Genomic DNA, 144,179 nt, shown 5'->3' with positions numbered 1-144,179 from the left:
GGGCTGGACTTTCATGACCTGGCCCCGAATTTCATCCTCAACATCTCGGCGTTTATCATCGTGTGGGAGGCTTTCCTCCGCATCCGGCCCCACTTCGGCCTGTGGCTGAAGACCTTCAATATCAAGCCGAAGGTGGTGGGTGTCCAACAAGCAGAATGCGGCAGAGCCATGGTGGGCAAAATGCCCAACGTTATATGGCTCGAGGGCTCCTTCGTGGAGACCATAAAGGGGTGGCAATCGGGGTGGTTCTACATCACCGAGCCGCGTGACACCAACTGGGTGGCGGCCCCCGAGTTTCGGTCCGGAATCCCCACGCGGCTCACTTCCTGGAAGGAGAAGGGCCTATCCTGGGGTTCATCGGTGGAGCTGGACAGACTCCAGAAGTGTATCCGGAACATGACAAGCAAGAAACTTAAGCTTGTCAACATAGTCTAGGTCATTCTCTTCCGCTGGATCTCCCGTGTCAACAACGGGATTTCAACTTATGGGAGTTCGACCCGGCCCGGCACTAGACTCTAAGTGAGCTCTTCGACATGACGCATAAAGACATCTGGAGGGTGCTGTTCAAGGGCGCCGAGGTCCCTCCTTCTCTTACCGAGGACCGCGGGCTAAGCGCGAAGCGTTCTGCGAATCCGGTAAGTTCTGTACATCTGATAGGGTGTTTATTTCCCATAGCTTAACCATGTGCGGGGTCTAAGCTCCCATGCCTTTGACAGGACTGGGTGGAGACATCGGAGTAGATCAACTGTCCGGCCCCTCTGCCCGAAGACCCTGCGGATGCTCTCCTGACGGAGATGCAGTCTCCGTCTCCTTATGAGGTGCTAGATAAGACCAAGAAGAAGGCCAAGGGAACCCGAAAGATTTCCCGGCGCCAGGTGGTATCAGACTCATCGTCTGATAATTTCGAGACGCGCTCCTCCCACAAAAACGAGGAGAAGGAAGACGAAGACTCTCCCCCTCCAGCCGGGGGAGATAAGAAAAGGAAGGCCGCCCCAACCGGGGAGGCCGAAGGGTCCAAGAAGGGAAGGACTCTCCTTCCGGACTGTTCCACCACCACCGCCGACGGCGAAGACGAGTGGCTGCTTAGGGCCAAGCCCCTGGCGAATTCGTAAGTATTCGAATACCAGAGTAACTCATAGCATACCTTTGTCGCATTGCTTCTCCTAACGTCGAATATGATTATGCAGTCCGCCCCAAGCCCGTATCGATGTATCATCGTCGGACGGTTCCTTGGACTCGCCGGACATGAATAGTGATACACTTCCAACCGCCACCTCTCCTTGCCCTACGGACAATGCCGAGGTACTGTCTCAGGGGGCACTGAGCCGGGGGGAGACAGTCCCGGAGGCGCCTCAAGGCGACCTTCCGGACTCCAGGAGCAAAGGAAGCAAGGCTCCCGGGGCTCCAAGTTCGGCTCTCAGTAGAACACCGCGCCGGAACCTCCAATGGTTCCGGACTCTGGCAGGCGGCCCCCTTCCAAAAGGGGCAAGACGCCCGTGCCGGTGATCTCTGTCCATCCAGAGGCACCGGACAACTTGCTGGGAGCGCTTCGCGGCGCTTCCATCGACGAAGAGCACATCACTATTATGAGTGCGGTGATCAAGAAGGTTCAGTCCGCCAAGAGCGGACTGACTGAAGCCTGTGCCAGCCTTCTAACAGGCTTTAAGGTAAGTATTTAAAATATAGGAAAAATATTACCGCATAGACAGTAGCCCCCGATGCTCTGTTTGGTGTTCACAAAGAAAAGCCGAATAGAGGATCAAATAATATATGCAGGAGTCTAATATAAGTATGTCTATATGCGTGTGCAGGCTTCGGTGCTTACCTCTGCCGCACTGACTGCGGAGGTCACCGCACTGAAGCAGGACCTCGAGGGGTCCGAGAAAGAGCTCGGCCTTGCCAAGAGGCAGCTTGAGGAGAACAAAGGTAAGTAATACCTTGTCTATATATAAAAAAGAAAATGTGGTTGCGAAATGACAAGATCATCATGAATGTGCCAGGGGCCACGACCATAGTGGCGACCCTGAAGCAAGCGCTGTCCGAGGCCGAAGACAAAGCAGCCAAGGAGCGCACCGAGCGGGAGAAACAAGAGGCATGGGTGGGCGAGGTGCAGCAAGAGCTCCAGGCTCTCGTGAAGAAGCACGAGGCTTTAGAGCTTGACTCGAAGACGCGAGCGTACGAGCTTGCCGCGGCCCTCGAGAGCACAAAGCATGCCAAGGCCGAAGCCCAAAAGGCCCTCCAGGAGATTGAGGCGATGAGGAGGATAGCGGCGGGTAAGGCATTCTATACGAAAAGCAAGCATGTGAAAGTGAATTACTTGTTACTTACCCGAGTCCGGAGCTCTCCAGGAGCATTCACAGATTTTCCCCGCAGCCTGTCGGATGCCGTGAAATTTTACAAGGCCGAGGAGGGAAGCTCGACGGAGAAGCTGTTCTGGTCTCAGTATACTGGGACCGAACACCCGATGCCTATGAGCGACCAACTGAAGCAACTAGTCGAGCTGCACAAGGCGGCCGAACAGGCCATGAAGGGTTTTATAGTCCGGATGTGGCCTGGCGACTCCCTTCCCAGCAGCTACTTCGGCCTGGTGAGGCGTCTTGTGGATGCCTGCCCACGGCTGGAAGTCATCAAGCGGTCCGTCTGTATAGAAGGTGCCCGTCGGGCTTTTGCCCGTGCAAAGGTGCACTGGGCCAAGATGGACGCTGAGAAGCTGGTGAAGGAGGGGCCGCCGCAGGGCAAGGAGCATCGCCACCCCGAAATGTATTATGAGGGTGTCCTCAAGGGTGCCCGTCTTGTGGCGGACGAGTGTGCAAAAGATGTAATTTTTGAATGAACTTGCTCGTGTGATCCTGTATTATGAAAACTTGTTCATATGCGCTATGCAACGCTTGTTTGAATTTAAAATATTACCTTCTGTGTGGCTGTTTATCAAATCTGAGAGATGGCCAGTCATCGGCTTCTGCCCCCGTGCCACGAGTGCTGGGGTGTTCAGGATAAACCTGAGCACTCTTTTTCCCATTGTTGGGTCCTTCGAGGGAGATGCTGAGCACAACGAACAAGGCAACCGGACTATGCCTTACTCAGTACAGTATTCATAAGGGACCTGTATCTAAATATTCTGTTCTAACATTCCTATTTTGGTTGGAAGTTTCTCAAATGAAAGAGCACAACCCTTTCCATCACTTCTCTACATACTGGCATTCGGAGCTAGGAGCAGAGAAGAGAAGTCAATCGTCTTTCCCCGATAGAGGAGTTTGACCCTTCCACTTCTGCCTTTGCCCTTTGTACTTCTTCCCGCAATTGAGATCCCTTATGAGAGGAATGCAATGGGATGGATGGTAGAGGGCTGCCTGCGCCCAAAAGCGATGCTTTATCACTCTCACTTAGCCATAGAATTCTACAATTTTAAATTTTGGCGAAGCCCCTAGTATTCGGAAGGCCAAATTCGGGGCGCTATACACGCCTTAAGCCGGACAAAGCCGACTCCTCGCTCTAAGCGGCATAAGTCTTTAGGGACTCGAGACCTCTCGAATAGCAACTGACTCTTGCCTTATCATGACAGTCAGTTTTAGCTTTCTCTACTGAGGTGCTTAGCCCGGCTGAACTGGGGCACAATCGCAGTAGTTCTCCCAGTGCTACCTTAGCCGATATAGCGGAACGTAAGGTACCAGAACATGGGAGCCGGGCAAACCCAACTATTGACCCAAGACATGATTCGGAGCTGATGCATATAATGCTATAAGTTCGGGGTGCCGCACTGTCGAAAGTGTTTGGACTTCTCACGCCGTATTATGGGGTATGCTTAAGCCCCTAGCGTATTGGCCGTACCAGAGTGTATGGGTGCTGGATGTCATGAATGAACATATATATATATATATATATAAATATAAAGAAGAATAGAGAATGCGATAATAGTCTAGTGCTATGCATTGTTTATTCAAAAAGGTGCATTAAAGCAGAATGATACAAGTAGTGCGATAAGAAAAAAGTAGGACTATTTGACATGTCCCCTCCAAGGGCAAGCTGAGGAATGGTATTTAAAGCAGGTATTTCACTCGTTGTCAGAGACCACCTGGGAGTTCCGTGGTGCGACGTAGCTTTCTGCCTCCTTGGTTGTTGCATCGTGTGTCCGGCAACCGTACTACCGGACAGGGTTTCCAGAGATTAAAGTCCTGAAAGAGAGAAAAATAACAAAGCGGGAAGCCCCTAGTGCGGTTGAGCCGCGTCTTGGGGCATGCCGTAGTCGTGCCCCCCTCCCCACCTATGCCCATGGTATTTTTAATGCGTAATTATGTACGCGTGGCACGAATTTTGCCGTTTGGCTGGTAATGGGGTGGGGGTCGCATTGCTATGCGAGCTCGGAATGTGCCAGGCGGTCTTATTGCCGATTACTCCGGGCGCGCTTGAAGGTGTCCGGGTCTTGAATCGCCGAACTGGTGGATTGCCTTAAGAGGCTACTTTGCGCTTCTGCTGTGAGGGCCGCAGTGTGCTCCTCCGTACGGAGAGAGCACTCTGTGTTTCCATTGACTGTGATGACCCCCCGAGGTCCTGGCATCTTGAGCTTGAGGTATGCATAATGCGGTACCGCATTGAATCTCGCAAATGCGGTTCGCCCGAGCAGTGCATGATAGCCGCTGCGGAACGGGACTATATCGAAGATTAACTCCTCGCTTCGGAAGTTATCCGGGGATCTGAAGAGCACTTCCAGTGTGACTGAGCTTGTGCAATGGGCCTCTACACCTGGTATGACGCCTTTGAAGTTCGTTTTTGTGGGTTTGATCCTTGAGGGGTCTATACCCATTTTGCGCACTGTGTCCTGATAAAGCAGGTTCAGGCTGCTGCTGCCATCCATAAGGACTCGAGTGAGGTGAAATCCATCAATGATTGGGTCTAGGACCAGTGCGGCGAATCCGCCATGACGGATACTAGTGGGGTGGTCCCTGCGATCGAAGGTGATCAGACAAGAGGACCATGGGTTGAACTTTGGGGCGACTGGCTCCAACGCATATACGTCCCTTAGCGGACGCTTCTGCTCCCTCTTGGGGATGTGGGTTGCGTATATCATGTTCACCATCCGCACTTGTGGGGGGAACCTCTTCTTTCCTCCGGTGTTCGGCTGCCGGGGCTCCTCCTCGTCATCGCTATGTGACCCCTTATCTTTGTTTTCGGCATTTAACTTGCCGGCCTGCTTGAACACCCAACAATCCCTGTTGGTGTGGTTGGCTGGCTTGTCGGGGGTGCCGTGTATTTGACACGAGCGGTCGAGTATACGGTCCAAACTGGACGGGCCCGGAGTGCTTCTTTTGAATGGCTTTTTCCGCTGACCGGGTTTAGAGCCTTTGAATCCGGCATTGACTGCCGTATCCTCGGTATTGTCGCCGTTAATGTGGCGCTTGTGTTTGTGCGACGTGACCTGCCATTGCCATCCTTGGTATCCGAAGTACCATGGTTCTTTGATATGTTATTGCTGCGAGCCAGCCAGCTGTCTTCTCCCGCGCAAAAGCGGGTCATAAGTGTCGTGAGGGCTGCCATAGATTTCATCTTTTCCTAGCCAAGGTGCCGGGCGAGCCACTCATCGCGGATGTTTTGCTTAAAAGCTGCTAGGGCCTCTGCATCCAGATAGTCGACAATTTGATTTTTCTTTGTCAGGAACCGTGTCCAGAATTGCCTGGCCGATTCCTCTGGCTGTTGAATTATGTGGCTCAAGTCATCGGCATCTAGTGGTCGCACATAAGTTCCCTGGAAGTTGTCAAGGAATGCGGCTTCCAGATCTTCCCAACAGCCAATGGATTCTGCCGGCAGGCTATTGAGCCAATGCCGAGCTGGTCCTTTGAGTTTAAGTGGGAGGAATTTGATGGCGTGTAGATCGTCACTGCGGGCCATGTGGATGTGCAGGAGGAAGTCCTCGATCCATACCGCAGGATCTGTTGTGCCGTCGTATGATTCTATATTTACGAGTTTGAAACCCTCTGGGATTTGATGATCCATTACTTCGTCTGTGAAGCATAGGGGGTGTGCGGCGCCTCTGTACTGGGCTATATCGCGAAGCAGCTCAAATGAGTCTTCTCCACTGTGTTCGGCCCGGCCGGACTTACTTTTACTATATCTGGCGTGACGGTTATCGTCTCGCATAGTGGCGCGCCCTCGCGATCCGTAGATCGATCTTGCGTTTTTTGCTTTGTCCTCCAATATGTCTCGCAGGTCTGGCGTATTTCCCCATGTCTTGACATTTTTATTTGAGTGGCGTCGGGGTGCAGGCTAAGCTTTTGGCTGAAATGCCTCTTTGTCGCGGCCACGAGGTGGCTGATTAGCCGCGTCATACGCTGGAGATGTAGGTTTTGGTGCTTCCTCCTCCAGTCGGGGTATCAACCTACGCTTTGGGTAACTCTTGGAGGGGCGTTCGAGTTTATATTCCTTGGCCACAAGGACTTCAGTCCATCTGTCAGCTAGCAAATCTTGATCAGCTTGAAGCTGTTGTTGCTTTTTCTTAAGGCTATTTGCCGTGGCTATAAGCCAGTGCTTGAAGCGCTCTTGTTCGACGGGATCCTCAGGCACGACGAATTCGTCATCGTCGAGGCTTGCCTCGTCTTTGGAGGGAGGCATGTAATTATCATCCTTCGCCTCTCCATCTGCCGCTCTCTCGGGAGGGCTGGCTTCTCCATCCTCCTGCCCTAAATCTTGCTGGAGGGGATTGTTGTCGTCTTCGGCACTGTCTGGAGTGCTATTTGAAAGTGCGTTATATCGACTAGAGGGGGGGGGGGGTGAATAGGCGATTTTTATGAAAGTCTTCAAAACGTGGAAGTTTCGAAGACAATCGATAGAAATAAACCTATTACCATGCAGCAGAAGGTAGACTACACTAGGCAAGCCATAGTCAAGTATTCAATGAAGTGAAAGCACAATGACTAATAGCAGCAATGTAGTGAGGATCAGATAGGAAGATATTATGAAGCCAAACAGAACACGCAGTCACTCAGTGAAGACAAAAGATAGTGCAATCATACAATGACTTCACAAGGACCAACAGTAAGTAAAGGGAAGGGAAGAATGAAACCAGTGACTCGTTGAAGACAATGATTTGTTGGACCAGTTCCAGTTGCTGTGACAACTGTACGTCTGGTTAGGGAGGCTAGGTATTTAAACTTGAGGACACACAGTCCCGGACACCCAGTCCTGAACACGCAGCTCAGGACACCCAGTCCTCACCGTATTCCCCTTGAGCTAAGGTCACACCGACCTCGCCCAATCACTCTGGTAAGTCTTCAAGGTAGACTCCCAAACCTTCACAGACTTCGTTCACCAGCGATCCACAATGTCTCTTGGATGCTCAGAACGCGACGCCTAACCGGCTGGAGGATTCACAGTCCTCAAGTGTAATAAGTCTTCAGATCACACAAACAAGAAGACTTAAGTGATGCCTAACTCTCTTTGGCTCTAGGTGGTTAGGGCTTTATCCTCGCAAGGAATTCTCTCTCAAAGGCTTCGAGGTGGGTTGCTCTCAAACGACAAAAGCCGTACTCTAACTCTAAGCAGCCAACCGTTTATGGTTGTAGGGGGTGGGCTATTTATAGCCACTAGGCAACCCGACCTGATTTGTTCGGAATGACCCTGGGTCACTAAGGAACTGACATGTGTTCCAACGGTCAGATTTCAAACTCACACGACAACTTTACTTGGGCTACAAGCAAAGCTGACTTGTCCGACTCTGGACAAGATTCACTCTCATAGTCTTCACTCGAAGATATAGGTTTTGGTTAAGCATCACTTCAGTCATTCTGACTGGTTCTCTTGGACCCCACTTAACAGTACGGTGGTTCCTATGACTCAATAGAGAAGAAAAAGAACTACGAAAGATCTAAGTCTTCGAGCTCCATAGGCTTCATGCGATGTCTTCTCTTGTCATAGTCTTCAATGAGAATATCTTCATATACCACCTTTGACATCAATGTCTTCATACATTTTTAGGGGTCATCTCTAGTAGGAAAACCGAATAAATGAGGGACTTCTACCTGTGTTATCCTGCAATTCTCACGAACACATTAGTCCCTCAACTAGGTTTGTCATCAATACTCCAAAACCAACTAGGGGTGGCACTAGATGCACTTACAATCTCCCCCTTTTTGGTGATTGATGACAAACTAGTTGAAGTTTTCAACAGGGAATATAATATGTCAAATTGTAAGAGGATAGGGAATTGTCTTCATAAGCTGTGAGGGCTCCTCCTGAAGATGTGCATATAAGTAATTTGCTTCTGGAATGCAAATGCACATGGCAGGTTGTGCTTGTGGAGATCCTCTTCAACTTATGATGACAATCCACTATGCATGTGAAGGTATGTGAAGATAATGACATGCATAATGGAAAATGGACGTCTGCAAAATGATCTAAGTGCGGAATTTATCGTCGCACATGCGGAATTTATCATCGCATCACAAAGTGGCAAATAAGTAGCAGACGACCATCGAGTTTAAGTGTTACAACTCAAAGAACCAAATGTATCAAAACGAGAGTTGTAAACACGAAGCAAAATATAAAGCACCCGCCCATATGGACCCGCTTGAAGACTATCAAACTCATATGCTTCTCCCCCTTTTGTCAGTAAGGACCAAAAAGGTTTGAAGACATAGAGCATCTACTCGTTCCCATGAAGAGTAGGTGAAGCAGCAGGGTCGTCGGTGGTGTTCGGCGGTGTAGAGGAACTTGGAGCAGTGTCGAAGCATGCTGAAGGAGGTGGCGGTGAAGTAGCATCGTCTTCATCCTCGATCACTCTGGCATTCACAGTTGTAGCAGAGGAAGAGAACTCAGAGTCTTCAAGAGATGGAGTTCGTCGCAGCACTGCCCTTCGAGGAGGTGTGGAGTCAAACTTGAAGCGTTCAGAGAAGCCATCCTCTTGAGGATCATCTTCAGAGCACATAAGCGTCAGCCCTTTCCATGTGCGTCGAGAGGTTTCGTGGGCAACAAAGGCATTCTTGGTGGCAAGATTGCGAATGCGGTTAACATCCACCAAGAGGCTTTGCATTTGGCGCTTTAGCCAGTCATGATGCCTATCCTGTTTCTGATGAAGAGCCACCAGAAGCTCTCGGTCGTTGAGAACACGAGTGTGCTTCTTGGGTCGTTGGGCAATTATGCTATCGGTGGTTTCAGTAAGAGCATGATGTGGTGCATGTGTAGTTCCGGCCAAAGGATACACACGAGTAACTGCTTCAACTCCTTCAATGTTCTCAGAAAAACTTTGATGCTCCGCATTCTGAAGACTTAGAGGTTCCTTGGTAGGCTCAGGATAAATGGCTTCAACGGACATATCCACATCAGGCAGAAAGATCCGATGATTGCGAGCAGATGGCTGATATGAGATAGCGGAGTGGAGTTTGATCAGCCACATTATCCATGGAGCATAGAACTTCAAGCCAAAAAGATCAGAGCCTGATGCAGCAAGTTGGCGGATGAAGAAATCCTGTGCATTGAAGCATTTGCCATGAAGAATATAGAAGACCAAAGTCTTCATTGCACCTTCCAGCTTGGCATGTGGAGAATGTCCTTTGATGGGCCAGAGAGTTCGCCTTATGATGTGGTAAATAGTTCTTGGCAGATACTCAAGATCTTCAACGAAGAACTCTTTGGGATATGCGGCATCTTGGGGCAATGGCTTCATCATACTGAGAATCTGACTCATGTTTGGTTCAGGCTTTTGAAAGATGCTCTCCACAGCTTCACTATGAAGCTGACAACCATGTTCGTAGAGATCGCCAGGAGTGGGGAGACCAGTGAGCTCAATGATATCAAAGGCTTTGGCTTCGTGATGAACATTTCCTGTCATCCACTCTAGGACCCAAGTCTTTGGATCTCTGTTGTACCCACGGATGTGAAGTGTGGCATAGAATTGGAGCAACAACTCTTCATTCCAGTGCTCTTGGTCGGTGACAAACGGCAGCAATCCAACCTCTTTGAAGCAATCCAGAGCTTCTTCCAGACAGGGCAGATCAGCTATTGCTTCAATGTCAAGACGCTTATGTGGGAAGATGCGACCTTGATTGATAGAATGCAGGAGTAATAGCTTCGCTGCGGATAGCTCCAGAACCGATCATATGATATTCTTTCCCTTGAGTAGGGGCTCCTGGAGCTATTGAAGAAAGTGTTGTCTACTTTGAAGCCATTGACATTGAAGGACCCAGGTGTTGATGCAGGACCTGGAAACCTGGGCAATCTTGGGATTGGCTTCTGTACCTGAGGCCTGTGCTCAACATGATAGCCGAACAGAGGACCAGCAGCAGGCGCAGGTACAGAAGTAGTGGGATCAGTGGCTTCGCTGACTTCTGGTGCTTGAGTTGGTGAAGGCTCCACATTGGCTTCAGTCATGACAGCGTCAGTGGCGTCGGTGGCAGCCTCAGAATTCTCAAACTCCACTTGACGAGCTGGAGGGTCGGTCACAGTCACGTTCTCCTCGGGAACAGCTTCTTGGTGAGACGGGGGTGTAGCAGCACTTGGGGTTTCTTCTTCATCGGCTGATGCAGCCGGAATGTCTTCAACAGCTTTAGCTTCAGACTCAGAGACTTGAGGCCTTGGTTCTTTGCGAAGGCTGCGTAACACTGGCGATGCCTGTGGAGTTGGAGTTGGCTGGGCCTCAAAGTCTTCTTCCTCTTGTGCTTGTGGGTGATCAGCCCATGATGCATCCTGAGCAATTGGCGTCAGAGGACGACCAATGCTGATGAGCTCGCTGTGCGTTAGCACAGGCGATGATACCTGTTGGTGCTCGAGCTGAGGAAGAACTGCATCATCTTCAACATGGTCGTGGTGACCAATGTCTTCAGCAGCGATGGGATCAGCTGCTAGAAAGTCTTCAGCTTCATGAGCCTCTGTGAAAGCAGGCTCATGGACAGTCAGTTGGCGCTCCTGAGGTTCAGGGTCAGGGCGAACCATGGAGATGGGTTCAACAATCAAGGGCTCTGTGGGAGCAGCCCGTTCCTTCTTGGTCTTCTGCTTCTTCTTGGAGGGGGCAGTAGCAGAGGCTTCAGGATGTTTCCTCTTCCTGGCTTCAGACTCAGCATTCCTCGTCTTCTTTTGCTCTGAAGCGGTTGACCGAGCCTTTGGCTTCGAGCCAGTCATGCTAGTTGGGAAGACAATGGGATCTGCTTCCTGCCTTGGTGCATCGGGTTCGGCCATAGCGGGCTTCTTCTTCTTCTTTGCAGCCATCCTGGGGTCGATGCCAGGACGCCCAAGGGCCTTGCGCTTCTCAGCCTCATTGTAGGCTTGCACACACTTGTCAGCCAGGCTCTTCATGCACTCACGAGAACCTTGAGCTTCTTCACGCTTCTTGAGAAAGGCTTCTTTAAGCTCGTGCAGCATGAGCTTGAAGTTCTTGACCTCTTGTACGCCGAGCATGGCCATATGCTTCTTGAACTGAGCTTTCTCAAAGTCAATCTTCTGCTTCAGTTCGACGATGCGCTGAGCTAGAGCTAGCTCTGAAGCAATGGCGCCAAGGAAGGCGACACTGAGACCAATGGGAAGTTGCAGGTCTTCGAAGCTGAGGTTGGGCGTTTCAAACCACTCATCAATGAAGTCGTGGATGATTGCCACGTCAAAGAGAGGCAAATTGTTGAATATTTCTGCTTCTTCTTTGCTCTTGATCAGTTGCTCAAGAGCGTCATCTGCAAGATCTTCATCACTGGACAGATCAATGGCGTCGTTGCGCAGAATAGCAACAGCTGTCAGTTCTTGGCCGGTGTGTGGCAGAGGCATCTTGACCTTTTGGAGCTTGGAGACGCGTGACAAGTCTTCAGACTGCACACTGTCTTCAGGAGGTGTAGTGGCCAGTGGCTTCGCCCGTGAGATTTTTGGTGCAGGGGCAGGCTTTGAAGCTTTTGGCTGCTTCGGTTTCTTTGGCTTCGGCGCTGCAGGCGCTTCATCTGATTCAGCGTCATCTGCAGGCTCATTCACGGCAGTCCCTTGAACCACGATATGGGTGATGAGACCTTCCAAGTTATAGAAGGGCCCAAGAAGATCGGGTTCAGCTTCGCGAGTTCCATCGACACGGGGAGCAGAGGGACCAGGGTTGAAGTCTAATCCCAATAACTTCTTGTTCTGCTTCGCTGAGTTCTTGGCAAACTGGAAGTTCCGCTTGAACAGATTGTCGTCACGACACCATAGTAGTGACGATGGGTGTGCATCTGCAGGCTGTGGCCCACGGACCATGCAGGGATAGAAGCCTTGTTCAATGGCTTCTTCTCTGGACCTGGGTTGAAGATTCTTGTATAGGATGTCTCCCCACGGTCGCTTGATGGCATTTTCTCAGCATATTCTTGGGTCACAAACCGGTATTTGAACCATTGTTCTGCCCAATATCTTCGAATCCATTGGATTCGGGTCTTGCGCTGATTGTAATCCTCTTCAGGATCTGTCTTGTAAAGTTCTGAGAGGTCATCAGGCAAATCTCTTGATGTTCCCCCACGACGTTGTCTGCCTCCCTTCCTTGCAGATTTCTCTGAAGCCATGAATTTTAAACTGAAAGGCTTCAATACGTTCAAAGGCTTTCGCTTGCTGGACAAATAGGAACTGGCTTCAGGAGAATTTATATGATGTTGTAAGAATTCTTCAAATGAATGCAGACTATGAGAACCAAGGGATTCTCCCACAGACATGTACCTGTGACAGCATCAAGGTGCGAGGGAAGGGGAAGAGGTCATATGCATTCTCAGAAGATTTTGAAGATAAATCAGTTTAGAAGACACTGACCTCATCGTGCGAAGACATTCACTCATAGATAAGGAGTTGGTTCCAGATTTGTACGAATCCATGGATCAGTACAAGTGAGGAATCTAACTACTTTGTGAAGCATAAGTGAATACACTAGGCATATTATGAGATGCAGTATGAAAGAGATCCAACTTGTGTGAATAGAAACTGCTTGTGGTAGAAAGTGACGAAGCTATAGGATCAAAGGGGCCGTAAAAAGGAAGTTTTATTTACCACACGAAGAACTGCTAGACGGAGTGGAATAGGAGGCCGAGCAGTTCGATCGTCCGTGCCCTAACTTGGCGACGGAGGACACATATGGCGACGGCAGAGAAGACGATGTCCGCGGTCGGCGTGAAGACGGCGTCGGAGAGGTTGCGGCAGCGAAGCGCTTCGTCGCCGGCGTCGTCGAGAGCTAGCGGTGGCGCTAGGGTTCGTGCGAGAGTGGAAGAAGAGATAATGACTGCGGTGAGGCGTGTATTTATAAGGACAGGGGCGGCTCAGTGTTATTACACAGGTGCCCCTGGCGATTCACATCTGAGGAACACGTGGCCATCATGCAGCATGTCGGAGGTTGTTCCACGTCCCACGCACGCCTAGATTGTCGGGTGATCGTTCCACTTCTCCGGGTTTCAGGTGAAGGAATGAGCATTGAAACCGGACTTAATGTTTGTCTCTGTATCTTCTGCTGACAAGGACGCAGAGAAGACATTCGACAGTTTCAATAGAATGCATATGATTTGGAGAGATAGAGTTTGAGATAGAAAGCATAGAGAGGTTAGGGTCCGATCACATTCACTTAGTTCAAAAGATTCAACACGAAGACATAGCTATAAGTGAATGTTGTAGAGGACAGAACACTAGTATATATATATATAATTAACCTAGTGAAGATAATCATGAAGACATGTTGAGATTGAAGTTAAACCAAATGTGAAGACATAGCAAATGTAACGCCATGAGTGAAACACTTCAAACAGAACCTTTGGTGGTGGCGTTACCCACCGTATAGGAAGTATTCGACCCAGACATGGCGCACAATTATCGTGGCGCTCCGAAGTCAAATTCCACATTAATGTATTCACACTTAGAATGTATGTCTTCATTGATTGAAGATATACTTTACTTCGTGTGTTGCACATCTAAGTCATCAATATGCATAAGTGTTAGGATGTGTGCCTGATCACAGGACATTTGAGGATTCCAAGATATTTAGCTCACACCGTAACTTGCAAAATCTCTTCTGATCCAAGGGCTTGGTGAAGATATCTGCCAATTGCTCTTCAGTGTTGACGTGTATGATATCAATATCTTCCTTCACTACATGATCTCTGAGAAAGTGACGAAGAATTTCAATGTGCTTTGTCTTCGAGTGCTGAACTGGGTTGTTGGCAATCTTGATGGCGCTTTCGTTGTCGCAGTAGAGTGGCACTTGCTTCAGATGAATGCCATAGTCCTTGAGTGTTTTCTTCATCCACAGAAGCTGAGCGCAGCAAGATCCAGCAACGATGTATTCAGATTCAGCAGTGGAGAGAGATACACAGTTCTGCTTCTTTGAAGACCAACATACAAGTGATCGCCCCAGAAAATGACATGTGCCTGATGTAGACTTGCGATCCACCTTGTCACCAGCATAATTAGCATCCGAGAATCCAACCAGATCAAACTCTGAGCCCTTTGGATACCATAATCCTAGAGTTGGGGTGTGAGCCAAATATCGAAGAATTCGCTTCACAGCTAAGTGATGCGACTCCTTTGGTGCCGCTTGGAATCGAGCACACATGCAAACACTAAGCATAATCTTTGGCCTAGATGCACATAGATAAAGTAAAGAACCAATCATGGAGCGGTATACCTTTTGATCAAACTCTTTACCATTGTCGTCGGGACCCAGATGATGCTTGGCTGGCATTGGCGTCGTGAAGCCTTTGCAGTCTTGCATACCGAACTTCTTCAGGCAATCTTTGAGATACTTCTCTTGAGATATGAAGATGCCGTTGCGTTGCTGTCGTATTTGAAAACCGAGGAAGAACTTCAGCTCTCCCATCATGGACATCTGATATTGCTCTTGCATCATATATCCAAACTCTTCACTGTACTTATGATTGGTGCAGCCGAAGATGATGTCATCCACATATATTTGGCACACAAACAGTTCACCATCACATGTCTTCGTGAAAAGAGTGGGATCTAGGGAACCAGGTATGAAGCCTTTGCTCTTCAGGAAGTATTTGAGTGTGTCATACCAGGCCCGAGGGGCTTCTTTGAGGCCATACAGTGCCTTGTTGAGCTTGTATACCATGTCAGGATGTTTTGGATCTTCAAAGCCAGGCGGTTGTGCAACATACACTTCTTCTTCAATCTTGCCATTGAGAAAAGCGCTCTTCACATCCATTTGATATAGAAGTATGTTATGATGATTTGCATAGGCCAGCAGTATGCGTATGGCTTCCAGTCGAGCCACATGAGCAAATGTTTCATCGAAGTCAATTCCTTCCACTTGAGTATATCCTTGAGCAACGAGACGAGCTTTGTTTCTGACAACTTGACCATGCTCATCTTGCTTGTTGCGGTATATCCATTTGGTGCCTATTATATTGTGCTTCCGAGGATCAGGACGCTTAACCAGTTCCCATACATTATTCAGCTCAGACTGTTGAAGCTCTTCTTGCATAGCTTGAATCCATTCAGGTTCCATGAAGGCTTCTTCAACTTTCTTGGGTTCTGTTATTGAGACGAATGCAAAGTGCCCACAGAAATTTGCTAGCTGTGTTGCCCTTGAAAGAGTGAGCGGACCGGGTGCATTGATGCTATCAATTATTCTCTCAATCTGTACTTCATTGGCAACATGAGGATGTACAGGGTGAAGATTTTTCTCTTGCTGATCATTGTCATTGTTAGAGGGATTGTCTTCAGGCTGAGCATTGTCTTCAGGTTGATCAGGTGCGGAGATGATAAGTTCCTCTTCAGGTTGAGCTTCAGAGGGTATGATTTCTCCAGTTCCCATTAGTTTGATTGATTCACTGGATGGAACTTCATCTAGCACATTTGGCAGGTGCTCTCTTTGTGAACCGTTAGTCTCATCGAACCACACATCCACTGTTTCAACCACTTTATAATGAAAGAGATTGAAGACTCTGTAGGAGTGCGAATCCTTTTCATATCCAAGCATAAAACCCTCATGTGCTTTTGGTGCAAATTTTGAAGTGTGATGTGGGTCCTTGATCCAGCACCTGGCTCCAAATACTCTGAAGTAACTGACATTTGGCTTCTTGCCAGTAAGGAGCTCATAAGATGTCTTGTTCAGAAGCTTGTGAAGATAAACACGATTGATTGTATGGCATGCAGTATCAATAGCTTCAGGCCAGAATTTTCTTGGAGTCTTGTATTCATCTAGCATTGTTCGGGCCATCTCAATGAGTGTTCTGTTCTTGCGTTCGACGACGCCATTCTGCTGTGGCGTGTACGGAGCTGAGAATTCATGTGTGATGCCCAAAGTATCAAGATATGTATCAAGGCCAGTGTTCTTGAATTCAGTGCCATTGTTGTTCATTGCTCGATTGGCGAAGCGTCTGAAGACATCCTGCACTTCAGTCTTGTAGAGGATTATGTGCACCCAAGTATATCTAGAATAATCATCAACAATGACAAAGCCATAGAGACAAGCAGTAGTAGTAAGAGTTGAGTAATGAGTGGGACCAAACAGATCCATGTGAAGCAGTTCGAAGGGTCGAGTTGTTGTCATGATTGTCTTCGAGGGATGTTTGGCCCTCGTCATCTTTCCTGCTTCACAGGCACCGCATAAGTGATCTTTCTTGAACTTGACGCCCTCGATGCCTATGACATGCTTCTTCTTTGCAAGGGTGTGGAGGTTCCTCATGCCAGCATGCCCTAGCCTCCGACGCCAGAGCCAGCATTCTGAAGCTTTTGCTAGAAGACATACGGCAAGCTGTGGTCCTGCTGAGAAATCTACCACGTACAAATCATCTTTCCGATACCCTTCAAACACTAGAGACTTGTCAGATTCCATTAGAACAAGGCAACGATATTTTCCAAACATTACGATCATGTTCAAACCGCAAAGCATTGAGACAGACATTAAGTTGAAGCCAAGGGATTCAACAAGCATGACTTTATCCATGTGTTGATCCTTTGAGATTGCAACTCTACCTAAACCCAATACCTTACTTTTACCAGTGTCAGCTAATGTGATGTGACTCTTGTTGGATGGACGTAAGGTTGAGTCCATTAGAAGGCTTCTTTTGCCAGTCATGTGATTGGTACACCCACTATCAATAATCCATTCTGAAGACGCTGGTGTCGTACCCTACAGTGCAGTTAGGGGGATAGGCTTCACGAAGAGAATTGTGAAGCAAAAACATTTGACGAACCAGTGGGTTATGAAAGCTTAGATCCAGATTAGGACTGATAGGGAGAGTAGCAAGCGATTCAGGAACGAAGTACATAATAAGACCATCCGGGCATTTGATCTTGCGCCCTACAAGATGTTTAAGGTCCCCAGCAATAGCGTCAGACGATTTTGGTTTTCTGCTGGAGACCCTTCCCTGCAAAAGAGAGTTAAGCTTTCTTAGCCACCCACATCTTCAAGGGTGGCTTAGAAGCAATAAGTCTAAGTGCAGCATCTGAGAACTTTGGCTTTGGAGCCCTAGCAAACAGTCTTGTAGGTGGACAATAGTACTCATAAGAATAAGCAGAATAGTTCTTGGTCTTATGAACATGGCGGTTTGATGAACCGCGCTCATATTCATAGGCCTGAGTATGGTTTCCCTGCAAAACATTTGCGTTAGTGCGACTCAGGTGAGTCCTCTATCTGTATGAAGCCTTTGGACCGTATGAAGCCTGTGGTCTGGGGTTTGTCTTCTTCACCTGTGGTGTCATGATGACATTCACAGGAAGATTCTCCAGATGCTTTTTCGGTACCCAGATCTTCTTCATAGGCGGTCCATTCCTGCAGTTAGTACCAATGTACCAGGCAAACACTTCACCATTCTGATTCTTAAACAGTTTATAGTTTGCATCAAAGGATTCATCAATGACAATGGGGTTAGCACAAGTGAAGCCAGATAGAGTGGATGGATCTGCTGAAGATTCCTTTGCAGCAACCCATGTGGTTTTGGGGTACTGCTCAGGTTTCCAGTAAGAGCCATCAGCATTCGTTTTCCTTATGAACCCAACACCCTCTTTCCTCGGGTTTTGGTTCAGGATCTGCCTTTTGAGGACATCACATAGTGTCTGATGCCCTTTAAGATTTTTGTACATCCCTGTTTCAAGCAATGTCTTCAACCTAGCATTCTCATCAGCAATAGCAGTGGTATCCTCAGTAGAGGGGTTAGTTCCCACATCAACAGTTGAAGATATTGCAATAGTAGCAGCAGTAGAACATTCAGCAACAGAAGTAGCATTATCACGCTCAATGCATTTAAGACATGGTGGTTCAAATCCTTCCTAAGCAGAACTGATCTGTTCGGCGCGAAGTGACTCGTTTTCCTTTTGAAGATCTTCATGAGCCACTCTCAATTTCTCAAGATCTTGCTTCCTTTGAAGATAATCATAGGAAAGCTTTTCATGAGTTGAGAGCGTTTCATGACGACTTTTAAGTTCCTCATACTTAACATGAAGATTTTTTATGTCTTTAATTAAGGACTCAGATCGAGTCATTTCAGCGCCTAACAGATCATCGCTTTTGTCTAAGAGTTTTTGAATATGTTCCATAGCTTTCTGTTGTTCAGTTGCAATTTTAGCAAGTGTTTTGTAGCCGTGTCTTGAACCACAATCAGAGTCATCTTCACTAGATGTTTGATAGTGAGTAGTGCGTGTGTTTACCTTAGCACCGCGTGCCATGAAGCAGTAGGTAGGAGCGGAGTAGTCCTTGTCATTTGCATCGGTGTCGGTGATGAAGTCATTGTCTTCAGTGTCGAAGATGGACTTGGCAACGTATGCTGTAGCCAGACTTGCAACGCCAGAATCGGACTCCTCCTCAGACTCCACCTCCGCCTCCTTAGAAGCGGACTCCTCCTCTGAATCCATTTCCTTGCCAACAAACGCACGTGCCTTGCCAGATGAGCTCTTCTTGTGTGATGAAGACTTTGAGGAAGACTTGGAAGAAGACTTTGAGTATTTCTTCTTCTTCTTGTCGTCAGAGTCATATTCCTTGCTCTTCTTCTTTTTTTTCTCATTGTCCCACTATGGACACTCAGAGATGAAGTGGCCAGGTTTCTTGCACTTGTGGCATGTTTTCTTCTTGTAGTCATGAGCAGAAGCTTCATCATTCCTTGAGCTTGATCATGAAGACTTTCTGAAGCCTTTCTTCTTGGTGAATTTTTGGAACTTCTTCACAAGCATAGCAAGTTCCTTTCCAATGTCTTCAGGATCATCAGAACTGCTGTCAGATTCTTCTTCAGATGAGGAGACAGCTTTTGCCTTCAAGGCACGAGTTCACCCATAGTTGGGACCGTAGATATCTCTTTTCTCAGAAAGCTGAAACTCATGTGTGTTGAGCCTCTCAAGTATGTCAGATGGATTGAGTGTCTTGAAATCAGGACGTTCTTGAATCATCAGGGCTAGGGTGTCAAACAAACTATCAAGTGATCTCAGTAGTGTCTTGACGACTTCATGCTTGGTGATCTCAGTAGCGCCGAGGGCTTGAAGCTCATTTGTGATGTCAGTGAGTCGATCAAACATGAGCTGGACATTCTCATTGTCATTTCGCTTGAAGCGGTTGAAGAGGTTGCGAAGGGCACTGATTCTCTGATCTCTCTGGGTTGAGACGCCTTCGTTGACCTTGGAGAGCCACTCCGAGACTAGCTTAGATGTTTCCAAAGAACTCACGCGGCCATACTGTCCTTTGGTCAGATGACCACAGATGATATTCTTGGCAGTAGAGTCCAGTTGAACGAACTTCTTGACGTCAGCAGTAGTGACACCTTCTCCAGCCTTGGGAACGCCGTTCTTGACGACATACCATAGGTCGATGTTAATGGCTTCAAGATGCATGCGCATCTTATTCTTCCAGTAGGGATATTCAGTTCCATCAAAGACGGGGCACGCAGCGGAGACTTTGATTATCCCTGCAGTCGACATAGCTAAAACTCCAGGTGGTTAAACCGAATCACACAGAACAAGGGAGTACCTTGCTCTGCTACCAATTGAAAGTGCGTTATATCGACTAGAGGGGGGGAGTGAATAGGCGATTTTTATGAAAGTCTTCAAAACGTGGAAGTTTCGAAGACAATTGATAGAAATAAACCTATTACCATGCATCGGAAGGTAGACTACACTAGGCAAGCCATAGTCAAGTATTCAATGAAGTGAAAGCACAATGACTAATAGCAGCAATGTAGTGAGGATCAGATAGGAAGATATTATGAAGCCAAACAGAACACGCAATCACTCAGTGAAGACAAAAGATAGTGCAATCATACAATGACTTCACAAGGACCAATAGTAAGTAAAGGGAAGGGAAGGATGAAACCAGTGACTCGTTGAAGACAATGATTTGTTGGACCAGTTCCAGTTGCTGTGACAACTGTACGTCTGGTTAGGGCGGCTAGGTATTTAAACCTGAGGACACACAGTCCCGGACACCCAGTCCTGAACACGCAGCTCAGGACACCCAGTCCTCACCGTATTCCCCTTGAGCTAAGGTCACACCGACCTCGCCCAATCACTCTGGTAAGTCTTCAAGGTAGACTCCCAAACCTTCACAGACTTCGTTCACCGGCGATCCACAATGTCTCTTGGATGCTCAGAACGCGACGCCTAACCGGCTGGAGGATTCACAGTCCTCAAGTGTAATAAGTCTTCAGATCACACAGACAAGAAGACTTATGTGATGCCTAACTCTCTTTGGCTCTAGGTGGTTAGGGCTTTATCCTCGCAAGGAATTCTCTCTCAAAGGCTTCGAGGTGGGTTGCTCTCAAACGACAAAAGCCATACTCTAACTCTGAGCAGCCAACCATTTATGGTTGTAGGGGGTGGGCTATTTATAGCCACTAGGCAACCCGACCTGATTTGTCCGAAATGACCCCGGGTCACTAAGGAACTAACATGTGTTCCAACGGTCAGATTTCAAACTCACACGGCAACTTTACTTGGGCTACAAGCAAAGCTGACTTGTCCGACTCTGGACAAGATTCACTCTCATAGTCTTCACTCGAAGATATAGGTTTTGGTTAAGCATCACTTCAGTCATTCTGACTGGTTCTCTTGGACCCCACTTAACAGTACGGTGGTTCCTATGACTCAACAGAGAAGAAAAAGAACTACGAAAGATCTAAGTCTTCGAGCTCCATAGGCTTCATGCGATGTCTTCTCTTGTCATAGTCTTCAATGAGAATATCTTCATATACCACCTTTGACATCAATGTCTTCATACATTTTTAGGGGTCATCTCTGGTAGGAAAACCGAATCAATGAGGGACTTCTACCTGTGTTATCCTGCAATTCTCACAAACACATTAGTCCCTCAACTAAATTTGTCGTCAATACTCCAAAACCAACTAGGGGTGGCACTAGATGCACTTACACTATTATCTCCTGTGCCAGTGTTACCTCTTTTGCTTTGGCGAGACTTAGAGCGGCGCCACTGACGTTGGCGCTTGGGTTGCTTCTTGGAGGGGTCATCCTCTGCTGTCCCGTCGCGATTGCCTTCTTTGGGTGTGTCCACCATATATATGTCATATGACGAGGTGGCTGTCCAGTGCCCTGTGGGCAGTTCTTCTTGTTCACCTCCTGCATCATCGTCCATGCCGTCAATGTCTTCGGAGTCGAATTCGAGCATGTCGGTCAAATCGTCGGCAGTGGCGACTAAGTGGGTGGTGGGTGGGCGGCGAATTTCTTTGTCATCCGCATCCCAATCCTGCCGGACATAGTTCGTCCAGGACTCTCCTGACAAGGAGAGAGACCGTGATGAGTTCAGTATGTCACCGAAGGGCGAGTGCTGAAAAATATCCGCGGAGGTAAACTCCATGATCGGCGCCCAGTCGAATTCGATAGGCACGGGCGCAAGCGGTTCGGAGTCCGTGGGCGGGGAAGAATCCGGTAGTTCGGCGTCACGGCTCCCGTGAAGGGTAAGGTCGATACTCGGCTCGATCGCCAATGAGAGTGCGGCTTCCGTGGAGGGGTCTATCCACCCGTCCATGGATGTCGCAATTGGCTCCGAACTGAGGGTCGGAAGGGTTGCCGGCGCGATCTCCTGAACACTGTCCGATGGCAGAGCTAAATCATGCTCATCGTGATCGTGTGGTGCACTAGGCAGGGGCTCGAATCCGTCAAACATCAAGTCTCCGCGGATATCGGCCGTGTAGTTTAGGCTTCCAAACCTGACCTGGTGGCCAGGGGCATAACTCTTGATCTGCTCCAGATGGCCAAGCGAGTTGGCCCGCAGTGCGAAGCCGCCGAACACAAAGATCTGTCCGAAGAGAAAGGTCTCACCCTGGACTACATCGCTATCGATGATTGAAGGAGCCATCAAGCCTAATGATGACGACACAGAGGAACTCTCAATGAAAGCACCAATGTCGGTGTCAAAACCGGTGGATCTCGGGTAGGGGGCCCCGAACTATGCGTCTAAGGCGGATGGTAATAGGAGGTAGGGGACACGATGTTTTACCCAGGTTCGGGCCCTCTTAATGGAGGTAAAACCCTATGTCCTGCTTGATTTATTCTTGATAATATGAGTAGTACAAGAGTTGATCTACCACGAGATCGGAGAGGCTAAACCCTAGAAGCTAGCCTATGGTATGATTGTATGTTGTTCTATGGAGCAAAACCCTCCAGTTTATATAGACACCGAAGGGGGCTAGGGTTACACAAGGTGAAAGTGCGTTATATCGACTAGAGGGGGGGGTGAATAGGAGATTTTTATGAAAGTCTTCAGAACATGGGAGTTTGGAAGACAAACGATAAAATTAAACCTATTACCATGCAGCGGAAGGTAGACTACACTAGGCAAACCATAGTCAAGTATTCAATGAAGTGAAAGCACAAAGACTAATAGCAGCTAGGTAGTAAGGATCAGGTAGGAAGATATTGTGAAGCCAAACAGAACACGCAGTCACTCAGTGAAGGCAAATGATAGAGCAAACATACAATGACTTCACAAGGAGGAACAGTAAGTAAAGTGAAGTGAAGATGAAACCAGTGACTCGTTGAAGACAATGATTTGTTGAACCAGTTCCAGTTGCTGTGACAACTGTACGTATGGTTGGAGCGGCTAGGTATTTAAACCTTAGGACACACAGTCCCGGACACCCAGTCCTGAACACGCAGCTCAGGACACCTAGTCCTCACCGTATTCTCCTTGAGCTAAGGTCACATAGACCTCGCCCAATCACTCTGGTAAGTCTTCAAGGTAGACTCCCAAACCTTCACAGACTTCGTTCACCGGCAATCCACAATGTCTCTTGGATGCTCAGAACGCGACGCCTAACCGGCTAGAGGATGCACAGCCCTCAAGTGTAATAAGTCTTCAGATTACACAGACAAGAAGACTTAAGTGATCCCCAATTCTCTCTGGCTCCGGGTGGTTAGGGCTTTATCCTCGCAAGGAATTCCCTCTCAAAGGCTTCGAGGTGGGTTGCTCTCAAACGACAAAAGCCGTACTTTCAATCTGAGCAGCCAACCGTTTATGGTTGTAGGGGGTGGGCTATTTATAGCCACTTGGCAACCCAACCTGATTTGTCCGAAATGACCCTGGGTCACTAAGGAACTGACATGTGTTCCAACGGTCAGATTTCAAACTCACACGACAACTTTACTTGGGCTACAAGCAAACCTGACTTGTCCGACTCTGGACAAGATTCGCTCTCATAGTCTTCACTCGAAGACATAGGTTTTTGGTTTAGGCATCACTGTCGTGGTTCTAACTCTGACAGTTATGTAGGGGGGTAGGTATGGAGAGGCTAGATCTCAGCTATTGGGAAGTTGTAAACACACCAAGATGTACGAGTTCAGGCCCTTCGCGGAGGAAGTAACAGCCCTACGTCTCGGTGCCCGGAGGCGGTCGACTGGATTACTGGTGCGTGAATAACAGGGGTGCAAACCCTTCATACTGAGGAGGGGGGTGGCTTATATAGAGTTCGCCGGCCCCCTCCTGCCCTCAGTAATGCAGGGTTTTCAGGTACATTTAAGGTCGGGCGTTACTGGTAACGCCCCTAATAAAGTGCTATAATGACCATAAAGACTACTTAACAGCTGACCGTTTGCCTGCGGAGTGACTATAGGTCTCCTGGCGGTCAAGTGATAGCTTTCTGGCCGAGTGATAGCTTTCTGGTCGAGTGTCTTGAATCCGTTGAGTGGGATACCTTCAAGTCGATTGAAAGGTGACTTCTCCTAGGGATGTCCTAGGGTAGGGCTCCTTGGACAGGTCCGTGCCCCTACCCTAGGTACATGGCTTCATCATTAGCCCCCGAATGGATCGAGGTTAGAGTGGGGAAAGAGTTGGAGATCTTTCCGACTGGTTCTTTGGGCTACGTGAGCGCCTCGTTTTGGGTCAATCGTCACGGATGACGTTGCCAACCTTTTTCAGTCGCCTTGATCCATTCCAGGCCTTTCGCAGAGTGAATTTCTTTATTTGTGACATACCGAGCATCGGCGCGGGCGGGGTCTTCCGTTTTGACAAGTTGTTCTACAGCCCGCGGATGTCATGGGATTTCGGATTTTGGGAAGCGCGCGGGACGGGAGCGGCCGCAGTAATCGGAAGCGATAAAGCGGAAGCTCCTCGATCCCCGCGTCGCCTTTTTCACCACGTACTACGCACGCGTCCGCTGCGGGATTTGACTGGATAGTTTGGGCCTACCAGTCAGCCACTCGGGAGTGGCCCCTTATAAATCACCGGCTCGGGGATTCCAAGCAGTGCGCTCTCTTCTCCTCCTTTCTTCTTCCTCTCTCCCTTCACAAGTCCTTCCGCCACCTACGTTCTCGCCCCAGCGCAGCAGGCCCGTGCGAGACTTCGCCGGCGACGATGACGAAGGGCAAGACCTCCGCTCTAGAGCGCATGAAGAAGGCGGCGGCGCAGGGGAAGGGGAAAAGATCTGCTCGGGGCGGATCCTCCTCAAGGTCCGCTCTGCCCAAGGGCTGGATCCAGGGTGATTGGATGTCGTCAGTGATCCGGCAAGAGGATCTCGACGACATGGTCGAGGGGGAGTCATCCCCCACGAGGCTGCGCGTCTTCCGGGGAGAGAGATCGAACCTCAACCCCGCGATGGTGAGTGCGTGCTCCTAGCCACCCACATCGACCGAGGGTTTTCTCTGCCGCCCCATCCTTTTTTCCGGAGCTTCTTGAACTTGTTTGGAGCGCAGCTCCACCACTTTACTCCCAACTCCATTGTATACCTTGCCGCTTTCATTTCCATGTGTGAGGCTTTCTTGGGTTGCCGCCCCCATTGGGGACTTTTCAAGCACATCTTTACCTGCCGTTCTCAATCGGTCACGAAGGCCAAGTCGAGTGACGAGAGGACACAGGTGATCCAGTTGTGCGGGGGCTTGGCGATCCAGACGAGGGGGAAGAGCTGTTTTCCATCTATTACTTTCCCGGAGTCAGTCCGTGGCTGGCAGGCGACCTGGTTCTACTGTCTGGACCAGGCGACCCCAGGACAGTCGACTGGTCTCCCCCCTTTCTCACTCGACCGAGCTGAAAAACCTGCTTCTCTGAAAGTGGCGCCGGAGGAAAGGGCCCAAGTCAAAGTGCTGGCCGGTCGAGTGGTTGAGCTTGTCCGTGAGGGCGTGACGGGCATGGATTTGCTGGAGGTCTTCCTCCGGAGGCGCATCCAACCGCTCCAGGCTCGTGACCATCCGATGTGGCTGTACTCGGGTCTTGACGACACCACTCGGATCCACCTGGAGGAGGTCACTGATGAGATGCTGGAGGGGTGGCTGTCGAGCATCACAGGAAACAAGGACAACCCCCGAGGAGCCAGGAGGGTAATTCCACTCGACAACTCGTACGACGTGGACCAGGTATGTCTCTATGCTACCGACTGAGATCTTGTTTTTCTTCATTGGTCTTCTTTGAGTTGGTCGATTGACCTTTGTCTTGTCTGTTGTTTTTCAGGCGACTACTGAGATGTACTCGACGCCCAATGGGGCACAGGGGCCAATTGAGGAAGGGGAGGCGAGTGGAGGTGAGAGCGGGGACGATCAAGGCGAGTGGGAGTCCGACGGTGAAGGGGAGGGAGGCGACGACGTCGGCTCCAGCGAAGAGGAGGAGGAGGAGGTTGAACCCCCCCGCCTGGAGGGGCGATCCAAGCTCACACACGATCCAGCGCGGGAGCGTGGTAGTGTGACTGCTCCTGTTGGGCAGTCGTCGAAACGCCCTCGGACCTCTTCTCCTACGCCGACTGGAAAGGCTCCCAAGCACCCGCGCGCAGCGCCGTCCAAGCCGCCCAAGGCTCTGCCCAAGATGAAGATGGCCGTCCCCACCATTTCTGGGTAATAATAAAACTTGTTTTCCATTGTCGACCGTGGACGGATCCTTGGTCGATCCATTGAGCCAACCGACTGACTTTCGAGGCTTGCAGTGCTGCTACTTCTGAGATCTCCGCCAAGGACGACGACCAAGAGATGGAGGATGCTGTTACCTCCAACCCTGGTACGATTACTGACGTTCTGCTTTGAGTCGACTGAAAATTTATTGCAACTCTAGTCGATTGAATGTTTTCCTTGTAGCTCCTCCTCATGTTGTCGACCTCCCGGATGACGACGACAACGAACCACTGAGAATGAGGAGGAACAAGAGGTCGACGGCTGACAAGACCCCCCAACCTGCTCCGGCGTCTGAGGCCATGGCTCGGGATGGTGGTGACACCACTCGGGCTTCTGTGACTTTCGCCATTCCTCTGACGAGCGTGCGGCCTTCGGCGTCGACTGCGGATCCACCTTCGCTTTTTGCTGCGTACCCCGTCCCTGAGGACCAAGCGGCTGCTGCAAAGGAGGCTATACGCCAGGCGGGGATCATGATGGAGCAAGTGAAGATGGCTCGGGAGGCCAGCCAAGCAGCCTATGACGCGAGTTCGGCTCTTCAGAGCAACGTCCAGGTCAGTCGACTCAACACTTGGTCTGTTATGATATGCTGTTTGAAGAGTCTCTTTTCCGAAGATCTTTTGTATCTGTATCTGTACACCCACTGGGTGTGTCTGCCAATTCTTGGTCGAGTGGGGGCACGCTAAGTGCACCCACTGGGTGTAGTCCCCGAGACTACGGTGGACTGCTGGCAGTCGACTGTAGTCTTTATATTGAGTTGTTGTAGCTGTGTTTCTTCATTCGGTCTGGTCGGGCCATGTCGAATGGAACGGTATCCGGTCGACTGCGGGCAGTCGACTTTTTTTTTGGTCGAACCAGTGGGGGAACGCTGAGTGCACCCACTGGGTGTAGTCCCCGAGACTACTGTCGAATGTTTTTGATTCGGCTGTGGTCTTAGAAACGCCGTCATTGTCTCTTAGTTACTCGGAAGCAACTTATCTTGGACGTCTGTCGACTGATTTTTCTTTTACAGAAATCCTGCGAACTTGTAGCTCGCTATACTGAGTTGGAGAAGCAGAAGATTCAACTGAACCTTGATCTGGAGCTGGCCAGAACAGAGCTGCAGAAGGTCAGAGATGGCGCCGCAGGTAAGACGACTTTGTCGACTGGTTAGTTTTTAGGCTTGAGTACCCTTCTGCTATTTTCGAGTCAATCATCACTTCTTTGCAGAAAAACTGAGTGAAGCTCTGGCGAAGAAGGATCAGGACTTGGCTGCTGTCCGTAAGGAGGCTGACGACAAGACCGCTCTGGCCGAACAGAAGCTGGCTTCGGTCGGCCAATTGGAAGAAGAGAATGCCAGGCTGAAGACCGCTCTAAATGAAGCCAACCGGGAGTGTACACGTTGGAAGAAGGAGAACCTCACCCTGAGCGAGAAGATGGAAGGCATCGCTCGCAGGAGGGACGACCTGGAGAGCTACTTGAGGAGCCTCACCAAGAAGTTGTACATCAAGCTTGAAGGTGCACATTCAGTTCCGACTGGTTTTTTTTTGCGTCGACTCAGTCTATGAAAATTGATTTATCCTTGGATCGTGTATGCAGAGATTTTCCAGAACTTTGAAGAAGAGACTGGGCGTATCGAAACAGGTTTGGATCCAATCAACTCCCCCATGAAGGATGAAGCTGCCATGAATCTGCTCCGACTGGAATCTCGCATTGACGGCGTCGTGGACTACTTGGCTCGTCTGAAGGTTGCCATGTCACGGATCGACCCGGCACTTTGGCCAGAGGCTACGGTCCAAAATGATCTCGAGTCTCTGATGACTCGTCTTAACGGGATCCCTGACCGAGTGCAGGAGTGGAAGAAGTCTTCTGCTCGGTGTGGCGCTGATGTGGCTCTGTCTCTGGTCCGCGTCCATTGTAAGGAGGCGCGAGAAGAAAAGCTGGCCGCCATCCAAGTTGCCAATACCAGGAAGCACAACTTCCAAGACTTCATGGAGACCTTCATCGCTGCTGCCACCCGTATTGCAGACGGGATTGACTTGGACGAGTTCGTCGCCCCTTCCAGTCCTCCTCCTGAGGAATGAAAAACTTTTATGCTTCGCTTTAAATTTGCCTCGGAATGCCGAGTGGATTTGTAACCGTTAAACTCCGCCGAGCCGAGGGCTTGAGTACTTTGATCTGAGGTCTGGGACCTTTTAGGCTTTATCTGATCTTGATTTCTCGTTGAATATCTTCATGGTTTGATTTGTCGAGTGGATCTTGATCTTCACTCAGAATAACCTTGTATTTGCGGCGCAGCTCTGAAGTGGAAGGTAGCAGTCGACTCACGGATTGGGTTGTGTCTTGTACTTAGGCGAGCACTGGGCTGCAGCTAAGCCTCCGAGTGAGAGGTTTGCTCTTCACTCAGTAGGATTTTTAAACAATTAGGCGAGCGTTGGGCTGCAGCTAAGCCCCCGAGTGGGAGGTTTGCTCTCCACTCGGTAGGATTTTTAAACACTTAGGCAAGCGCTGGGTTGCAGCTAAGCCCCCGAGTGGGAGGTTTGCTCTCCACTCGGTAGGATTTTTAAACACTTAGGCGAGCACTGGGCTGCAGCTAAGGCCCCGAGTGGGAGGTTTGCTCTCCACTCGGCAGGATGTTTAAACACTTAGGTGACCGCTGGGCTGCAGCTAAGCCCCCGAGTGGGAGGTTTGCTCTCCACTCGGTAGGATTTTTAAACACTTAGGCGAGCGCTGGGCTGCAGCTAAGCCCCCGAGTGGGAGGTTTGCTCTCCACTCGGTAGGATTTTTAAACACTTAGGCGAGCGCTGGGCTGCAGCTAAGCCCCCGAGTGGGAGGTTTGCTCTCCACTCGGTAGGATTTTTAAACACTTAGGCGAGTGCCGGACTGCAGCTAAGTCTCTAAGTGAGAGAACTTAGGCGAGTGCTGGACTGTAGCTAAGCCCCCGAGTGGGAGGATCGCTCTCCACTCGGTAGGATTTTTTCAAACTTAGGCGAGTGCCGGACTGCAGCTAAGTCTCTAAGTGAGAGAACTTAGGCGAGTGCTAGACTGCAGCTAAGTCCCCGAGTGGGAGGATCGCTCTCCACTCGGTAGGATTTTTTCAAACTTAGGCGAGTGCCGGACTGCAGCTAAGTCTCTAAGTGAGAGAACTTAGGCGAGTGCTGGACTGCAGCTAAGCCCCCGAGTGGGAGGTTTGCTCTCCACTCGGTAGGATTTTAAACACTTAGGCAAGCACTGGGCTGCAGCTAAGCCCCCGAGTGGGAGTCTGGCTCTCCACTCGGTAGGATTTTTCAAACTTAGGCGAAACGGATTCGCAGCTAAGTCACCCACTGAGGGATTTCGCACGCAAACAAAAGTGACAGCAATTATTGGAACACTCTTGTCTTTGATAAAAATGAACTGCGGGAAATTTTTTCTTATTACATCTCGTCCAAGGGAGAACTCAAGTGTAAAAGGGGCGGAGTAGTTCCGCATTCCAAGCTCGTGGCTCGTCGATCTGGTGATCAACATTGTAGAGGTGATATGCTCCATTGTGGAGGACTCTGGTGACGATGAAGGGGCCTTCCCAAGTAGGAGCAAGTTTGTGTGGTTTCTGTTGATCCACTCGGAGGACCAAATCTCCTTCCTGGAAGGCTCGGCTCTTCACATTTCTGGCATGGAATCGACGCAAGTCTTGCTGATAGATGGTCGATCTGATCGTAGCCATTTCCCTCTCCTCCTCTAGGAGGTCGACTGCGTCTTGCCGGGCTTGCTCTGCTTCGTCTTCGTTATAAAGCTCGACTCTGGGGGCATTGTGAAGTAGATCACTCGGCAGGACGGCTTCGGCTCCGTAAACCAGAAAAAATGGAGTTCTTCCAGTCGACCGGTTAGGGGTGGTCCTCAAACCCCACAGAACTGACGGAAGCTCGTCGACCCAAGCACCTGCCGCGTGCTTGAGATCACGCATCAGTCGAGGCTTTAGTCCTTTGAGAATCAGACCATTTGCTCTCTCAGCTTGTCCATTCGACTGGGGATGGGCGACCGATGCGTAGTTGACTCGTGTGCCTTGAGAGGCGCAAAAAGCTCTGAACTGGTCCGAATCGAAGTTTGACCCATTGTCAGTGATGATGCTATGCGGGACTCCATATCTGAATGTTAGTCCTCTGACGAAACTGATAGCAGTGCAAGCATCGAGATTCTTGATGGGCTTAGCTTCAATCCATTTGGTAAACTTGTCGACTGCCACAAGCACATGAGTGAAACCGCTCCTGCGTGTTCTCAGTGGACCAACCATGTCTAGTCCCCAGACAGCAAAGGGCCAGACGAGTGGAATGGTCTTCAGGGCTGATGCAGGCTTGTGTGACATATTGGAGTAGAACTGGCAACCTCCACACTTGTCGACTATCTCTTTTGCCATCTCATTTGCTCTTGGCCAGTAAAATCCTGCTCGGTATGCTTTAGCCACAATGGTCCGAGAGGACGCATGGTGACCACAGGTCCCCGAGTGGATATCATTAAGGATCATCTGACCCTCTTCTGGTGTTATGCATTTCTGACCGATTCCAGTCGCGCTTTCCCTATACAACTGTCCCTTTATGACTGTGAAGGCCTTGGATCGGCGGACGATCTGTCGAGCCTCTTCCTCGTCCTCCGGGAGTTCTTTCCTCAAGATATACGTGATGTATGGTACCGTCCAGTCAGGAGTGATAGCCAAGACCTCCATGACTAGGTCGACCACAGCAGGAATTTCGACTTCAGTCGGATCCGTGGCACTTTTCGGTTGTGGGGCTTCTTCTGCGAAGGGATCCTCCTGGACTGACGGCGAGCGGATGTGCTCCAAAAACACATTGCTGGGAATGGCTTCTCTCTTGGAGCCTATCTTTTCCAGATCATCTGCTGCTTGATTTTTCAGTCGGGGGATGTGATGAAGCTCTAACCCCTCGAATTTCTTTTCTAGCTTTCTCACTGCATTGCAATAACCAGTCATTGCCGGACTTCTGACGTCCCACTCCTTCATCACTTGATTAACCACCAAATCTGAGTCGCCATAGACCATGAGGCGACGGACGCCGAGTGAAATGGCCATGCGCAACCCATACAAAAGTGCTTCATATTCTGCTTCATTGTTGGAGGAATCAAAGTGAATCTGGAGAACGTATCTGAGCTTATCTCCTCGGGGGGAGACTAATACTACCCCAGCACCGGAACCATTCAGCATCTTAGATCCATCGAAGAACATGGTCAAGTGCTCCAAGTGGACTTGAGTCGAAAGTTGCTGTTCAATCCACTCGGCGACGAAATTTGTGATTGCTTGGGACTTGATAGCCTTCTTTGCTTCAAACCTGATATCTAAGGGAAGGAGTTCAATTGCCCACTTAGCCACTCGACCAGTTGCATCTCTGTTGTGCAGGATCTTTGACAATGGGGCGTCGCTGACGACTGTAATGGAGTGGTCAGAGAAGTAATGTGCAACCTTCTTCGTGGTCATATAAATCCCATACACAAGCTTCTGGTAGTGAGGATATCTTTATTTTGAAGGGGTCAAAACTTCAGACACATAATAAACTGGGCGCTGAACTCTGAAGGCCTTTCCTTCTTCTTCCCGCTCGACCGTAAGTACTGTACTGACAACTTGTCCTGTGGCCGCAATGTAAAGCAGCAGAGGCTCTTTGCTGATTGGGGCAGCAAGCACCGGCTGGGTGGAGAGCAGAGCTTTGAGCTCTGCAAACGCTGCGTTAGCTTCTGGAGTCCACTCGAACTTGTCAGACTTCTTCATCAGTCGGTAAAGAGGCAACGCCTTTTCACCGAGACGAGAAATGAATCAACTTAGAGCGGCCAAGCAACCTGTAAGCTTTTGGACATCATGCACACGCACAGGACGCTTCATCCGGATTATGGTACCAATTTTTTCAGGATTGGCGTCGATCCCCCATTCGGAAACGAGAAAACCGAGTAACTTTCCACCTGGAACTCCGAATGTGCACTTTGATGGATTGAGCTTGATATCGTACCTCCTGAGGTTGGCAAAGGTTTCAGCAAGGTCAGTCCGCAGGTCGGAACCTTTGCGTGACTTGACCACTATATCATCCATGTATGCCTCCACATTCCAACTGATTTGAGTGAGTAAACACTTCTGAATCATTCTCATGAACGTGGCTCCGGCGTTCTTGAGGCCGAACGGCATGGTGACATAACAGAAGCATCCGAATGGAGTGATGAAAGCTGTTTTGATCTCGTCGGGTCCATACAGACGGATCTGATGGTACCCGGAATAGGCATCTAGAAAAGACAATCTCTCGCACCCCACAGTCGAGTCGACTATTTGGTCGATGCGAGGGAGAGGGAAATGATCTTTCGGGCAGGCCCGATTGATATGTTTGAAATCAATGCACATGCGAAGTGACTTGTCCTTCTTGGGGACCATGACGACATTGGCGAGCCACTCGGAGTGGTAAATCTCTCGGATGAACTCTGCTGCTAAGAGCCGAGCCACCTCCTCGCCAATGGCTTGCTACTTCTGGACGGCGGACCGTCGAAGATGTTCCTTCACAGGCTTGAATTTTGGGTCGACTCGTAGACGGTGCTCGGCCAGCCCTCTGGGAACTCCAGGCATGTCAGAGGGTTTCCATGCGAAGATGTCCCAGTTCTCACGGAGGAGCTGGACGAGCGCTTCTTCCTATTTGGAGTCGAGCGTCGTTGAGATGTGAGTCGGGGCAGCATCGGGGTCGGTCGGGTGAACGTGGACTGTTTTTGTTTCACCGGACGACTGAAAAGCTGATTCTGAAGCAGGCTTCTTGGCCCGTAGTAATTCACTCGGATCGGCAGTCTTTTGGTACTCTTGCAGCTCGACCACTGCCATCTGAGCATCTGCAATCTTTGAGCCTTTCTGAAAACACTCTTCCGCCTTCTTCCGATTGCCCGTAACAGTGATCACACCTTTGGGGCCAAGCATCTTCAGTTTGAGATACACGTAACATGGTCGGGCCATGAAGCGTGCGTAAGCTGGCCTGCCCAAAATGGCATGATAAGCACTTTGGAAGTCCACAACCTCGAATGTCAACTTTTCCTTGCGGTAATTCTTTGAATCACCGAAAACCACGTCAAGAGCAATCTGGCCGAGTGATTGGGATTTCTTCCCAGGAATGACTCCGTGGAAGCTCATGTTACTGGTACTGAGTCTGGACATCGGAATGCCCATTTCTTTCAAAGTTTCAGCGTACAGTATGTTCAGGCCACTGCCACCATCCATCAGGACTTTGGTCAGTCGAGTGCCTTCGACAATTGGGTCGACCACCAAAGCTTGCCTCCCAGGGGTGGTAATGTGCATAGGGTGATCAGACTGGTCGAATGTGATGGCAGTCTGAGACCACTTCAGGTAACTGGGCGTTGCCGGAGCAACCATGTTCACCTCGCGGTTAATGACTTTCAGTCGACTTTTGCTTTCGACATCGGCAAAAATCATCAGAGTGGAATTGACTTGGGGGTATCCATCGTCACTGTCTTCCTTGTCCTCAACTCTGTCCGACTCTTTTTCCTTGTCCTTGGACTGCTTGCCTTGAAACTGCTGGATTAGGAGCCGGCACTGTCGAGTGGTATGTTTTGGGTAAATAAAATTACCCTCTTCATCTTTCTTGGTGTGGATGTGACATGGCAGATCCAAAACATCATTCCCATCATGATCCTTGACTTTCTTGGGCTTCCAGGGGCCCTTGGGTTTTCCCTTGAAGTTTCCCTGGGTTGCGGCCAGGGCCTCCCCAGGGGCGGCTGGCTCGGCCTTCCGCTTCTGCTTCCGACTGGAATTGCCTTCGGTTTCCTGGGCGACTGCTTTCTGCTTGCCACTCCGGAGTCGATCTTCATCTTCTCCGTTAGCGTATTTGGTGGCAATCTCCATCATCCGATTCAGAGACATCTCTCCGGTTCGACCGAACTTCAGATTCAATTCTCTATATTTAACGCCTTCCTTGAAGGCACAAACTGCTTGATGGTCTGGCACATTCTCAACCCTGTGATGCAGTGTGATCCACCTCTGGATGTAATCCCTCAGAGTTTCATTCGGTTTCTGCACGCAAGACCGCAATTCTGTAAGGCCTGCAGGTCGCTTGCATGTTCCCTCAAAGGTGGTGACAAACACTCGGGAGAGATCCTCCCAAGTGTAGATGCTGCTGGGCGCCAACTGATTTAGCCACGCCCTGGCTGAGCCCTCTAACATGAGAGGCAAATGCTTCATGGCCACCTCATCATTGCCACCACCAATCTGTACAGCCACTCGGCAATCTTCGAGCCAAGTGTCAGGCTTAGACTCACCGGTGAACTTGCTGACTCCCGTCGCCAACCTGAAGATGGGAGGAATCACTGCGGCTCTGATGGCTTGACTGAAACACTCTGGCCCCGAAACACGCACTCTGCTGCTGGCAGGCGCATCCCTGTCATGGCCTTCTCGGTGAGCTTTGTTCCTGTCAACCAAACCTTGGACGAGGATAGACCTCGCGTCAAAGCCTGGATCCCTGGGGTCGATTGGAATCCTCTTCCCAACACTATGAGGGCGCCTGTCGTCTTGATGTCGAGGCGCATATGACCCACTCCTCGGGGGAGGGGTTGGCACTCGACGTCGACCATCGCGATCGGATCGGTGATCATACTGCTCATTCCTTCTGTACTGATCATGCCGGTCACCACGTCCCTCACGCCTCGGGGGCGATCTCGGGCTGTGAGCCGACTGGACTGTATCTGTTGCAACGGATCGACTGTGGATTCTATTCTGCGACTGAGAAACAGCGGAATTCTGGTTTCCCGCCGCCCGGAGCAACGCTCTGATCTGCAACAAGCCCCTGCCAGCCTCCGACTGGGAGGGCTGAATCGATTCTGCTATACAGGCCGCGGCGGCCAAATTCTGAACTGGGGTTCGGTATACCTGCGTCGGCGGGAAGAGCTGGCGTCGACTAGACTCGGGAGCCCGCTGACGCGCTTGCTCGTCGAGTGATCGCTGGAGATTCTCCAGTCGAGTGCGCTCGGCCAAATTAGCCAAGCGCGCGTCATCCAAGGCCCGGGCCTCGGGGGATTCTCCGACGATAGGAGTGCGTCCATGTTCTGGCGGCGAAGCTCCTCTCGCTGTAATGACGTGAGAGGTTCGGGGAGATACTCATCGTGGGGATGCGACGGGTCGCCCCCACCCGCGCCTCCATCAGCGCGAGGGAAACCGGGAGGACTGTGCGTTCCATCGACCGCCAGGATCTCAGCCGCTGGGTCGTTGCTGTCGCACTCGGATGCGGTCTCCACGGAGCCAGTCGACAGGTCGAACAGGCCGCAGAGGGATTCGTCGGGCTCGATTGCCGCGATTTGCGGGGTGGCCGACTGGCGAGCCACGGCATGCCTCACCCACCTCTGAAGTCTCGACCGACCGGAGCGCTTGCGCCGGTGGGAGACAGAGTGGGGAGACGATACGGGGGCCGACCGATACTGGGTCGACGGCTGCCGCAGGAGGACGCCACGAACGCATGCGCGGAAATGCGTCGCATCGCGGACGGGGAGCGCGTCGATGTCGAGTGGCGCCTCCTGAAGCCAGGCGGAGTCGTCGGCGATGAACGTGAGCGCGCCGAGGTGGATCTCGCGGCCCTCCACCAAAACTCCGCACAAAACCATGATCAAAGGGATCGGAAAAATCGCAACTTCTCCAATCAGGCGCTAAGATTCCTGCCCCACGGTGGGCGCCAACTGTCGTGGTTCTAACTCTGACAGTTATGTAGGGGGGTAGGTATGGAGAGGCCAGATCTCAGCTATTGGGAAGTTGTAAACACACCAAGATGTACGAGTTCAGGCCCTTCGCGGAGGAAGTAACAGCCCTACGTCTCGGTGCCCGGAGGCGGTCGACTGGATTACTGGTGCGTGAATAACACGGGTGCGAACCCTTCATACTGAGGAGGGGGGTGGCTTATATAGAGTTTGCCGGCCCCCTCCTGCCCTCAGTAATGCAGGGTTTTCAGGTACATTTAAGGTCGGGCGTTACTGGTAACGCCCCTAATAAAGTGCTATAATGACCATAAAGACTACTTAGTAGCTGACCGTTTGCCTGCGGAGTGACTATAGGTCTCCTGGCGGTCGAGTGATAGCTTTCTGGTCGAGTGTCTTGAATCCGTCGAGTGGGATACCTTTAAGTCGATTGAAAGGTGACTTCTCCTAGGGATGTCCTAGGGTAGGGCTCCTTGGACAGGTCCGTGCCCCTACCCTAGGTACATGGCTTCATCAATCACTTCAGTCATTCTGACTGGTTCTCTTGGACCCCACTTAACAGTACGGTGGTTCCTATGACTCAACACAAAAGAAAAATACCTACGAAAGATCTAAGTCTTCGAGCTCCATAGGCTTCATATCGTGTCTTCTCTTGTCATAGTCTTCAATGTGAATATCTTCATATACCACCTTTGACTTCAATGTCTTCATACATTTTTAGGGGTCATCTCTGGTAGTAAAACCAAATCATGAGGAACTTCTACCTGTGTTATCCTGCAATTCTCACAAACACATTAGTCCCTCAACTAGGTTTGTCATCAATACTCGAAAACCAACTAGGGGTGGCACTAAATGCACTTACAATCTCCCCCTTTTTGGTGATTGATGACAAACTAGTTGAAGTTTTCAACGGGGAATGTAATCTGTGAAATTGTAAAGGATAAGGAATTGTCTTCATAAGTTGCAAGGGCTCCCCCTGAAGATGTGCATATAAGTTAATTTGCTTTTGGAATGCAAATGCACATGGCAGGTGGTACTTGTGGAGATCCACTTGAACTTATGATGACAATCCACTATGCATGTGAAAGTATATGAAGATAATGACATGCATAATGGAAAATGGACGTCTGCAGAATGAGCTAAGTGCGGAATTTATCGTCGCACATGCGGAATTTATCTTCGCAAAACAAGGTGGCAAATAAGTAGCAGACGACCATCTGGTTTAAGTGTTACAACTCATAAGAACCAAATGTAGCATAAACGAGAGTTGTAAGCATGAAGCAAAATATAAAGCACCCGCCCATATGGACCCGCTTGAAGACTATCAATCTCATATGCTTCTCCCCCTTTTGTCAGTAATGACCAAAAAGGTTTGAAGACATAGAGCCTCTACTCGTTCCCATGAGGAGTAGGTGAAGTAGCAGGGTTGTTGGTGTTGTTTGGCGGTGCAGAAGAGCTTGGAGGTGCTGAAGGAGGTGGCGGTGAAGTAGCATCGTCTTCTTCCTCAATAATTCTGGCAGTGACTGTGGCAGCAGAGGAAGAGAACTCAGAGTCTTCAAGGGATGGAGTTCCTAGCAGCACAGCCCTTCGAGGAGGTGTGGAGTCAAACTTGAATCTCTCAGAGAAGCCATCCTCTTGAAGATCAGCTTCAGAACACATCATCGTGAGCCCTTTCCATGTGCGGCGACAGGTTTCATGGGCCACGAAAGCATTCTTGGTGGCAAGATTTCGAGTGCGATTAACATCCACCCAGAGGCTTTTCATGTGACGCTTTAGCCAGTCATGATGCCTATCCTGTTTCTGATGTAGAGCCACAAGAAGCTCTCGGTCGTTGAGAACACGAGTGCGCTTCTTGGGTCTTGGAGCAGTGGCACTGTCAGTGGCTTTAGTGGAAGCAGGGTGTGGTGCACGTGTAGTGCCAGCCAAAGGATACACCCGAGAAACTTCTTCAACGCCTTCAATGTTCTGTGTAAAACTCTGATGTTCTGCATTCTGAAGACTTAGAGGTTGCTTGGCAGGCTCAGAATATATGGCTTCAGTAGACATGTCCATGTCAGGCAAGAAGATCCGATGGTTGCGGGCTGAGGGCTGATAAGAGATGGCGGAGTGTAGCTTGATCAGCCGCATGACCCAAGGGGCGTAGAACTTCAAACCAAACAGATCAATGCCTGATGCAGCAAGTTGGCGTATGAAGAAGTCCTGTGCATTGAAGCATTTTCCATGAAGTATATAGAAGACCAAAGTCTTCATTGCACCCTGAAGCTTGGCATTTGGAGAGTGCCCTTTGATAGGCCAGAGAGTTCGCCTGATGATGTGATAGATGGTTCTGGGCAGGTACTCAAGGTCTTCAACGAAGAACTCCGTGGGATACGCAGCATCTTGGGGCAATGGCTTCATCATGCTGAGCATTTGACTCATATCAGGTTCTGGCCGCTGAAAGATGCTCTCAATAGCTTCAGCATGCAGCTGACAGCCTTGCTCGAAGAGATCGCCAGGAGTGGGCAAGCCAGTGAGCTCAGTGATGTCAAATGCATTGGCTTCATGATGAACGTTGCCAGTCATCCACTCCAGGACCCAAGTCTTCAGATCTCTGCTGTATCCTTTCATGTGAAGTGTGGCATAGAATTGTAGCAACAGCTCTTCATTCCAGTGCTCTTTAGCAGTAACAAATTGCAGCTGACCCACTTGCTTGAAGCAATCCAACGCTTCTTCTAGACAGGGCAGACCAGCTATAGCTTCAACGTCAAGGCGCTTGTGTGGGAAGATGTGACCTTGGTTGTAAAGAATGCAAGAGTAATAGCTTCGCTGAGGATAGCTCCAGAACCGATCAGATGATATCCGTTCCCTTGAGTAGGGGTTCCTGGAGCTATTGAAGAACGTGTTGTCTGCCCCGAAGCCATTGATGTTGAAGGAGCCAGGTGCTGATGCAGGACCTGGAAACCTTGGCAGTCTTGGGATTGGCTTCTGAACCTAAGGCCTATGCTCAACATGATAGTTGAATTGGGGACCGGCAGCAGACTCAGGAACAGAAGTGGCGGGATCAGTGGCTTCGCTGTCTTCTGAAGCTTTTGCTGGGGAGGGCTCCACATTAGCTTCGTTGTTGGTTGTGGCAGCCTCAAGATTTTCATCCTCCACTTGACTAGCTGGAGGGTCGGTCATAGGCACGTTCTCCTAGAGAACTGCTTCTTGGTGGAGCAGGGGAGTGGGATCTTGTGGTACTTCTTCTTCTGCGGCTGATGCAGCCGGAATGTCTTCAGCAGAGACTTGAGGCCTTGGACCTTTGCGAAGCCTGCGGAACGCAGATGACGCCTGTGGAGTTGGAGTGGGCTGGGCCTCATAGTCTTCTTCCTCTTGTGGGCGATCCGCCCATGAAGCATCCTGTGCAATTGGCGTCAGTGGACGACCAATGCTGATGAGTTTGCTGTTTTCTAACTGGGGAAGGACTGCATCATCTTCTACATTGTCATGATGACCAATGTCTTCAGCAGCGATGAGATCAGCTGCTGGAATGTCTTCAGCTTCAGGAGCCTCTGTGGAAGCAGGCTCATGAACTGTCAGTTGACGTTCTGCGTCAGGATGAACCATAGAAATGGGTTCAACTATCAAGGGCTCTGTGGGAGCAGCCCGAGCTTTCTTGGTCTTTCTCTTTTTCTTGGTGGGGGCAGTAGGAGAGTCTTCAGAGTGTTTCCTCTTCCTGGCTTCAGCCTCAGCAGTTCTTGTCTTCTTGAGCTCTGAAGCTGTTGACCGGCTCTTTGGCTTCGAGCCAGTCATTCTTGTTGGGAAGACAATCGGAACTGCTTCTTGCCTTGGTGCATCAGTTTCAGCCGTAGCAGGCTTCTTCTTCTTCTTTGCGGCCATCCTGGGGTCGATGCCAGGACGCCCAAGTGCCTTGCGCTTCTCAGCCTCATTATAGGCTTGCACACATCTGTCAGCCAGAGTCTTCATGCGCTCATGCGAACCCTGAGCTTCTGCACGCTTCTTCACAAAGGCTTCCTTGAGCTCGTGCATCATTGTCTTGAAGTTCTTCACTTCTTGCACGCTGAGCTTGGCCATATGCTTCTTGAACTGAGCCTTTTCATAGTCAATCTTCTGCTTCAGCTCAACAATGCGCTGGGCAATAGCAAGTTCTAAAGCAATGGCGCCTTGGAAGGCGACACTGAGGCCAATGGGTAGCTGCAGATCTTCAAAGCTGATGTTTGGCGTGTCAAACCACTCGTCAATGAAGTTGTGGATGATGGTGACATCAAAGAGAGGCAGATCATTGAAGATTTCTGCTTCTTCTTTGCTCTTGATGAGTTGCTCAAGAGCGTCATCTGCAAAATCTTCATCACTTGACAGATCAATGTCGTCATTGCGCAGAATGACAGCCGCTGTTAGCTCTTTGCCAGTGTGAGACAGAGGCATCTTGGCCTTTTGGGGCCTTGAGACGCGTGATAAGTGTTCAGACTGCACACTGTCTTCAGGAGGTGCAGTCGCCAATGGCTTCGCCTTTGAGATTTTTGGTGAAGGGGCCGGCTTTGAAGCTTTTGGCTTCTTCAACTGCTTTGGCTTCGGCACTGCAGGCGCGTCATCAGACTCAGTGTCAGCTGCAGGCTCATTCACTGCAGTCCCTTGAACTAAGATGTAGGTGATGAGGCCTTCAAGGTTGGCGAAAGGACCGATGACATTGGGTTCTGCATGTCGTGTGCCATCTGCCCTTGGAGATGAGGGACCAGGGTTGAAGTCTAACCCAAAAGTCTTCTTGTTCTGCTTCGCTGAGTTCTGAGCAAACTGGAAGTTGTGCTTAAACAGATTGTCGTCACGACACCATAGCAGTGACGACGAGTGTGCATCAGCAGGCTGTGGTCCACGGACCATGCATGGATAGAAGCCTTGAGCAATGGCTTCATCTCTGGACCTGGGTAGAAGATTCTTGAATAGGATGTCTCCCCATGGTCTCTTGATGGCGTTTTTCTCAGCATACTCCTGGGTCACAAATCTGTATTTGAACCATTGTTCTGCCCAATATCTTCGAATCCATTGGATTCGGGTCTTGCGCTGACTGTAATCCTCTTCAGGATCTGTTTTGTACATTTCTGAGAGTTCATCTGGCAGATCTCTGGAGGTCTCACCACGACGCTTTCTGCCACCCTTCCTTGCTGCTTTCTCTGAAGCCATAAACTTTAACTTGAAAGGCTTCAAGACGTTCAAAGGCTTCAAAGGTTTTCGTTTGCTGGACCAACAGGAACTGGCTTCGGGAGAATTTATGTGATGCTGTAAGAATTCTGCAAATGAATGCAGACTATGAGAACCAAAGGATTCTCCCACGGACATGTACCTGTGACAGCATTAAGGTGCGAGGGAAGGGGAAGAGGTCATATGCATTCTCAGAAGATTTTGAAGATAAATCAGTTTAGAAGACATTGACCTCATCATGCGAAGACATTCACTCATAGATAAGAAGTTGCTTCCAGATTTGTACGAATCCACAGATCAGTACAAGTGAGGAATCTAACTACTTTGTGAAGCACAAGTGAATATACTAGGCATGTTTATGAGATGCAGTATGAGAGAGATCTAGCTTGTGTGAACAGAAACTGCTTGTGGTAGAAAGTGACAAATCAATAGGATCAACGGTGCTGTATAAGGGAGTTTTATTTACCACACTGAGAACTGCTAGACGGAGTGGGAGATGAGGCTGAGCAGTTCACTCTTCCGTGCCCTAACTTGGCGACGGAGGACACCTATGGCGACGGCGGAGAGGACGATGTCCGCGGTCGGCGTGAAGACGGCGTCGGGGAGGTTGCGGCAGCGAAGCGCTTCGTCGCCGGCGTCGTCGAGAGCTAGCAGTGGCGCTAGGGTTCATGCGAGGGTGGAAGAAGAGATAATGACCGCTGTGAGTGTGAATTTATAGGCACAGGGGCGGCACTGTGCTATTACACAGGTGCCCCTGGTGATTCGCATTTGAGGAACACGTGGCCATTATGCGGAATTTTGGGGTTTGTTCCACGTCCCACGCACGCCTGGATTGTTGGGTGGTCGTTCCTACTTCTCCGGAATTCATGTGGAGGAATGAGCATCGAAAACGGACTTAATGGTTGTCTCTGTATCTTCTGCTGACAAGGACGCAGAGAAGACATTCGACAGTTTCAATAGAATGCATATGACTTGGAGAGATAGAGTTTGAGATAGAAAGCATAGAGAGGTTAGGGTCCGATCACATTCACTTAGTTTAAAAGATTCAACACGAAGACATAGCTATAAGTGAATGCTGTAGAGGACAATACACTAGCATATATATATATATAATCAACATAGTGAAGATAATCATGAAAATATGTTGAGATCGAAGCCAAACCAAATGTGAAGACATTGCAAGGCAACGCCATGAGTGAAACACTTCAAAATAGAACGTTTGGTGGTGGCGTTACCCACCGTATAGGAAGTATTAGACCTAGACACGGCGCACAATTATCATGGCGCTCCGAAGTCAAATTCCACATTAATGTATTCACACTTAGAATGTATGTCTTCATTGATTGAAGATATACTTCACTTCGTGTGTTGCACATCTAAGTCATCAATATGCATAAGGGTTAGGATGTGTGCCTGATCACAGGACATTTGAGGATTCCAGGATATTTAGCTCACACCGTAACTTGCAAAACCTCTTCTCATCCAAGGGCTTGGTGAAGATATCTGCCAATTGCTCTTCAGTGTTGATGTGTATGATATCAATGTCTTCCTTCACAACATGATCTCTAAGAAAGTGATGACGAATTTCAATGTGCTTTGTCTTCGAGTGCTGAACTGGGTTGTTAGCAATCTTGATGGCGCTTTCGTTGTCACAGTAAAGTGGCACTTGCTTCAGATGAATGCCATAGTCCTTGAGTGTTTGCTTCATCCACAGAAGCTGAGCACAGCAAGATCCAGCAGTAATGCATTCAGATTCAGCAGTGGAGAGAGATACACAGTTCTGCTTCTTTGAAGACCAACATACAAGTGATCGTCCCAGAAAGTGGCATGTGCCTGATGTAGACTTGCGATCAACTTTGTCACCAGCATAATCAGCATCCGATAATCCAACCAGATCAAACTCTGAGCCCTTTGGATACCATAATCCTAGAGTTGGGGTGTGAGCCAAATATCGAAGAATTCACTTCACAGCTAAGTGATGCGTCTCCTTTGGTGCCGCTTGAAATCGAGCACACATGCAAACACTAAGCATAATATCTGGCCTAGATGCACATAGATAAAGTAAAGAACCAATCATGGAGCGGTATACCTTTTGATCAAACTCTTTACCATTGTCGTCAGGACCCAGATGATGTTTGGCTAGCATTGGTGTTGTGAAGCCTTTGCAGTCTTGCATACCGAACTTCTTCAGGCAATCTTTGAGATACTTCTCTTGAGATATGAAGATGCCATTGCGTTGTTGTCGTATTTGAAGACCAAGGAAGAACTTCAGCTCCCCCATCATGGACATCTGATATTGCTCTTGCATCATATATCCAAACTCTTCACTGTACTTCTGATTGGTGCAGCCGAAGATAATGTTATCCACATATATTTGGCACACAAACAGTTCACCATCATATGTGTTCATGAAAAGAGTGGGATCTAGGGAACCAGGTATGAAGCCTTTGCTCTTCAGGAAGTATTTGAGTGTGTCATACCAGGCCCGAGGGGCTTGTTTGAGGCCATACAGTGCGTTGTTGAGCTTGTATACCATGTCAGGATGTTTTGGATTTTCAAAGCCAGGTGGTTGTGCAACATACACTTCTTCTTCAATCTTGCCATTGAGAAAGGCACTCTTCACATCCATTTGATATACAAGTATGTTATGATGATTTGCATAGGCCAGCAGTATGCGTATGGCTTCAAGTCTAGCCACAGGAGCAAATGTTTCATCGAAGTCAATGCCTTCCACTTGAGTATATCCTTGAGCAACGAGACGAGCTTTGTTTCTGACAACTTGACCATGCTCATCTTGCTTGTTGCGGTATATCCATTTGGTGCCTATTATATTTTGCTTCCATGGATCAGGACGCTTAACCAGTTCCCGTACATTATTCAGCTCAAACTATTGAAGCTCTTCTTGCATAGCTTGAATCCATTCAGGTTCCATGAAGGCTTCTTCAACTTTCTTGGGTTCTGCTATTGAGACGAATGCGAAGTGCCCACAGAAATTTGCTAGCTGAGTTGCCCTTGAACGAGTGAGTGGACCAGGTGCATTGATGCTATCAATTATTCTTTCAATCTGCACTTCATTGGCAACACGAGGATGTACAGGGCGAAGACTTTGCTCTTGCTGTTCATTGTCGTTGTTGGAAGGAATGTCTTCAGGCTGAGCATTGTCTTCATGTTGATCAGGTGCTGAAATGATAAGTTCTTCTTCAGGATGAGCTTTAGAAGGTATAATTTCTCCAGTTCCCATTAGCTTGATTGATTCACTGGATGGAACTTCATCTAGCACATTTGGCAGCTGCTCTCTTTGTGAACCGTTAGTCTCATTGAACCGCACATCCACTGTTTCAATCACTTTGTAATGAAAGAGATTGAAGACTCTGTAGGAGTGCGAATCCTTTCCATATCCGAGCATAAAACCCTCATGTGCTTTTGGTGCAAATTTTGAGGTGTGATGTGGGTCCTTAATCCAGCACCTTGCGCCAAATACTCTGAAGTAACTGACATTTGGCTTCTTGCCAGTAAGGAGCTCATAAGATGTCTTGTTCAGTAGCTTGTGAAGATAAACACGATTGATTGTATGGCATGCAGTATCAATGGCTTCGGTCTAGAATTTTCTTGGGGTTTTGTATTCATCTAGCATCGTTCTGGCCATCTCAATTAGTGTTCTGTTCTTGCGTTCGACGATGCCATTCTGCTATGGCGTGTACGGGGCTGAGAATTCATGTGTGATGCCCAAGGTATCAAGATATATACCAAGGCCAGTGTTCTTGAATTCAGTGCCATTGTCACTTCTGATGTGCTTTATCTTGGCGCCAAATTTGTTCATAGCTTGATTGGCGAAGCGTCTGAAGACATCCTGCACTTCAGTCTTGTAAAGGATTATGTGCACCCAAGTATATCTAGAATAATCATCAACAATAACGAAGCCATAGAGGCAAGCAGTAGTAGTTAGAGTTGAGTAATGAGTAGGACCAAAAAGATCCATGTGAAGCAGTTCGAAGGGTCGAGTAGTGGTCATGATTGTCTTCGAGGGATGTTTGGCCCTCGTCATCTTCCCTGCTTCGCAGGCACCGCATAAGTGGTCTTTCTTGAACTTGACGCCCTCGATGCCTATGACATGCTTCTTCTTCGCAAGGGTGTGGAGGTTCCTCATGCCAGCATGTCCAAGCCTCCGATGCCAGAGCCAGCATTCTGAAGCCTTTGCTAGAAGACATACTGCAAGCTGTGGCCCTGTTGAGAAATCTACCATGTACAAATCATCTTTTCGATACCCTTCAAACACTAGAGACTTGTCAGATTCCATTAGTACAAGGCAACGATATTTTCCAAACATTACGATCATGTTCAAATTGCAAAGCATTGAGACAAACATTAAGTTGAAGCCAAGGGATTCAACAAGCATGAGTTTATCCATGTGTTGATCCCTTGAGATTGCAACTCTACCTAGACCCAATACCTTACTTTTACTAGTGTCAGCAAATGTGATGTGGCTCTTGTCGGATGGACGTAAGGTTGAGTCCATAAGAAGACTTCTTTTGCCAGTCATGTGATTTGTACACCCACTGTCAATAATCCATTCTGAAGACGCTGGTGTCGTACCCTACAGTGCAGTTAGGGGGATAGGCTTCACCAAGAGCATTGTGAAGCGAAAACATTTGACGAACCAGTGGGTTATGAAAGCTTAGATCCAGGTTAGGACTAATAGGGAGAGTAGCAAGCGATTCAGGTACGAAGTACATAGTAAGACCATTTGGGCATTTGATCTTGCGCCCTACAAGATGTTTAAGGTCCCCAGCAATAGCGTCAGACGATTTTGGTTTTCTGCTGGAGACCTTTCCCTGCAAAAGAGAGTTAAGCCTTCTTAACCACCCACATCTTCAAGGGTGGCTTAGAAGCAATAAGTCTAAGTGCAGCATCTGAGAATTTTGGCTTTGAAGCCTTAGCAAACAGTCTTGCAGGCGGACAATAATACTCATAAGAATAAGCAGAATAGTTCTTGTTCTTATGAACATGGCGGTTTGATGAACCGCTCTCATGTTCATATGCCTGAGTGTGATTTCCCTGCAAAACATTTGCGTTAGTGCGACTCAGGTGAGTCCTCTGTCTGTATGAAGCCTTTAGACCGTATGAAGCCTTTGGTCTGAGGTTTGTCTTCTTCGCGTGAGGTGTCATGATGACATTCACAGGAAGACTCTCTAGACACCTTTTCGGAACCCAGATCTTCTTCATAGGCGGTCCATTCCTGCAGTTAGTACCAATGTACCTGGCAAATACTTCACCATTCTGATTCTTAAACAATATATAGTTTGCATCAAAGGATTCATCAATGATAATGGGGTTAGCACAAGTGAAGCCAGATAGATTGGATGGATCTGCTAAAGGTTCCTTTGCAGCAACCCACATGGTTTTGGGGTACTGCTCAGGTTTCCAGTAAGAGCCATCTGCATTCATTTTCCTTACGAACCCTACACCCTCTTTCCTAGGGTTTCGGTTCAGAATCTGCTTTTTCAGGACATCACATAGCGTCTGATGCCCTTTAAGACTTTTGTACATCCCTGTTTCAAGCAATGTCTTCAACCTAGCATTCTCATCAGCAATAGCGGTGGTATCCTCAGTAGAGGGGTTAGTTACCACATCAATAGTTGAAGATATTGCAACAGCAGTAGCAGTAGAACATTCAGCAACAGAAGTAGCATTATCACGCTCAAGGCATTTAAGACATGGTGGTTCAAATCCTTCCTGAGCGGGACTGATCTGTTTGGCGCGAAGTGACTCGTTTTCCGTTTGAAGATCTTCATGAACCGCTCTCAATTTCTTAAGATCCTCCTTCCTTTGAAGATAATCATAGGAAAGCTTTTCATGAGTTGTTGAGAGAGTTTCATGAGGACTTTCAAGTTCCTGATACTTAACGTGAAGATTTTTTATGTCTTCAATTAAGGATTCAGATCGAGTCATTTCAGCACCTAACAGATCATCGCTTTTGTCTAACAGTTTTTGAATATGTTCCATAGCTTTCTGTTGTTCAGTTGCAATTTTAGCAAGTGTTTTGTAGCTAGGTTTTGAACCACAATCAGAGTCATCGTCACTAGATGTTTGATAGTGAGTAGTGCGTGTGTTTACCTTGGCACCGCGTGCCATGAAGCAGTAGGTAGAAGCGGAGTAGTCCTTGTCATTTGCATCGGTGTCGGTGATGAAGTCATTGTCTTCAGTGTTGAAGATGGACTTGGCAACGTATGCTGTAGCCAGACTTGCGACGCCTAAGTCGGATTCCTCCTCAGACTCCACCTCCGCTTCCTCAGAAGCAGACTCCTCCTCTGAATCCATTTCCTTGCCGACAAACGCACGTGCCTTGCCAGATGAGCTCTTCTTGTGTGATGAAGACTTGGAAGAAGACTTTGAGTATTTCTTCTGCTTTTTCTTGTCGTCAGAGTCATATTCCTTGCTCTTCTTCTTCTTTTTGTTCTCATTGTCCCACTGTGGACACTCAGAGATGAAGTGTCCAAGTTTCTTGCACTTGTGACATGTTTTCCTCTTGTAGTCATGAGCAGGAGCTTCATCGTTCCTTGAACTTGATCGGGAAGACTTTCTGAAGCCTTTCTTCTTGGTGAATTTTTGGAACTTCTTGACAAGCATAGCAAGTTCCCTTCCAATGTCTTCAGGATCATTAGAACTGCTGTCTGATTCTTCTTCAGATGAGGAGACAGCTTTTGCCTTCAAGGCACGAGTTCGCCCATAGTTTGGACCATAGATATCTCTTTTCTTCGAAAGATGAAACTCATGTGTGTTGAGCCTCTCAAGTATGTCAGACAGATCGAGTGTCTTGAAATCAGGACATTCTTGAATCATCAGGGCTAGGATGTCAAACGAACTATCAAGTGATCTCAGCAGCGTCTTGACGACTTCGTGTTTGGTAATTTCAGTGGCGCCGAGGGCTTGACGCTCATTTGTGATGTCAGTGAGTCGGTCAAATGTGTGCTGGACATTCTCATTATCATTTCGCTTGAAGGGATTGAAGAGGTTGCGAAGGACACTGATTCTCTGATCTCTCTGGGTTGAGATGCCTTCATTGACCTTGGAGAGCCAGTCCCAGACCAGCTTGGATGTCTTCAAAGCACTCACACGGCCATACTGTCCTTTGGTCAGATGACCACAGATGATATTCTTGGAAGTAGAGTCCAGTTGAATGAATTTCTTGACATCAGCAGCAGTGACACCTTCTCCAGCCTTGGGAACGCCGTTCTCGACGACATACCATAGGTCGACGTCAATGGCTTCAAGATGCATGCGCATCTTATTCTTCCAGTAGTGATATTCAGTTCCATCAAAGACGGGGCACGCAGCGGAGACTTTAATTATCCCTGCAGTCGACATAGCTAAAACTCCAGGTGGTTAAACCGAATCACACAGAACAAGGGAGCACCTTGCTCTGATACCAATTGAAAGTGTGTTATATCGACTAGAGGGGGGGGGGGTGAATAGGTGATTTTTATGAAAGTCTTTAGAACATGGGAGTTTTGAAGACAAACGATAAAATTAAACCTATTACCATGCAGCAGAAGGTAGACTACACTAGGCAAACCATAGTCAAGTATTCAATGAAGTGAAAGCACAAAGACTAATAGCAGCTAGGTAGTAAGGATTAGGTAGGAAGATATTGTGAAGCCAAACAGAACACGCAGTCACTCAGTGAAGACAAATGATAGAGCAAACATACAATGACTTCACAAGGAGGAACAGTAAGTAAAGTGAAGTGAAGATGAAACCAGTGACTCGTTGAAGACAATGATTTGTTGAACCAGTTCCAGTTGCTGTGACAACTGTACGTCTGGTTGGAGCGGCTAGGTATTTAAACCTTAGGACACACAGTCCCGGACACCCAGTCCTGAACACGCAGCTCAGGACACCCAGTCCTCACCGTATTCTCCTTGAGCTAAGGTCACATAGACCTCGCCCAATCACTCTGGTAAGTCTTCAAGGTAGACTCCCAAACCTTCACAGACTTCGTTCACCGGCAATCCACAATGTCTCCTGGATGCTCAGAACGCGACGCCTAACCGGCTGGAGGATGCACAATCCTCAAGTGTAATAAGTCTTCAGATTACACAGACAAGAAGACTTAAGTGATGCCCAATTCTCTCTGGCTCTGGGTGGTTAGGGCTTTATCCTCGCAAGGAATTCTCTCTCAAAGGCTTCGAGGTGGGTTGCTCTCAAATGACAAAAGCCGTACTTTCAATCTAAGCAGCCAACCGTTTATGGTTGTAGGGGGTGGGCTATTTATAGCCACTTGGCAACCCGACCTGATTTGTCCGAAATGACCCTGGGTCACTAAGGAACTGACACGTGTTCCAACAGTCAGATTTCAAACTCACACGGCAACTTTACTTGGGCTACAAGCAAAGCTGACTTGTCCGACTCTGGACAAGATTCGCTCTCATAGTCTTCGCTCGAAGACATAGGTTTTTGGTTTAGGCATCACTTCAGTCATTCTGACTGGTTCTCTTGGACCCCACTTAATAGTACGGTGGTTCCTATGACTCAACAGAAAAGAAAAAGACCTACGAAAGATCTAAGTCTTCGAGCTCCATAGGCTTCATATCGTGTCTTCTCTTGTCATAGTCTTCAATGTGAATATCTTCATATACCACCTTTGACTTCAATGTCTTCATACATTTTTAGGGGTCATCTCTGGTAGTAAAACCGAATCATGAGGAACTTCTACCTGTGTTATCCTGCAATTCTCACAAACACATTAGTCCCTCAACTAGGTTTGTCGTCAATACTCCAAAACCAACTAGGGGTGGCACTAGATGCACTTACACAAGGTCGGTTACAAAGGAGGAGATATACATATCCGTACTGCCTAGCTTGCCTTCCACGCCAAGTAGAGTCCCATCCGGACACGGGACGAAGTCTTTAATCTCATATCTTATTTTGCTTAGTTCGGCGGTAGCATTATAAGATGATCTCTCACTAAATTTCAAGGTATAAGTGTTGTCCCTGAGTATGCACCGTTGCTACAGTTCGTCGTGCCGAGACACAACATGATGATCGGGTGTGATAAGCTCTACGTTCACATAAAACGGGTGCAAGCCAGTTTTGCACACGCAGAATACTCGGGTTAAACTTGACAAGCCTAGCATATACAGATATGGCCTCGGAACACTGAGACTAAAAGGTCGAGCATGAATCATATAGTAAATATGATCAAAATAGTGATGTTCACCATTGAAAACTACTCAATCTCACGTGATGATCAGACATGGTTTAGTTGATATGGATCACGTGATCACTTAGATGATTAGAGAGATGTCTATCTAAGTGGGAGTTCTTAAGTAATTTGATTAATTGAACTTTAATTTATCATGAACTTAGTACCTGATAGTATTTTGCATGTCTATGTTGTTGTAGATAGATGACCCGTGTTGTTGTTCCGTTGAATTTTAATGCGTTGCTAGAGAAAGCTAAGTTGAAAGATGATGGTAGCAGCTACACGGACTGGATCCGTAACTTGAGGATTATCCTCATTCCTGCACGGAAGAATTACATCCTGGAAGCACCGCTAGATGACACACCCGCTATAGGAGCAACGCCAAATGTTGTAAACACCTGGTAGAGGAAAGCTGATGACTACTCGATAGTTTAGTGTGCCATGCTTTACGGCTTAGAACCGGGACTTCAACGACGTTTTGAACGTCATGGAGCATATGATATGTTCCAGGAGTTGAAGTTAATATTTCAAGAAAATTCCCGGATTGAGAGATATGAAGTCTCTAATAAGTTCTATAGCTGCAAGATGGAGGAGAATAGTTCTGTCAGTGAACATATACTCAGAATGTCTGGGTACCACAACCACTTGACTCAACTGGGAGTTAATCTTCCTGATGATAGTGTCATTGACAAAGTTCTTCAATCACTGCCACCAAGCTACAAGAGCTTCATGATGAACTATAATATGCAAGGGGTGGATAAGACGATTCATGAGCTCTTCGCAATGCTAAAGGCTGTAGAGGTAGAAATCAAGAAGGAGCATCAAGTTTTGATGGTCAATAAGACAGCCAGTTTCAAGAAAAAAGGTAAAGGGAAGAAGGGGAACTTAAAAATAATAGCAAGCCAATTACTTCTCAAGTGAAGAAACTCAAGTCTGGACCTAAGCCTGAGACTGAGTGCTTCTACTGCAAAGGAACTGGTCATTGGAAGTGGAAATGCACCAAGTATTTGGCGGAGAAGAAGGATGGCAAAGTGAAAGGTATATTTGATATACATGTTATTGATGTGTACCTTACTAATGCTCGCAGTAGTGCCTGGGTATTTGATACTGGTTCAGTTGCTAACATTTGCAACTTGAAACAGGGGCTACGGATTAAGCGAAGATTGGCTAAGTACGAGGTGACGATGCGCGTGGGAAATGGTTCCAAAGTCGATGTAATCGCCGTCGGTACGCTACCTCTACATCTACCTTCGGGATTAATTTTAGACCTAAATAATTGTTATTTGGTGCTAGCGTAGAGCATGAACATTATATCTGGATCTTCTTTGATGTGAGACGGTTATTCATTTAAATTAGAGAATAATGGTTGTTCTATTTATATGATTAATATCTTTTATGGTCATGCACCCTTGATGAGTGGTCTATTTTTACCAAATCTTGATAGTAGTGATACACATGTTCATAGTATTGAAGCCAAAAAGATGCAGAGTTGATAATGATAGTACAACTTATTTGTGGCACTACCGTTTAAGTCATATTGGTGTAAAGCGCATGAAGAAACTCCATTCTGATGGCTTTCTGGAATCAGTTGATTATGAATCAGTTGGTACTTGCGAACCATGCCTGATGGGCAAGATGACTAAAACTCCGTTCTCCGGATCAATGGAGCGAGCAACAGAGTTATTGGAAATCATACATATTGATGTATGTGGTCCAATGAACATTGAAGCTCACGGCGGATATCATTATTTTCTCACCTTCACAGATGATTTGAGCAGATATGGGTATATCTACTTAATGAAACATAAGTCTGAAACATTTGAAAAGTTCAAAGAATTTCAGAGTGAAGTGGAAAATCATCGTAACAAGAAAATCAAGTTTCTACGATCTGATCGTGGAGGTATGAGTTTGGACTTCATTTGAAACAATGCGGAATAGTTTCGCAACTCACGCCACCCGGAACACCACAACGTAATGGTGTGTCCGTATGTCGTAACCGTACTTTATTAGATATAGTGCGATCTATGATGTCTCTCACTGATTTACCGCTATTGTTTTGGGGTTATGCTTTAGAGACGGCCGCATTCACGTTAAATAGGGCACCATCTAAATCCGTTGAGACAACACCTTATGAACTGTGGTTCGGCAAGAAACCCAAGTTGTCGTTTCTTAAAGTTTGGGGCTGCGATGCTTACGTTAAAAAGCTTCAACCTGATAAGCTCGAACCCAAATCAGAGAAATGTGTCTTCATAGGATACCCAAAGGAGACTGTTGGGTACACCTTCTATCAGAGATCTGAAGGCAAGATATTCGTTGCTAAGAATGGATCCTTTCTAGAGAAGGAGTTTCTCTCGAAAGAAGTGAGTGGGAGGAAAGTAGAACTTGACGAGGTAATTGTACCTTCTCCCTTATTGGAAAGTAGTTCATCACTTAAATCAGTTCCAGTGATTCCTAGACCAGTAAGTGAGGAAGCTAATGATGATGATCATAAAACTTCTGATCAAGTTACTACCGAACCTCATAGGTTAACCAAAGTAAGATCCGCACCAGAGTGGTACGGTAATCCTGTTCTGGAAGTCATGTTACTTGACCATGATGAACCTACGAACTATGAGGAAGCGATGATGAGCCCAGATTCCGCAAAATGGCTTGAGGCCATGAAATCTGAGATGGGATCCATGTATGAGAACAAAGTGTGGACTTTGGTTGACTTGCCCGATGATCGGCAGGCCATAGAGAATAAATGGATCTTCAAGAAGAAGACTGACACTAACGGTAATATTACTGTCTACAAAGCTCGACTTGTTGCAAAAGGTTTCCAACAACTTCAAGGAGTTGACTACGATGAGACCTTCTCACCCGTAGCGATGCTTAAGTCCGTCCGAATCATGTTAGCACTTGCTGAAGTTTATGTTTATGAAATTTTGCAAATGGATGTCAAAACTTCATTCCTTAATGGATATCTTAAAGAAGAGTTGTATATGATGCAACCAGAAGGTTTTGTCAATCCAAAAGGTGCTAACAAAGTGTGCAAGCTCCAGCGATCCATTTATGGACTGGTGCAAGCCTCTCGGAGTTGGAATATACGCTTTGATAGTGTGATCAAAGCATATGGTTTTATACAAACTTTTGGAGAAGCCTGTATTTACAAGAAAGTGAGTGGGTGCTCCGTAGCATTTTTGATATTATATGTAGATGACATATTGTTGATCAGAAATGATACTAAATTTCTGAATAGCATAAAAGGATACTTGAGTAAGAATTTTTCAATGAAAGACCTCGGTGATGCTGCTTATATATTGGGCATCAAGATCTATAGAGATAGATCAAGACACTTAATTGGACTTTCACAAAGCACATACCTTGATAAAGTTTTGAAGAAGTTCAAAATGGATCAGGCAAAGAAAGGGTTCTTGCCTCTATTACAAGGTGTGAAGTTGAGTCAGACTCAATGCCTGACCACTGTAGAAGATAGAGAGAAAATGAAAGGTGTTCCCTATGCTTCATCCATAGGCTCTATCATGTATGCAATGTTGTGTACCAGACCTGATGTGTGGCATGCTATCGGTTTAGCAGGGAGGTACTAAAGTAATCCAGGAGTGGATCACTGGACAGCGGTCAAGAATATCCTGAAATACCTAAAAAGGACTACGGATATGTTTCTCGTATATGGAGGTGACAAAGAGCTTGTCGTAAATGATTACGTCGATGCAAGCTTTGACACTGATACGGATGACTCTAAGTCACAAACCGGATACATGTTTTTATTAAATGGTGGAGCTGTCAGTTGGTGCAGTTCCAAGCAGAGCGTCGTGGTGGGATCTACGTGTGAAGCGGAATACATAGCTGCTTCGGAAGCAACAAATGAAGGAGTATGGATGAAGGAGTTCATATCCGATCTAGGTGTCATACCTAGTGCATTGGGTCCAATGAAAATCTTTTGTGACAATACTCGTGCAATTGCCTTAGCAAAGGAATCCAGATTTCACAAGAGAACCAAGCACATCAAGAGACGCTTCAATTCCATCTGCGATCAAGTCAAGGAGGGAGACATAGAGATTTTCAAGGTACATACGGATCTAAATGTTGCAGACCCGTTGACTAAGACTCTCTCACGAGCAAAACATGATCAGCACCAAGACTCCATGGGTGTTAGAATCATTACAATGTAATCTAGATTATTGACTCTAGTGCAAGTGGGAGACTAAAGGAAATATGCCCTTGAGGCAATAATAAAGTTGTTATTTATATTTAATTATATCATGATAAATGTTTATTATACATGCTAGAATTGTATTAACCGGAAACTTAGTACATCTGTGAATACATAGACAAACAGAGTGTCACTAGTTTGCCTCTACTTGATTAGCTCGTTGAATCAATGATGGTTATATTTCCTAACCATAGACATGAGTTGTCATTTGATTAACGGGATCACATCATTAGAGAATGATGTAATTGACTTGACCCATCCGTTAGCTTAGCACGATGATCGTTTAGTTTGTTGCTATTGCTTTCTCCATAACTTATACATGTTCCTATGACTATGAGATCATGCAACTCCCGAATACCGGAGGAACACTTTGTGTGCTACCAAACGTCACAACGTAACTGGGTGATTATAAAGGTGCTCTACAGGTGTCTCCGATGGTGTTTTTTGAGTTGGCATAGATCGAGATTAGGATTTTTCACTCCGATTGTCGGTGAGGTATCTCTGGGCCCTCTCTGTAATGTACATCACTATAAGTCTTGCAAGCAATGTAGCTAATGAGTTAGTTATGGGATGTAGCATTACAGAATGAATAAAGAGATTTGCCGGTAACGATATTGAACTAGGTATTGAGATACCGACGATCAAATCTCGGGCAAGTAACATACCGATGACAAAAGGGAACAATGTATATCGTTATGCGGTTTGACCGATAAAGATCTTCGTAGAATATGTGGGAGCCAATATGAACATCCAGGTTCCGCTATTCGTTATTGACCGGAGACATGTCTCTGTCATGTCTACATAGTTCTCGAACCCGTAGGGTCCGCACACTTAACATTCGATGACGATCAGTATTATGAGTTTATATGTTTTGATGTACCGAAGGTAGTTCGGAGTCCCGGATATGATCATGGACATGACAAGAAGTCTCAAAATGGTCGAGACATAAAGATCGATATATTGGATGACTATACTTGGATGTCGGAATTGTTCCGGGTGAGATCGGGCATTTACGGATGTACCGGGAGTTACCGGAAACCCTCGGGAGGTACATGGGCCTTACTGGGCCATAGTGGGAGAGAGGAGAAGGAAGCAAAGGAGGGGGCACGCCCCCAAGCCCAATCCGAATTGGGAGGGGGGCCGGCCCCCCCTTTCCTTCCTCCTTCCTCCCCCTTCCTTCTCTCCTAATCCAACTAGGGAAAGGGGGAATCCTACTCCCGGTGGGAGTAGGACTCCCCTTGGGGCGCGCCTAGGAGGCCGGCCCCCTCCCCCTCCTCCACTCCTTTATATACGGGGGAGGGGGGCACCCCATGGACACACAAGTTGACCATTGATCTCTTAGCCGTGTGCGGTGCCCCCCTCCACCATAATCCACCTTAGTCATATCATAGCGGTGCTTAGGCGAAGCCCTGTTCCGGTAGAATCATCATCACCGTCATCGCATCGTCATGCTGACAAAGCTCTCCCTCGACACTCTGCTGGATCGTGAGTTCCTGGGATGTCACCGAGCCGAACGTGTGTAGATCGCGGAGGTGCCGTACCTTTGGTGCTAGGATCGGTCGATCGTGAAGACGTACGACTAAATCAACCGTGTTGTCATAACGCTTCCGCTTACGGTCTATGAGGGTACGTGGACAACACTCTTCCCTCTTGTTGCTATGCATCACCATGATCTTGCGTGTGCGTAGGAAATTTTTGAAATTACTGCGTTCCCCAATAGCAATTGCTAACATGATTCGGACGGACTTAAGCAGCGCTACGGGTGAGAAGGTCTCATCGTAGTCAACTCCTTGAACTTGTCGAAAACCTTTTTCAACAAGTCGAGCTTTGTAGACAGTAACATTACCATCAGCGTCAGTCTTCTTCTTGAAGATCCATTTATTCTCTTTGGCTTTCGATCAATGGGCAAGTCAACCAAAGTCCACACTTTGTTCTCATACATGGATCCCATCTCAGATTTCATGGCCTCAAGCCATTTTGCGGAATCTGGGCTCATCATTGCTTCGTCATAGTTCATAGGTTCATCATGGTCAAGTAACATGACCTCCAGAACAGGATTACCGTACCACTCTGATGCGGATCTTACTCTGGTTGACCTACGAGGTACGATAGTAACTTGATCAGAAGTTTCATGATCATCATCATTAGCGCGCTTCCTCACTTACTGGTGTAGGAATCACCGGAACTGATTTCTGTGATGAACTACTTTCCAATAAGGGAGTAGGTACAATTACCTCATCAAGTTCTACTTTCCTCCCACTCACTTCTTTCGAGAGAAACTCCTTCTCTAGAAAGGATCCATTCTTAGCAACGAATATCTTGCCTTCGGATTTGTGATAGAATGTGTACCCAATAGTCGCCTTTGGGTATCCTATGAAGACACATTTCTTTGATTTGGGTTCGAGCTTATCAGGTTGAAGCTTTTTCACATAAGCATCGCAGCCCCAAACTTTAAGAAACGACAACTTGGGTTTCTTGCCAAACCACAGTTCATAAGGTGTCATCTCAACGGATTTCGATGGTGCCCTATTTAACGTGAATGCAGCTGTCTCTAAAGCATAACCCCAAAATGATAGCGGTAAATCAGTAAGAGACATCATAGATCACACCATATCTAATAAAGTGCGGTTACGACATTCAGACACACCATTATGCTGTGGTGTTCCAGGTGGCGTGAGTTGAGAAACTATTCCGCATTGTTTCAAATGAAGACCAAACTCGTAACTCAAATATTCTCCTCCACGACGAGATCGTAGAAACTTTCTTTTCTTGTTACGATGATTTTTCACTTCACTCTGAAATTCTTTGAACTTTTCAAATGTTTCAGACTTATGTTTCATCAAGTAGATATACCCATATCTGCTCAAATCATCTGTGAAGGTAAGAAAATAACGATACCCGCCACGAGCATCAACACTCATCGGACTGCATCCATCAGTATGTATTATTTCCAACAAGTGTGTTGCTCGCTCCATTGTTCCGGAGAACGGATTCTTAGTCATCTTGCCCATGAGGCATGGTTCACAAGCATCAAGTGATTCATAATCAAGTGATTCCAAAAGACCATCAGCATGGAGATTCTTCATGCGCTCTACACCAATATGACCTAAACGGTAGTGCCACAAATAAGTTGCACTATCATTATTAAACTTATATCTTTTGGCTTGAATACTTTGAACATGTGTATCACTACTAGTAAAAATAGACCACTCATCAAGGGTGCATGACCATAAGAGATATTATTCATATAAATAGAACAACTATTATTCTCTAATTTAAATGAATAACCGTCTCGCATCAAACAAGATCCAGAAATAATGATCATGCTTAACGCTCGCACCAAATAACAATTATTCAGGTCTAAAACTCTTCCCGAAGGAGATGTAGAGGTAGCGTGCCGACGGCGATCACATCAACTTTGGAACCATTTCCCATGCGCATCGTCACCTCGTCCTTAGCCAATTTTCGCTTAATCCGTAGCCCCTGTTTCGAGTTGCAAATATTAGCAATAGAACCAGTATCAAATACCCAGGCTCTACTATGAGCATTAGTAAGGTACACATCAATAACATGTATATCAAATATACCTTTCACTTTGCAATCCTTCTTCTCCACCAAATACTTGGGGCAGTTCCCCTTCCAGTGACCAGTCCCTTTGCAGTAGAAGCACTCAGTCTCAGGCTTAGGTCCAGACTTGGGCTTCTTCACTTGAGCAGCAACTTGTTTGCCGTTCTTCTTGAAGTTCCCCTTCTTCCCTTTAGACTTTTTCTTCAAACTAGTGGTCTTGTTGACCATCAACACTTGATGCTCCTTCTTGATTTCTACCTCCGCAGCCTTTAGCATTGAGAAGAGCTCGGGAATCGTCTTATCCATCCCTTGCATATTTAGTTCATCACGAAGCTCTTGTATCTTGGTGGCAGTTGGTATGTATCCAACGTATCTATAATTATATTATCTGTTTTGGATGTTTAATGGGCTTCAATATACCTTTTTATATTATTTTTGGGACTAACTTACTAACCAAAGGTCCAGTGCAAATTGCTGTTTTTTTGCCTATTTCAGTGTTTCGCAGAAAAGGAATATCAAACGGAATCCAAATGGAATGAAACCTTCGGGAGAGTTATTTTGGAACAAATGTGATCCAGGAGACTTGGAGTGGACGTCAAGAAAGAAGCGAGGAGGCCACGAGGCAGGAGGGCGCGCCCCCACCCTCGTGGGCCCCTCGCAGCTCCACCGACCTACTTCTTCCTCCTATATATACCCTTATACCCTGAAAACATCCAGGAGCACCAAGAAACCCTATTTCCACCGCCGCAACCTTCTGTACCCGTGAGATCCCATCTTGGGGCCTTTTTCGGCGCTCCACCGGAGGGGGAATCGATCACGGAGGGCTTCTACATCAGCACCATAGCCTCTCCGATGATGTGTGAGTTATTAGCTAGATGGCTTCTTCTCTCTCTTTGGATCTCAATACAAAGTTCTCCTCGATTCTCTTGGAGATCTATTCGATGTAATTCTTTTTGCGGTGTGTTTGTCGAGATTCGATGAATTGTGTGTTTATGATCAAGATTATCTATGAACAATATTTGATTCTTCTCTAAATTCTTTTATGCATGATTTAATATGTTTGCATGTCTCTTCGAATTATCAGTTTGGTTTGGCCTACTAGATTGATCTTTCTTGCAATGGGAGAAGTGCTTAGCTTTAGGTTCAATCTTGCGGTGTCCTTTCCCAGTGACAGCAGGGCAACAAGGCACCTATTGTATTGTTGCCATCAAGGATAAAAAGATGGGGTTTATATCATATTGCTTGAGTTTATCCCTCTACATCATGTCATCTTGCCTAATGCGTTACTCTGTTCTTATGAACTTAATACTCTAGATGCATGCTGGATAGCGGTCGATGTGTGGAGTAATAGTAGTAGATGCAGAATCGGTTCGGTCTACTTGTCGCGGACGTGATGCCTATATACATGATCATGCCTAGATATTCTCATTACTATGCGCTTTTCTATCAATTGCTCGATAGTAATTTGTTCACCCACCGTAGAATTTGCTATCTTGAGAGAAGCCACTAGTGAAATCTATGGCCCCAGGGTCTATCTTCCATCATATTAATTTCCTATCAACTTGCTATTTCTATTTTGCAATCTTTATTTTCCAATCTATACAACAAAAATACCAAAAATATTTATCTTATTATTTTTATCAGATCTCATTTTCATAAGTGACCGTGAAGGGATTGACAACCCCTTTATCGCGTTGGTTGTGAGGTTCTTGTTTGTTTGTGCAGGTACGAGGGACTTGCGTGTAGTCTCCTACTGGATTGATACCCTAGTTCTCAAAAACTGAGGGAAATACTTACTTTACTGTGTTGCATCACCCTTTCCTCTTCAAGGGAAAACCAACGCAAGCTCAAGAGGTAGCAAGAAGGATTTCCGGCGCCGTTGCCAAGGAGATCTATGCACAAGTCAAGACGTACCAAGTACCCATCACAAACTCTTATCCCTCGCATTACATTATTTGCCATTTGCCTCTCGTTTTCCTCTCCCCCACTTCACCTTTGCCTTTTCTTCGCCTTCTTCCCGTATGTATCTTTGTTTGTGTTCCCATGTACCTTCTATTTGCTTGCATCTTTGCTTGCTAAAAATCTATTGATATGGATCCCCTTGAAGTGTTATACTTGGATAATCTTCGATCCTTATGCGCTCGTGCTGAAACCCCAACTAGCCTAGTTGATGGGAAATCTTTAGATGAGCATGCTCATTTTGTGTGTCATCGTTTGTCTGAAAAAGGGAGACTCTTATGGGATCAAATAAACAGATTGCTATGTTATGCTTGGAATATTTGTGAAATTTATGATTTTTCTTGTTGCTCTAAGAACCCTAAAATACACCTCCCCTACCTATGTGAGTTTAATGATAATGAAATCTTATCTTCTTATGCAAAGGGTGTTTATAGTTACTACGATATCAAAAAAATTGAAGAATTAGTTGCTTTTAAGGGTTCTTATGAAGTTGCTTCTTTGATTGAAAAGTATGATATTACTCTCTATGAATCTGAAAATTTTGACATACTTAAATATTGCTATGAAAAGTATGCTCATAATGTCTATGTCAAAGAATATATTGAAAGAATGACTGTTGCTTGGGAAGAAAATAATGATATGCATGAATCTATAGATAATTAAGATTCCGATGATTTGATTGAAATATCCCTTGATGAACATGATGCTTGCTATTCTTGTGGCCATGATGCCAATATTTATGAAGATGAGTTTGCTATAGTTCCTTATGTTAAACATGAGATCGTTGCTATTGCACCCATACTTGATAGTTCCTTTGATGAAAAGCATGATTGTAATGATGTTATTATAAATTCTCTTAATGACAATTGAGTTAATGATATGCAAAACCTCAAGCTTGGGGATGCTAGTTTTGCTATGAATACTATTTGTTGCAATGATCATGATTGGGGTGAGTCTTCTTATGATCTAGAAAATTTATTTAAGCCCCATGATGAATATAAGATTGATAATAATGTTTTCAATATTGAAAGTGGGTTTGGAAGAGTGTCAACTTTAGATCCCACGTATTTTGAGAATGTTCAATCTTATGCAATTTTCGATAAATGTGTGTTTGGAGAGGTCACGACTTTAGTTAATGTTAGTCCCACTATTTTGGAAGAGTGTCAGATTTGCATGCATGTGGATCGTGTTGAAAATATTTTATGTGATAGCTATTTTTTTGAATTTTCTTATGATCCCACATGTAATTATTATGAGAGAGGAAAATATGATTGTAGAAATTTTCATGTTACTAAATTACCTCTCGTTATGTTGAGATTGCTATCGTTTCTTTCCGCTTCCTTGCATATGCTAGTTTTTGCTTGCTATGATATTTTGTTTGCCTATGAGATGACTATGCATAGGAAGTATGTTAGACTTAGATGTGTTTGTCACGTGTTTCATGATGCTCTCTTTGTGCTTCAATTCTTGTCTTTCATGTGAGCATCATTGAAATTATCAATGCCTAGCTAGGGGCGTTAAACGATAGCGCTTGTTGGGAGGCAACCCAATTTTATTTTTGTTTCTTGCTTTTTTGTTCCTGTTTACTAATAAATAATTCATATAGCTTCTTTTTGGATGTGGTTTTATTCTTTTAAGTAGTGTTTGTGCCAACTAGAACCTTTGGGAAGACTTGGGGGAAGTCTTTGCGATCTTGCTGTAAAAAATAGAAACTTTAGCGCTCACGAGATTTGCTGCCATTTTTTACTGGAGAGTGCGATTAGGTTGATTAATTTTGAAGATGGTTAATATACAAATTCCTCACGTCCACCAATTTATTTCATAATTTTTTGGGTTACATAAGTATTCGAAACCTATGTATTACTATAGACTATTGTGTTTTTGATAGATTCTGTTTTTCATGTGTTGTTTGCTTATTTTGATGAATCTATGGCTAGTATCGGGGGGTATGAACCATAGAGAAGTTGGAATACAGTAGGTTTAAGACCAATATAAATAAATATTGAGTTCATTACAGTACCTTGAAGTGACGGTTTGTTTTCTTATACTAACGGAGCTCATGAGATTTTCTGTTGAGTTTTGTGTTGTGAAGTTTTCAAGTTTTGGGTAAAGATTTGATGGATTTTGGAATAAGGAGTGGCAAGAGCCTAAGTTTGGGGATGCCCAAGGCACCCCAAGGTAAAATTCAAGGACAACCAAAAGCCTAAGCTTGGGGATGCCCCGGACAGCATCCCCTCTTTCATCTTCGTCTATCGGTAACTTTACTTGAGGCTATATTTTTATTCACTACATGATATGTGTTTTGCTTGGAGCATCTTGTATGATTTAAGTCTCTGCCTTTTAGTTTACCGCAATCATCCTTGCTGTACACACCTTTTGGAGAGACACACATGAATCAGAATTTATTAGAATACTCTATATGCTTCACTTATATCTTTTGAGCTAGATAATTTTGCTCTAGTGCTTCACTTATATCTTTAAGAGCACGGTGGTGGTTTTATTTTATAGAAATTATTTAGCTCTCATGCTTCACTTTGCCATGAGAGATCAATAATTTCTATAAAATAAAACCACCACCGTGCTCTTAACGATATAAGTGAAGCACTAGAACAAAATTATCTAGCTCAAAAGATATAAGTGAATAAAATATAATAGCATGGAAATATAAAAAATTATAGATACATTGTAGATCTATCAAGCATCCCCAAGCTTAATTCCTACTCGTCCTCGAGTAGGTAAATGATAAAAAAAGAATTTTTGATGTGGAATGCTACCTAGCATAATTCTTAGTGTAATTTCCTTTATTGTGGCATGAATGTTCAGATCCGAAAGATTCAAGACAAAAGTTTAATATTAACACAAAAATAATAATATTTAAAGCATACTAGCAAAGCAATCATGTCTTATAAAAATAACATGGCCAAAGAAAGCTATCCCTACAAAATCATATAGTCTGGCTATGCTCCATCTTCACCACACAAAATATTTAAATCATGCACAACCCCGATGACAAGCCAAGCAATTGTTTCATACTTTTGATATTCTCAAACTTTTTCAATCTTCACGCAATACATGAGCGTGAGCCATGGACATAGCACTATAGGTGGAATAGAATGGTGGTTGCGTGGAAGAAAAAAAAGGAGAAGATAGTCTCACATCAACTAGGCTTATCAACGGGCTATGGAGATGCCCATCAATAGATATCAATGTGTGTGAGTAGGGATTGCCATGCAACAGATGCACTAGAGCTATAAGTGTATTAAAGCTCAACAAAAGAACTAAGTGGGTGTGCATCCAACTTGCTTGCTCACGAAGACCTAGGGCATTTTGAGGAAGCCCATCATTGGAATATACAAGCCAAGTTCTATAATGTAAAGTTCCCACTAGTATATGAAAGTGACAACATAGGAGACTCTCTATCATGAAGATCATGGTGTTACTTTGAAGCACAAGTGTGGTAAAAGGATAGTAGCATTGTCCCTTCTCTCTTTTTCTCTCATTTTTTTTATTTGGGCCTTTTTCTCTTTTTTTTGGCCCCCTCTTTTTTTTCGTCCGGAGTCTCATCCCGACTTGTGGGGGAATCATAGTCTCCATCATTCTTTCCTCACTTGGGACAATGCTCTAATAATGATGATCATCCCACTTTTATTTACTTACAAATCAAAAAATTACAACTCGATACTAGAACAAAATATGACTCTATGTGAATGCCTCCGGCGGTGTACCGGGATGTGCAATGACTCATGAGTTACATGTATGATAGAATTATAAAGGTGGCTTTGCCACAAATACGATGTCAACTACATGATCATGCAAAGCAATATGACAATGATGAAGCATGTCATAACAAACGGAACGGTGATAAGTTGCATGGCAATATATCTCGGAATGGCTATGGGAATGCCATAATAGGAAAGTATGGTGGCTATTTTGAGGAAGGTATATGGTGGGTTTATGGTACCGGTGAAAGTTGTGTTATTAGAGAGGCTAGCAATGGTGGAAGGGTGAGAGTGCGTATATCTATGGACTCAACATTAGTCATAAATAACTCACATACTTATTGCAAAAATCAATTAGTTATCGAAACAAAGTACTACGTGCATGCTCCTAGGGGGATAGATTGGTAGGAAAAGACCATCACTCGTCCCCGACCGCGACTCATAAGGAATACAATAAATAAATAAATCATGCTCTGACTTCTTCACATAACGGTTCACCATACATGCATGCTACGGGAATCACAAACTTTAGAACAAGTATTTATCAAATTCACAACTACTCAACTAGCATGACTCTAATATCACCATCTTCATATCTCAAAACAATCATCAAGTATCAAACTTCTCATAGTATTCAATGCACTTTTTATGATAGTTTTTATTATACCCATCTTGGATGCCTATCATATTAGGACTAATTTTATAACCAAAGCAAATTACCATGCTGTTCTATAGGACTATCAAAATGATATAAGTGAAGCATGAGAGCTAAATAATTTCTATAAAATAAAACCACCACCGTGCTCTTAAAGATATAAGTGAAGCACTAGAGCAAAATTATCTAGCTCAAAAGATATAAGTGAAGCATATAGAGTATTCTAATAAATTCTGATTCATGTGTGTCTCTCCAAAAGGTGTGTACAGCAAGGATGATTGCGGTAAACTAAAAAGCAAAGACTTAAATCATACAAGACGCTCCAAGCAAAACACATATCATGTGGTGAATAAAAATATAGCCTCAAGTAAAGTTACCGATAGACGAAGATGAAAGAGGGGATGCTGTCCGGGGCATCCCCAAGCTTAGGCTTTTGGTTGTCCTTGAATTTTACCTTGGGGTGCCTTGGGCATCCCCAAACTTAGGCTCTTGCCACTCCTTATTCCAAAATCCATCAAATCTTTACCCAAAACTTGAAAACTTCACAACACAAAACTCAACAGAAAATCTCATGAGCTCCGTTAGTATAAGAAAACAAACCGTCACTTCAAGGTACTGTAATGAACTCAATATTTATTTATATTGGTCTTAAACCTACTGTATTCCAACTTCTCTATGGTTCATACCCCCCGATACTAGCCATAGATTTATCAAAATAAGCAAACAACACATGAAAAACAGAATCTGTCAAAAACAGAATAGTCTATAGTAATACGTAGGTTTCGAATACTTATGTAACCCCAAAAATTATGAAATAAATTGGTGGACGTGAGGAATTTGTATATTAACCATCTTCAAAATTAATCAACCTAATCGCACTCTCCAGTAAAAAATGGCAGCAAATCTCGTGAGCGCTAAAGTTTCTATTTTTTACAGCAAGATCTCAAAGACTTCCCCCAAGTCTTCCCAAAGGTTCTACTTGGCACAAACACTAATTAAAATCATAAAACCACATCTAAACAGAAGCTACATTAATTATTTATTACTAAACAGGAACAAAAAACAAGAAACAAAAATAAAATTGGGTTGCCTCCCAACAAGCACAATCGTTCAACGCCCCTAGCTAGGCATAAAAACAAGAATAGATCTAGGTATTGTCATCTTTGGTATGCAATCCATAAGTGGCTCTCATAATAGATTCATAAGGTAATTTAATTTTATTTCTAGTAAAGTGTTCCATGCATTTCCTTCACGGAAATTGGAATCTAATATTTCCATCTTTCATATCAATAATTGCACCAATCGTTCTAAGGAAAGGTCTACCAAGAATAATAGGACATGTAGGATTGCAATCTATATAAAGAACAATGAAATCTATGGGCACATAATTCCTATTTGCAACAATAATAAAATAATTAATACTTCCCATAGGTTTCTTAATGGTGGAATCTGCAAGATGCAAATTTAAAGAACAATCATCAAATTCACGGAAACCTAACACATCACCCAAATTTTTTGGAATCGTGGAAACGCTAGCACCCAAATCACATAAAGGATAGCATTCATGATCTTTAATTTTAATTTTAATAGTAGGTTCCCACTCGTCATAAATTTCTAGGGATAGAAACTTCTAATTCAAGCTTTTCTTCATAAGATTGCATTAAAGCATCAACGATATGTTTGGTAAAAGCTTTATTTTGACTATAAGCATGAGGAGAATTTAGCATGGATTGAAATAAGGAAATACAATCTATCAAAGAGAAATTATCATAATTAAATTCTTTGAAATCCAAAATATTGGGTTCATTGCTATGTAAAGTTTTGACCTCTTCAATCCCACTTTTACCAATTTTTGCATCTAGATCTATAAACTCCGAATCATTGGGACACCTTTTAGCTAAAGTTGACTCATCTCCAGTCCCATCATTATCAAGATTCATATTGCAAAAAAAATATTTAATAGGAGACACATCAATCACTTTTATATCTTCATCTTTATTATCATGAAAACTAGAAGAACACACTTTTATAAAGCAATCTTTTTTAGCACGCATCCTAGCGGTTCTTTCTTTGCACTTGTCAATGGAAATTCTCATAGATTTGAGAGACTCATTGATATCATGCTTAGGTGGAATAGATCTAAGTTTCAAAGAATCAACATCAAGAGAAATTCTATCCATGTTCCTAGCCAACTCATCAATCTTAGGCAATTTATCTTCAAGCACATCATTGAAATTCTTTTGCGAGATCATAAACTCTTTAACACTAGTCTCAAAATCAGAGGGCATCGTATTAAAATCTCCATAAGAGTTGTTGTAGGATTTACCATAATTATTAGAGGAATTACTAGGAAACGGCCGAGGATTAAAGTTTCCTCTATACGCGTTGTTACCAAAATTGTTCCTACCAACAAAATTCACATCCATAGATTCATTATTATTCTAAATCAAAGTAGACAAAGGCATATCATTAGGATTAGAAGAAACACTCTTACTAGCAAACAATTTCAAAAGTTCATCTATCTTTCCACTCAAAACATTAATCTCTTCTATCGCATGAACCTTTGTACTAGTAGATCTTTCGGTGTGCCATTGAGAATGATTAACCATAATATTATCTAGGAGTTTAGTAGCTTCTCCTAAAGTGATTTCCATAAAAGTGCCTCCCGCGGCCGAATCTAAAACATTTCTAGAAGAAAAATTCAATCCAGCATAAAAAAAATTGTATGATCATCCATAACTTTAATCCATGAGTAGGGCAATTACGTATCATTAATTTCATGCTCTCCCAAGATTGTGCAACATGCTCATGATCAAGTTGCTTAAAATTCATAATATCATTTCTAAGAGAGATGATCTTAGTAGGAGGAAAATACTTAGAGATAAAAGCATCTTTGCACCTATTCCATGAATCAATACTATTTTTAGGCAAAGATGAAAACCAAGTTTTAGCACGATCTCTAAGCGAAAATGGAAATAGCTTCAATTTAACAATATCATTATTCACATCTTTCTTCTTTTTGCATATCACACAAATCAACAAAGCAGTTTAGATGGGTAGCGGCATCTTCAATAGGAAGGCTAGAAAACGGATCTTTCAAAACAAGGTTCAGCAAAGCAGTATTAATTTCACAAGATTCAACATCGGTAAGAGGAGCAATCGGAGTGCTAAGAAAATCATTGTTGTTGGTATTGGAAAAATCACACAATTTAGTATTGTCTTGAGCCATCATGACAAACAATCCGACACACAAGAAGCAAGCAAAAGGGCGAACGAAAAAGAGGGCGAATAAAATGGCAAAGGTGAAGTGGGGGAGAGGAAAACGAGAGGCAAATGGCAAATAATGTAATGCGAGGGATAAGAGTTTGTGATGGGTACTTGGTATGTCTTGACTTGTGCGTAGATCTCCCCGGCAACGGTGCCAGAAATGGCTTGTTGATGGGAGATCAAATCTTGACTTGACTTGGTGCAACCTCCCCGGCAACGGCGCCAGAAATCCTTCTTGCTACCTCTTGAGCATGCGTTGGTTTTCCCTTGAAGAGGAAAGGGTGATGCAGCAAAGTAGTGTAAGTATTTCCCTCAGTTTTTGAGAACCAAGGTATCAATCTAGTAGGAGGTAACATGCAAGTCCCTAGTACCTGCACAAACAAACAAGAACCTCGCAACCAACGCGATAAAGGGGTTGTCAATCCATTCACGGTCACCTATGAAAGTGAGATCTTATAGAGATAATAAGATAAATATTTTTGGCATTTTTACTGTATAGATTGGAAAATAAAGATTGCAAAATAAACAACGATAGAAATAGCAAGTAGATAGGAAAATAATATGATGGAAGATAGACCCGGGGGCCATAGGTTTCACTAGTGGCTTCTCTCAAGATAGCAAAATCTACAGTGGGTGAACAAATTACTGTCGAGCAATTGTTAGAAAAGCGCATAGTTATGAGAATATCTAGGCATGATCATGTATATAGGCATCATGTCCGCGACAAGGAGACCGAAACGATTCTGCATCTACTACTATTACTCCACACTCGACCGCTATCCAGCATGCATCTAGAGTATTAAGTTCATAAGAACAGAGTAATGCATTAGGCAAGATGACATGATGTAGAGGGATAAACTCAAGCAATATGATATAAACCCCATCTTTTTATCCTCGATGGCAACAATACAATAGGTGCCTTGCTGCCCCTGCTGTCACTGGGAAAGGACACCACAAGATTGAACCCAAAGTTAAGCACTTCTCCCATTGCAAGAAAGATCAATTTAGTAGGCAAACCAAACTGATAATTTGAAGAGACTTGCAAAGATATTAAATCATGCGTACAAGAATTTAGAGAAGAATCAAATATTGTTTATAGATAATCTTGATCATAAACCCACAATTCAGCGAATCTTGACAAACACACCGCAAAAAGAATTACATCTAATAGATCTCCAATAGAATCGAGGAGAACTTTGTATTGAGATCCAAAGAGAGAGAAGAAGCCATCTAGCTAATAACTATGGACCCGAAGGTCTGCGGTAAACTACTCACACATCATTGGAGAGGCTATGGTGCTGATGTAGAACCCCTCCGTGATCGATTCCCCCTCCGGCGGAGCACCGGAAAAGGCCCCAAGATGGGATCTCATGGGTACAGAAGGTTGCGGTGGTGGAAATAGGGTTTCGTGGTGCTCCTGGATGTTTTCAAGGTATATGGGTATATATAGGAGGAAAAAGTAGGTCGGTGGAGCTGCGAGGGGCCCACGAGGGTGGGGGGCGCACCCTCCTGCCTCGTGGCCTCCTCGCTTCTTTCTTGACGTCCACTCCAAGTCTCCTGGATCACATTTGTTCCAAAAATAACTCTCCCGAAGGTTTCATTCCGTTTGGATTCCGTTCGATATTCCTTTTCTGCGAAACACTAAAATAGGCAAAAAAAACAACAATTTGCATTGGACTTTTGGTTAGTAGGTTAGTCCCAAAAATAATATAAAAAGGTATATTAAAGCCCATTAAACATCCAAAACAAATAATATAATTATAGATATGTTGGAGACATGTTGATAACCCACAAGTATAGGGGATCGCAACAGCTTTCGAGGGTAGAGTATTCAACCCAAATTTATTGATTCGACACAAGGGGAGCCAAAGAATATTCTCAAGTATTAGCAGCTGAGTTGTCAATTCAACCACACCTGGAAACTTAGTATCTGCAGCAAAGTGTTTAGTAGCAAAGTAATATGATAGTGGTGGTAGCGGCAACAAAAGTAAAGACAGCAAAAGTAATGTTTTTGGTATTTTGTAGTGATTGTAACAGTAGCAACGGGAAAGTAAATAAGCGAGAACCAGTATATGGAAAACTCGTAGGCACCGGATCAGTGATGGATAATTATGACGGATGCGATTCATCATGTAACAGTCATAACATAGGGTGACACAGAACTAGCTCCAATTCATCAATGTAATGTAGGCATGTATTCTGTATATAGTCATACGTGCTTATGGAAAAGAACTTGCATGACATGTTTTGTCCTACCCTCCCGTGGAAGCGAGGTCCTATTGGAAACTAAGGGATATTAAGGCCTCCTTTTAATAGAGAACCGGAACAAAGCATTAGCACATAGTGAATACATGAACTCCTCAAACTATGGTCATCACCGGGAGTGGTCCCGATTATTGTCACTTCGGGGTTGCCGGATCATAACACATAGTAGGTGACTGACTTGCAAGATTGGATCAAGAACTCACATATATTCATGAAAACATAATAGGTTCAGATCTGAAATCATGGCACTCGGGCCCTAGTGACAAGCATTAAGCATAGCAAAGTCATAGCAACATCAATCTCAAAACATAGTGGATACTAGGGATCAAACCCTAACAAAACTAACTCGATTACATGATAAATCTCATCCAACCCATCACCGTCCAGCAAGCCTACGATGGAATTACTCACGCACGGCGGTGAGCATCATGAAATTGGTGATGGAGGATGGTTGATGATGACGACGGCGATGAATCCCCCTCCCTGGAGCCCCGAACGAACTCCAGATCAGCCCTCCCGAGAGGTTTTAGGGCTTGGCAGCGGCTCCGTATCGTAAAACGTGATGATTTCTTCTCTCTGATTTTTTTCTCTCTGAAAGCAAATATATAGAGTTGGAGTTGGCGTCGGAGGGCATCCAGGTGGCCCACGAGGTAGGGGGCGCGCCCTAGAGGGGGGGGGGCGGCGCCCCCACCCTCGTCGACAGGGTGTGGGCCCCCTGGTCTTCATCTTTGGCGAGGATTTATTATTATTTTTTCTAAGATGTTCCGTTGAGTTTCAGGTCATTCCGAGAATATTTGTTTTCTACACATAAAACAACACCATGGCAATTCTGCTGAAAACAGCGTCAGTTCCATTCAAATCATACAAGTTAGAGTCCAAAAGAAGGGCAAAAGTGTTTGGAAAAGTAGATACGACGGAGACGTATCAACTCCCCCAAGCTTAAACCCTTGCTTGTCCTCAAGAAATTCAGTTGACAAACTGAAAGAAAGAAACAAAAACTTTTACAAACTCTGTTTGCTCTTGTTGTTGTAACTATGTCAAGCCAGCATTCAAGTTTTCAGCATAGATCATAACTAACCACATTTGCAATAATTCTCAGGTCTCATAATTACTCATATCAATAGCATAATCAACTAGCAAGTCATAATAATAAATCTCGGATGACAACACTTTCTCAAAACAATCATAATATGATATAACAAGATGGTATCTCACTAGCCCTTTCTGAGACCGCAAAACATAAATGCAGTGCACCTTTGAAGATCAAGAACTGACTAGACATTGTAATTCATGGTAAAAGAGATCCAATCATAGTCACACCCAATATAAGTTAATAGTGATGAATGCAAATGACAGATGTGCTCTCCAGCTAGTGCTTTTTAATAAGAGGGTGATGACTCAACATAAAAGTAAATGGATAAGCCCTTCGCAAAGGGAAGCAGGGATTTGTAGAGGTGCCAGAGCTTAGTTTTGAAATAGAGATAAATTGTATTTTGAGCGGTATACTTTCATTGTCAATGTAGCAACTAAGAGATGGCGATATCTTCCATGCTAAACACATTATAGGCGGTTCCCAAACAGAATGGTAAAGTTTATACTCCCCCTCCACCAACAAGCATCAATCCATGACTTGCTCGAAACAATGAGTGTCTCCAATATACATCAGGTCCCAGGGGGAGTTTTGTTTGCAATTAATTTTGATTTAGTTTGCATAAAGCATGGGACTGGGCATCCCGGTGACCAGCCATTTTCTCGTGAGTGAGGAGCGGAGTCCACTCCTCTTGAGAATAACCCACCTAACACGGAAGATAAGGACAACCTTGGTTGATACATGAGCTATTCGAGCATACAAAACAAAATGTTTATTTGAAGGTTTAGAGTTTGGCACATACAAATTTACTTGGAACGGCAGGTAGATACCGCATATAGGAAGGTATGGTGGACTCATCTGGAATAACTTTCGGGTTTAAGGGATTGGATGCACAAGCAGTATTCCCGCTTAGTACAGGTGAAGGCTAGCAAAAGACTGGGAAGCGACCAACTAGAGAGCGACAACAGCCATGTACATGCATTAAAATTAATAAACATTGGATTCAAGAATGAGTAGGATATAATCCACCATGAACATAAATATCGTGAAGGCTATGTTGATTTGTTTCAACTACATGCGTGAACATGTGCCAAGTCAAGTCACTTAAACCATTCGAAGGAGGATACCACCCCATCATACCACATCATAATCATCGCAATAGCATGTTGGCACACAAGGTAAATCATTATAACTCATAGCTAATCAAGCATGGCATAAGCAACTATGATCTCTAATTGTAATTGCGAACATGTTTATTCATAATAAGCTGAATCAAGAACGAGGGACTCATCATATTTACAAAAAACAAAAGAGGTCGAGTTCATACTAGCTTTTCTCATCTCAGTCAGCCCATCATATATCATCATAATTGCCTTTCACTTGCACAACCGAACGGTGTGAATAATAATAAGGGTGCATGTGCATTGGACTAAGCTGGAATCTGCGAGCATTCAATAAACAGGAGAAGACAAGGCAATATGGGCTCTTGGTTAAATCAACAATAATGCATATAAGAGACACTTGAACAATTTAATTATGGTCTTCTCCTACTGACCCCCAAAGAAAAGAAAAGAAATAAAACTATTTACACGGGAAAGCTCCCAACAAGCAAAAGAAGAACGGGAAATATTTTTGGGTTTTCTTTTTAATTATTACTACTACAGCAGAAAATAAACTACTACTAATTGTTTTGGTTTTTCTTAAGGTTTAACAAACACACAAGAAGAAAGCAGGAAAAAGAAAATAAACTAGCATGGATATTACAGTGAAAGAGTATGAGCACCGACATCTAGTGATGAGTGTGTATCAGCATAAATGTAATGTCGGTGAGAAATACGTACTCCCCCAAGCGTAGGCTTTTGGCCTAAGTTGGTCTATTGCCAGGGATAGTCTGGCAGATACCCGTAAGTGTAGCTGGGGTCATACTGCGACGAAGAATAGTTGTGATCATACTGTGATGAAGAAGAAGACTCTGACTGCCACTGGCTGACAGTCATCTCTGGATCCCAAGAATAAACAGATTGTCGTGGAGGCTCATCTTGTGGTTCCTGTTCCGGGGCTGGTGCAGGATTCTTGTAAGCTTGGACGACAGCCCACGTAACGAGGTAGGGTCCTACAAAATTAAACAAAGAAGGAGCAGGCAATGTAATAGTTTCAGGATAATGTTTATCAAAGTATAACTTATATTTGAGCTCTCCATTCCTGTCCTTAACAAGAAAATCATGAGCTATCATGCTCTTATAGTTTAGATAAGCATTAGGCAGCAATTTTTCTTCTTTCTCATAATGCCTAATATCTATGTTAAAGTGTGCAGCAAGGTAAGAAGCATAAATGCCTCCAAAGATGGGGCCTTTAGTACGGTTCAGACTCAACCACCTAGCAATAATTCCGCCCATACTGACAGTGTTGTCGCGGTATAAACCATGGAACAGAATAATAATATCAGGAACACTGAGGTTCCCACGACCAATCAAGCATCGACTAGCAAATAAAGCAAAATAGCGTAACACAGGAAAATGTATGCTAGTGATTCTTGCATCAGAAACCTTCCTATTTTCTCCCACAGAGATAAGGTTAATAAATGGTTCCAACTCTTTACGAGGTGGTTCCTCTAAGACACCATCATGAGGTATGTTGCAGACTGCGCAAAATTCAGATAATGGCATTTTCTTCACAACGTCATATAAATGAAACTCTACTGAAGGAGGTGACTCCTTGGGGAAAAAGTAGAAGTTTTGCACAAAAGTATTTGTGAGTAAGAGATACTGTGGACGTTGGTCGTGGACGAAGTCGGTGAGGCCAGCATTCTTAATCAATGAATAGAAATCCTCATAAATCCCGGCCTCTCTCAAGAAATTATCAGAAGGCCATTCACACGGCTGGATCTCCGCGGTACGAGGCAAATTATATTTGGGCCTCTGAGCTTCTTCATTTTGTTTATCCTTTGAGCTTCGGCTCGATGAACTCCTCAAAAGTGTCCTCATTATTTTTCTGAAATAATCTGAAATTTTTAGTAACTTCAAACAAAAGTGAACCAACTTCAATAAAACTGATAGCAACTACTCCTACAAGTTCCTAGAGCCTATATCAAGCATTACAACTACTTGGAACATATAAATTTGACATGCAAGCTCAAGAACATGGTCACCTATGCAGCACAAATTTGCAAAGAATAAAGCACTAGAACAAAAACTAATTGGACCAATGGAGGAGTCACATACCAAGGAATGCGAGAGGTGCTTTGAGCAAGGAGATCGAAAATCACAGCAAAAGTGGCTGGAACTCGTGCTTGAGTTGGTTTTTCGGGTTTGTGTGAGACAGAGGAAGAAGATGGGTGCTGGCATAAGTGGAGGAGGGCCACCGTGGGCCCACGAGGCAGGGGGCGCGCCGTAGAGGGGGGGTGCCCACCACCCTCGTGGCTAGGTGGCAGCTCCTCCCACGGTAATTTTTGCACAGTATATCCTCAAATATTCCAGAAAAAATCATATTAAATTGGCATGTCATTCTGAGGACTTTTATTTTCGGGATATTTTTATATTGCATGGATAAATCAGGAAACAGACAGAAAAATACAATTTTTACTTTATTTCTACTAATTAACAAAAAATATAGAGAGGGTACAGAAGTTTGTGCTTCTAGTTTCATCCATCTCATGCTCATCAAAAAGAATCCACTAACAAGGTTGATCAAGTCTTGTTAACAAACTCATTCCGATAATCATGAAACCGGAGAAATTTCAAATAACACTAAGTTACCTCAACGGGGATATGCACATCCCCAATAATAAGTATATCATATTTCTTTTTGACAGTAGGAAGAGGAAATTCAAAACCTCCAATTATAATCGATGGAATTTTTCCAATGGAGTTGATACTATGAACTTGAGGTTGTTTCCTCGGAAAGTGTACCGTATGCTCATTACCATTAACATGAAAAGTGACATTGCCTTTGTTGCAATCAATAACAGCCCCTACAGTATTAAGAAATGGTCTTCCAAGAATAATAGACATACTATCATCCTCAGGAATATCAAGTATAACAAAGTCTGTTAAAATAGTAACGTTTGCAACCACAACAAGCACATCCTCACAAATACCGACAGGTATAGCAGTTGATTTATCAGCCATTTGCAAAGATATTTCGGTAGGTGTCAGCTTATTCAAATCAAGTCTACGATATAAAGAGAGAGGCATAACACTAACACCGGCTCCAAGATCACATAAAGTAGTTTTAAAATAATTTCTTTTAATGGAGCAAGGTATAGTAGGTACTCCGGGGTCTCCAAGTTTCTTTGGTATTCCACCCTTAAAAGTATAATTAGCAAGCATGGTGGAAATCTCAGCTTCCGGTATCTTCCTTTTATTATTAATGATATCCTTCATATATTTAGCATAAGGATTTGTTTTGAGCACATCAGTTAATCGCATACGCAAAAAGATAGGCCTAATCATTTCAGCAAAGCGCTCAAAATCCTCATCATCCTTTTTCTTGGATGGTTTTGGAGGAAAAGGCATGGGTTTCTGAACCCAATGTTCCCTTTCTTTACCATGTTTCCTAGCAACAAAGTCTCTTTTATCATAACGTTGATTCTTTGATTGTGGGTTATCAAGATCAACAGCAGGTTCAATTTCTACATCATTATCATTACTAGGTTGAGCATTATCATGAAAATCATCATTAATATTTTCATTAGGTTCATGTTCATTACCAGATTGTGTTTCAGCATCAGACATAGAGATATCATTTGGATTATCAGGTGGTTCAGCAATAGGTTCACTAGAAGTTTGCACAGTTCTATAATTTTTCTTTTTCTTCTTTTTAGAAGAACTAGGAACATCAATATTATTTCTTTGAGAATCTTGCTCGATTCTCTTAGGGTGGCCTTCAGGATACAAAGGTTCCTGAGTCATTCTACCAGTTCTAGTAGCCACTCTAACAACATAATCATTTTTCTTACTATTCATTTCATCAAGCACTTCTTTTTGAGCCTTAAGTACTTGTTCTACTTGAGTGGTAACCATAGAAGCATGTTTGCTTACAAGTTTAAGTTCACCTTTAATATTATCCATATATCACCCAAGTGTCTAATCATATAAGCATTTTCTTTTAATTGTCTACCAAAATAAGCATTGAAGTCGTCTTGCTTAAACATAAAGTTATCAAACTCATCCAAGCACTCACTAGCATTTTAGTAAGAGGGACTTCAGCTTTATCATATCTATAGAGAGAATTTACCTTTACTACCTGTGTCGGGATATCGGGATCAGGAGGTTCTTAAGTAAATAAAGAATTGAGATCATATGTTTCTTCACCAGGCGGTATATTAAGACCATGTATTTCTTCAATAGGAGGTAAATTCTTAATATCTTCAGCTTTATACCTTTTTCTTTCATAGATTTCTTTGCCTCTTGCATATCTTCGGGACTGAGGTGTAACATCCCAAAATTCTAAATTTTGGAATGTTATAATAATTAAAATATATGATTCTTGAGTGATTGATTGAGTGAAATTTATTAGAATTTTAAACTTTTGAAGTTTTGTTGAGAGGGAATAAAAAGGACTTTCCAAAAAAAAGTTTCTGTTTGAAAATATTTGAATTTGGAAATATTTCAAACTTCATGCCACTCAATGATCCTCATGATTTCTTCAATGAAAGAGAGTGGGAAGTAAAGAAAAATTTCATTTTGAAGTTGTCATTTAATTTATTTTTTTAACTCAAAGTGGAATTTGAGTTTTACTCAAAAACTTTTCTAACAAAGAACACTTGAACAAAAGTGTTGAGAGGGAGTAACATGACACCCCAAAAATGTTGGAATAAATTTTCCATAGATTTTTCAAAGTCATTTTGATTTTTGTTTGAATTTTTAAAAAATGACTTTCCAAAAAGTATTTTATTTGCCCCTGAAAATATCCTATTAAATTGGGCTTATTTTTCTGATCATTTTGATATATAATACTCCTATATTTTGTTTTCATTTTATTTCTAAAATGATTTTTCTTTGCGGGTTATTCAAAAAAGGGAAGGTACTATTTTTTTGGGCCAAATCCGGCCCGGTCCGAACCGAATCATCTCCTTCCTCCAGGCAAGATACTCACGATCTACAGCCACCGCCGGAGCAACGCCGGAATCGCGGGATTCGCGAAATCCCTCGCCCCCTCCTCCAAGACGACCTCCTCCCCCTATAAATAGCCACATCGCGCATCCATTCCCCCACCTAGTCCCTCCTCTCCTCGCCCCACGTCGCCGAGCCGCCTCGCCGGAGTTCGTCGGAGCCGCCGCCGCCATTTGCTCCGCCCCACCCACCGCCGGCCCTCCCCGCCACCCACCGCCGCCACCAGCTGCTCTGCCCCGCTCCGCCGCCCCCGCCCATCCCCTCGCCTCGCCCGGAGGACCACCAGAGCCACTCCGCCCGAGCCCCTCGCCGAACAGCTACAGTAATCCCGACCTACCTTTTTTTCGTTCTGTTTTTAAAACAGAATAGTTTCAATCTTGTAAAATCCGCAGTTAATTATCTATGAGGTATTTTTGAGTGATTCCAACTGCCTTGGATCAAAAATTTTATGAAGTTTCTGTTAGTTCAATTGTATTTCATAGTTGAGCAGTTTAAATTTGTGTTTCTATGAATTTTCTCAAATCACTAGATTTGAGCTATTTTGAGTTAGGAATATTATTTTTGACCGATTCTTTTTGCTACTGGTTACTTATTAGACTAGCTACGCAGTAGTGTTTAGTTTGCATGTTAGTGAGTTAGTTAGACTAGCTTTTTATTGTAAACAGTACTGTTTACTCTGTTTTTAGTACTGTTTGTAGTTTAATTATTATTAATTAGTTTTAATTAGTTTCTTTTGCTAGTTTTCGCCAGTGTGCCATATATTCTATTGTTTAACAGTAGGTGATTTCTAGGATTTATTAGACTTAGTATTCTGGAGGTTCTAGGTGTTGTTTGTTGTATGACTAGTTGCTAGCAATAGGAATAGTGTTAGAGGTTTTAGGTACTGTTAGAATTTTATTATAGGAAAAATACTTTATGTTACATAGCGAATAATTATTTTACCTTGTGTTAAGTATTTTTTGTTTTAGGATTTTTACTTGTTGTTAGGTAGAGTTGTTGTGGTGTAGATTAGCCCTATAAGTTTATTTGAGTGATTTGGAGTTTTATTTGGTTTTTACCTTCGATCCTATTTCGATTTCGTTGTTATTTTGATTGTTATGATTGAGTGCTAGAATGATTGCTTATGTGAATACTATGCTTGCTTGTATAGATTTCATCGGAGAGTGACGACTAGTTTATCAAGTTTTTAAGAGCGATAATATCTTCACCAACTGGCCAGGCAAGTTCACTTTGACCATGTTTTCCATACCTATGTTTATATGCATGTAGTATCACCCTTTTAACAGTCTCTCCAGTAGTGTTATTGAATCTTGTAGTTGAGTAGAATGCATGAGGTAGGAACCATCTCCCTGTTACCAAAACCGGGACGTTATATATTTTTAATGCTACACTATAGTAGACGGGGTTTGGTATGAGTGCATGAGAGTAGTGTGAAGAAGGAGTACTCTACGTCAATGGCGACAACTTCATGATGGCACTGGCAAGGACTGCATCTTTAGGACTCCTCAAGATTTCGAGACTCGAGACAAGAATTCAATACACACTACTGGGTGAAGGACGGTTGACGGGCACCCTGGAGAAACCAGTGGTTGGCCGGGCTGCATGGAGAAGCGCCATGACATCTTGCGGAAAGCTTCACCCAGACTCAAAGAGACAGAAGGATACTTCATCCCCGGAAGCTTACTTGTGCAACCGCAAGTCACTATGGGCTCTGGCTTGGTTGACCTTAGTGGTGACTCTGGCTGGGACGGTGCTAGCAGATGTAGAACTACGGTAGGATTGGATGAGCACCGGACAGTGGTCAGAGGAACTCTTCGAAAGACCATGTTTCGGTCATCTTGTTCTCAAACACCCTGAAGTGCGAGAATGTAAAGAGAGGGATCGAATCTTGCGGGTAAAGTGTACAAACCTCTGCACAGGGTTAAAACCTAATCGATTAGCCGTGTCCCCGGTTACGGACAATTTGAGCCTCTGGACTTGGATCTATCTCGGAACTCTCAACACCGGTTACGTGCAACTTATGATGATTTGGGCTATGAGACATCGGTTGGCGGAACCATGTCATGATAGAAAACTCCGTAGTATAGACTCCGGATAATTTCTTTGATGTAGGGACAATGAAACTAGCTTTTACGCAAACAAAACTCAGATACTGAGCCACAAAGCCATACTGCATATAGTATAGTTTATCATCTGTTTTCTCTTATGGTGATCTTGCCGGTACATTCAATGTACTGACCTACACGGCTGCAACGTCTCATGTTGCAGATATGTTTCTTCCGACGAGTAATAGTTACGTCATAGGGTTATGGTCTACACTCGACCTGCCGATGGCGTTGATGGGACTCCACACCCGATTGTTTGTTTCCGCTGAGACTTATGAGGTATATATTAGTTTTACGTTATTTATACATGTGATTGCACTTTGATATATACATTGATGTACTATGTGTGCTAGCATACCGATCCAGGGATGGCACAGATACACAAAGGCTTGACCGTCTGAGGTCGGGTCGCTACAGATATGGTATTAGAGCACATGTTGACTGTAGGACGTGACCCTAGAAATCAGAAAGCTCCTAGGACATGAAATCTCTAAAACTTTATTTTTAAAAGAATCCATTACTTCTCATCTTTTCTGATTTTATCAAATATCTTCTCTTACCTCAAATAGTTAGAATATACCCCTTTTCCCTTTTGACCACACGGAGGATCAACTAAAGCCGCTCCAAGAAGGACAAGATATCAGACAACCGATGACCATTTCAGAGTAAATAGGATTTCACCATGCATTAAAATAGTTGAAGCTACAACAGTTGAAGACTCCGGAGACTCGAAGAATCTGAAGACTCTAAAGATTTATTTGACTTTTAGAAGACCAAACCCCTGTTATATACTTACGCTAGATGTGATGATTTATGAGCTGTCATCTATTTGATGTTTTTCCGACAACCACAAATAAAACCCATTTTCAAAACTATTGCTTGTATTGTGTGTATCCCTCCCCACCTCTCTCTTATCTCACCCTAAAACCCTTGGACCCAGTAGATGATGAATGAAGTTGGACTGGTATTCTCTGGACCGAAAACCCAGCCGGAGGCAGAGCTATGGATTCAGAACATGGAGAATCACTTCGGGAGCAATTTGGTTTCAAGGAAGAATGAAGTATCGTATGCTCTTCAGTACTTTGAAGGAAGTGCTTCAACATGGTGGCATATGCATCAGACTATACAGGGATGGAATGGATCAAGGACTTGGGAAGAATTCAAGAAGACTCTTACAAGATCACGTCTTATCCGGAGCACCATGATACCCCAAGAAATAAACCTTGTGCCTGCAAAATTTGCAGAGAAATAGGACACACCCAGGAGAAACACAAGGATGGATGCCCTCATTGTAAGGAGAAACACCCAGCTAAGGAATGCCCAACTAGTCAGGTGACTTGTTTCTTGTGTGAAGGAACCACCCACTACCCAGCTCAGTGTCACATTTACCCCATGGTGCAACAAACTATTCAGAAGCAGGAAGAAGGAATGAAAGAAGCCCTCCGAGAAGTTATGAAAGAATATATGATTAAGGAAAGTGTTGAAGACCCTGATGGAGAAAGCCTCAACAGATTTTACTCCAATGCCTGTTATTCATGTGGAGAAGAAGGACACTTTTCAAAGTATTGCACCAAGGAAAGAAAAGAGTATCTGGGATACTTCCCGACAGAAGGAGTGGAGTTTGATCCACAGGGAATAGGACGTTTGATCAGAACGAAGAAAACCAAGAAGAGAAAACAAAGACACCCTCAGAACAACCCAATTTCTGCAAAGAGGGACAAGAGTCATATTACCTGTTTTGAATGTAAGGACGTCAGGCATTATGCCAATGATTGTCTCGAAAGGAAGCAAGGTACTCAAGGAGCAGGCACCATCACCAAGAAGCCTTGAGACATGCTGGAAGTTATTTGTTTCCATTGCAAGGAAGCAGGACATTTTGCTAGGGATTGTTCAAATCATGAGGAAGCTAGAGCTGAGTAGTGGAGATATTGATATCAGTAATAAGGGTAGTAAGGAAAACACTTTTTCATTAGAATGCGGGGTTGAGTTATGTAATAGATTACTCAGAGATTGTAAAAATTCATGACTCAATAAAGTTGATATGTCATATGCTGAAAGGCTTTAAGGAGTTGTTATGTTTTATCTTGGAAAGTAATATTCTGGGTGAACATGGAAGAAAATGAGTTATGATGCATAAACTGGATGTTGGAAGTTGAGTTTGAAGTTTTGTTTGAATGATATGAATGTGTACCCAAGGAGATGTGTATCTTATGCTGAGCACCATTTTTGTTTTACAACTGCAGATGACGACCCTTTATGAGTCTTTCCTTAAGGGCCCGGAAATGATCATGACCCTGACAAGTGATCATGACTATCCGAAGATCCTGAAGGACATGATGAAGCATATTCACCTTGAAGGAGATGCAATCTACAAAGCCTACCCCTTCATGCAAAAGGGAGTGGAACTTTGGTATGTGGAGGTACACCTCCACCGTATGAAAGGAGTTTGCCCAAAGATGATGGGGCAATACTTTTTCATCTCACGTGTACTAGAAGCAACTTTCTTCGACGTTGTTCATGAAGCAGCCATGGAAGCCATACGCCAGATCGGAGAAATACTTGAAGCAAGACTCCGTTATACTCAGGAATACCTAAGAGAAGTGCATGCAGAGATGATGGAGATGAAGCTCAAGGCCACCACGATGAAACAGAGGATTGAAGATTTCAAGGAGCATGTCGCCCAATTCCAGTGGGACTGAAGGATCCTCAAGGAGGAAAAATGAATAAAGTGGGAAGTAATGCTTGACCATACCAAACCATGTGGATGGCGGCATTTGTAATAAAGTATTTTTTTGGAATTTGGATTTATGAAAAATGGTTAAGGAGGTAATAAAAGATTTGATATGAAAATAATATGATTTATGGATGAACTAGTGCATTTCATTTAAGTGTGGTATTACTTCATAAAGTCACAAAATCAATGAAGAAAAAAGGGCGTTGTTCATGACGGTCCACAGAAAGGAGCCGGACGAAATACGTTGGAGTTTGATTATGATAGTTACCCCAAGAGTATGACAAAATGAAGTACTATTGGATTTAAAGGATGTTTAATGTTGGAATATGGAACAACGGTAACTCCACGGATGAGTTAACACTATGCAAGCGCTGAAGTGGACCCATAACCCACATGCCCAGGATTTGACAAAGGCACAAGCACAATCTTGTTGAAGGAAGAATTCTGGAAGAAGCTGTGAATTGATCATCAGACGTTACATAGGATGTTACATAAACCCCGAGATTGTGAAGAACGATAGATGTTTTGTTCAGCTTGCAGAATCAATGGATTTACCCGAACCCAGTTCGAGGACAAGAGAAATGTCTGCAAAGCTTGTGAGGATGCCCGACTGTTAGAAATACGAGATTCGCTAAACCTTATACAGGGTAATGATCTGGGTGCGGAATGAATTGATCACCATACCGACTTGCTCTTATCATTCACTCTTGATATTTGGGATGGTAAATCTGAGAGACTTACCCATAGTAAAGTGACGACGCTCGTTGAAGCCTTTCTTAAGCCTTAGAATGGTATGATGATAAACCCATGTACATGGCAGCTGTTGCCAATCGTAGATTATACAGTGAGAATGAAGCCAATGCCCTTTTTCTGTAGAAACCATTAATGGTAGGCCACCATGAGTATTTCGATAGTTGTCTAGAATGGACGTAGACCTATCAGCTAAGATCCAGTCTCAGACGAACTTCATCTTTGACGAAGCGACCAAAGATTTTGAGGAAAACGCTATGCTTCTGACAGAAGAGCGCTAATGAAGGAGCTATTATAAGATATGTGAAGAGATAGATATTGTCGGCACTTTGGAGGAAGTATCTGAGTTTATTGGAAATGTAACCTTGCTTTTAAGTGTGGTAGCACCCCTGACCCTTCCGGCCAAAATATTTGCTAGAAGACCCCCAACCCCTAACCTTTTCTTGCTAGCCTCTTCGAATCTCAAGGATGAGATTCATTTTAAGTGTGGTAGTTTGTAACATCCCAAAATTCTAAATTTTGGAATGTTATAATAATTAAAATATATGATTGTTGAGTGATTGATTGAGTGGAATTTATTAGAATTTTAAACTTTTGAAGTTTTGTTGAGAGGGAATAAAAAGGACTTTCCAAAAAAAGTTTCTGTTTGAAAATATTTGAATTTGGAAATATTTCAAACTCCATGCCACTCAATGGTCCTCATGATTTCTTCAATGAAAGAGAGTGGGAAGTAAAGAAAAATTTCATTTTGAAGTTGTCATTTAATTTATTTTTTTAACTCAAAGTGGCATTTGAGTTTTATTCAAAAACTTTTCTCACAAAGAACACTTGAACAAAAGTGTTGAGAGGGAGTAACATGACACCCCAAAAATGTTGGAATAAATTTTCCATAGAGTTTTGAAAGTCATTTTGATTTTTGTTTGAATTTAAAAAATGACTTTTCAAAAAGTAATTTATTTGCGCCTGGAAAATATCCCATTAAATTGGGCCTATTTTTCTGATCATTTTGATATATAATACTCCTATATTTTGTTTTCATTTTATTTTATAAAATGATTTTTCTTTGCCGGTTATTCAAAAAAGGGAAGGTACTGTTTTTTTGGGCCAAATCCGGCCCGATCCGAACCGAATCATCTCCTTCCTCGAGGCAAGATACTCATGATCTACAGCCACCGCCGGAGCATCACCGGAATCGCAGGATTCGCGAAATCCCTCGCCCCCTCCTCCAAGACGACCTCCTCCCCTATAAATAGCCACATCGCGCATCCATTCCCCCACCTAGTCCCTCCTCTCCTCGCCCCACGTCGCCGAGCCGCCCCGCCGGAGTTCGCCGGAGCCGCCGCCGCCATTTGCTCCGCCCCACCCACCGCCGGCCCTCCCCGCCAACCACCGCCGCCACCAGCTGCTCCGCCCCGCTCCGCCACCCCCGCCCATCCCCTCGCCTCGCTCGGAGGACCACCGGAGCCACTCAGCCCGAGCCCCTCGCCGGAACAGCTACAGTAATCCCGACCTACCTTTTTTTTCATTCTGTTTTTAAAACAGAATAGTTTCAATCTTGTAAAATCCGCAGTTAATTATCTACGAGGTATTTTTGAGTGATTCCAACTGCCTTGGATAACAAATTTTATGAATTTTCTGTTAGTTCAATTGTATTTCATATGTGAGCAGTTTAAATTTGTGTTTGTATGAATTTTCTCAAATCACTAGATTTGAGCTATTTTGAGTTAGGAATATTATTTTTTACCAATTCTTTTTGCTACTGGTTACTTATTAGACTAGATACGCAGTAGTGTTTAGTTTGCATGTTAGTTAGTTAGTTAGATTAGATTTTTATTGTAAATAATACTGTTTACTCTGTTTTTAGTATTGTTTGTAGTTTAATTATTATTAAGTAGTTTTAATTAGTTTCTTTTGCTAGTTTTCGCTAGTGTGTCATATATTCTATTGTTTAACAGTAGGTGATTTCTAGGATTTATTAGACTTAGTATTCTTGAGGTTCTAGGTGTTGTTTGTTGTATGACTAGTTGCTAGCAATAGGAATAGTTATAGAGGTTCTAGGTACTGTTAGAATTTTATTATAGGAAAAATACTTTATGTTACATAGCGAATAATTATTTTACCTTGTGTTAAGTATTTTTTTGTTTTAGGATTTTTACTTGTTGTTAGGTGGAGTTGCTGTGGTGTAGATTAGCCCTATAAGTTTATTTGAGTGATTTGGAGTTTTATTTGGTTTTTACCTTCGATCCTATTTCAATTTCGTTGTTATTTTGATTGTTATGATTGAGTGCTAGAATGATTGCTTATGTGAATACTATGCTTGCTTGTATAGATTTCATCGGAGAGTGACGACTAGTTTATCAAGTTTTTAAGAGCGATAATATCTTCACCAACTGGCCAGGCAAGTTCACTTTGTCCATGTTTTCCATACCTATGTTTATTTGCATGCAGTATCACCCTTTTAATAGTCTCTCCAGCAGTGTTATTGAATCTTGTAGTTGAGTAGAATGCATGAGGTAGGAACCATCTCCCTGTTACCAAACCCGGGACGTTATATATTTTTAATGCTACGCTATAGTAGACGGGGTTTGGTATTCTTTCCCTGAAAAGAGAACCAGCACAACTATCCAGGTAACCTCTGGAAGCATCGGTTAGTCAACATATTATTCAATAGAATTTCAGCTTCATCCGGTGTTCTTTCCCTAAAAAGAGAACCAGCACAACTATCCAGGTAACCTCTGGAAGCATCGGTTAGTCCATTATAAAAGATATCACGTATTTTAGGTTTCTTAAGAGGATGATCAGGCAAATCATTGAGTAACTTGAGAAGCTTCCCCCAAGCTTGTGGGAGACTCTCTTCTTTAATTTGCATAAAGTTGTATATTTCCCTCAAAGCAGCTTGTTTCTTATGAGCAGGGAAATATTTAGCAGAGAAGTAATAAATCATATCCTGGGGACTACGCACACAACGAGGATCAAGAGAATTAAACCATATCTTAGCATCACCCTTTAATGAGAATGGAAATATTTTGAGTATATAAAAGTAACGCGATCTCTCATCATTAGTGAACAGGGCGGCTATATCTTAGTAAGATGTGCCACAACAGTTTCAGATTCATAGCCATAAAACAGATCAGATTCAACCAAAGTAATTATATCAGGATCAACAGAGAATTCATAATCCTTATCAGGAACACATATAGGTGAAGTAGCAAAAGCAGGGTCGGGTTTCATTTTATCTCTAAGTGATTCTTTGTTCCATTTAACTAATAACCTCTTAAGCTCATACCTATCCCTGCAAGCTAAAATAGCGGCAGAAGATTCCATATCAAAAAGATAACCCTCAGGAATAACAGGCATATTTTCATCATAACTATCATCATCATATTCAGATTAAATAATTTATTTTTCTCTAGCTCTAGCAATTTGTTCATCAAGAAATTCACCAAGGGGCATAGTAGTATCAGGCATAGAAGCAGTTTCATCATAAGTATCATGCATAGCAGAAGCGGCATCATCAATAACATGCGACATATCGGAACAAATAGCAGAAGCAGGTTTAGGTGTCGCTAGCCTACTCATAACAGAAGGTGAATCAAGTGCAGAGCTAGATGGCAGTTCCTTACCTCCCCTTGTAGTTGAGGGATAAATTGTTGTCTTAGCGTCTTTCAAGTTCTTCATAGTGTCCAGCAGATATAAATCCCAAGTGACTCAAAGAATAGAGCTATGCTCCCCGGCAACGGCGCCAGAAATTGGTCTTGATAACCCACAAGTATAGGGGATCGCAACAGCTTTCGAGGGTAGAGTATTCAACCCAAATTTATTGATTCGACACAAGGGGAGCCAAAGAATATTCTCAAGTATTAGCAGCCGAGTTGTCAATTCAACCACACCTAGAAACTTAGTATATGCAGCGAAGTGTTTAGTAGCAAAGTAATATGATAGTGTTGGTAGCGGCAACAAAAGTAAAGACAGCAAAAGTAATGTTTTTGGTATTTTGTAGTGATTGTAATAGTAGCAGCGGGAAAGTAAATAAGCGAGAACCAGTATATGGAAAACTCGTAGGCACCAGATCAGTGATGGATAATTATGCCAGATGCGGTACATCATGTAATAGTCATAACATAGGGTGACACAGAACTAGCTCCAATTCATCAATGTGATGTAGGCATGTATTCCGTATATAGTCATATGTGCTTATGAAAAAGAACTTGCATGCCATCTTTTGTCCTACCCTCCCATGGCAGCGGGGTCCTATTGGAAACTAAGGGATATTAAGGCCTCCTTTTAATAGAGAACCGGAACAAAGCATTAGCACATAGTGAATACATGAACTCCTCAAACTATGGTCATCACCGGGAGTGCTCCCGATTATTGTCACTTCGGGGTTGCCGGATCATAACACATAGTAGGTGACTATAGACTTGCAAGATTGGATCAATAACTCATATATATTCATGAAAACATAATAGGTTCAGATCTGAAATCATGGCAATCGGGCCCTAGTGACAAGCATTAAGCATAGCAAAGTCATAGCAACAACAATCTCAGAACATAGTGGATACTAGGGATCAAACCCTAACAAAACTAACTCGATTACATGATAAATCTCATCCAACCCATCACCGTCCAACAAGCCTACGATGGAATTACTCACGCACGGCGGTGAGCATCATGAAATTGGTGATGGAGGATGGTTGATGATGATGATGGCGACGAATCCCCATCTTCGGAGTCCCGAACGGACTCCAGATCAGCCCTCCCGAGAGGTTTTAGGGCTTTGCGGCGGCTCTGTATCGTAAACGCGATGATTTCTTCTCTCTAATTTTTTTCTCACCGAAAGAAAATATATAGAGTTGGAGTTGGCATCGGAGGGCATCCAGGGGGCCCACGAGGTAGGGGGGCGCGCCCTAGAGGGGGGGCGCCCCCACCCTCGTGGACAGGGTTTGGGCCCCCTGGTCTTCATCTTTGGCAAGGATTTTTTATTATTTTTTCTAAGATGTTCCGTGGAGTTTCAGGTCATTCCGAGAATATTTGTTTTCTGCACATAAAACAACACCATGGCAATTCTGCTGAAAACAACATCAGTCCGGGTTAGTTCCAGTCAAATCCTACAAGTTAGAGTCCAAAACAAGGGAAAAGTGTTTGGAAAAGTAGATACGACGGAGACATATCACATATCAACTGCCACCAAGCTAGAATAGCTTCGTGATGAACTATAATATGCAAGGGATGGATAAGACGATTCCCGAGCTCTTTGCAATGCTAAAGGCTGCGGAGGTAGAAATCAAGAAGGAGCATCAAGTGTTGATGGTCAACAAGACCACTAGTTTGAAGAAAAAGGGTAAAGGGAAGAAGGGGAACTTCAAGAAGAACGGCAAACAAGTTGCTGCTCAAGTGAAGAAGTCCAAGTCTGGACCTAAGCCTGAGATTGAGTGCTTCTACTGCAAAGGGACTAGTCACTAGAAGCGGAACTGCCCCAAATATTTGGCGGAGAAGAAGGATGGCAAAGTGAAAGGTATATTTGATATACATGTTTTTGATGTGTACCTTACTAATGCTCGGAGTAGAGCCTGGGTATTTGATACTGGTTCTGTTGCTAATATTTGCAACTCGAAACAGGGGCTATGGATTAAGCGAAAATTGGCTAAGGACGAGGTGACGATGCGCGTGGGAAATGGTTCCAAAGTCGATGTGATCGCCGTCGGCACGCTACCTCTACATCTACCTTCAGAAGAGTTTTAGACCTGAATAATTGTTATTTGGTGCCAGCGTTAAGCATGATCATTATATCTGGATCTTGTTTGATGCGAGACGGTTATTCATTTAAATCAGAGAATAATGGTTGTTCTATTTATATGAATAATATCTTTTATGGTCATGCACCCTTGATGAGTGGTCTATTTTTACTAAATCTTGATAGTAGTGATACACATGTTCAAAGTATTCGAGCCAAAAGATATAAGTTTAATAATGATAGTGCAACTTATTTGTGGCACTACCGTTTAGGTCATATTGGTGTAGAGCGCATGAAGAATCTCCATGCCGATGGTCTTTTGGAATCACTTGATTATGAATCACTTGATGCTTGCGAACCATGCCTCATGGGCAAGATGACTAAGACTCCGTTCTCCGGAACAATGGAGCGAGCAACAGACTTGTTGGAAATAATACATACTGATGGATGCGCTCCAATGAGTGTTGATGGTCGTGGCGGGTATCGTTATTTTCTTATCTTCACAGATGATTTGAGCAGATATGGGTATATCTACTTGATGAAACATAAGTCTGAAACATTTGTAACATTCAAAAATTTTTAGAGTGAAGTGGAAACTCATCGTAACAAGAAAAGAAAGTTTCTACGATCTGATCGTGGAGGAGAATTTTGATTTTCGAGTTTGGTCTTCATTCGAAACAATGCGGAATAGTTTCTCAACTCATGCCACCTGGAACACCACAACATAATGGTGTGTCCGAACGTCGTAACCGCACTTTGTTAGATATGGTCCGATCTATGATGTCTCTTACTGATTTACCGCTATCGTTTTGGGGTTATGCTTTACAGACGTCTGCATTCACGTTAAATAGGGCACCATCAAAATCCGTTGAGACGACACCTTATGAACTGTGGTTTGGCAAGAAACCCAAGTTGTCGTTTCTTAAAGTTTGGGGCTGTGATGCTTATGTGAAAAAGCTTCAACCTGATAAGCTCGAACCCAAATCAAAGAAATGTGTCTTCATAGGATACACAAAGGAGACTATTGGGTACACCTTCTATCACAAATCCGAAGGCAAGATATTTGTTGCTAAGAATGGATCCTTTCTAGAGAAGGAGTTTCTCTCGAAAGAAGTGAGTGGGAGGAAAGTACAACTTGGTGAGGTAATTGTACCTACTCCCTTATTGGAAAGTAGTTCATCACAGAAATCAGTTCCAGTGATTCCTACACCAGTAAGTGAGGAAGCTAATGATGATGATCATGAAACTTCTGATCAAGTTACTACCGAACCTCGTAGGTCAACCAGAGTAAGATCCGCATCAGAGTGGTACGGTAATCCTGTTCTGGAGGTCATGTTACTTGACCATGATGAACCTATGAACTATGACGAAGCGATGATGAGCCCAGATTCTGCAAAATGGCTTGAGGCCATGAAATCTGAGATGGGATCCATGTATGAGAACAAAGTCCGGACTTTGGTTGACTTGCCCATTAGTCGAAAGCCATAGAGAATAAATGGATCTTCAAGAAGAAGACTAACGCTGATGGTAATGTTACTGTCTACAAAGCTCGACTTGTTGCAAAAGGTTTTTGACAAGTTCAAGGAGTTGACTACGATGAGACCTTCTCACCCGTAGCGATGCTTAAGTCCATCCGAATCATGTTAGCCATTGCTGTTGGGGAATGCAGTAATTTCAAAATTTTCCTACGCACATGCAAGATCATGGTGATGCATAGAAACAAGAGGGAAGAGTGTTGTCCACGTACCCTCATAGACCGTAAGCCGAAGCTTTATGACAACGCGGTTGATGTAGTCTTACGTCTTCACGATCGACCGATCCTAGCACCAAAGGTACGGCACCTCCGCGATCTACACACGTTCGGTTCGCTGACGTCCCACGAACTCACGATCCAGCAGAGTGTCAAGGGAGAGCTTCGTCAGCACGACGACGCGATGACGGTGATGATGATGCTACCGGAACAGGGCTTCGCCTAAGCACCGCTACGATATGACTGAGGTGGATTATGGTGGAGGGGGGCACCGCACACGGCTAAGATATCAATGATCAACTTGTGTGTCCATGGGGTGCCCCCTCCCCCGTATATAAAGGAGTGGAGGAGGGGGAGGGGGCCGGCCTCCTAGGCGCGCCCCAATGGGAGTCCTACTCCCACGGGGAGTAGGATTCCCCCCTTTCCCTAGTTGGATTAGGAGAGAAGGAAGGGGGAGGAAGGAGGAAGGAAAGGGGGGGCCGACCCCCCTCCCAATTCGGATTGGGCTTGGGGGCGCGCCCCCTCCTTTGCTTCCTTCTCCTCTCTCCCACTATGGCCCAGTAAGGCCCATGTACCTCCCGGGGGTTTCCGGTAACCTCCCGGTACATCGGTAAATGCCCTATCTCACCCGGAACCATTCCGACATCCAAATATAGTCATCCAATATATCGGTCTTTATGTCTCGACCATTTCGAGACTTCTTGTCATGTCCGTGATCATATCCGGGACTCCGGACTACCTTCGGTACATCAAAACACATAAACTCATAATACCGATCGTCGCCAAACATTAAGTGTGCGGACCCTACGGGTTCGAGAACTATGTAGACATGACCGAGACATGTCTCCGGTCAATTACCAATAGCGGAACCTGGATGTTCATATTGGCTCCCACATATTCTACGAAGATCTTTATCGGTCAAACCGCATAACGATATACGTTGTTCCCTTTGTCATCGGTATGTTACTTGCCCTAGATTTGATCGTGGTATCTCAATACCTAGTTCAATCTCGTTACTGGCAAGTCTCTTTACTCGTTCTGTAATGCTACATCCTGTAACTAACTCATTAGCTAGATTGCTTGCAAGGCTTATAGTGATGTACATTACCAAGAGGGCCCAGAGATACCTCACCGACAATCGGAGTGAAAAATCCTAATCTCAATCTATGCCAACTCAACAAACACCATCGGAGACACCTGTAGAGCACCTTTATAATCACCCATTTAAGTTGTGTCATTTGGTAGCACACAAAGTGTTCCTCCGGTATTCGGGAGTTGCATGATCTCATAGTCATAGGAACATGTATAAGTTATGGAGAAAGCAATAGCAACAAACTAAACGATCATCGTGCTAAGCTAACGGATGGGTCAAGTCAATCACATCATTCTCTAATGATGCGATCCCGTTAATCAAATGACAACTCATGTCTATGGTTAGGAAATATAACCATCATTGATTCAACGAGCTAGTCAAGTAGAGGCAAACTAGTGACACTCTGTTTGTCTATGTATTCACACATGTACTAAGTTTCCAGTTAATAAAATTCTAGCATGGATAATGAACATTTATCATGATATAAGTAAATATAAATAAAAACTTTATTATTACCTCTAGGGCATATTTCCTTCAGTCTCCCACTTGCACTAGAGTCAATAATCTAGATTACATTGTAATGATTCTAACACCTATGGAGTCTTGGTGCTGATCATGTTTTGCTCGTGAGAGAGGCTTAGTCAACGGGTCTGCAACATTTAGATCCGTATGTATCTTGAAAATCTCTATGTCTCCCTCCTTGACTTGATCGCGGATGGAATTGAAGCGTCTCTTGATGTGCTTGGTTCTCTTGTGAAATCTGGATTTCTTTGCTAAGGCAATTGCACCAGTATTGTCACAAAAGATTTTAATTGGACCCAATGCACTAGGTATGACACCTAAATCGGATATGAACTCATTCATCCAGACTCCTTCATTTGCTGCTTCCGAAACAGCTATGTATTCCGCTTCACACGTAGATCCCACCACGATGCTCTGCTTGGAACTGCACCAACTAACAGTTCCACCATTTAATAAAAACACGTATCCGGTTTGTGACTTAGAGTCATCCGAATCAGTGTCAAAGCTTGCATTGACATAATCATTTACGACGAGCTCTTTGTCACCTCCATATACGAGAAACATATCCTTAGTCCTTTTCAGGTATTTCAGGATATTCTTGACCGCTGTTCAGTGATCCACTCCTGGATTACTTTGGTACCTCCCTGCTAAACTAATAGCATGCCACACATCAGGTCTGGTACACAACATTGCATACATGATAGAGCCTATGGCTGAAGCATAGGGAACACCTTTCATTTTCTCTCTATCTTCTGCAGTGGTAAGGCATTGAGTCTGAGTCAACTTCACACCTTGTAATACAGACAAGAACCCTTTCTTTGCCTGATCCATTTTGAACTTCTTCAAAACTTTATCAAGGTATGTGCTTTGTGAAAGTCCAATTAAGTGTCTTGATCTATCTCTATAGTTCTTGATGCCCAATATATAAGCAGCATCACCGAGGTCTTTCATTGAAAAATTCTTATTCAAGTATCCTTTTATGCTATTCAGAAATTCAGTATCATTTCTGATCAACAATATGTCATCTACATATAATATCAGAAATGCTACGGAGCTCCCACTCACTTTCTTGTAAATACAGGCTTCTCCAAAAGTTTCTATAAAACCATATGCTTTGATCACACTATCAAAGCGTATATTCCAACTCCGAGAGCCTTGCACTAGTCCATAAATGGATCGCTGGAGCTTGCACACTTTGTTAGCACCTTTTGGATCGACAAAACCTTCTGGTTGCATCATATACAACTCTTCTTTAAGATATCCATTAAGGAATGCAATTTTGACATCCATTTGCAAAATTTCATAATCATAAAATTCGGCAATTGCTAACATGATTCGGACAGACTTAAGCATCGCTACGGGTGAGAAGGTCTCATTGTAGTCAACTCCTTGAAGTTCTCGAAAACCTTTTGCAACAAGTCGAGCTTTGTAGACAGTAATATTACCGTTAGCGTCTGTCTTCTTCTTGAAGATCCATTTATTCTCTATGGCCTGCCGATCATAGGGCAAGTCAACCAAACTCCACACTTTGTCCTCATACATGGATCCCATCTCAGATTTCATGGCCTCAAGCCATTTTGTGGAATCTGGGCTCATCATCGCTTCCTCATAGTTCGTAGGTTCGTCATGGTCAAGTAACATGACTTCCAGAACAGGATTACCGTACCACTCTGATGCGGATCTTACTCCGGTTGACCTATGAGGTTCGGTAGTAACTTGATCAGAAGTTTCATGATCATCATCATTAGCTTCCTCACTTACTGGTCTATGAATCTCTGGAAACTGATTTAAGTGATGAACTACTTTCCAATAAGGGAGAAGGTACAATTACCTCGTCAAGTTCTACTTTCCTCCCACTCACTTCTTTCGAGAGAAACTCCTTCTCTAGAAAGGATCCATTCTTAGCAACGAATATCTTGCCTTCGGATCTCTGATAGAAGGTGTAACCAACAGTCTCCTTTGGGTATCCTATGAAGACAGATTTCTCCGATTTGGGTTCGAGCTTATCAGGTTGAAGCTTTTGAACATAAGAATCGCAGCCCCAAACTTTAAGAAACGACAACTTGGGTTTCTTGCCAAATCACAGTTCGTAAGGTGTCGTCTCAACGGATTTAGATGGTGCCCTATTTAACGTGAATGCAGCCGTCTCTAAAGCATAACCCCAAAATGATAGCGGTAAATCAGTGAGAGACATCATAGATCGCACCATATCTAATAAAGTGCGGTTACGGCATTCAGACACACCATTACGTTGTGGTGTTCCAGGTGGCGTGAGTTGCGAAACTATTCTGCATTGTTTCAAATGAAGTCCAAACTCATAACTCAAATATTCACCTCCACGATCAGATCATAGAAACTTGATTTTCTTGTTACGATGATTTTCCACTTCACTCTGAAATTCTTTGAACTTTTCAAATGTTTCAGACTTATATTTCATTAATTAGATATACCCATATCTGCTCAAATCATCTGTGAAGGTGAGAAAATAATGATATCCGCCACGAGCTTCAATGTTCATTGGACCACATACATCAATATGTATGATTTTCAATAACTCTGTTGCTCCCTCCATTGATCTGGAGAACGGAGTTTTAGTCATCTTGCCCATCAGGCATGGTTCGCAAGTACCAAGTGATTCATAATCAAGTCAAGTCCATCAGAATGGAGTTTCTTCATGCTCTTTACACCAATATGACCTAAATGGTAGTGCCACAAATAAGTTGTACTATCATTATCAACTCTGCATCTTTTGGCTTCAATACTATGAACATGTGTATCACTACTATCAAGATTTTGAAAAAATAGACCACTCATCAAGGGTGCATGACCATAAAAGATATTAAACATATAAATAGAACAACCATTATTCTCTAATTTAAATGAATAACCGTCTCACATCAAAGAAGATCCAGATATAATGTTCATGCTCAACGCTGGCAGCAAATAACAATTATTTAGGTCTAAAACTAATCCCGAAGGTAGATGTAGAGGTAGCGTACCAACGGAGATCACATCGACTTTGGAACCATTTCCCACGCGCATCGTCACCTCGTACTTAGCCAATCTTCGCTTAATCCGTAGCCCCTGTTTCAAGTTGCGAATGTTAGCAACTGAACTAGTATCAAATACCCAGGCACTACTTTGAGCATTAGTAAGGTACACATCAATAACATGTGTATCAAATATACCTGTCACTTTGCCATCCTTCTTCTCCGCCAAATACTTGGTGCTGTTCCACTTCCAGTGACCAGTTCCTTTGCAGTAGAAGCACTCAGTATCAGGCTTAGGTCCATACTTGAGTTTCTTCACTCAAGAAGCAACTGGCTTGCTGTTCTTTTTAAAGTTCCCCTTCTTCCCTTTACCCTTTTTCTTGAAACTGGTGGTCTTATTGACCATCAACACTTGATGCTCCTTCTTGATTTCTACCTCTGCAGTCTTTAGCATTGCGAAGAGCTTAGGAATCGTCTTATCCATCCCTTGCATATTATAGTTCATCACGAAGCTCTTGTAGCTTGGTGGCAGTGATTGAAGAATTTTGTTGATGACACTATCATTAGGAAGATTAACTCCCAGTTGAGTCAAGTGGTTGTGGTACCCAGACATTCTGAGTATATGTTCACTGACAGAACTATTCTCCTCCATCTTGCAGCTGTAGAACTTATTGGAGACTTCATATCTCTCAATCCGGGAATTTGCTTGAAATATTAACTTCAACTCCTGGAACATCTCATATGCTCCATGACGTTCAAAACATCGTTGAAGTCCCGGTTCTAAGTCGTAAAGCATGGCACACTGAACTATCGAGTAGTCATCAGCTTTCCTCTACCAGGTGTTCACAACATCTGGCGTTGCTCCTGCAGTGGGTTTGTCATCTAGCGGTGCTTCTAGGATGTAATTCTTCTGTGCAGCAATGAGTATAATCCTCAAGTTACGGATCCAGTCCGTGTAGCTGCTACCATCATCTTTCAACTTAGCTTTCTCTAGGAATGCATTAAAATTCAACGGAACAACAACACGGGCCATCTATCTACAACAACATAGACATGCAAAATACTATCAGGTACTAAGTTCATGATGAATTAAAGTTCAATTAATCAAATTACTTAAGAACTCCCACTTAGATAGACATCTCTCTAATCATCTAAGTGATCGCGTGATCCATATCAACTAAACCATGTCTGATCATCACGTGAGATGGAGTAGTTTTCAATGATGAACATCACTATGTTGATCATATCTACTATATGATTCATGCTTGACCTTTTAGTCTTAGTGTTCCGAGGACATATTTGTATATGCTAGGTTTTTCAAGTTTAACCCGAGTATTCTGCGTGTGCAAAACTGGCTTGCACCCGTTGTATGTGAACGTAGAGCTTATCACACCCGATCATCATGTGGTGTCTCGGCACGACGAACTGTAGCAATGGTGCATACTCAGGGAGAACACTTATACCTTGAAATTTAGTGAGAGATCATCTTATAATGCGACCGCCGAACTAAGCAAAAGAAGATGCATAAAGGATAAACATCACATGCAATCAATATAAGTGATATGATATGGCCATCATCATCTTGTGCCTTTGATCTCCATCTCCAAAGCACCGTCATGATCACCATCGTCACCGGCTTGACACCTTGATCTCCATTGAACCATCGTTGTCGTCTCGCCAACTATTGCTTCTACGACTATCACTACCGCTTAGTGATAAAGTAAAGCAATTACATGGCGATTGCATTTCATACAATAAAGCGACAACCATATGGCTCCTGCCAGTTGCCGATAACTGTGTTACAAAACATGATCATCTCATACAATAAAATTTAGCATCATGTCTTGACCATATCACATCACAAGTTAGACGTCCTCTACTTTGTTGTTGCAAAAACAAGTTAGACGTCCTCTACTTTGTTGTTGCAAAAACAAGTTAGACGTCCTCTACTTTGTTGTTGCAAGTTTTACATGGCTGCTACGGGCTGAGCAAGAATCGTTCTTACCTACGCATCAAAAACCACAACGCATCAAAAACATAATCTGGCAAAAACAGAACACTCTGTAGTAATACGTAGGTTTCGAATAATTATGTAACCCCAAAAATTCTGAAATAAATTGGTGGACGTGAGGAATTTGTATATTAATCATATTCAAAAATAATCAACCTAATCGCACTCTCCAGTAAAAAATGGCAGCAAATCTCGTGAGCGCTAAAGTTTCTATTTTTTACAGCAAGATTGCAAAGACTTCCCCCAAGTCTTCCCAAAGGTTCTACTTGGCACAAACACTAATTAAAAGCGTAAAACCACATCTAAACAGAAGCTATATGAATTATTTATTACTAAATAGGAATAAAAAAGCAAGAAACAAAAATAAAATCGGGTTGCCTCCCAACAATCGCTATCGTTTAACGCCCCTAGCTAGGCATTGATAATTTCAATGATGGTCACATGAAAGACATGAATTGAAGAACAAAGAGAGCATCATGAAACACGTGACAAACACATCTAAGTCTAACATACTTCCTATGCATATTCATCTTATAGGCAAACAAAATGTCATAGCAAGCAAAAACTAGCATATGCAAGGAAGCGGAAAGAAACGATAGCAACTTCAACATAACGAGAGGTAATTTAGTAACATGAAAATTTCTACAATCATATTTTCCTCTCTCATCACAATTACATGTGGGATCATAAGAAAATTCAACAAAATAGCTATCACATAAAATATTTTCAACACGATCCACATGCATGCAAATTTGACACTCTTCCAAAATAGTGGGATTAACATTAACTAAAGTCGTGACCTCTCCAAACACACTTTTATCGAAAATTGCATAAGATTGAACATTCTCCAAATACGTGGGATCTAAAGTTGACACTCTTCCAAACCCACTTTCAATATTGAAAACATTATTATCAATCTTATATTCATCATGGGGCTTAAATAAATTTTCTAGATCATAAGAAGACTCACCCCAATCATGATCATTGCAACAAATAGTATTCATAGCAAAACTAGCATCCCCAAGCTTGAGGTTTTGCATATCATTAACTCAATTGTCATTAAGAGAATTTATAATAACATCATTACAATCATGCTTTTCATCAAAGGAACTATCAAGTATGGGTGCAATAACAACGATCTCATGTTTAACATAAGGAACTATAGCAAACTCATCTTCATAAATATTGGCATCATGGCCACAAGAATAGCAAGCATCATGTTCATCAAGGGATATTTCAATCAAATCATCGGAATCATAATTATCTATAGATTCATGCATATCATTATTTTCTTCCCAAGCAACAGTCATTCTTTCAATATATTCTTTGACATAGACATTATGAGCATACTTTTCATAGCAATATTTAAGTATGTCAAAATTTTCAGATTCATAGAGAGTAATATCATACTATTCAATCAAAGAAGCAACTTCATAAGAACCCTTAGAAGCAACTAATTCTTCAATTTGTTCGATATCGTAGTAACTATAAACACCCTTTGCATAAGAAGATAAGATTTCATTATCATTAAACTCACATAGGTAGGGGAGGTGTATTTTAGGGTTCTTAGAGCAACAAGAAAAATCATAAATTTCACAAAGATTCCAAGCATAACATAGCAGTCTATTTATTTGATCCCATAAGAGTGTCCCTTTTTCAGACAAACGATAACACAAAAAATGAGCATGCTCATCTAAAAATTTCCCATCAACTAGGCTAGTTGGGGTTTCAGCACGAGCGCATAAGGATCGAAGATGATCCAAGTAGAACACTTCAAGGGGATCCATATCAATAGATTTTTAGCAAGCAAAGATGCAAGCAAATAGAAGGTACATGGGAACACAAACAAAGATACATACGGGAAGAAGGAGAAGAAAAGGAAAAGGTGAAGTGGGGGAGAGGAAAACGAGAGGAAAATGGCAAATAATGTAATGTGAGGGATAAGAGTTTGTGATGGGTACATGGTATGTCTTGACTTGTGCATAGATCTCCCTGGCAACGGCGCCAGAAATCCATCTTGCTACCTCTTGAGCTTCTGTTGGTTTTCTCTTGAAGAGGAAAGGGTGATGCAGCACAGTAGCGTAAGTATTTCCCTCAGTTTTTGAGAAATAAGGTATCAATCCAGTAGGAGACTACACGCAAGTCCCTCGTACCTACACAAACAAACAAGAACCTTGCAACCAATGTGATAAAGGGGTTGTCAATCCCTTCACGGTCATTTACGAAAATGAGATCTGATAAAGATAATAAGATAAATATTTTTGGTATTTTTGTTGTATAGATTGGAAAATAAAGATTGCAAAATAGAAATAGCAAGTTCATAGGAAAATAATATGATGGAAGATAGACCCCGGGGGCATAGATTTCACTAGTGGCTTCTCTCAAGATAGCAAATTCTACGGTGGGTGAACAAATTACTGTCGAGCAATTGATAGAAAAGCGCATAGTAATGAGAATATCTAGGCATGATCATGTATATAGGCATCATGTCCGCGACAAGTAGACCGAAACGATTCTGCATCTACTTCTATGACTCCACACATCGACCGCTATCCAGCATGCATCTAGAGTATTAAGTTCATAAGAATAGAGTAACGCATTAGGCAAGATGACATGATGTAGAGGGATAAACTCAAGCAATATGATATAAACCCCATCTTTTTATCCTCGATGGCAACAATACAAATAGGTGCCTTGCTGCCCCTGCTGTCACTGGGAAAGGACACCGCAAGATTGAACCCAAAGCTAAGCACTTCTCCCATTGCAAGAAAGATCAATCTAGTAGGCCAAACCAAACTGATAATTCAAAGAGACTTGCAAAGATATTTAAATCATGCATAAACGATTTCACAGAAGAATCAAATATTGTTCATAGACAATCTTGATCATAAACCCACAATTCATCGGATGCCGACAAACACACCACAAAAAGAATTACATCGAATAGATCTCCAAGAGAATCAAGGAGAACTTTGTATTGAGATCCAAAGAGAGAAGAAGCCATCTAGATAATAACTATGGACCAGAAGGTTTGTGGTAAACTACTCAGACATCATCGGAGCGGCTATGGTGTTGATGTAGAAGCCCTCCGTGATCGATTCCCCTGCTGCCGGAGCGCCGGAAAAGGCCTCAAGATGGGATCTCACGGGTATAGAAGGTTGCGACGGTGGAAATAGGGTTTCGTGGTGCTCCTGGATGTTTTCGGGGTATATGGGTATATATAGGAGGAAGAAGTATGTCGGTGGAGCTACGAGGGGCCCACGAGGGTGGGGGCGCGCCTACCCCCTGGGCGCGCCCTCCTGCCACGTGGCCTCCTCGCTTATTTCTTGACGTCCACTCCAAGTCTCCTGGATCACGTTTGTTCAAAAAATAACTCTCCCGAAGGTTTCATTTCGTTTGGATTCTGTTTGATATTCCTTTTCTGCGAAACAATGAAATAGGCAAAAGAACAACAATTTGCACTGGGCGTTTGGTTAATAGGTTAGTCCGAAAAATAATATAAAAAGGTATATTAAAGCCCATTAAACATCCAAAACAGATAATATAATAGCATGGAACAATAAAAAATTATAGGTACGTTGGAGACGTATCGATACGCCTAGTTGATGTGAGATTATCTTCTCCTTTTTTTGTCTCCTCCACAACCACCATTCTATTCCACATATAGTGTTATGTCCATGGCTCACGCTCATATATTGCATGAAGATTGAAAAAGTTTGAGAACATCAAAACTATGAAACAATTGCTTGGCTTGTCATCGGGGTTGTGCATGATTAAATACTTTGTGTGATGAAGATAGAGCATAGCCAGACTATATGATTTTGTAGGGATAACTTTCTTTGGCCATGCTATTTTGAGAAGACATGATTGCTTTGTTAGTATGCTTGAAGTATTTTTATTTTTATGTCAATATTAAACTTTTGTCTTGAATCTTTCGGATATGAACATTCATGCCACAATAAAGAAAATTACACTGAGAATTATCCTAGGTAGCATTCCACATCAAAAATTCTGTTTTTATCATTTACCTACTCGAGGACGAGCAGGAATTAAGCTTGGGGATGCTTGATACGTCTCCAACGTATCTATAATTTTTGATTGATCCATGCTATTATATTATCAGTTTTGGATGTTTAATGGGCTTTAATATGCCTTTTTATATTATTTTTGGGACTAACCTACTAACCAAAGGCCAAATGCAAATTGTTGTTTTTTGCCTATTTTAGTGTTTCACAGAAAAGGAATAAAAAAACGGAATCCAAATGGAATGAAACCTTCGGGAGAGTTATTTTTGGAACAAACGTGATCTAGGAGACTTGGAGTGGACGTCAAGAAAGAAGCGAGGAGGCCCCGAGGCAGGAGGGCACGCCCAGGGGGGCCAGGCGTGCCCCCACCCTCGTGGGCCCCTCGCAGCTCCACCGACCTACTTCTTCCTCCTATATATACCCATATACCCTGAAAACATCCAGGAGCACCACGAAACCCTATTTCCACTGTCGCAACCTTCTGTACCCGTGAGATCCCATCTTGGGGCCTTTTCCGGCGCTCCGCCGGAGGGGGAATCGATCACGGAGGGCTTCTACATCAACACCATAGCCTCTCCGATGATGTGTGAGTAGTTTACCACAGACCTTCGGGTCCATAGTTATTAGCTAGATGGCTTCTTCTCTCTCTTTGAATCTCAATACAAAGTTCTCTTCGATTCTCTTGGAGATCTATTCGATGTAATTCTTTTTGCGGTGTGTTTGTCGAGATCCGATGAATTGTGGGTTTATGATCAAGATTATTTATGAAAAATATTTGATTCTTCTCTGAATGCTTTTATGCATGATTTAATATCTTTGCAAGTCTCTTCGAATTATCAGTTTGGTTTGGCCTACTAGATTGATCTTTCTTGCAATGGGAGAAGTGCTTAGCTTTGGGTTCAATCTTGCGGTGTCCTTTCCCATTGACAGCAGGGGTAGCAAGGCACGTATTGTATTGTTGCCATCGAGGACAGAAAGATGGGGTTTATATCATATTGCTTGAGTTTATCACTCTACATCATGTCATCTTGCCTAATGCATTACTCTGTTCTTATGAACTTAATACTCTAGATGCATGCTGGATAGCGGTCGATGTGTGGAGTAATAGTAGTAGATGCAGAATCATTTTGGTATACTTGTCGCGGACATTATGCCTATATACATGATCATGCCAAGATATTCTCAGAACTATGCGCTTTTCTATCAATTGCTCGATAGTAATTTATTTACCCATCGTAGAATTTTCTATCTTGAGAGAAGACACTAGTGAAACCTATGGCCCCCGGGTCTATCTTCCATCATATTATTTTCCTATCTACTTGCTATTTCTATCATTGTTTATTTTGCAATCCTTATTTTCCAATCTATATAGTAAAAATACCAGAAATATGTATCTTACTATCTCTATCGGATCTCACTTTCGTAAGTGACCGTGAATGGATTGACAACCCCTTTATAGCGTTGGTTGCGAGGTTCTTGTTTGTTTGTGCAGGTACTAGGGACTTGCGTGTTACCTCCTACTAGATTGATACCTTGGTTCTCAAAAACTGAGGGAAATACTTACACTACTTTGCTGCATCACCCTTTCCTCTTCAAGTGAAAACCAACGCATGCTCAAGAGATAGCAGCAGTGATTGAAGAACTCTGTCAATGACACTATCAACTGGAAGATTAACTCCCAGCTGAGTCAAGTGACTGTGGTACCCAGACATTCTGAGTATATGCTCATTGACAGAACTATTCTCCTCCATTTTGCAGCTATAGAACTTATTGGAGACTTCATATCTCTCAATCTAGGCATTTTCTTGAAATATTAACTTCAACTCCTGGAACATCTCATATGCTCCATGACGTTCAAAATGTCATTGAAGTCCCCGTTCTAAGTCGTAAAGCATGGCACACTGAACTATCGGTTAGTCATCAGCTTTGCTATGCCAGGTGTTTGGCACCTAGCGGTGCTTCCAGGACATAATTCTTCTATGCAGCAATGAGGACAATCCTCAAGTTATGGACCCAATCCGTGTAATTGCTACCATCATCTTTCAACTTAGCATTCTCTCGGAATGCACTAAAATTCAACGGAACAATAGGAAGGGCCATCTATCTACAACAACATAGACATGCAAAATACTATCAGGTACTAAGTTCATGATAAATTAATGTTAAACTAGTAGTGCTGATCATAACACCTCTATTAAGATGCTTAAAGAAGTTATTTTCCCAAGGTTTGGAGTCCCTAGATATTTAATGACTGATGGTGGTTCACATTTCATTCATGGTGCCTTTCGTAAAATGCTTGCTAAGTATGATGTTAATCATAGAATTGCATCTCCTTATCACCCACAGTCTAGTGGTCAAGTAGAATTGAGTAATAGAGAGCTTGAATTAATTTTGCAAAAGACTATTAATAGATCTCGAAAGAATTGGTCAAAGGAACTTGATGATGCATTATGGGCCTATAAAACTGCATATAAAAATCCTATGGGTATGTCTCCGTATAAAATGGTTTATGGAAAAGCATGTCACTTACCTCTTGAAATGGAACATAAGGCATATTAGGCTATTAAAGAGCTCAACTATGACTTCAAACTTGCCGGTGAGAAGAGGTTATTTGACATTAGCTCACTTGATGAATGGAGAACCCAGGCCTATGAAAATGCCAAACTATTTAAAGAAAAAGTTAAAAGATGGCATGATAAAAGGATACAAAAGCATGAGTTTAATGTAGGTGATTACATATTTCTATACAACTCTCGTTTAAGATTTTTTGCTGGCAAACTCCTCTCTAAATGGGAAGGTCCTTACGTTATCGAGGAGGTCTATCATTCCGGTGCCATAAAAATGAACAACTTTGAAGGCACAAATCCGAGGGTGGTGAACGGTCAAAGAATCAAACATTATATCTCAGGTAATCCTATAAATGTTGAAACTAATGTTACTAGTCGACAACCCGTGCGCTGCACGGGCTAGCGTCTTTATATAAGAGTGAGGACAATTATGTTATGTATAAATGTGGAATAAAACGGTACAATATTTCATCAATTATTTATGACCCAGTAATTCCTATAGAACACATACATAATTTTAACAATAATAATCTTACTAATTAAGATTACATTTTTAATATGACTGTGCAATATAAAAGATCATCATCTAACCATAAAAATTGGTATGCTCGAACAACAGTGGCAGACTTATGATGGATTTGGTGTCTTTCCATTTCCATTTCAAGAAAGGCACATGCGCAACCTCCAATTTAAGCTTAGGAAGATTGCAACCGGTTTTTTTTTCAAGTTTTTTGCTAAAAAGATATTCCCTAACTGCAATAAGTCTTAGGTTACTGAATATTTATTTTGGAATGAATAGAAACTCCTTCGTGTACCTAAAATATTAATCTCACTTTACAAACCGAAGATAAGAGAGAGTTAATTGAATCGAACACTCATTTTTTTACAACACATCAGGCGGACAATAACACTTCGTTGCATCAGTATCACTTAATAATATTCAAATCAAACTTTGTGTCAACAATAAAGTGGTAAAATAAACATGCTAACCACATATTAGGAGAAGACTGGCAAAGATATTTTAATCTTCAGAATAATCTAAAAATGATGCTATTTGTGAAGTGTTTCATATTTGATCATTATCCTCACAACATCGAAAGGAACCGAAAGCCTCTCAGTTGATCTCAGATGGCGCCAATATCAACAGCTACTGTATGCACTTTTGGATCATCTATTACCACCAGGGCACAAAACAGAGCACATGCAGAAATTAAAGTGTGCTGGTTTATGGTTTATCAAAATACAATAGCAATAGACCATAATCAATAATAAGCTAAGTCAGTTGCGATGCATTCTCTTTCTCAAGAGACAATCATTACTCTTAATTTATTCCTACACTCAGCAGCATAATCATCCGCAAAAATAGCTAACTATATGGCTTGTTAGAAAATGGAACATCAGAAACTTTAATTAAAAATGTACTTTCTCTCATTTAGTGTTCCTATAAATAAATAGATGTGCTAAAAGTGTAAAAGGTCAAAATGGAAATTGTCATCTCTCCTGCTGTACTGCAAATTTATCTCAAAATCATGTGTACTATCATAAAGCATAAAACTGCCAGTTCTGGTCTGCAGTTATGCATATCAGATAAGAACTGGATAGTAGAAACTAAATAGAAGTTCAACTACTTTGTTCGATCCACTAAAGACTATAGCTTTGGAGTCCTCGCTGCAAAAGCCAATATTATCTATAAACTGAGTTTGGCGAATACAATATATTTTTTGGGGGTAAAATAAATAGTTTTTTCCTACTTACATCCACCAACGTCCCTGCTTCAATGAAGATATGGAAGCATAACTACGCAAAAATAGTATCTAAGGTAGTGTGCAGAGTTTCAGTAACATCCCAAAACTCTTAAGAAAATGTACTGCTAGTGACTTTGCAGACATGGAAAGCACTGTTATAATTATGAACCAATAGCAACCAGTTCACATATACATAGAAAATAAAGCTCCACTAATAAAGCTCACATACACATAGGTTGCTACAGCACTACTAAACCTCAAATATGGTGTCCAAGTCGATGCTAGATGGTTAGATGAGGCTTCTTTTAAACATACGAAAAAGTGAATCAGTGATTAAATACAAATTATATAACCCGGAGAGGAAAGCACCCCAATTACTATGATCGCCTGGTCGAGTCAAATTGCATGCAGTGTTTTTCTCAGTTGCTTATGCAAATAAAATTAATTTTATTATACAGATTTTCCAGGGTTCAGTATTTCTATGTTGGCCCCACCAGTATTGATAGACGTAAAGGCACGTAGGTGTATTGTTTTCTACCAAACCAATGAAGGTCTTAGAAGCATTGAGCTGTAGAACCAAACCATATAGCACACTATTAACATAGAGGGTTTGCGATCAATGTACTAACAGAACAACTCAGTATAATTTATTATTGATTAGCACTTGCATCTTGTTCAGGCATACACATCTTCTCACAACCTTGCCACTATTCTATCTACTCAAGCAATAAAGATCATTCTCGGTTCTATCACCTCAAAAAACAAATATCATGGCTGGTTCTTCACTCTTAACCACTCTATCCTCATTTGATTCAATCAATGATTGATCTAATCATTCCACTTAACATAATATTTACCCTCTAATAGTTAAGTTTTGTTGGTGCATGTGTGTCTTTTTTATAAGCAACTCCAATTCCTGTGCATCTGAAAGTTCAACTAACTGCAAACACTGATGGGAAAAATGAGAAGCCTCTGCTTAATTAATATGAAAACAAATAATTAATGCCAACAACTGCATCAAATAATGGAATTTTTTGTGGGAACCAAATAATGCATTTTCGGAACATCAATATCTGGTTTAAACATCATTTTGGCCCCACATATGAATAAAATTTCTCAATTACCAAACTGCCTACTACAAAGGTCTGCTTGTCAGCAAGGATGGAGCACGAAAATTTATACTTTTGGGAGGAACCCAACAAAGAGCACATGTATTATATTTTTCCAGGATGGAAAAAAAATTAATTGTAGTCCAATCCTACTGATATCTTAGGCGTTTCAAACACTTCTTCCAGACCATGGGAGAGCCATGGCCCTTTGTTGCTTCCTGCCATCTCTATCCCTGCATGTCAGTACAAATACTATACTAACAGATTAAGGTTATTGTTTCTACTTCTTACCATGTTGTAGGTAGTCATTCATCAGTAGATATAAGTAAAAAATTCTCGTGGCACTGGTGGCACCATTCTTGATAAACAAAAAACAGAGTATGTAATATGGGTAATTGAACAGAGAATGGAAGCAAATCTAATGGAGATGCAGACAATCAGTTGTATCAGTTTTCACGCATATGCCACATCACTTGGAAGGCACATACAAATACCAGAGAGAGAATGGATTGTCTAAAGAAGTATAGATGCGGTTATCAAACTGATTTAGAAATTACCCGCAGAGTAGATATCCGATGGTCAAAGTTACTGCATGATTATTTTTGTTCATCAATAAATCACGATGAGAACCTAAATTTTTTGCCATTCAGCAATTAGTAACAATAGTATAGAGCGGAGCTCGAGTGTCCTTGTCGTGCTTGCACACAACCTTTAGAGTCTAGGCATCATACTTTGTTTAATAAAAAACTAAAAAAAGTTATGATATACGTAGATCGTTCTTTCAAAATCGCTAATGCCTGAATGCATTCAAGTACAGTTGGCAAGAAATAAAATGAAAGCCTAACCATTCCATGCTCCAGCATGTACGTGCTGCAACAACGAACATTAATAATCCTGTACTTGGCGGTGTGTTATCCAAAGAGGCCGGGACTTATTTGCATCAAATTTTTAGCACAAAACATGACAAAGATGAGGGTGATCTATAAGAAAAAAACAGCTAGTACAAAAACTGCATACAACAAAACAACTACTGTTACTTATGGAGTACATGATATCTAAACAATTCTTTTTCAGCTCCGCCAACCTGACCATATATACTTTGATACTACAACATGTAATTCCCCGTATCCTAAATTAAACTCAGGATCTTGAGCTTGGATTTGAATTATATATTGTTTGCTTTTCTAATCCGTTTTAGCACTGTAAATCTCCACAATCATATGAAAATAAATAGCACATGCATATCTTTTACTGTAAACACTACCTCAAAGGCTGAAACATATGGTAAATAGGTCCAACAAGTAAACGACTAAATGGAGGGGCGGTGATTGGAACTGGCCAAAGAGAAGGGTACTTTTCAAGGTGTAACGCGTGCATATGGGGTTTCAATTTCGTCCTCGTTATGTCGGCGACGACAAAGTCAAGCTGCTACTGCTTGCAAGGATCATGCGTGGTGGGTGTCTTGTTGTGGTTGGAGGCCGTGTTGATCAACTTTTACTCGCAGGTCACAGCAAAGTCTAGCACCTTCTTTCATCAACTTGTATGACACATCTGTAATAAAACGCTCATACCAATGACATGAGTTATTTGAAAGAAAAGTCGAAAAACCAATCACCAGTTTAGAACTCGTAGAAGAATTTGAAGCACTCCATCTACCACTTCCTTGTAGATCTTTGTGGGCTTCTGTGGCAGCGAGTGGAGGTCCTTGATGCCACACTACAGGAACTGCGGGTTGCCCAATTCTAAGATCGTCGCGGAACGCTTGCCGTCATCGAGAGCTTGTCCCTGACATGTATTGCTGTTCAAACTATGGCGAAGGCGGACTTCTTGAGCACATGGGATCCGTACCCAAAGTAGCTTGCCTTAGTTTGAGAGAGAGAGAGAGAGAGAATCAATAGATTCGTTCTTGATCTACAGGGGGCGAGAGAGACCATGGTAGTTTGAGAGTCAATGGTTTCTTTTTCGACGTACAGGGGATGAGAGATCATGGTAGTTTGAGAGAGTCTAGAGATTAGTTCCTGACGTACAGGGGGTTATGCCACAAGATACGATTCAGGTTGTTTTTATCTTTTTTATTCAAGAGATAGAGGAAGAGGCGGTGGAGTATTTCTAAATAGATTGAGATGTACATAGGAGTCCTATGGGTTAATCTCCACCGTAATAACTCGGTCCCACCAAATAAACGGCTCCTAATTACTAATTAACGTGGTAATTTCTTGGAAGTCTAGAATTAGTATAGGTATAGATTAATCATATTACTTCAGAACTCCCACTTAGATAGACATCCCTTTAATCATCTAAGTGATCATGTGATCCATATCAACTAAACCATATCCGATCATCACGTGAGATGGAGTAGTTTTCAATGGTGAACATCACTATGTTGATCATATCTACTATATGATTCACGCTCTTTCTTTCGGTCTCAGTGTTCCGAGGCCAGATCTGCATATGCTAGGCTCGTCAAGTTTAACCCAAGTATTCCGTGTGTGCAAAACTGGCTTGCACCCATTGTATGTGAACGTAGAGCTTATCACACCCGATCATCACGTGGTGTCTCAGCACGACAAAGTGTAGCAACGGTGCATACTTAGGGAGAACACTTATACCTTGAAATCTAGTGAGAGATCATCTTATAATGCTACCGCCGAACTAAGCAAAATAAGATGCATAAAGGATAAACATCACATGCAATCAATATAAGTGATATGATATGGCCATCATCATCTTGTGCCTTTGTTCTCTATCTCCAAAGCACCATCATGATCACCATCGTCACCGGCTTGACACCTTGATCTCCATCAAAGCATCGTTGTCGTCTCGCCAACTATTGCTTCTACGACTATCGCTACCGCTCAGTGATAAAGTAAATCAATTACATGGCGATTGCATTTCATACAGTAAAGCGACAACCATAAGCCAGTTGCCGATAACTCTGTTACTAAACATTGATCATCTCATACAATAAAGTTTAGCATCATTTCTTGACCATATCACATCACAACATGCCCTGCAAAACAAGTTAGATGTCCTCTACTTTGTTGTTGCAAGTTTTACGTGGTTGCTACGGGCTTAGCGAGAACCGTTCTTACCTACGCATCAAAAACCACAGCGCAGTATAGTGATTGCTTTTGGATCTTCAGAAAGAACCATGTTCATTGAATCCGATTCAACTAAAGTTAGAGTAACAGACACCCACTAGCCACCTGTGTGCGAAGTACGTCGGTAGAACCAGTCTCACATAAGCGTACGCGTAATGTCGGTCTAAGCCGCTTCATCCAACAATGCCGCTGAATCAAGAATCAACTAGTGACGGCAGGCAATATGTATATACCCACACCCACAACTCCTTTGGGTTCTACTCGTGCATATAAAATCTGCGCATAGACCTGACTTTGATACCACTGTTGGGGAACACAGTAATTTCAAAAAAAAATCCTACGCACACGCAAGATCCATCTTGGTGTTGCATAGCAACGAGAGGAGAGAGTGTTGTCCACGTACCCTCGTAGACCATAAGCAGAAGAGTTATGACAACGCGGTTGATGTAGTCGTACGTCTTCATGATCCGACCGATCCTAGCACCGAAGGTAGGGCACCTCCACGATCTGCACACGTTCAGCTCGGTAACGTCCCACAAACTCTAGATCCAACTGAGGTCGAGGGAGAGTTTCGTCAGCACGACGGCGTGATGATAGTGATGATGAAGTTACCCACGCAGGGCTTCGCCTAAGCTTTACAACGATATGACCGAGGTGGAAATCTGTGGAGGTGGGCACTGCACACGGCTAAAACAATCAACTTGTGTGTTCTAGGGTGCCCACCTCCCCATGTATATAAAGGAGGGAGGGGGAGGCCGGTCGGCCCTCCTTGGCGGAACCCAAGAGGGGAATCCTACTAGGACTCCAAGTCCTAGTAGGTTTCCACCAAAAGGGAGAGAGGGGGAAGGAAGGAGAGGGAGAGGGGAAACGAAAAGGGGGCCGCCGCCCCCTCCTAGTCCAATTCGGACTCAAGGGGAGGGGCGCGCGGCCTGCCCTGGACGCCCCTCTCTCTCCACTATGGCCCATCGAGGCCCATTAGTTCCCCCGGGGTTTCCGATAACCCTCCGGCACTCCGGTTTTATTCGAAACTTCCCCTGAACACTTCCAGTGTCCGAACATATCCGTCCAATATATCAATCTTTATGTCTCGACCATTTTGAGACTCCTCTTTATGTCCGTGATCACACCCGAGACTCTGAACTACCTTCGGTACATCAAAACACATAAACTCATAATACCGATCGTCATCGAACGTTAAGCGTGCGGACCCTATGGGTTCGAGAACTATGTAGACATGAACAAGACTCACTTACGGTCAATAACCAATAGCGGAACCTGGATGCTCATATTGGTTCCTACATATTCTTAGAAGATCTTTATCGGTCAAACCGCATAACAACATACGTTGTTCCCTTTGTCATCGGTATGTTACTTGCCCAAGATTCGATCGTCGGTATCTCAATACCTAGTTCAATCTCATTATCAGGAAGTCTCTTTACTCGTTCCGTAATACAACATTCCGTAACTAACTCATTAGTCACATTCGTTGCAAGACTTATAGTGATGTGCATTACCGAGAGGGCCCAAAGATACCTCTCCGATGCACGGAGCGACAAATCCTGATCTCGATCTATGCCAACTCGACAAACACCATCGGAGACACCTGTAGAGCATCTTTATAGTCACCCAGTTACGGTGTGACGTTTGACAGCACACTAAGTGTTCCTCTAGTATTCGGGAGTCGCATAATCTCATAGTCATCGGAACATGCATAAGTTATGGAGAAAGCAATAACAGTAAACTAAATGATCATCGTGCTAAGCTAACAAATGGGTCAAGTCAATCACATCATTCTCTAATGATGTGACCCCGTTCATCAAATGACAACTCTTTCTCCATGGCTAGGAAACTTAACCATCTTTCATTAACGAGCTAGTCAAGTAGAGGCATACTAGTGACACTCTGTTTTTCTATGTATTCACACATGTACTAAGTTTCTGGTTAATACAATTCTAGCATGAATAAAAAAATTTTATCATGATATAAGGAAATATAAATAACAACTTTATTATTGCCTCTAGGGCATATTTCCTTCATAATTGTGGATTGGTAGAAATACTTGTGTTAAAGTTTTTGATTCCCATAACATGCATGTATGGTGAACTGTTATGTGATGAAGTCGGCACATGATTTTTTTATTTTTCATTTTTTTGTGAGGAGGTCGGGAGCGCGCGATGGTTAACTCCTACCAATCTCTCCCCTAGGAGCATGCGTGTAGTACTGTCGGGGGTTTGGTGCGACATATGCCAAAGGATGGCTTATCATGGTGGGGGCGAGTAGAACGTCGCCGGTGCCTGGAAACAGGATGAGGCGAAGACATGCACGCCGGTGAATCTTACCCAGCTTCAGGGCTCTCCGAGGAGATAATACCCCTACTGTTGCTCTGCGGGGTCTCCGCATGATCACTATGGCAAAGTGTTTACACGGTTGCTCCTTGAGCTGTTTCTAAGAGGTAGGAGAGGGCAAGGCTAGCTCTCTCCCTTCTATATAATCTGGTCTAGAGCTAATGGGTTCCAACCCTTTGCATGGGTGCCCTGGGGGGTTTATATAGGCCTACCCCCAGGGGTACAAGGGTAATCCGGCTGGTCGCAGGCCCAGCCGTCAGCGCCTCTAGCCTCCGTCTTCTCTGCCGACCGCCCCGCCGCCTGGCGGGCGATCACTATTGCCACTCCCCATCACATCTTGATTAATGGCACGTGGGCCCCGAGGGAGGGCTCGGCCGACTCCCAGGGGCTGACTCCCGACGGGTTCGACTGGTGGTCCTCTTGCCGTCTCCTGGGGTCTCACTGACTGGTGGAGCCCGCTGCCTCTAGGCCGTACAGACAAGCCGTCGTGGGTGCAGGATTCGGCCCTGTGGTGCTGATGTTAGGGCCGGCATGGCAACAGTGCCACGCCGCATGGAGAGCTTCCGGGGTACGACGTGTTGTGGCCATGCCTGCCCTTGGTAAGGGGCAGGGGCGGGCTTCATCGTTGCCACTCCCCTGCCCCGTCCCACTTGATGAGGTCGTGGGGGGTGTTGGAGTCGCAGGCCGACTCCCCAAAGCCGGCTTCTTTGGAAGTCGCCAGTCTAGTGTCGGCTTTCCCCGAAGTCGTCTCTGGGACTCGACCGTGAGTGGTTAGTTGGCCATCTTGCCGTTGGCTTCTTGAAGGCGGCTCTTCGTCCTGGGGTCTTGAGGGGCGCAGCCTGCCCCGATGTCTTGAAAGGTTCTGGGGCTCGGGTTGGCCTACCCGTGGCCCATTACTCCGACAGTAGTCCCCGAAGCTGGTGAGGCGCCGCGGACGATCGGCCGGGAATCCTCAGCAGTTTCTCTTTGCGGGTGCTCGGCACATGGTCTTTGATTGACTTCTGCCGGGCCGACTAGAAGGATTCAGACTCGCACAATTCGGACTCACTTAATTCCGACTCACACAATATTTCGAACGTCGCGGCGGGATCCAAGTAGCGTGCTGGCTAAGCCTCTAGGCTGCTGCCTGTTCTAGGCTTGTCATGCGACGACACGTGGCTGGGCCGTCCTGCCAGCCTACGCGAGCGACAGGACAGGCCCATAGGCGGGGCCCACCACTACCGCACCTCGGTGCCCGAGCAGATCCGCTGCGGCCCCGGCGGACGGTTGGGATTCCCGTGGAGTTACTGCGCGCAGTAACTTTATCGTGGGGTCGTGGGCGCAGTAAATCCCCACGTCCGCCCCCTCGACTTCGCAGCCCATGGGGCTATAAGTAGGGGGAAGAGGGGGGCACGTGCACCCCTCCTTCCCACCACTCCTCGCTTTCTTCCTCCTCACTGCTCCTCGCTCTCCTCCTTCTTCTTCTTCGCTCCGCCGCGCGCCCAAGCTTGGGCGAACGCCCGGCGATCAGCTCGCAATGAGTTCTTCCTCCGCCGCTGCGCCTCCCTCGGTGCGCTCCGGCACCTGGGACGGCTCCGAAGTTCATGATGACCACATCGAGTTCCTCCACCAGACTTGTCGGCTCCCCAGCGAGGATCACGTGTAGGTGCATCTTGCGCCGAAGGGGGAGATTTCCCCCACGCCACAGGAGGGCGAGCGGGTCATCTTCCGCTCGCATTGCCTGCGCGGGTTGGGGCTGCCGGCTAGCAGTTTCTTCCGATCCTTCCTGGAGTTCTATGGCCTCTAGCCGCACCACCTCACCCCAAACACAGTGGTGCTGCTGTCCGCCTTCGTGGCCTTGTGCGAAGGCTTCCTCGGAGTCCTCCCCACCCTCGAGCTCTGGGGGGGTTCTTCTTCTCCAAGCTCGGCACCCAGGCAGCGGGCGTGCCAGCTCAGTGCGGCACTTTCATCGCCGTGCGAAGGTCGGGGGCCGACAATCCCTTCCCCTCCATCTTGCTGATAAAGTCGGTGAGGATGTGGCAAAGATCCTACTTTTACGTCAGGAACTGGGTCAACCTGCCGGCTTTCGAAGCCGGCCCGCCGGCTGGGCGACTGCCCAACTGGTCGTACCGGGCCAAGTCGCTGACGCCTGCAGGAGCCGGCGCCATCGCATGACTCCGAGTGCTGACGTGGTCGGAGGGTTTGACTGGTCCAGACCTGCTGGCCGCCTTAATGGCGCGCCGAGTTCTCCCACTCCAAGGCCGCCCCCACATGATATGCCAAATGAGCGGGCACCGCGACCCGAGTCGGATGTGTACCAAGGACATGCCTCACGAAGAGGTGGCCTTCATGGTGAACTACCCTTCGGACAGCAAGCTCCTGGAGGATTGACGGTTCAGCAAGGAGCCGTACTCCCGCACCAACCCCCCGCCCGTGGTGAGTTGCCTTTCCCTTCTTTCTTTGGATTGTCTTCTCTCTCGCCGAGTTTGTTTTGATTAGTTGGCTTTGGTTAGAATCCCCTCCTCCACCCGCCAGCCGGCACCTCGGGGCCGGCCCGTGAGTTCCTCGCCGATTGGGCGGAGAGCGACGTGGACGACCCCGATCTAGGGGCGGCGGCTCTGGAGGACGACGTCGAGGGAGGAGGAGGAACAACAGGCAACTTCAGGCCTTCGGCTACTTTCGCCGACTGGCCTGACGACGACGCCGAGGGGGAAGTCACCCCCCGCCATCGGCCAGGAGCCAGCCAGCCTGGCGCGGGCTCTTCTACCACGCCGGGTGCTCCAGGCGGCGGGAAGAAGCACAGGGCCGTGCCGACCTTGTTCGGCAGTCGGCCGAAGAAACCCAAAGGTTCGGCTGCGGCGACCCGGCGGGACGAGGCAGCCGCGAAGGCCATCCGCTTCCGTAAGGAAGTGAAGAAGCCGCCATTGGTCTCTGTGTGAGTATTCTGACTCAATGCTTTATTCTTTCTTTGTGACTCTGTCTGAGTCTTTACTTGCTCCCCTTGCTTCAGGGCTCCCCTCACTCTTGAGAGGGTCACCGCCGCCTCCGTCATGGGGTTAGCGGAGACGTCCGCCACCACTCGGCAGATTGACCCCACTGCCGTCCTTCGGGAGGCGACAGAGCGGGACGCGCAGGAGAAGCGCAATGAAGAAGAGGCCGTTCGCCTGGAGAAGGCAGAGGCCGACAGGGCGGAGGCCTCCGCCAAGAAAAAACTGACGGAGGCCGAAGCCGCCGCCGCGACGAAGCGGCAGTCTGAGGAAGCCGCACGCCGCCACTCGGCGGTGTTTGTCACCCCGTTGAACTCTGCGCCGCTGCCTCCGGAGTTCATGGGGCAGACTGGAGAAGCCGGCGGGGAGAACCCCGTCGTGGAGAGGGAAGGCGGCGACCCCTCTACGCCGGACGTGAACGTTCCGCCACTGCCTCCGCCGCCGTCTGAAGGTGCACAGGGCAAGCAGCCAGCGGACCCTCTGGTGCCGCCGACCGAAGGCGAGGCCGTGGCGAGGCTACTCCTCCAAGTCGGCTCGCCAACGCGCCGCCATCTGGAGAAGGCGACTTCGGCACCCCGCCCCCTGGAAGCCGGCACCGCCAGCTCGGCGATCCCAGACGCCGAAGCGACGAGCGCCGCGCCCATTGGGTGGGTGCGAGGAGGCGGCACAGGGCCGCTGAACCAGGCGCTTCTAGACGTCCAGGCGAAGCTTCGTGCCGAGGGCGACGCTCTCCAGAATTGCACCAAGGCGTACCTGGCGTCGCGGGCAGCCGTCCTGGTATGTTTTTCCTTTGGTCTTTGTTTTCTTGTTCCTCTCTGTGGGGGTGCGCCAGCGCACCCACTGGGTGTAGTCCCCGAGTTTCGGGCTGGCTGCTGAGCAGGCGGCCCGGAACTCCAATTGATGAACTCTGGGTATTAACTTTTTGTCTGAAACGTTTGTCGCAGGACTACCACAACCTCCGCGTTACTGCCTTCAACCGTAACGTTGAAGAGCTGGGCAAACGGACCGCCGATTTGTCAGAGAGCCAGAGTACGTCTTTTTCCTTCTTTGCGGGGGCGCGCTGGCGCACCCGCGGGCTGTAGTCCCCAAGATTTGGGCCGACTGCTGAGCAGTCGGGCCGGATCTCCCCGGCGACCTTCTTTACCTGATGACTTAACGCCGTTTTTCTTCCTTCTTTTCAGGAGCCAACGCTGCTCTTCAACAGCAGCTAAGCGACGCCAACTCCGCTTTGCGCGCCAAAGAGGACGAGTGCAGCAAGCTCGCCACGGAGCGCGACCTGCTGGCCACTCAATTGGCAGAGCAGAAGGAGCTGCTTGTGAAGACGCAGAGGGAGGCGGAGGAGGCGGAGACCGCCCTCCTGGCCGAGTTCGCGAGCGAGCGCTCCTCCTGGTCTGACAAGGAGGCGCTGCTGGCCTCCGGCTTCCATAAGATCGAAGACATCGTTGATGGTGAGTTTCTTTACTTTCTTTCTTCGAGCTGCCGATTTAAGTCGTGCCGACTCCCGGTTTTTGACTTGCTTCTTTGTTTCTTCTTGTCTTTGCAGACTTCTTTCTTGGGCACTCGCAGGCCGCCATCCAAGCCATCGAGGCTGACTGAGAAGGTCGGAGGGCGGAGGGCGCAGAGATTGCCAACGACGCCCCCCGAACTCTTGACGAGCACATCCTGAGCATCGAGGCTCGCCTTCGGCCGGCTCACCGGATGCTGCGCCGGCTTCAGCGTGTTGGTGCCCAGGCGATTGCCGCCCTGTGGCCGGACATGCAGGCTCCGCGTGTTGGGTTTCGTAGTAATTTCAAAAAAATTCCTACGCACACGCAAGATCATGTGATGCATAGCAACGAGAGGGGAGAGTGTTGTCTACGTACCCAACGCAGACCGACTGCGGAAGCGATGACACGACGTAGAGGAAGTAGTCGTACGTCTTCACGATCCAACCGATCAAGTACCGAAACTACGGCACCTCCGAGCTCGAGCACACGTTCAGCTCGATGACGATCCCCGGACTCCGATCCAGCAAAGTGTCGGCGAAGAGTTCCATCAGCACGACGGCGTGGTGACGATCTTGATGCACTACAGCAGCAGGGCTTCAACTAAACTCCACCACAGTATTATCGAGGAATATGGTGGCTGGGGGCACCGCACACGGTTAAGGAATAGATCACGTGGATCAACTTGTGTGTTCTAGGGTGCCTCTACCTCAGTATATAAAGGACTAGAGGGGGGGGAGGCTGGCCGGCCACAAGGGCTGCACCAGGAGAGTCCTACTCCCTCTGGGAGTAGGATTCCCCCCCCCCCCCCCCCCAATCCTAGTTGGAATAGGATTCGCGGAGGGGGAAAAGAGGAGGAGGGGGCCGGCCACCTCTCCTAGTCCTAATAGGACTAGGGGAAGGGGGAGGCGCGCAGCCCATCTAGGGCAGCCCCTTCTCTTTTCCACTAAGGCCCACTATGGCCCATATAGCTCCCGGGGGGTTCCGGTAACCCTCCCGGTAGTCCGGTAAAATCCCGATTTCACCCGGAACACTTTCGATATCCAAAAATAGGCTTCCAATATATCAATCTTTATGTCTCGACCATTTCGAGACTCCTCGTCATGTCCGTGATCACATCCGGGACTCCGAACAACCTTCGGTACATCAAAATGCATAAACTCATAATATAACTGTCATCGTAACCTTAAGCGTGCGGACCCTACGGGTTCGAGAACAATGTAGACATGACCGAGACACGTCTCCGGTCAATAACCAATAGCGGGACCTGGATGCCCATATTGGCTCCTACATATTCTACGAAGATCTTTATCGGTCAGACCGCATAACAACATACGTTGTTCCCTTTGTCATCGGTATGTTACTTGCCCAAGATTCGATCGTCGGTATCCAATACCTAGTTTAATCTCATTACCGGCAAGTCTCTTTACTCGTTCCGTAATACATCATCTCACAACTAACATATTAGTTGTAATGCTTGCAAGGCTTATGTGATGTGCATTACCGAGAGGGCCCAGAGAAACCTCTCCGACAATCGGAGTGACAAAACCTAATCTCGAAATACGCCAACCCAACATGTACCATTGGAGACACCTGTAGTACTCCTTTATAATCACCCAGTTACGTTGTGACGTTTGGTAGTACCCAAAGTATTTCTCCGGTAAACGGGAGTTGCATAATCTCATAGTTATAGGAACATGTATAAGTCATGAAGATAGCAATAGCAACATACTAAACGATCGGGTGCTAAGCTAATGGAATGGGTCATGTCAATCAGATCATTCAACTAATGATGTGACCTCGTTAATCAAATAACAACACTTTGTTCATGGTCAGGAAACATAACCATCTTTGATTAACGAGCTAGTCAAGTAGAGGCATACTAGTGACACTAAGTTTGTCTATGTATTCACACATGTATTATGTTTCCGGTTAATACAATTCTAGCATGAATAATAAACATTTATCATGATATAAGGAAATAAATAATAATTTTATTATTGCCTCTAGGGCATATTTCCTTCAGTCTCCCACTTGCACTAGAGTCAATAATCTAGATTATACTGTAAAGATTCTAACACCCATGGATCCTTGGTGCTAATCATGTTTTGCTCGTGGAAGAGGCTTAGTCAACGGGTCTACAACATTCAGATCCGTATGTATCTTGCAAATCTCTATGTCTCCCACCTGGACTAGATCCCGGATGGAGTTGAAGCGTCTGTTGATGTGTTTGGTCCTTTTGTGAAATCTGGATTCCTTTGCCAAGGCAATTGCACCAGTATTGTCACAAAAGATTTTCATTGGACCCGATGCACTAGGGATGACACCTAGATCAGATATGAACTCCTTCATCGAGACTCCTTCGTTCGCTACTTCCGAAGCAGCTATGTACTCCGCTTCACATGTAGATCCCGCTACGATGCTTTGTTTAGAACTGCACCAACTGACAGCTCCACCGTTTAATGTAAACACGTATCCGGTTTGCGATTTAGAATCATCCGGATCAATGTCAAAGCTTGCATCAACGTAACCTTTTACAGTGAGCTCTTTGTCACCTCCATATATGAGAAACATATCCTTAGTCCTTTTCAGGTATTTCAGGATGTTCTTGACCGCTGTCCAGTGATCCACTCCTGGATTACTTTGGTACCTCCCTGCTAAGCTTATAGCAAGGCACACATCAGGTCTGGCACACAGCATTGCATACATGATAGAGCCTATAGCTGAAGCATAGGGAACATCTTTCATTTTCTCTCTATCTTCTGCAGTGGTCGGGCATTGAGTCTTACTCAACTTCACACCTTGTAACACAGGCAAGAACCCTTTCTTTGCTTGATCCATTTTGAACTTTTTCAAAATTTTGTCAAGGTATGTGCTTTGTGAAAGTCCAATTAAGCGTCTTGATCTATCTCTATAGATCTTAATGCCTAATATGTAAGAAGCTTCATCGAGGTCTTCCATTGAAAAACTCTTATTCAAGTATCCCTTTATGCTATCCAGAAATTCTATATCATTTCCAATTAGTAATATGTCATCCACATATAATATCAGAAATGCTACAGAGCTCCCACTCACTTTCTTGTAAATACAGGCTTCTCCGAAAGTCTGTATAAAACCAAATGCTTTGATCACACTATCAAAGCGTTTATTCCAACTCCGAGAGGCTCGCACCAGTCCATAAATGGATCGCTGGAGCTTGCACACTTTGTTAGCTCCCTTTGGATCGACAAAACCTTCCGGTTGTATCATATACAACTCTTCTTCCAGAAATCCATTCAGGAATGCAGTTTTGACATCCATCTGCCAAATTTCATAATCATAAAATGCGGCAATCGCTAACATGATTCGGACAGACTTAAGCATCACTACAGGTGAGAAGGTCTCATCGTAGTCAACCCCTTGAACTTGTCGAAAACCTTTTGCGACTAGTCGAGCTTTGTAGACAGTAATATTACCATCAGCGTCAGTCTTCTTCTTGAAGATCCATTTATTCTCAATTGCTTGCCGATCATCGGGCAAGTCAACCAAAGTCCATACTTTGTTCTCATACATGGATCCCATCTCAGATTTCATGGCTTCAAGCCACTTTGCGGAATATGGGCTCATCATCGCTTCTTCATAGTTCATAGGTTCATCATGATCTATTAGCATGACTTCCAGAACAGGATTACCATACCACTCTGGTGCGGATCTTACTCTGGTTGATCTACGAGGTTCAGTAGTATCTTGATCTGAAGTTTCATGATCATTATCATTAGCTTCTTCACTAACTGGTGTAGGTGTCGCTGAAACAGTTTTCTGTGATGTACTACTTTCCAATAAGGGAGCAGGTACAGTTACCTCATCAAGTTCTACTTTCCTCCCACTCACTTCTTTCGAGAGAAACTCCTTCTCTAGAAAGGATCCATTCTTAGCAACGAATGTTTTGCCTTCGGATCTGTGATAGAAGGTGTACCCAACAGTCTCTTTTGGGTATCCTATGAAGACACATTTCTCCGATTTGGGTTCGAGCTTATCAGGTTGAAGTTTTTTCACATAAGCATCGCAGCTCCAAACTTTAAGAAACGACAACTTTGGTTTCTTGCCAAACCACAGTTCATAAGGCGTTGTCTCAACGGATTTTGATGGTGCCCTATTTAACGTGAATGCGGCCGTCTCTAAAGCATAACCCCAAAACGATAGCGGTAAATCTGTAAGAGACATTATAGATTGCACCATATCTAGTAAAGTACGATTACGACGTTCGGACACACCATTACGCTGTGGTGTTCCGGGTGGCGTGAGTTGCGAAAACTATTCCACAGTTTTTCAAATGTACACCAAACTCGTAACTCAAATATTCTCCTCCACAATCAGATCGTAGAAACTTTATTTTCTTGTTACGATGATTTTCAACTTCACTCTGAAATTCTTTGACCTTTTCAAATGTTTCAGACTTATGTTTCATTAAGTAGATATACCCATATCTGCTTAAATCATCTGTGAAGGTGAGAAAATAACGATATCCGCCACGAGCGTCAATATTCATCGGACCACATACATCGGTATGTATGATTTCCAACAAATCTGTTGCTCTCTCCATAGTACCGGAGAACGGTGTTTTAGTCATCTTGCCCATGAGGCACGGTTCGCAAGTACCAAGTGATTCATAATCAAGTGGTTCCAAAAGTCCATCAGTATGGAGTTTCTTCATGCGCTTTACACCGATATGACCTAAACGACAGTGCCACAAATAAGTTGCACTTTCATTATCAACTCTGCATCTTTTGGCTTCAACATTATGAATATGTGTATTACTACTATCGAGATTCAATAAAAATAGACCACTCTTCAAGGGTGCATGACCATAAAAGATATTACTCATATAAATAGAACAACCATTATTCTCTGATTTAAATGAATAACCGTCTCGCATCAAACAAGATCCAGATATAATGTTCATGCTCAACGCTGGCACCAAATAACAATTATTTAGGTCTAATATTAATCCCGAAGGTAGATGTAGAGGTAGCGTGCCGAGCACGATCACATCGACTTTGGAACCGTTTCCCACGCGCATCGTCACCTCGTCCTTTGCCAGTGCCCGCTTATTCCGTAGTCCCTGTTTCGAGTTGCAAATATTAGCAACAGAACCAGTATCAAATACCCAGGTGCTACTGCGATCTCTAGTAAGGTACACATCAATAACATGTATATCACATATACCTTTGTTCACCTTGCCATCCTTCTTATCCGCGAAATACATGGGGCAGTTCCGCTTCCAGTGACCAGTCTTGTTGCAGTAGAAGCACTCAGTTTCAGGCTTAGGTCCAGACTTGGGTTTCTTCTCCTGAGCAGCAACTTGCTTGCCGTTCTTCTTGAAGTTCCCCTTCTTCTTCCCTTTGCCCTTTTTCTTGAAACTAGTGGTCTTGTTAACCATCAACACTTGATGCTCCTTCTTGATTTCTACCTCCGCAGCTTTCAGCATTGCGAAGAGCTCGGGAATAGTCTTTTTCATCCCTTGCATATTATAGTTCATCACGAAGCTCTTGTAGCTTGGTGGCAGTGATTGGAGAATTCTGTCAATAACACAATCATCCGGAAGATTAACTCCCAATTGAATCAAGTGATTATTATACCCAGACATTTTGAGTATATGCTCACTGACAGAACTGTTCTCCTCCATCTTGCAGCTATAGAACTTATTGGAGACTTCATATCTCTCAATCCGGGCATTTGCTTGAAATATTAACTTCAACTCCTGGAACATCTCATATGCTCCATGACGTTCAAAACATCGTTGAAGTCCCGATTCTAAGCCGTAAAGCATGGCACACTGAACTATCGAGTAGTCATCAGCTTTGCTCTGCCAGACGTTCATAACATCTGGTGTTGCTCCAGCAGCAGGCCTGGCACCTAGCGGTGCTTCCAGGACGTAATTCTTCTGTGCAGCAATGAGGATAATCCTCAAGTTACGGACCCAGTCCGTATAATTGCTACCATCATCTTTCAACTTTGCTTTCTCAAGGAACGCATTAAAATTCAACGGAACAACAGCACGAGCCATCTATCTACAATCAACATAAACAAGCAAGATACTATCAGGTACTAAGTTCATGATAAATTTAAGTTCAATTAATCATATTACTTAAGAACTCCCACTTAGATAGACATCCCTCTAATCCTCTAAGTGATTACGTGATCCAAATCAACTAAACCATAACCGATCATCACGTGAGATGGAGTAGTTTTCAATGGTGAACATCGTTATGTTGATCATATCTACTATGTGATTCACGCTCGACCTTTCGGTCTCCGTGTTCCGAGGCCATATCTGCATATGCTAGGCTCGTCAAGTTTAACCTGAGTATTCTGCGTGTGTAAAACTGGCTTGCACCCGTTGTAGATGGACGTAGAGCTTATCACACCCGATCATCACGTGGTGTCTGGGCACGACGAACTTTGGCAACGGTGCATACTCAGGGTGAACACTTCTTGATAATTTAGTGAGAGATCATCTTATAATGCTACCGTCAATCAATGCAAGATAAGATGCATAAAAGGATAAACATCACATGACATCAATATAAGTGATATGATATGGCCATCATCATCTTGTGCTTGTGATCTCCATCTCCGAAGCACCGTCATGATCACCATCGTCACCGGCGCGACACCTTGATCTCCATTGTAGCATCATTGTCGTCTCGCCAATCTTATGCTTCCACGACTATCACTACCGTTTAGTAATAAAGTAAAGCATTACATCGCGATTGCATTGCATACAATAAAGCGACAACCATATGGCTCCTGCCAGTTGCCGATAACTCGGTTATAAAACATGATCATCTCATACAATAAAATTCAGCATCATGCCTTGACCATATCACATCACAACATGCCCTGCAAAAACAAGTTAGACGTCCTCTACTTTGTTGTTGCAAGTTTTACGTGGCTGCTACGGGCTTAAGTAAGAACCAATCTCACCTACGCATCAAAACCACAACGATAGTTTGTCAAATAGACTCCGTTTAACCTTCGCAAGGACCGGGCGTAGCCATACTTGGTTCAACTAAAGTTGGAGAGACAGTCGCCCGCAAGCCACCTATGTGCAAAGCACGTCGGGGGAACCGGTCTCGCGTAAGCGTACGCGTAAGGTTGGTCCGGGTCATCTCGTCCAACAATGCTGCCGAACCAAAGTATGACATGCTGGTAGGCAGTATGACTTATATCGCCCACAACTCACTTGTGTTCTACTCGTGCATATAACATCAACATAAATAACCTAGGCTCGGATGCCACTGTTGGGTTTCGTAGTAATTTCAAAAAATTTCCTACGCACACGCAAGATCATGTGATGCATAGCAACGAGAGGGGAGAGTGTTGTCTACGTACCCAACGCAGACCGACTGCGGAAGCGATGACACGGCGTAGAGGAAGTAGTCGTACGTCTTCACGATCCAACCGATCAAGTACCGAAACTACGGCACCTCCGAGTTCGAGCACACGTTCAGCTCGATGACGATCCCCGGACTCCGATCCAGCAAAGTGTCGGGGGAGAGTTCCGTAAGCACGACGGCGTGGTGACGATCTTGATGCACTACAGCAGCAGGGCTTCGCCTAAACTCCACTACAGTATTATCGAGGAATATGGTGGCTGGGGGCACCGCACACGGCTAAGGAATAGATCATGTGGATCAACTTGTGTGTTCTAGGGTGCCTCTACCTCAATATATAAAGGACTAGAGGGGGGGAGGCTGGCCGGCCACAAGGGGTGCGCCAGGAGAGTCCTACTCCCTCTGGGAGTAGGATTCCCCCCCCCCCCCCCAATCCTAGTTGGAATAGGATTCGCGGAGGGGGAAAAGAGGAGGAGGGGGCCGGCCACCTCTCCTAGTCCTAATAGGACTAGGGGAAGGGGGAGGCGTGCAGCCCATCTAGGGCAGCCCCTTCTCTTTTCCACTAAGGCCCACTATGGCCCATATAGCTCCTGGGGGGTTCTGGTAACCCTCCCGGTACTCCGGTAAAATCCCGATTTCACCCGGAACACTTCCGATATCCAAACATAGGCTTCCAATATATCAATCTTTATGTCTCGACCATTTCGAGACTCCTCGTCATGTGCGTGATCACATCCGGGACTCCGAACAACCTTCGGTACATCAAAATGCATAAACTCATAATATAACTGTCATCGTAACCTTAAGCATGCAGACCCTACGGGTTTGAGAACAATGTAGACATGACCGAGACACGTCTCCGGTCAATAACCAATAGCGGGACCTGGATGCCCATATTGGCTCCTACATATTCTACGAAGATCTTTATCGGTCAGACCGCATAACAACATACGTTGTTCCCTTTGTCATCGGTATGTTACTTGCCCGAGATTCGATTGTCGGTATCCAATACCTAGTTCAATCTCATTACCGGCAAGTCTCTTTACTCATTCCATAATACATCATCTCACAACTAACATATTAGTTGTAATGCTTGCTAGGCTTATGTGATGTGCATTACCGAGAGGGCCCAGAGATACCTCTCCGACAATCGGAGTGACAAAACCTAATCTCGAAATACGCCAACCCAACATGTACCATTGGAGACACCTGTAGTACTCCTTTATAATCACCCAGTTACGTTGTGACGTTTGGTAGTACCCAAAGTATTCCTCCGGTAAACGGGAGTTGCATAATCTCATAGTTATAGGAAGATGTATAAGTCATGAAGATAGCAATAGCAACATACTAAACGATCGGGTGCTAAGCTAATGGAATGGGTCATGTCAATCAGATCATTCATCTAATGATGTGACCTCGTTAATCAAATAACAACACTTTGTTCATGGTCAGGAAACATAACCATCTTTGATTAACGAGCTAGTCAAGTAGAGGCATACTAGTGACACTAAGTTTGTCTATGTATTCACACATGTATTATGTTTCCGGTTAATACAATTCTAGCATGAATAATAAACATTTATCATGATATAAGGAAATAAATAATAATTTTATTATTGCCTCTAGGGCATATTTCCTTCACCGTGCACCCCCAGCCTGACGGCCGACTGGCTAGAGGTCGCGGCTGGTCGTCTTGAGGCCTGGAAGGGTTCTTCGGCCCGAGCTGGAGTGCGCCGGGCCTTGGAGTTCGTCAAGGCATGGTATCCGGGGCTAGATCTAGACCGGTTGGCCATGCTTCAGTCGGAGGCCCAGCCGGAGCTGGCAGCTGGGAAGACGCCCTCGTCAAGCGTGCTACAGCGATCGCCGAGTACATCGACACCAGTATCTTCGTCCCCGAGCGGTCTGAAGACGGCGAGGAGGTACCGCCAGAGTGGTTTGGGATGAACCCAGACTACGGCGAGGACTCGGCGGAGGTGATCGGCTCCAGCGTCGAGGAGGAAGGCGAGGCGGAGGACGGAGGTGAGACGGAGGCACCAGAAGACGGAGCAGACTGCCAGCCTCAGCTCGACCGCGCCTCAAGCAACGAGCCGCGTGCGACTGACCCGACTGCTGCCGGAGGCGATCAAGCCGAGACTAGCCAGCCGGCCACCCCGACGCCTGACGCTGCCGCCTCCTCTGATCCTCCGAATCCGTCTGCTGCTTCCTAAGCTGTCGCTTTACCTTTATTTTATCTGCTTCAGTAGTCTTTGAAGAACTTGTTAATTCGCACAATTCCACCCGCGGGGTGTATTTTGAACTTTTGCTCAAAGATTCGGCCAAGGGCCTATGTTATGTAAATATATTTATCCGAGTTCTATCTTTTCTTGCTCGTTGCTCTTTTGGCTTTTTTCCTTTGCTGCTTTCTCTTAGTTGCCTGCCTTGCCAATCGGACAGCCGCTCTGCGGACTGCCACTGGATCAAATGCTTGGCTACTTTGGGAAGGCAAGTACTTAGCCATTTTTATGAGTTTTTTGAGAAAGTTGAATAGAAGACGGTAATCCGACTTTTCGGGAGTCGGTTTGCGAGAGAGGCTGGAAGCTGTCTTGAGCTATGCTTTATGCTTTGAGTCCTTAACCATTTTTCATGCGAACGCCCATTCTACCTTACCTCTGCCCACCGTACAGTCGCTCTGTGAGCTGCGGCTTCTGACAGAAGACGGTTTAGGTGTTACACACTACTTGTCCGGCTGCAGGAAGCATTTCATAGTGCAAGGCGGCAAGTCCCCGGGCCGACTTGTCGAGCCCGGTGCCAAGCGGCATGACAAAGAGTAACATACTTGTAGGCATAATTTTTATCATACAGACAAAAGAGGGCAGTCCCCGAGTTCGTCTCGGGGGGCCCAAAGTCTTGGTACTTTAATACAAAGGGTAGCGTGGTACATACTGCATCAACTATAAAATCTTCGGAGGAGATTTGCATTCCATGGCCGCTCTGTCTCCTTGCCAGAGTCGTCCCTCTTGCGTGCTCGGGGCTTCTGAGCGTCAATCGGGTAGTAGGAGTCGTTGCCCAGTACTTTGCTTATGATGAAAGGGCCTTCCCAAGGCGCCGACAGCTTGTGCTGGCCGGCCGTTCGCTGGATCAGCCGGAGCACAAGGTCGCCTTCTTGGGAAGATCTTGGCCTGACCTTCCTGTTGTGGTATCGGCGCAGGCTCTTCTGGTAGATGCTGGACCGGCTGAGTGCCAACAGTCGGCCCTCTTCCAGCAGAACGACGTCGTCTTGTCGTGCTTCTTCTACTTCCTCCTCGGTGTACATGGTGACTTGTGGGGAATCGAACTCTATGTCCGTTGGGATGACGTCTTCGGCACCATAGACGAGGAAGAAAGGCGTGAAGCCCGTTGACTTGTTTGGAGTCGTTCGCAGACTCCAGAGGACGGCGGGTAGCTCATCGAGCCAGCAGCCAGCCGAGCGCTCCAGGGGCTCGATCAGCCGGGGCTTGATGCCGGACAGGATGAGGCCGTTTGCTCACTCCACCTGGCCGTTTGACTATGGATGGGCGACGAACGCAAGGTCCATTCGGATGCACGGTGTTGCGCAGAAACGGGCCAAGGCGCCTTTGGCGGAATTTGTGCCATTGTCGGTGATGATGCTGTGTGGTATGTCGTACCGAATTGTGATATCGGTGATGAAAGTCACGGCAGTTGGACCGTTTAGCTTCTTGATTGGCTTCGCTTCTATACACTTGGTGAACTTGTCCACTGCGACAAGTAAGTGAGTTAAGCCACCTCGTGCTGTCTTGAATGGTCCCACCATGTCTAGACCCCAAACTGCGAAAGGCCAGGCAATGGGGATGGTCTTGAGTGCAGAAGCTGGCTGGTGCGGCTTGGAGCTGAACTTCTGGCACCCTTTGCATTTTTGGACCAACTCCTTGGCCTCTTCCAAGGCAGTTGGCCAGAAGAAACCATGTCGAAAGGCTTTGGCGATGAGTGCTCTTGAAGACGCATGGTGGCCGCACTCGCCTTGATGGATGTCTTTGAGAATCGCTTGGCCTTGCTCTGGCTCTACGCAGCGCTGGTAGACACCAGTGATGCTGCGCCTGACCAGCTCTCTGTTGACTATGGTGTAGGCTGCCGCCCGGCGTTGTATTTGCCGAGCTGAGGTCTCATCAGTCGGCAGCTCTTTGTTCACCAGGAATTTGAGGATGGGCTGGGCCCATGAGGGTGCTGCTATTTCTTCGACTGCCAGAACTGCGACTTGGACGAGGGCGGTTGTGCTGGGAGGCAGCGGGTTGGAGTCAACAACCGCTTGCTGGGTTAATGAAGTCCCCAGGCCGACTAGCGCGGTCCTTGAGCCGAGTTCTGGAGTCTTCGAGTCCGCCACCGCAGTCCCAGGGCCGGGTTTGACTGTGGCGGCTTTGGAGTCATCCGCCAAAATCCCCGTACCGACTGCCGGAGCTCTGGCGTCGGATCCGACATCTTTGGGAGGAGCCGACACAAAAATGGAGTCTGATTCTGGTGAAGGCTTGAGAGATGGCTTGAGGAGGCATTGAAGGGCGACGCCAGATGGTATTGCTTGGTGGGTGGAGCCGATTCGTGCCAAGGCATCTGCTTGGTCATTGTTGTTTCTTGGCACATGGAGAAACTCGCACCCATCGAAATACCCACTGAGTTGCTGCACGAGGAAACGGTAACTCGCCATGTTTGCATCTTTCGCGTCCCAGTCGCCAGATGATTGCTGGACCACTAAGTCCGAGTCGCCATAACACAAGATCCGGCGGATGCCAAGTTCTTTGGCAAGCCGGAGCCCGTGAATGAGCGCCTCGTACTCGGCGATGTTGTTGGAGGCGGCAAAGTGGATTTGCAGCGCGTATTTGAGCTTATCGCCTTTGGGAGAGGTGAGGAAGACGCCAGCTCCCAAGCCAGTGCACATCTTGGAGCCGTCGAAATGCATCCGCCAATGGGTGGTATCAGGCGCTGGAGGTAGGTACTGGGTCTCGGCCCAGTCGACGAGGAAGTCGGCCAGTGCTTGTGACTTGATAGCGTTGCGGGGCTGGTAGTGGATGGTCTATGGAGCCAGCTCTATGGCCCATTTGGCCATTCGGCCAGAAGCATCTCGGCTACCAATGATCTCGGCAAGCGGGGCCGTGCAGACCACCGTGATTGGATGCTCTTGAAAGTAAGGCTTCAATTTCTTGGCAGCAAAGTGTACGCCATAGCACATCTTCTGGTAGTGGGGGTAGTTCTGCTTGGAGGTCGACAGTACCTCGCTCAGGTAATATACCGGTCTCTGGATAGGTAGCACCTTGCCTTCCTCCTTGTGTTCCACTACAATGACCGTGCTGACTACCTAGCTGGTGGCGGCGATGTACAGGAGCATAGGTTCTTTGGGAGTCGGAGCCGCCAGGACGGGTGGAGTAGTCAGCACCTTCTTCAACTGGTGAAAAGCTTCGTCCGCCTTATGGTTCCACTCGAAAAAAGTGGTCTTCTTCATGAGTTGGTATAAGGGGAGAGCTTTGTCGCCCAGCCGACTGATGAATTGGCTGATGGACGCCAAGCAGCCGGTGAACTTCTGCAAATCCAGCAGTCGGCTGGGTGCCTCCATTCTCTCAATGGCCTTGATCTTTACTGGGTTGCATTCTATGCCGCGTTCAGAGACCAGGAAGCCTAGGAGCTGGTCGGCTGGTACTCCGAAGACACACTTCTCGGGGTTGAGCTTGATCTGGAATCGGCGCAGGTTCTCAAAGGTCTCCTTGAGGTCTTCCAGCAGTGTTCCACACTTTTCCGTCTTCACCACCACGTCGTCCACGTAGACGTGGGCGTTCCTGCCAAGCTGCTTGAGGAGGCACTTCTGCATGCAACGCTGAAAGGTGGCGCCAGCATTCCTTAAGCCAAACGTCATGGTGAGGTAGCAAAAGTCTCCAAACGGCGTGATGAAGGCGGTCTTCAGTCTGTCAGCTGGGTTCAGCTTGATCTGGTGATATCCTGAGTATGCATCCAAAAAACTCAACAGCTCGCATCCGGCTGTGGAGTCTATCACCTGATCGATTCTTGGTAGAGCAAACGGGTCCTTGGGGCAGGCCTTGTTGAGGCTTGTGTAGTCAATACACATTCGCCACTGCTTGTTCTTCTTCAGTACCAGGACCGGATTTGCTAGCCATTCTGGAAAGAACACTTCCATAATGAAGCCGGCTGCTAGGAGTCGGGCTATCTCTTCTCTGACAACTCTTCTCTTCTCTTCTGATAGGCGGCGCAGGGGCTGCCTGACCGGCTTTGCATCAGATCGGACATGTAACTTGTGCTTGGCTAATTCCATCGGTACACCTGGCATGTCTTTGGGGGACCATGCGAAGATGTCCCGATTCTCATGGAGGAAATCGATGACCTCGCCTTCCTATTCGCTGTCGAGGTTTGCACCTATGACGGCGTACCTCTGTGGGTGCTCCGGATCCAAGGGTATCTTCTTTGTCTCTTTAGCCGGCTTGAACGAACCCTCAGCCTCCGACTCTTTTGGGTAGGGCGATACCTCAGGCTGCTTGCCGGCCATTGCCACAACTCGCTCGAGGAGCCGCTTCTCGGCCGCGATTACCAGGGACTCGGCCAGCCGACTGCTCTCAGCTGCGCAAGTAGACGACTTCCGGTAGTCGCCAACCATAGTCAGAATTCCCCTAGAACTGGGCATCTTCATCTTGAGGTAGGTGTAGTGGGGGACCGCCATGAACTTGGCCAAGGCGGATCGGCCAAGTAGTGCATGGTATGGGCTCTCAAGGTCCACCACCTCAAACCTAACAGACTCTCTGCGGAAGTGATCTTTGTCTCCAAAGAGGACGTCCATCAGGATATTGCCGATTGGTGAGCAGGAAAGCCCGGGAACAATGCCATGAAACACAGTTCGGCTGTTCTGAAGCTGTCTTTGCTTGATTCCTAACTTCTCCATGGTGTCCTTGTACATGATATTGATGCTGCTGCCTCCGTCTATCAGAACTCGCGAGAAACACGCGGCTCGTATGTCTGTAGCAAAGGTGGCGTCCAGGACCAAGGCATAGGAGCCCGGACTCGGCATCACTTCTGGATGGTCAGCCCTGCTCCAGCTGATGGGCTTCTCAGACCAGTGCATGAACTCTGGCGTCTCCGACGCTACTGCATTCACCTCTTGTCGCTGCAGCTGCCTGCTGCGTCGATCATCAGCCACACTGGTGAACACCACGTAGGCTCCATGCTCTTCAGGGTATTCGTCTTGTACCGCGCCGACTGGCCTGACAGACGGCTGCTGGGGCGGTGGCGGAGGCGGCTGCCCAGCAGGCGGGGGAGGCAGGAGGCCGTCTCCCTTGGCGATCCTGGTGAGCCAGTGGCACTTCCGGGTGGTGTGATTCGACGGCTTCGCGCCGCTATGGAACTTGCAAGGTCCATCCAAGGTCTGCTCATAGGAGAAGGCTGGCAACTAATTTGGCTTGCCGCCTTTCTGTCGCTTGGGCGGGGGCTGCTCATCTGGCTGCTGGGCTTCAATGGTCGCGACCTGCCGGCTGCTGGAAGCCGGCTGCGGGGCCTTGCGCTTGTGGTCGCCCTGCTGTTGTCGCCGGCTGGCGTCTGCCGCCGGAGTTGTTGGAGCTTGAGGAGCCACTTTGCCAGTTGTGCTGATTTGAATCTCCGCCTTCATGGAGGAGTCGGCCATGGCGTACTTGTTCGCTATGATCAGCAGCTCGTTGAGGGTTTCTGGCTCGTCGCAAAGGAGCTTGTGCTTGAGGAGGGTGCCTTCTCTACACCCGGCTGTGAAGTACTCGATGGCCTGCACCTCGTGCACGCCCTCACAGGAGTTCCGAAGCTCGGCCCAACGTGTGAGGTAATCGCGAGTCGACTCGACGGGGCCTTGCACGCACTAGGAGAGCTGACGAGGCTTGGGAGGACGCTTGTACGTGCTGGTGAAGTTGCGGACGAATGTTTCGATGAAGTCAACCCAGCTATTGATGTTGTGGGGCTTTAGGCTGTTCAGCCATGTCCGGGCCGTGCCCTGGAGCATGAGCGGAACGTACTTTACGGTGACACGCTTGTTGCCGTTTGCTATGCTGACAGCCGTGGAGTAGTCGACTAGCCAGTCTTCCAGCTTCACGGAGCCGATATACTTGGGCGTGTCTCTTGGGAGCGTGAACCCTCTGGGAAAGGGCTCGTCCCGAATGCGGGGCCCGGAACAAGGAGGACCCAGCTCGTCTTCTTCTTCCAGCGCTAAGGATCGGTGAAGTCGTTTGATCCGGTGGCGGGCGTCATTCTCTCCAACTCCCTCTCGGCGGCCAAGGCGGTCGCCGAGAGTCGGATGGTCAACAGGCGGCGGGAAGACTCGCCTCTCCTTGCGGGGAGGGGGAGGCGGACAGTCATCCCGTCGTTCCACTGCTCTCGGGCGGCCGTCTCGGTCGCCCTCTATGGTAATGCGAGTCCGACTGTGGCTGACAGCCGGCTCCTTGTCTCTTCTTCCTCGGGCGCCGCCAGTCGGCGTCCGAGACGTCGCGCCTTGATCTCGGTGAAGGTCGTCGTTTGGCCGCTGCAGCCCCTCCGTGCGACAGCCGGCCTCGTTCTGCGCGGCGGCCGCGTTGAGGAGCCGCTGGACTCACTCCATCATGAGGCGGCGCTCTTCGCCCTCGAAATTGTCCAGCACATCCGCCGCTGCCTGGGCGACTCGGATGTTCTCCACTGGTGTAGCGTACACAAGGCGGCTTGCCCCAAACAGGTTGGCGATGGCTACGCCATGCTGCTGGACCGTGCCAAAGCGGCTGGGCCCCGCTGGGGCCGGTGAGCCGCCGACGGCGCGATCCATCTCCCGCTGGTAGGCTTCTGACAAGCGCCTCATGCTGGCTAGCTTCTTCGCGCCTTCAAGGAGCTGAAGGCGGCGCGCCTCCAACGTCTCTGCGTCAGCGTCTTCCGGAATGGGCGCAGTTAGGTCTTGCAGCGCCGCGCCTAGTGAGTCGTGCGCTCCTCCGCTGGGGAGCTCGTCATGACTGATGACTAGCACCTCGATGACGGTGCTTCCGTTGCTCTCCGCGCGAGGGAGAGGTTCATCGTAGACCACCACATTGGTGGGGAACGTGTCGAGCGACGCGGTGTCGGAGTCGACCAGCATTGGGTCGGTGGAGCCTACGGACTCCAAGTCTACGGCAGGCTCGCCGGAAATGTGGAGTTGATGGAGGAGGCCCGCGAGGAGGTTCTCGGGGCCTCTCGTGCCTGCGTTGGACGCAGGTTCGTCAAAGAGGCGGACCTCGCCGACAAGTTCGGCCAAGGAGCTGGCCGCGCAGGCGATCTCAACGCCGCTTAGCGCGTCGGTGCAAACTCCGTCTGGCGTGCCTGGCTGGCTGCGCTCGCTAGGGAGAAAAAGGGTTCCCGTCCAGAACAGATCTCCGGACGGCGGTTGTCGGTGTCAAAACCGGCGGATCTCGGGTAGGGGGTCCCGAACTGTGCGTCTAGGCCGGATGGTAACAGGAGGCAAGGAACACGATGTTTTACCCAGGTTCGGGCCCTCTTGATGGAGGTAAAACCCTATGTCCTACTTGATTAATATTGATGATATGGGTAGTACAAGAGTAGATCTACCACGAGGTCAAGGAGGCTAAACCCTAGAAGCTAGCCTATGGTATGATTGTTGTATGATGAAGTTGTCCTACGGACTAAAACCCTCCGGTTTATATAGACACCGGAGAGGGTTAGGGTTACACAATGTCGGTTAAAATGGTAGGAGATCTTGAATATCCGCATCGCCAAGCTTGCCTTCCACACCAAGGAAAATCCCATCCGGACACGGGACGAAGTCTTCAATCTTGTATCTTCATAGTCCTGGAGTCCGGCTGAAGGTATAGTCCGGCTACCCGAACACCCCCTAATCCAGGACTCCCTCAGTAGCCCCTAAACCAGGCTTCAATGACGACGAGTCCGGCGCGTAGATTGTCTTCGGCATTGCAAGGCGGGTTCCTCCTCCAAATTCTTCATAAAAGTTTGTAAACACCAAGAGTAGTGTCCGGCTCTGCAAAATAAGTTTCCACGTATTGCCACAGAGAGAATAATATTAACACAAATCTAATCTGCTGACGTATTCCGCAGCGCAACATCACCCTACGGCCAAGCCTTTATTCGAATCGTTTTCACTTTTCCACCTCAGCGTGTTTCGCGAGGCGGTTTCCTTGGCACGTCTTGTCAAAGCAGAGATCGTGTCCCCCATTTACGGGATTCTCATCAATACGGACGTGGGTAACCCAACCACGCCATTTATCACGGCGCTCGGGAGGCAAGCGAGTTTTACTAGGCTGGTGGGGACGCATAGTCGCATCTGCTCATATAAGGGGATAAGGATCCACCTTTTTACCTACGCCTTCTTCCTCCTTTGCCTATCCATCTTCTGCGCACCCGAGCTCCAGCGCCCAAGCCCGCACTTCCTACCTCAACCTTCTCCAACAATGTCCGAAGCGGGAGGCAAGTGGATGGTCTCCTCCATCACGGATGGCCATGTCAAAAGGCTAAGGAAGGCCGGATACCTGTCCAAAGACATCACGCACCGGCTTCCTAAGGAGGGGCAGCTTCTCCCCACCCCAAGGCCCCATGAGAGGGTAGTATTTCTTCCCCACTTCCTTCGCAGACTGGATTTTCCTCTCCACCCATTTGTCCGCGGGCTCATGTTCTACTATGGCCTAGATTTCCACGTTCTGGCCACGAACTTCATCCTCAATATCTCAGCGTTTATCATCGTGTGCGAGGCTTTCCTCTGCATCCTCCCCCATTTCGGCCTCTGGCTCAAGACCTTCAACGTCAAGCCAAAGGTGGTGCGCGGCAACCAGGCGGAGTGCGGAGGTGCCATGGCGGGCAAAATAGCCAACGTCCTATGGCTCGAGGGCTCCTTTGTGGAGTCCTTGAAGGGGTGGCAGTCAGGGTGGTTTTACATCACCGAGCCACCCGATCCGAAGTGGACCGCAGCCCCAGAATTCCGATCCGGACCCCCTACGCGGGTCATGTCCTAGAAGGAGACGGGCTTGTCATGGGGCAACAAAGAAGAGGTAACCGGACTGCAAAAATGCATCCAGTCCCTGGTGAACAAGCAGCTCAAGCTTGTTAACGTAGTCCAGGTCATGCTCGTCCGCCGGATCCTTCCGTGTCAAGAACGGGACTTCAATTTGTGGGAGTTCAACCCGGCGCAGCACCGAACTCTGAGTAGGCTCTTCGACACGATGTACGAAGATGTCTAGAAGGGGCTAACCAAAGGCGCCGAGGCTCCCACATCCGCCTCCGAAGACCGCGGATTCAGCTCGCAGCGTCCTGCTGGCGAGGTAAGATATTTTCTTCTTTTACAGGATGTTAAGTTTTCTCCATAATTTGACTCTATGCGGGATCTAAACTCCCTCACCTTTGACAGGATTGGCAGGCGAAGTCCGGACTGATTAACTGTCTGGCTCCCTTGCCTGAAGACCCAGCCCCTGCTCTCCTAGTGAAGTTGCTGGTTCCGGCACCTTATGTGGTGCCGGAGAAGAAGGCCAAGAAGAAGAAGGCCACGGGGACTCGAAAGAGTTCCCGGCATATGGTGGTGTCGGACTCATCGTCCGACGAGTCCGAGACGCACTCCTCCCGTGAAGACGAGGAGGAGGAAGAAGAAACCTCTCCCCCTCCAGCGGGGGGAGGAAAGAAGAGGAAGGCCGCCCCAGTAGGGGAGGCCGAGGGGTCCAAGAAGAGGAAAACCCCTCCGCCGGACTACGCCCCTGATGCCGATGAGGACGAAGAGGAGTGGCCGGACAGGGTCAAGCGTCCGGCGAAATCGTAAGTGTTCGGATACCAGAGTAACTCATGATATTCCTTTTGTTGCACAGCTTTCCCTAATGTTGAATATAATCATGTACCCCGCCCAAGGACGGGCTCGACGAGTCGTCGAGCGGCTCCCTGGATTCATCGGACGTGAATTCAGTTCCGCCCGCTGCCTCCCCCTGTGCTGCGGATGATGCCGAAGTGGCATCGCGACAAGCTCCGGGGCAAGAGGAGGTGGTCCAGGAGGAGCCGCGAGGTGACCTCCCGGACTCCAGGAGTAAAGGGGACAAGACCCCCCAGGGCTCCAAGTCCGGTTTAAGCCGGACACCGCGTCGGAATCATCATCGCTTCCGGACAGCGGCAGGCGAACTCCTGCCAAGAGGAGCAAGCCTATTGAGCCGGCGTCCTCCGTCCAACCGGAGGTGCCGGACAATCTGCTGGAGGTGCTTAAGGGCGCCTCCATCGACGAGGAGCACCGTACCATCATGAGTACGGTGGTCCAGAAGGTTCGGTCCGCCAAAAGCGGACTGACTGAAGCTTGTGCTAGCCTTCTAATAGGCTTCGAGGTAAGTAAAAAATATGTAAAAATATTACCGCATAGACAGTAGCCCCTGATGCTCTGTTTGGCGTTCGAAAAGAAAAGCCGAATAGAGGATCTATTAAATATCGCAGGAGTCTAACTAAAAAGGAGTCAATATACGTATGCAGGCTTCGCTGCTGGCGACCGCCGCACAGACTGCGGAGGTGGATGCCCTGAAGCAGGGCCTCGAGCGGACCGAGCAAGAGCTCGGCCTTGCCAAACGAAAGCTCGAGGAGAAAGAAGTTAAGAGATACCTTATAGAAAAAATGCCTATAAAAATACGCAATTGCAAAAAATGACAGGAGTATACTGCTTATTGTAGGGGCCACAGCTGAGGTGGCGACCCTCAAGCAGGCGCTGTCCGAGGCCAAGAAGAGAGCGACCACGGAGCGCACCGAGCGGGAAAAATTTGAGGCGCAGGTCGGCGAGGTGCAGCAAGAGCTTCAGGCTCTCATGAAAAAACATGAGAGTTTGGATCTCGACTCGAAGACGCGAGCGTCCGAGCTTGCTGCGGCCCTTAAAACTACCAAATCTGCCAAGGCCGAAGCCCAGAAGGCCCTCCAGGAATTGGATGCGGTGAAAAAGATAGCGGCGGGTAAGGCATTCTCTATGCAAAGTAGACATGTAAAAGTAAACTACTTGTTACTTACCCGAATCCGGAGCTCTCCAGGGGCATTCGCAGATCTTCCCCGCAGCGTATCCGGCCGCCGCATTCTACCAAGCCGAGGAAGCCAGCTCGACGGAGAAGGTGTTCTAGTCTCAGTACGCTGAGGCCGGACACCCTGTGCCCTTGAGCGACCAGCTGAAGCAGTTGGTCGAGCTCCACAAGGCGGCCGAACAAGCCCTGAAGGGCTTCATAGTTCGGCTGTGGCCTGGAGAGGCCCTGCCTGGGAGCTACTTCGGACTGGTGTGGCGGCTGGTGGGGGCTTGTCCAAGGCTCGAGGTCATCAAGCGCTCCGTCTGCATCGAAGGTGCCCGTAGGGCCCTTGCCCGTGCAAAGGTGCAATGGGGTAAGCTGGACGGTGAGAAGCTTGTGAGGGACGGGCCACCCCCGGGGAAGGAGCATTGCAAGCCCGAGAACTATTACAAGGATGTTCTGGCCGGTGCCCGCCTTATGGCGGATGAATGCACCAAGGATGTAATTTTTGAATGAATTCGCTCGTGTTATCCTGTGCGCTGAAAACTTGTTCATATGCGCTAAGCAATGCTTGAATTTAAAATATTACTTTCTGTGCGGCCATTTATCAAAAAATTGAGAGATGGCCAGTCCTCGGCTTCTGCACCCATGCCACAAGTGCTGGGATGTTCGGGATAAACCTGAGCGCTCTTTTTCCTATGATTGGCTCCGTCGAGGGAGGCGCTCAGCACAACGAACAAAGCAATCAGACTATAATGCTTGAACACTCTCACTTAGCCATAGAACTGTATAATTTTAAATTTCGGCGAAGCCCCTAGTATTCGGAAGACCGAGTTCGGGGCGCTATTCACGCCTTGGCCGGACAAAGCCGGTTCCTCGCTCGAAGCGGCATAAGTCTTTAAGGACTCGAAAAACCTCTCGAATAGCGACCGGTCTCTTGCCTCATCATGATAGTCAGTTTTAGCTTTCTCTACTGAGGTGCTCAGCCCAGCTCAACTGGGGCGCAATCGCAGTAGTTCTCCTAGTGCTACCTTAGCCGATATAGCGGAACGTAAGGCACCAAAACATAGGAGCCGGGCAAACCCAACTATTGACCCAAATCATGATTCGGAGCCGATGCATATAGTGCTATAAGTTCGGGGTGCCGCACTTGTGAAAGCGTACAGACTTCTCACGCCATATTGATGGGTACTGAAGCCCCTGGCGTATTTTAGCCATACCACAGTGTACGGATGCAACATGTTATTGATAAACATATATATAAAAAGAGGATAATGCAAAAAATAGACAAAAAGCTATGCATTGTTTATAGAAAGGCTTCTACGAAAGCGGAACGATACAAATAGTGCGATAAGCAAAAGAAATTGGACTATTTAACATGTCCTGGCCAGGGGCAGGCCGCGGAATTGTATTAAAAAAAAGATATACTACTCGCAATAGAGACCACCTGGAAGTTCCATAATGCGGCGTGGCTTGTCTGCGTTCCTGGATCTTGCATCGTTTGTGTGGCAGTTGAAATGCCGAACGGGTCGTCCGAAGTATGGAGTCCTGAGAGTAAGAAAAAAAGGAATCCGGCAGCCCCTGGTGCGGTTTAAGCCGTATTTCGGGCGTGCCGTGATAGTGCCCCTTCCCGTGTGCCCATGGTATTTCAAGAGCGTAGTTATGTATGCGAAGCACTGGTTTCGCTATATCGCGAGGGCTAGGGTTGGGGCCGCATTGCTACGCTAGCTCAGAACGTTCCAGGCGGTCTTGTTGTAGGGTAGTCCAGGCGCGCTTGACAGTGTCCGGCTTTTTGAAGGCCGAACTAGAGAACTACCTACAGAGGCTGCTTTGTACTTCTTCTGCGAGCGCTGCCGTGTGCTCCTCCATCCGGAGGGAGCGTTCATTGTTCCCATTGACCGTGATTACTCCTCTAGGGCCTGGCATCTTGAGCTTGAGGTATGCATAGTGCGGTACCGCGTTGAATTTTGCGAATGCGGTTTGCCCGAGCAGTGCATGATAGCCTCTACGGAACGGGACTATGTCGAAGATTAACTCCTTGCTTCGGAAGTTATCCGGAGATCCGAAGACCACTTCCAGTGTGACTGAGCCTGTACAGTTGGCTTCTACACCTGGTATGACGCCTTTAAAGGTCGTTTTGTTGGGCTTGATCCTCGAGGGATCTATGCCCATTTTTCGCACTGTATCCTGGTAAAGCAGGTTCAGGCTGCTGCCGCCGTCCATGAGGACTCTTGTGAGATGAAATCCGTCAATGATTGGGTCTAGAACCAATGCGGCGAAGCCGCCGTGACGGATGCTAGTGGGGTGGTCCCTTCGATCAAAGGTGATCGGGCAGGAGGACCATGGGTTGAACTTTGGGGCGACTGGCTCCATCGCATATACGTCCCGTAATGCACGCTTCCGCTCCCTCTTGGGGATGTGGGTTGCGTATATCATGTTCACCGTCCGCACTTGCGGGGGAAATCCCTTGTGTCCACTGTTTTTCGGCGGCCTGGGCTCTTCCTCGTCGTCGCTATGCAGCCCCTTGTCTTTGTTTTTGGCTCTTAACTTGCCTGCCTGCTTGAACACCCAATAGTCCCTGTTGGTGGATTGGCTGGCTTTTCGGGTGTGCCATGTATCTGGCACAAGCGGTCGAGTATTCGATCCAAACTGGACGGGCCCTGAGTATTTATTTTGAATGGCTTTTTCCGTTGACCGGATTTGTAGCCTCGGAATCTGGCATTAACTGTCATATCCTCGTTGCTGTCGCTGTTAACGTGGCGCTTTTGTTTGTTCCGACGCGACCTATCACTTTTGTCCTTGGTATTCGAATTACTAGGGTTCTTGGTTAAATTGTTGCTGCGAGCTAGCCAGCTTTCTTCTCCCGCACAAAAGCGGGTCATGAGTGTCGTGAGGGCTGCCATAGATTTCGGCTTTTCCTGTCCCAGGTGCCGGGCAAGCCACTCATCACGGATATTATGCTTGAAGGCCGCTAAGGCCTCTACGTCCGGACAGTCGACTATCGGGTTTTTCTTTGTTAGGAACCGTGTCCAGAATTTCCTGGCAAATTCCTCTGGCTGTTGAATTATGTGGCTTAGGTCATCGGCGTCCGGTGGTCGCACATAAGTGCCCTGGAAGTTGTCAAGAAATGCGGCTTCCAGGTCCTCCCAAGAACTGATTGAGTCTGCTGGCAAGCTGTTAAGCCAATTTCGGGCCGGTCCCTTAAGTTTGAGTGGGAGGTATTTGATGGCGTGTAGATCATCACTGCGGGCCATGTGGATATGAAGGAGATAATCCTCGATCCATACCGCAGGATCTGTTGTGCCATCGTACGATTCGATGTTTACGGGTTTGAAGCCCTCAGGGATTTTATGATCCATTACTTCGTCTGTGAAGCATAGTGGGTGTGCGGCGCCTCTATATTGGGCTATATCACGACGCAGCTCGAAGGAGCTTTGTCTGTTGAGTTCGGCCCGGCCGGATTCATTGCATCCGGAGTGACGATCACCGTCACGTGCCGTGGGGCGCCTGCGCGATCCGTAGATCGATCTTGTTTGCCTTGCCTTGTCCTCCAGTATGTCGCGCAGGTCGGGTGCATTTTCCCGTGCCTTAGTATGCTTGACGCGGCGCCGGGGCATGGCTTGAGTGGAGGGCCGAGAGGCCTCTCTGTCGTGGCCACGAGGTGGCTAGTCGGCCATGTCATGCGCTGGTGATGTAGGTGCTTTCTCCTCTAGTCGGGGTAGCAGCCTGCGCTTTGGGTAACTCTTGGAGGGGCGTTCGAGTTCATACTCTTCGGCCGCAAGGACTTCAGTCCATCTGACAGCTAGCAAATCCTGATCAGCTCTAAGCTGTTGCTGCTTTTTCTTGAGGCTGCTTGCTGTGGACATAAGCCTGCGTTTAAAACGCTCTTGTTCTGCGGGATCCTCTGGTACGATGAACTCGTCATCGTCGAGGCTTGCCTCGTCTTCGGAGGGAGGCGTATAATTATCGTCCTCAACCTCTTGGTCCGCCGCCCTCTCATGAGGGCTGGCTTCTCTGTCCTCCTGTGCTGAGTCTTGCTGGAGGGGGTGTTCTTCGGCGCTATCCGGAGTAGTATTAACTCTCGTGCCAGAATCACCGTTTTTGCTTTGGCGGGATTTAGAGCGGCGCCGCTGACGCCGGCGCTTGGGCTGTTCCTTAGAGGTATCGTCCCCCGCTGTTCCATCGCCGTCTCCATCCTTTGGAGTGTCCACCATATATATGTCATATGACGAGGTGGCCTTCCAGTGCCCTATAGGTGCTGGTTCTTGTTCGTCTCCTGCATCGTCGTCCATGCCGTCGATGTCTTCGGAGTCGAAGTCAAGCATGTCGGTTAAGTCGTCGACAGTGGCTACGAAGTGGGTGGTGGGTGGGTTTTGAATTTCTTCATCATCCGTATCCCAACCTTGCTGACCGTAGTCCGGCCAGGGCTCTCCTGATAAAGAGAGAGACTTTAGAAAATTCAGGATGTCACCGAAGGGCGAGTGCTGAAAGATGTCCGCGGCGGTGAACTCCATTATCGGCGCCCAATCAGATTCGATCGGCAGGGGCGCGGGGGGCTTGGAGTTCGGAGAGGAATCCGGCTCCTCGGAGTCACGGGCCATGCGGAGTGCGGGGCTGGAGTTCGGCTCGATCGCCTCTGAGATCGCAGCCCCTGAGGCAGCGTCCAACCGCTGATCCTCGATCGGCGCAGTAGGCTCCGAATCAATGGTCGGAACCGATGCGTGTGCGGCCTCAAAGGCGCTGTTCGGCGGCAGAGCTATATCACGCCCATCGAGACAGTGCGGCGTGCTTGGCTGTGGCTTGAATCCGTCGAAGATCAAGTCCCCGCGGATGTCAGCCGTGTAGTTTAGGCTTCCAAACCTGACCTGATGGCCAGGGGCGTAGCTTTCGATCTGCTAAAGGTGGCCAAGCGAGTTTTCCTACAGGGCGAAGCCGCCGAAGACGAAGATCTGTCCGGGGAGAAAAGTCTCACCCTGGACTGCATCGTTGTTGATGATCGAAGGAGCCATCGGGCCTAAAAGCGACGACACAGAGGAACTCTCAATGAAAGCGCCAAGGTCGGTGTCAAAACCGGCGGATCTCAGGTAGGGCGTCCCGAACTGTGCGTCTAGGCCGGATGGTAATAGGAGGCAAGGAACACGATGTTTTACCCAGGTTCGGGCCCTCTTGATGGAGGTAAAACCCTACGTCCTGCTTGATTAATATTGATGATATGGGTAGTACAAGAGTAGATCTACCACGAGATCAAGGAGGCTAAACCCTAGAAGCTAGCCTATGGTATGATTGTTGTATGATGAAGTTGTCCTACGGACTAAAACCCTCCGGTTTATATAGACACCGGAGAGGGTTAGGGTTACACAAAGTCGGTTACAATGGTAGGAGATCTTGAATATCCGCATCGCCAAGCTTGCCTTCCACGCCAAGGAAAGTCCCATCCGGACACGAGACGAAGTCTTCAATCTTGTATCTTCATAGTCCTGGAGTCCGGCTGAAGGTATAGTCCGGCTACCCGAACACCCCCTAATCCAGGACTCCCTCAGCGGTCCACCACGCCCCACGGTGGGCGCAAAATGTCGAGGGTTTGGTGCGACATATGCCAAAGGATGGCTTATCATGGTGGGGGCGAGTAGAACGTCGCCGGTGCCTGGAAACGGGATGAGGCGAAGACATGCACGCCGGCGAATCTTACCCAGCTTCAGGGCTCTCCGAGGAGATAATGCCCATACTGCTGCTCTGCAGGGTCTCCACATAATCACTATGGCAAAGTGTTTACACGGTTGCTCCTTGAGCTGTTTCTAGGAGGTAGCAGAGGGCAAGGCTAGCTCTCTCCCTTCTATATAATATGGTCTAGAGCTAATGGGTTCCAACCCTTTGCATGGGTGCCCTGGGGGGTTTATATAGGCCTTCCCCCCAGGGGTACGAGGGTAATCCGGCTAGACGCGGGCCCAGCCGTCAGCGCCTCTAGCCTTTGTCTTCTCTGCCGACCGCTGGGGCCCGCCGGCTGGCGGGCCCCGCTGACTGGCCCGGTACGGAGCCGAAAGGCCGCGTCCGCCGCGGGCGGGTCTTGCCGGCTGCTGATTACTGTAGCGTGCTTCTGATGACGCGGGCTTGATCATGAGGTCATGCAACAGCCTCGCCGCCTGGCGGGCGATCACTATTGCCACTCCCCATCACATCTTGATTAATGGCGCGTGGGCCCCGAGGGAGGGCTCGGCCGACTCCCAAGGGCCGACTCCCGACGTGTTCGACTGGGGGTCCTCTTGCCGTCTCCTGGGGTCTCACTGACTGGTGGAGCCCGCTGCCTCTAGGCCGTACAGACAAGCCGTCGTGGGTGCAGGATTCGGCCCTGCAGTGCTGATGTTAAGGTCGGCATGGCAACAGTGCCACGCCGCACGGAGATCTTTCGGGGTACGGCGTGCTGTGGCCATGCCTGCCCTTGGTAAGGGGCAAGGGCGGGCTTCATCGTTGCCACTCCCCTGCCCTGTCCCACTTGATGAGGTCATGGGGGGTGTTGGAGTCGCAGGCCGACTCCCCAAAGCCGGCTTCTCTGGAAGTCGTCGCCAGTCGGGTGTCGGCTTTCCCCGAAGTCGTCTCTGGGACTCGGCCATGAGTGGTTAGCTGGCCATCTTGCCGTTGGCTTCTTGAAGGCGGCTCTTCGTCCTGGGGTCTTGAGGGGCGTAGCCTGCCCTGATGTCTTGAAAGGTTTTGGGGCTCGAGTTGGCCTACCCGTGGCCCATTGCTCTGACAAGTACTTTGTTTCGATGGATAATATTTTTTTTGCAATAAGTATGTGAGTTCTTTATAACTAATGTTGAGTCCATGAATTATAGCACTCTCATCCTTCCACCATTGCTAGCCTCTCTAGTGCCGTGCAACTTTCGCTGGTCCATTAAACCCACCATATACCCATCCTCAAAACATCCACCATACATACATATTATGACATTTCCACAGTCATTCCGAGATATATTGCCATGCAACTTTAACAGTTCCGTTTATTATGACACGCACCATCATTGTCATATTGTTTTGCATGATCGTAAGATAGCTAGTATGATGTTTTCATGGCTTGTCTGGTTTTTTGATGTCATTTGCTATGCTAGATCATTGCACATCCCGGTACACTGTCGGAGGCATTTGTATAGAATCATATTTTGTTCTAGTATATATCGAGTTGTAATTCATGAGTTGTAAGTAAATAAAAGTGTGGTGATCATCATTATTAGAGCATGGTCCCATGTGAGGAAAGGATGATGGAAGCTATAATTCCCTCACAAGTTGGGATGATTCCCCGGACTGTACAAAAAATAAAAGAAGCCAAAGAAGCCCAAATAAAAGAAAAGAGGCCAAAGAAGGTCAAAAAAAGAGAGAAGGGACAATGTTACTATCGTTTTTCCATAATTGTGCTTCAAAGTAGCACCATGTTCGTCATGATAGAGAGTCTTCTATTTTGTCACTTTCATATACTAGCGGGAATTTTTCATTATAGAACTTCGCTTGTATATTCCAATGATGTGCTTCCTCAAGTTGCCCTAGGTCTTCGTGAGCAAGCGAGTTGGATGCGCACCCACTTAGTTTCTTTTTGACCTTTCATACACTTATAGCTCTAGTGCATCCGTTGCATGACAATCCCTACTCACTCACATTGATATCTCTTTATGGGCATCTCCATAGCCCGTTA

The sequence above is a fragment of the Triticum urartu genome, chromosome 1A, assembly GCF_056163025.1.
Source record: "Triticum urartu cultivar PI428250 chromosome 1A, HENAU_Tu73, whole genome shotgun sequence".
Taxonomy (NCBI): Eukaryota; Viridiplantae; Streptophyta; class Magnoliopsida; order Poales; family Poaceae; genus Triticum; species Triticum urartu.
Note: the sequence above shows the minus strand (reverse complement) of the source record.